General features: G+C 39.5%; 1 protein-coding gene and 2 long non-coding RNA genes across 3 annotated transcripts; 1 reads left to right on the top strand and 2 right to left on the bottom strand.

Moving 5' to 3' along the window:
* Positions 1–64,715: 64,715 nt before the first annotated feature.
* On the top strand, positions 64,716–126,505 carry LOC140520459 (uncharacterized). The gene is made up of 3 exons (XR_011972514.1): positions 64,716–64,919; positions 67,198–67,360; positions 124,843–126,505. It is a non-coding gene; the product is annotated as an uncharacterized lncRNA (long non-coding RNA).
* Positions 83,900–106,952, bottom strand: DEFB130B (defensin beta 130B). Its single transcript, XM_072634384.1, has 3 exons — positions 106,822–106,952; positions 91,690–91,839; positions 83,900–84,268 (listed from the first exon to the last, which is right to left on the bottom strand). The coding sequence occupies exons 1-3, from the start codon at positions 106,877–106,879 to the stop codon at positions 84,099–84,101; spliced, it is 378 nt and encodes a 125-aa protein (XP_072490485.1). The 5' UTR covers positions 106,880–106,952; the 3' UTR covers positions 83,900–84,098.
* LOC140520455 (uncharacterized) lies at positions 112,284–119,555 on the bottom strand. The gene is made up of 3 exons (XR_011972511.1): positions 119,541–119,555; positions 115,950–116,159; positions 112,284–112,615 (listed from the first exon to the last, which is right to left on the bottom strand). It is a non-coding gene; the product is annotated as an uncharacterized lncRNA (long non-coding RNA).
* Positions 126,506–144,179: the final 17,674 nt, after the last annotated feature.

The following is a 144,179-nucleotide window of genomic DNA, read 5'->3' as shown; positions in this document are numbered from 1 at the left end:
TGAATAAGAAGGAAGGGCATGGAATGAGGAAGATCTGAGTTTGAATGTTGTCTCAGGCACTAACTAGCTGTGTGAGTCTGAATAAGGGTTTTAGACTATTCAAACCTCAATTTTCTCACCAGTACAACTGAGATAATAATAGTAAGTACAATTGTCAGGGTTATTGTGAGGATCTCATGAGATAACGTCTGCAAGAGCTTTGAAAACCCTAATGCCACATAGGAATTTTCCTCCCCTCCTCAGCCTGATCCTGGTCCCATACCTGCCTCCCTCACAGCCCTTTCTTACCTAGAGGCTGTTTCAACACAATGGGGGCCAGATGCAGATGAGAGAGTCCTGATGTTATATGGGCAAGATATGGCCAGTGTTTTCTGTATTTCCTTCTTTGTTGTTGTTGTTGAGTTGTTTCTGTCATATGTGACTATATCTGATTCTTTGTAACCCTATTTGGAGTTTTCTTGGTAAAGATACTGGAGCGGTTTGCCATTTCCTTCTCCAACTCATTTTACAGATGAGGAAACTGAGGCAAACTGTTAAGTTTCTTGCCCAGAGTCACAGAACTGGTAAATGTCTGAGGCCAAAGTTGAACTCAGGAATTCCTGACTCCAGGTCTGGCACTCTATCCATGGCACCACCTAGCTGCCCAGACTTCCCTCTGCCTTTCTGTAGATTGAAGAGATTGAACTAGGTGATCTCCTAGGTAGCTTCCAGGGCTGAAATACTATGATCCTTTGAATCTCTGGGCTATAAGAGATCAGAGGTGAGACAGGTATAAAATAAAAAATCCTCAGAGCTGCCTCCAGGCTTTGTCTACTTTATATATCTTTCAGAAACTCAATGGGGTTGAGTGGGGTAGGAGATTAGAAAAGGGACATTCAATGGAAAACACAGTTGTAAAGATTGTGAACATTTTGATCTATTCCTTCTCAGAGCTGCAGGACCAGGAGGAGCAGTTTGGTGCATGGAATCAATCTCCTATGGGCATAAACTCTGGTCAAGAACCATGAAGCTTAAATAGGGAATATTAAGCAGGTATTGAGTCACTTTAGTTGAAGAGGGAAAGGCCTATTATATAACTTGAAAACAATTTTCCTACTGATTTCCATTTTAAATACTTTTTTAAAAAATTCAATTTTATTTCATCGTCAGTTCAGAATTCTCTCCCTTCCTTGTTTACTTCTCCATCTATTGAGAAGGCAAGAAAGATCAAATCCATTATGAATGTGTAAAGTCATGCAAAGCATATTCCTCCATTAGCCAAATTTAAAGACAGAAGCTAGTACTTGGGGTTGCTGCATCAGGGTTTGCTTCTCTGGTGTGGTGGGTAGAGCCAGTAGAGTGGGTCCTCTCTTTGGGCAACAGGGATCTCTTTTTATTGCTAAATCCAATGGCCTTTTCTCAGTCCTCGTCTTTCTTGACCTGTCTGCGCTCTGACAATTCATGATCCTCCTTCTTCTCTGTGTTTTAAAGGAACCATTGTTCTCTTTCTACCTTCCCCACTGTTATTTGTCTCTTATGTAGGTTTATCATTTATGTGCAACTCCCTGTGTTGTCAGTCTTGACCCTTCTCCTCTTCTCTGTACACTCTTTTGGTGCTCTCATCAGTTCCCATGGATTCAGGCAGATGACACCCAAATCTACATAGTCAGCCCTCATCAATCAGTCAGTCAATCAATCAGTCTACTCCTACATCATTCCCATCTATGCCAGTCCACTTTTTTCTACTCACATAGCCACAACCCTAGTTCATACCCTTTTTATTTCTGTTCCAATAGCCTTTTAACTGGTCTTGCCTTTGGTTCTTCCCCTTTCTAATCCATTCTCCATACAGTTATCAAAATGATATTCCTGAAGTGTAGATCTGCCCATGCCATTCTTCTGCTAGAGAAGCTTCAGTGGCTCACTATTGTGTGTTTGTCCTTTGTTGCTGAAGACCATGCCATCAGAGAAATAATGACATGACTTGTACTTGACTTTGTTTTGAGTGAGGGAGGGCTGTGCAGGTCACCAGCCTCACTTCTCCTCCAGAGCCATCTGAATCCAGTGACCAGATATTCATCAGGATGAGGCAATTGGGGTTAAGTGACTTGCCCAAGGTCACATAGCTAGTGAGTGTCAAGTGTCTGAGGTGAGATTTGAACTCTTTTCTGTTTGACCTTTAAAACCCTTTACAGTCTAGCTCTAGCCTATATTTCCAGGTTTATTATACCTTAGAGGCAACTAAATGATATAATGGATGGAATATTGGGTATAGAATCCAAGCAACCTGACTTTCAAATCCCATTTTTTTAGATGTTTACTAAAGGTGTGACCTTTAGGGAAGTTATTTAAACTTTCTCAGCCTTGGTGTCCTCATTTCTAAACTGAAAATAATAATAGTACTTACCTTCCCTATTAGACTGAACATGAGAGCAGGGACTGTCTTTTGTTTTTCCTAGCATCCCTAATGCTTAGCACAGTGCCTGACACACACAGTAGGCACTTAGTAAGTGTTCATTGATTGACTGACTGTTCAGGCCTGGCACATAGCATTCTCTAAATAAATGCTTTTGATTGCTCCTATAAACATCAAACTCCACCCAGGGCTATCCTGCTGTTCCAGGGAACTTTTGAGTTCAGCAATAACCTGGAATTGTTTGTTCTCTACCCCCTCCACCTCCCTCTCACCGTTATCCCTACCCCTGATTACAGACTACAGTAAGATTCCAATAGCAGTCTGGGACCAGAATCAGGTCCAGGGGCTGTGAAACTACCCAGCACCTCAGAGTGAGGGTCACCAGTCTGACATTTGAAGCAACTCTTTACTGAAGGCGGATCCATTTTCATTCAGGGACAGCTGGCTCTCTTAGCTAAAACTGAGGCAAAGGGAATGAATGAACTCTTGGGCCCATCCTTAACCTACTGGCCTGATGTTGAACAGCAGAACCTGGTTCACTTCTTATATGCATGCACAGAGAGCTCCATCTGGTGACCGACCTTGGCAGGACAGCATCTTCTCCAAGAGTCTGGCAAACAGATGGTTGTATTTCTTAGCCTATGGAGGGTAGGGAATGGAGGAGTGCTAGGCCCTGTGGTCTTGGGGAGGGGTCTGGGGAGCAGGGGAGAGGAATCCATGACCTGAATAACCCCTTGCCCTTGGCATCTTATGAACCCAATCCAGGATCACAGTGTCTCAGAGATTCAGATATGAAGTACTGTTCTGGGTAACATCAACATGCATTTAACATAGCCCTTTAAAAATCATTTCAAAATTAGAAAAAAAAAAGAAATAGAGTCAACTCCAGCTTGTAATATCTCCTCCTAACACAGTAGCCCCTGTGACAAAGAATTCATTTGGACCCCTCTCTATTTCAATCTGCCATAACTCTATAGAGGCAGTGGTTATAAATTCTGTATATTAGGCCCCAGGGCTGTGAACTGTAGATTGTAAGTTCATTTGCTTAATCACAGAAAGCTAACTAGAGGCCCACCACCCTTGTTTTGCCTTGTCATGGTGACCAAGACCAACATGGTAGAGGTGACTCAATTACATGGAAAGTCCCCCAACTAATTTTTGTACCCTGGGCCAGTATGAGCAGGTGACTATCATAAGACCACTTGGTCAGTGCCCAATTCTTCATCCAAGCCAAGAACCCCTTGCTGACATGCCACCTTTAGCTGATGCATCATTTTTTGGCCTTTGAAGAAAGGACTAGCAACCAATGGGACTCTGTATTTTGTGTTGCCCTTTAGTGTTCAGGTATCAGATCTGGCATCAAGCCTTATAAAAGCCTTATAAAGCCTTATAAAAATAAGGCCTTGGAAGAAGGGGGCATCCCAGATAATAAGGAAAATCTGGGGTTCATTTCATTAGAGGGGACCAGGGACCCTTTAGTAAAAAACCATTGGCTCAGTGATTGTTCTTATAGGCTGGCCAATTATAATCCCTACTGCTGCTGTTTCTGCTTTCCATTTTACTGATCAACGTTGCCCTTGATGGTTCTTTTCAGCAGATTTCAATTATTAAGATGTATAAGGAGGCAGGGAGAAAACCCTGAATTCCATGATTGGTTCTAGTCAAGAGATGGCTCTGTGATCTTCAGCCTCCTCTATTTAACAGAAGGCTTTAATGATCAGGTAGAGCTGGGTACTTTTAGCTGAACTGGGTCTCTCCTCTTCTCTCTCTACTCCCTCCTAGAGGTGCTTGGACAAGTTCTTTCCCTTTGATGGGTCCTAATTAACCCTATATAAAATTGAGCTAGATAATCTCCTAACATCCCTTCTAACTTTAAAATCTGTGATTTTATGGGAGTAGAATTTATATGGCTATATTTTTAAATCTTTTATCTGGGAACTTGTGTCTAGTGGGCAAATGATTTGGCTTTTTGGGCCTCAGTTTCCTCATCTGTTAAATGAAAGGGTTGTGCTCAATGCTCTTTCCGGCTGTATATTTATAACATTAGACAAAACGTTTCTTTGCTCTGGGACTCCCTATCTTCCTCTGTAAAACGGGCTGGTTCTCTATTCTCTCCATCAGAGGGTTGTTTTTTCTTCTTTGTGAGAAACGGTCTTTATGGAAATGGGATTCTCTATGAATAGTATTATTATCTGACTCAAGCTAGAGATGTCACAAGTCAAAAAATCACTCAGCCTCAAGTCTAAAAGCCTGGATACTGTGGTCAGATCAGGGGTTCCTGGGGGATGTTTTCACCAGAAGGTCAAAGGAAACAGCCCTTTTCCCCCAACTAAGACTCTGCTTTTCTATTTTCCTTCTTATCTCCTTTAATACCACTTGGCTAAGACACTGGGGCCCAACTCCCTGAACTTTTCTGTCTTTCCTTCCTGGGGCCTGAGGTAAGACTGCCGCTTAAACCCTGCCCCCTTAAGCCAAGGGTGGTCAGAATTGTCCCCCCAAAGCCACCCCTTTGCCCTGGCTCTGGCTCCGCGTCTGCACCAATATCCGGGAGAGTCCAGGGCTGGCCGCCATGGCGTCAGGAGAGGAAACAGTTAGCCTTAGCCTGGGCCAACCAGAGCAAAGTGCTCCAGGATGAGAAGAGCACTGGGGGCAGCTTGGGAGCAGAAAACAGGAAAATGGAAGCAGATAAGGGAGAGGGTCTGGAAAGGGAACTGGAAGCAAAAGCAATATAAATAAATAAATAAAAACAAAATGTCATTTGGAAATCCTGCCTTGACCAGCGTCCCCTAACCTCAGGAGGAAGTAGCCAAGTCAAAGCAGGCCCCCTAATGCTCTTAAGGCTCAGGCCAGAGGAAGAAAAGAAGTGGAGCCCTCAGGTTCCTTCCCACTCTAAAGCCAATAAGCCTAAGGCAGTTTCTGTTGTTCCTCTTTGGGTGAGGGTTAGGGAAGAGGGGGTGGCCAAGTGGCTGGAACAGCTGCTGAGATGCAAACTTCTCAGAAGCCTTTGTGCCGCAAGGAGGGAGGGGGTTCCTGAAATGTGAAGTAAGATTCCTGGGTTATATCCAGTATCTTCAGTGTATAGCACCTTGTTTGTGTGTGTCTGTGTGTGCGTATGTGTGTAAAATTAATTTACTCCTATCTTTTGGGGAGAAACAGCTGGATGGGGAAGCTAGGTGGGACAGTGGATAGAGTGCTGGATCTGGAGTCAGGAAGACTCATCTTTCTGAGTTCAAATCTGGCCTCAGACACTAGCCTAGGCAAGCCACTTAACACTACTGGCCTCAGTTTCCTCATCTGTAAAATGAGCTGGGGAAGGAAATGCCAAACCAGTCCAGTATCTCTGCCAAGAAAACCCTGAATGGGGTCAGAAAGGTTGGACTTGCCTGAAAAATGACTTAACAACAACAGTAACAAAAATGTATTGAGAAGGATTTACCAAGCACTTCCTAGGTCTGGGTGGGGCATCTTGAGATGAAAAGCTTTATTAAGAGGACACTTCTATTTGTTGAGGAAACAGAAGGTACAAAGGATAATAAAACTTTACTACAGCAAGGAGTGGTGATTTCTTGGTAAAGGTGCCCCCTCTACCAGTGCAGATTGAAAGCCCACCCCTCCATGCCTTTAAGAGATAATCCACATGAGTGATGGGCCTTCCTGAATTTAGTGGTCCTCAGATTTATTGGCCAGAATCTCAACTAGGGTGTGTATGGGGAAATGGAGGTGACTGGTTTGGCCAATGAGAGCCTAATCCTTATGAGCAGACACAGTGTACTCTGTCGGATATAATTCTCATGTGAACTTGAGCATACACAGGTATTATTTTTGGTTAGCTTACCTAAAGAAGAGGAGCCTTTTGATGAGTTGGAACCAGATATATATTCAGAAGGCACTAACTGATCAAGAAATATTCTCTTTTCTGCCTGAGTGAGAGGGAAAGAATTGCTTTAAGCTCTTGGTATAGAATGAGTCCTTGGGTCTCTATCATCCCACCAAGCTGCCTTCATGTGACCCTGGTCTGGCTGTTGCATCTGTTTCTGTTTTGTATTTTTAGGGGGAAAGAGCACTGAAGATGGCTATAGCTTAGTGAGCTTTGTAAAGTCAGAGTAGCAAAATACCACAAGTTTGGTGCTGGGAGTCCAGGCCAGAATTTGCTGCCATCTTAGTTGCCATTGCTGCCCTGAGAAGTGGGAGGCAAGCCCAGTGATATCTGAGACTTGTTCAGAGGTTGTGATAAATTTGGAAATCAACTTAACTGGGCAAATGCTTTGTAGCATTGTAAGTTTGAACTCATTCTTCCTGGGGACTGAGGTTGTACAGGGAGAGTGGGCCCTCAAGGTGTTAGAGGGAATACTCGGTGTTCTATTCTTGCTCTGTGTTCACATAAATGTTCTTTTGTAAAAATTAATTGATGATAATTAATTAAATGAATTGTTCAGTAGTTTCTGTCATGTCTGACTCTTGGTGACCCCATATGAGGTTTTCTTGGCAATGATACTGGAGTGGTTTGCTACTTCCTTCTCCAGCTCATTTTACAGATGATGAAGCTGAAGCAATTAGGGTTAAGTGACTTACCTGGAGTCACACAGTTAATAAGTGTCTGAGGCCAGATTCAAGGCCCTGACGCCCTTCCACTTTCTGGCTCCTCGGAGCTTTGGTGGTGGGAACCCCGTCCGCTGAGTGGAGCTAGGTAGTGGCATCCAACCGCCTTTTTTCTGGAGAGAGACTCAAGAGCGAGAAGAGAGGAAATCGCACCCCCCACCCCCTAGGGGGGTTTCCTTCTTCCTTTCCCAGTTTTGGGTCACTGGTTTCTTGCTTCTGGTCCTCTTTGAAGACGAAGTACAACAACCACTAGGCAAGATTAGAACTCAGGAAAATGAATCTTCCCAACTCGAGGTCTGGTGCTCTATCATCTGGACCATCTAGCTGCTTATTAAATGAGATTAGGCTGCTAATCATTAGTGATTGATATTGGAATGGATGCTTGAGCCAATAGCATTAGAAAAAGATGTTGTTTGTCCATTTTCAGAGGACCAATGACATTATGGGGTGATGCCTTGACTTGATGGTGAATTGGACTTAAGAGAGGCAGAATTACACAGACATTCTTCCTTCCAGAGTCATCGAAGTGCAATGACAAGACAAAATCAGGATGACTGGTGAGGCCCAAGGCTGCAGTGGATGACCTATGTGTCTTTGACTCCTGACCAAGCTGCTCCACAGCTCCTGTTTTGGCCACCTTCTGACCTTTGGAACACTTCATCTACCCATTCTGCAGGGAAGAAATCTTCACATTCTTGAGGTAGACATCCCCCTAACTCACCTCAGGGTTTGAGACCTTTTGGTTACCTATAACTTGATTTAACCTGCCAAGATGGTGTTTTTTTTTGTTTTTTGTTTTTAAATTAGGGTGTGGCTGCTATGTATGCTGCAGCTTATTGGAGCCACAGGTGACAGTTGGGTCACCAGTTGGACACCAAAGGTATGTCCCCATCCCTTATGGGTTCCCATTAGAATCCTGAGGGCAAGCTTTACCCAGGGACTCCTCCCACTTACTCTTCAGATGCTTTTTAGATAAGGATTACCAGAATTTATAAGGACCACAAAAGGAAAGGAGAAATAAAAGCAGGGGGCTGTGTGTGTGAGCATCCGTTTTACACCTTTTCCTCCCAGACAGATATTCACTGATTGTTGCTGGTATATAAAGGAATGATGATGATGATGCTGCTGCTGCTTCTGCTGCTGCTGCTGTCTGGTAAGAGTAACTTTTGCTGATATTTCATCAGTGATTACAAAGCCCTTTACTTGCATTTTCTCTTTTATCCTCACAACAATTCAATGAGGTAGTCAGGCTTGTGTTAATCTCCCTGTTTTACAGATGAGGAAACTGAATGAAGCTGAGGGATACTCAATGGCTTGGCCAACATCATGTGACTGCTAAGTGGCAGATCTGGGACTTTGACCCATGTCATGTGATATTGAAAAGAAGGTGTCTGAATCTAGATGTGTCAGATATTTTGAGCTTCCACAGAATGCCTTTGGTTGCAGCAAAACTGAGTGGTCTCTGAGAAAACTACTAGTACTTTTTTCTCTCTCTCCATTGGTTCCATTTCCCCCCCCCCCTTTCCCTTCCCCTTCTTCTCCATTATGCCTCTTTTCTTTCACCTTCCTATCCCTTTTCTCTTTTCACTGTCTGTGTCTAAGGCCTGTTGGCAGTACTTTTATGGCTGAAGGAGTCACTGTTGCTCACTCATTGTTCTTCTAATCCCTAGGTGAATCCTTCCAAGATCTTGGGTCAATTGATTAATCAATCAACAAGTATTTGTCAAGGGCCTATTAAGTCCTATCCTTTGACTAAAGTGTTTTTCTTTAGTCCTGTCCAACTCTTCATGATCCCATGGATATATCATGCCTATATTGTCCCTGGGGTTTTCTTGGCAAAGATTTTGGAGTAGTGACTTGCCAGGCTTACATAGCTAGTAAATATTTGAACTCAGGTCTTCCTAAATCTAGGCCTAGACCTCTATCCACTGAGCCACCTCATTGCTTCTTAGGTGGACTAAAATACAACAAACTTATCCATGGGCTAGGTTCTCTTGAACTTGAGGTCCCCAAGCAAGGAGGGGAAGGACAGGGCATCATACATCAGATCACACCCACATGACTGTCATACAGCTAGGTATGAGTAAAACATTATACATTTGGTTCTAATTATGAGGAGGTATAATTTGACTAGTTATGTGACCTGGGCCAAGGCAACCTCTATCAGACTCAGAGATAATCTAGTTTAACCTCATTTTATAAATGAGGAAGCTAAGGTTTTTTATCATGTGGTCTCTGTCTATAGAATGTATGCTTTTTGAGGGCAGGGACTTTCACTTTTGTCTTTGCATTCTCAGGATCTAATACAATGCCTGGCTTTTAGTAGGTATGCAGTAATTATAATAACTAACATTTACATAATGCTTACTATGAGCCAGGCATTGTGCTAAGTGCTTTGCAGTTATTATCTCATTTGATCCTCACAACACCCATGGGAGACAGGTGCTATTATTATCCCTATTTAACAGATGAAGAATCTGAGGCAAACAAAGGTTAAGTGACTTGTCCAGAGTTAAGTATCTAAGGTCAAATTTGAATTTAGGTCTCCTCACTCCAATCCCAATGTTGTATCCATTATTCCACCTAGCTATCCCTAATAAGTGTTTGTGAATTGATTTTTGTATTTATATCCATGGTGCCTGACATTTAATAAATTAATTTAATAAATGGTTAATTAATTTAATAATTAATACATTCTTTTAATTTAATTTAATAAATACCTATTGATTGAATAGCTATTATAATGATCTGAGCTAGACCCTTGCTGCCCTGACTCCTGGTCTGATATTCTTTGCACTCTGCCATGCAAGGGGTGATGGTTTTTAGCCCTTACTATCCTGGTAATTATCTCAGTTCTGCACTTCACTTGTCACCTCTTCTCATAACATTGACATGGGCATGACTCCTGCCCTTGTGTGTATTACTGTGTGTTGTCACCACAAATGCAGGACAACATGGGATTGGTGAGCTCATGAGTGATGGACTGTGAGAGAGACAGGATGGCACAGGGAAGAGGAGGGTGAGGATGGGAGGTGGCTGTTTTCAGAACTGCAATCTGTCTGTGTGTTTTTGTCTGCTCTAGTTATCAGGGTTGCTATTTCCATGAGTAATAGTGGAGCCTTCCCGGGGCCATGCCAGACGCTGAGGAGGGCTTTGGAGGGGGTGGTCAGATGGAGAGGGTAGGGGGTGGGGTGGAGAGGGTCCTCTCTGTCGTCAGAAAACTTGAGGTCCTGCCAAGGTTTTGGCCCGTCAGTGAGATAGCAGGGGTTTTTTGGAGACAGGCTTGACCTGGGGGTCAGCTTCTACTCATTGAGCTAAGTGGGCTCAGTGTCAGACTGTACATTAATGGTGATAAGAACAGGATAATGGCAGCCAAACTCCCACGGCCTCTTAAGGCCTCAACTGAGTGTGTTGGAGGCTGGAGAGAGGTCAGGTCAGGGAAGGGACAGAAGAAATACGGTCAGAGAACCTGAGCTGCTCTCAGTAGTGTGGGTTTTTTGTACTGCTGCATTTTCCTTTGCTGTAATCCAACAGCCTGGGCCTATATCATGGTACTTAGATCTGTAAAGGATCTTGAAATCATGCAGCCCTTCTTCATTTTGCTGAGGCCAGAGAGGGGAAGGGGTTTGTTTAAAGATCACGCAATCAGTCTGGCAGAATTGGGCTTTAAATTTTGAACTAGGAGGTCTTCAGACTCCCAGTTCGTGGTTCTTTCGGACCAAACTGACTCTTATAAACCAGAATCTTGAAGTCCACTGGCTTGGAGAAACTTTTTAAAGCTACTCTATTGCCCCTAATGCCTTTGGGACAAAATAGTAACTAGGACAGTGACATGTCTACCCTGTTGACTAGCACACAGTAGTTACCAGAAGAATATTGACCAATGTGACCATTTTTTTTTTCTAATCCTTCTTACTGTTTATCAAAGGTCAGAGCACTGATGCCTACACTGGTGAACTTTAGTGGGAAAACAAGGGTCCTTGCCAAGATCAAGGCCCTATTTCCTGTTTTTGATTTCTAAAGACACTTTCCCTTCCAGTCTTTGAGCCCAGTCTAATATACATTGCTGACTGGGTTGGTGTATGATGAGTTGATGACATGGAGATCTCTTCTCAAGCAATGTTCTGGAAGAGGTCCCAGTGACTTCTAACCTATTCTTGTTGTGATCTTAAGTTAGACACCAATAATAATATCCTATGACCTTAAGGACCCAAAGTAGTTCCTATTGTTTAAAATGGTGATATTCATGCATAACAGTGAATCCACAGAAGACCCAGGTCTTCATAAAAGGGACAATGGTAGATTCTCCAAATTATAGGATTGTGAACTTGATTTCAACTTCTGTTGAAATTCTAAAATAGATCATTAAAGGATTATTAAAGAGATTAAAGGGGCATCATGATAGCTCATTAGAGGGATGGTTTGTGAGCCAAATGTATGAAAGCAGTGATCAACAGGAATTAGCATCCTTTCATCAAGAATAGATCATGTCAGACTGATCTCATTTCTTTTTTGAGTAATAGATCAGGAGAATGCCTTAGACATAATATGTGTGGATTTCAGAAAGATATTTGATGCATTCTCTTGCTATGTTTGTGGACAAGATGGAGAGATAGATGTAGGCTGGATGATAGTACAATTAAGTGAACCTGGAATTGGCTAAATGACCGGACCCAAAGAATAAATATGAATGGGTTGATGGGAATAGAAAAGAATGCCCAAGTGATCTGTTCGTCACAATGAACTATTCAAAGTTTTTGTCAATGACTTGGTGCTTATTTAAAAGTATTTGGATAACATTTATTAGAAGACTCAATCAGGATTATTTAAGATCTCTACAAGCTTGGAGAATTTGCCAAGTCTAATAAAACATAGTTAATAATGGCAAATACTAATTCTTTCACTTGGATTTTGAAAAAAAAAGTGAACTGCACCAATACAGGATGAAGGAGGCTTGGCTAAATAATAGTTCAGGTGAAAAAGAATTTGGTGTTTCAGTGGTCTAAAATTTTAGTTATTAATCTGTAGTATCGCATGGCAGTCAAAAAGCCTGCTGGGTTCACAGTGGAGCTCAGCACCTAGAGTGAGGGAGGTGATATTCCCATTGCACAATTGCCTTGGTGAGTCCACATCTGTAGTATCAGATTCAGTTTTGGCAGCTACTTTTCATGAACTGCATTGACAAGCTAGTGATTGTGCAGAGGAAGGCCCTCAAAATGGTGAAGGGATGGGAGTCTGTGCTGTGTGAAGACTGCATGGAGGGCCTAAGGGTATTTAGCCTGGCAATGATCTCCGAACTACCTTCTGAATCTGAGTTCGTGAGGCTGTGACCTGGGTTTGAATCCTAGCTATGTGACCAACTACTTCTAAGACTTTGGACATATCATTTATAATTCCTGATTCTGATTCCTCAACTTTAAAATGAGAGAATTGGATTAGTCAGTAGAATCAAACAAGAGCCACTAAATCATACATAAATATCACCATATTGACTGCATATTGACTTAGAAAACCACATATTAACATTATTTATGTTCTATTGTATTTCTATTGATTTTGTTAAATATTTCGCAATTACAGTAATCTAAATCTGGTTGGGTCTTCACTTGGGCTATGTGTCTGAGACTTCTGGACCAGATGACCTCTCAATTTATTCTCAGATACAAATCACATGATTCTATAAAAAAAGAAGATTTCAGGGGGCATGGTTATCTCTAGAGTATCTGAAAGGCTGCGAAATAGAGAAGGAATTAGGCTTGTTCTCTTTGACTCCCAAATGACCAAACTAGCTGTAAGAGGTGAATTGTAGCAGAACTATAATTTACAATGCATTGGTATCCCTTCCTGGGGCCAATCATCTCTTCATTTTCCATTCAGTTGTATGCCTCTCGACTTCACTATGCTCACAGGAGCCTCATCAACCTGCAAGATCACATCAATCCTGGAACTCATGCCTTGTTAGTTTCTTCTCTCCCCTCCACTTGCCTTCCTTTTCAAAGTTTCTTTATCTTCCCTCTCCAGGACAGGGACTATCTTTTGCCTTTCTTTGTATCCTTATCCTCAACACAGTGCCTGGAACATAATAGGTGCTTAATAAATATTTATTGACTGACGGAGCTCTCCAAAAGTAGACTGGGTTGCTCTGTAGAGGTAGGATTTCTCTTGCTAGAGTCCCTCAAGCAAATCCTGGATGATCATTTGTTGGGTATTTTATAGAGGGACTTTCTTGTTCAGGTAACTTGGACTTGAGAACTTTTGAGGTTTCTTCCCACTCTGAGGTTCTATAATTGTTCATTTTTTATTCTGGAGACTTTTAGGGACATCAATCTTGTTCCTAAATAGTGTTTTGTATTCCATTAAATATTTGAAGAATGAGTTTTGATAAATGAGGCTTTTAAGTTGATTTTTCTGGGCCTCAGTTTCCTCCTCTGCAAAATGAGGGGGTTGGTCTTAAGTACCATGTTACACCTTAAAGATTAGCTGACATGACAGTACAGGAACGTTATAAATGCTGGAGAAGATGTGGGAAAATTGGAACAATAATGTGTTGTTGGTGGAGTTGTAAACTGATCTAACCATTTTGGAAAGCAATTTGGAACTATGCCCAAAGGGCTACAAAAATGTGCATATCCTTTGACCAAGCAATACCACTTCTAAGGTTGTATCCCAAAGAGATCATACAAGTGGGAAAAGGACCCACATGTACAAAAATATCTATAGCAGCTCTTTTTGTGGTGGCAAAGAATTGGGAATTGAGGGGATGCCTATCAATTGGGGAATGGCTGAACAAGTAGTGGCATATGAATGTAATGGAATAGTATTGTGCTATAAGAAATGATGAGCAGGCAGACTTCAGAAAAACCTAGAAAGACTTCTATGAACTGATGCTGAGTGAGGAGAGCAGAACTAGAACATTGCACACAGTTATAGTCACATTGGGCGATGACTAACTTTGATAGACTTGGCTCTTCTCAGCAGTGTAAGGGTCTAAGACAACTCCAAAATGCTCATGATGTTAAATCCTATCCACATCCAGAGAAAACATTATGGAATCTGAATAAAGATTGAAACATTCTATTTGCTCTCTCTCCTTTTTGTTTTGTTTTGTTTCTTCTTTCTCATGATTCATTCCATTGGTTATAATTCTTCTATACAATAAGGCTAATGTTATATTATGTTTAATATGAATGTATGTGTAGAGCCTATATTAGATTGCATTCTGTCTTGGGGAGGGGAGAGGGGAGGGAGGAGAAAATTTAAAACTCAAAAACTTGTGGAACTGAATGTTCTAAACTAAGAATAAATACATAAATAAATAAATGAACAAACGAATGAATGAATAAATGAATGAACAAACAAATAAATAATTTTTTTATAAATCAGTGTTGGATGAGATGATCTCTAATGTTGCTCCTAACTCTTGACATTCTATGAATCTATGAATTTCCACTATACATTATAAAATCAGAAGTATAAATGGGTATAAGAAGTCACTATTTCCCTTTCCCTGTTCTTCATCTTTCCTTTCTGCTCTCCATCACCCTTGCTTCTCCCCCCTGCCTAGGCAGAGTGTGTCTTTATTAACCTGACATCTATTTTTGTGGTTATTTCTGGCAGGAGGAGGTCTGTGCCGTGGGAGGGAACCCTTGCTGAAGGTCCTTTTGCAGTGGACAGAGTTCTGGATCTGGGATCAGTCGGCCTGGGGCTGTCTCAACTCTGCCATTTGGTAAATAAGTTCCCTTCTCTTTGCTTCAGTTTTCTTATCTAGAAAATGAATGGTTTGGATTAGATAATCTCTGAGGCCAACTAGTCCAATGCCTTGATTTTATTAACTTTTTCCCCTTTTTACTTCTTTTTCTTTAGAACTTAACAAACACCAAATAAATAATTCTGCATACAATGTAGATTATAAGATGATTACACGAAACTGCAAATCTCTCCTATGTACACCTTGCTTTTCTTTTTAAATATAATAAATTTTAAAGTATTAAGCATAATAATATTTTAAGTATAGTAAATTCATCATATAACTTTCAATCATATAACATATATATGTTTCTTTCTGTCCTTCCTTCTGATGTCTTCTCATTGGGGTGGGCATAGAGAGTGGAATCATATCCCAATGTAGGGCTGAGCTTTTCTGTCCCTGGGTTTTACTGGAAATTTGACCAATTGCTACTTGAGATAGCTGTGTGACCCTGGACAAGTCACTTAACTCTGTTTGCCTCAGTTTCCTCATCTGCAACATGAATTGGAGAAGGAAATGGCAAACCACTCCAGTATCTTTGTCAAGAAAACCCCAAATGAAACAACTGAAGAAGAACAATCATTGTGGCTGCTCTACTTTCTGCGGGCAGCTAGGTGGTGCAGTGTATAGAGGGGCCAGGCCTGGAGTCAGGAAGACTCATCTTTGTGAGTTGAAATCTGGCCTCAGACACTAGCTGTTTCTCAATACCTGTCAGCACTGAAAAGCAGAAAGGAAAACTGTCTTTCTTGAGTCAAAAGATTAACAAGCATCTAGACCCTTACTAGATGTGTGACCCTGGGCAAGTCACTGAACCCTGTTTGCCTCAGTTTCCTCATCTGTAAAATGAGCTGGAAAAGGAAATAGCAAACCACTCCAGGATCTTTGTCAAAAAAACCCCAGATGAGGTCATGAAGAGTTGGATACAAGACTCTGTAACAAATACATGCACTTATCTCCTTTGAGAGAATGCAAATTCCTCAAGAATAGGGATAATTTGATCCTTTATAATTGTGTTCCTAGCAGCCAGCACAGTGCTTACTGTGCTAAATGTTATTTGGTTGTTTTCAGTCATAGTCAACTTTTGGTGACCCCTTTTGGGAATTTCTTGGCAAAGATACTGGAGTGGTTTGCCGTTTCCTTCTTCAGCTCATTTTACAGATGAAAAACTGAGGCAAACAGGGTTCAGTGACTTGCCCAGGGTCACACAGCTAGAAAGTGTCTAGATGCTTGATAAATGCTTTGTTGGGTTTTTTTTTACTCAAAGTAGAGAGTTTTCCTTTCTATTTTTCAGTTCTGACAGGTATTGAGAAACCTATACAACCACTTTTGCACAGACTATCTCAAGTAGCAACTGGACAAATTTCCAGTCAAACCTAGGGACAGGAAAGCTCAGCCCCACATTGTGTTTACTATCTTTGTCTTGGGGAGTTGCCTGAGGGGCAGCCCCCAGAGCAGATCTAATCCTTCATATTGCAATGACACCAACTGGTCTAGGCTGAACATTGCACTGTTGATATCTTCCCCTTGTGTCCTCATAGCAGTGGCATTGATGCTAATAGGGTAATTTACAAGATCACTGTGTTTGAAATCCAGAGATGTGGGTGTGGATCCCAGCTCTGCTGCTTGCTGGTGACTTTGGGAGATTGTGAGCATGGGTGTTACTAGCTTTTTTCCCCCTATAATACAGGGTACATGAAATAGGGCAATACGGAGAAAGACTGGAAAGGTATGTGGGGCCCAACTTGTAGAGGAATTGAAGTATTAGGCTAAGGCTAAGGAGTTTACTTTTTATCCTAGCAGAAATAGGGAGCTATGAAAGGTTTTTGAACAGGGGAGTGACATGGTCAGACCTGCACTTTGGTATTTCAGTAGATCTTACCAATGTAGGTACCAGCATAAATCAAAACCCAACCATGCCTGCTTCCCACTCCTATCTGTCGTTCACAATTAATTGGTCTGCAATGCAAAGAACAAATTAGAAATGAGAAAGAATGGGAGGCAAGGAGATCAGACAGGAGACTTTGGTGACAGTCCAGGCAAGTGGGGATGAGGACTTGAGCTAGGGTCAGCTGCTCTGTGAGTGGAAAGAAGATAAACAGCGATTGAGTACCTACTGGGTACATAGCACCCAGGGGTGGATATATATATGACACACACACACATATACATATATAATCAGCACATAAGCCTTTTCATCTAATGGGGAGGGAGAAGAGGGAATAAGCATTTATTTAGCACCTACCTTTGTGCCAGGTAATGTGCTAAGTGCTTTACAAATATTCACAACAGTCCTGGGAGGCAAGTGCTGTTATCCACATTTTACAAATGAAGAAACTGAAGCAGACAGAGGTTAAGTCACAAAGGTAGTAAGTATCTGAGGCTGGATTTGAACTCTAGTCTTCCTGATTCACCTAGTACTCTATTCGCTCTGCCACCAGCTGCCTCATCAAGGGAAATTCTGTCCAAGGTTATAAAGCTGTTAAGAAACATTGATAGCAGTAGGACTTGAATTCGGGTCTTTAGACACTGAGTCCTGGCTCTTTTTGTTGTTTGACACTGGTAGATTCCCTTGTGAACAAAGATGTGCGTATGTAACAATTCAGAGTCCCCTTTGAAAGAGTGGATTTGTATGTAGACGGTTAGATGTTGTTTTTGTTTAGTTGTTTCAGCTGTGTCAGATTCTTTGTGACTCTATTTGGGGTTTTCTTGTCAGAGATACTGGAGAGATTTGCCATTTCCTTCTCCAGCAGATTTTCTTTTACAGATGAGGAAACTGAGGCAAACAGGACTTGTCCAAGGTCGCATAGCTAGTAAGTGGCTGAGTTCAGAGTTGAACTCATGAAAATGAGTCTTCCTGAGTCTAGGCTTGACTAACCGCTATGCAACTTAGCTACACTATCTAGCTGTCCCATCTAGACATTGTTATCCTTTCCCTATTCCTGAGCTCAGCTGTTGTCTTCAAAGGAGAGGCAGGTATCTTGGTAGTAAGCTTGCCTTTCCCTCCCCTGACTTCCTCGAGTATGCCTGGATCCTTTCTTTCAGGACACCAACCCTCCTCCAAACTTTCCCCCCCTCTTCACTTCTATGTTCTTTTCTCCAAACTTTCTTCCCAGGGAGCCAGTGGGAGAATCCTTGTAAAGTGCCTGGTTGACAATGGAAAAGTCTCAGCGTATACATGGTTGGATTTCTCAGCTGAGTGACTGAAGCAATCCAGTTAGACTTTGAAGAGAATCATAGAATGTTCCAGATGGAAAGCACTTTAGAAATTGTTCAGTCCTCCTTTTGACAGAGGAGGAAACTGAGGCTCAGAGAGGAAGAACTGGCTGAAGTTTATGTAGCTAGTTAGTGGCACAGGTGAAAAATCCAGAGTTCCTCATTTCAGATCCAAGTCTCTTTCCCCTGCCACACTACTAACTCTTCTTCCCTGGCTCTGTTTCCCCATCTGTAAGACCAGAGGTTGTACCAGATGATTTCCAAGTTTTCTTTCCAGATCTAATATTCTATGATTGGATGATTCACCTCTCCTTTCACCGCATGTCGAATAGGTCACTAGACTTGGAATTAGGAAAACCTAGGTTCAAATTTAGCTGTGTGGTTCGGAGCAAGTTATTTAACCTCCGCATGCCTCAGTTTTCTAATCTGTAAAATGGATAATTTGGACGTGGTGACCTCGGAGGGCTCTTCTAGATTGAAGTCCATGATCCTGTATGATATTGTTGTATGTTATAGGCAGTGGGAGCACTAGACTTGGAGTCTGAAATCTGACTTGGGTTTGAATCTAGACTGACTGTCATTTATTAGCTATGTGACCCTGGGAAAGTCATTTGATGTCTCTCAGACTCAGTTTCCTCATCTGTGAAATGGGGCTGATAATATGCACAATACTTGCTTCATAGGATTGTTATGAGGAAAGTGATTTGGAAACTTTATAGAAGTTATGGAAATGTGAGCTGTTACTACTGTACACACACATTATCTTCTTTCCTGTCAGGATAAGAAAATTAGTGGGGAAAGTGCTGCCTGCCTGTCTAGTTCCCATATGTGGGCGTCGTAGATAAGTGGCCACTCAGAGCTGGACAATAATAAAGTGGCCTGACAGCTGCTCCCCTGGTACCCTCCAGGATAGGGCAGGGTGAAGAGTTTGGATACAATAGCTCTGCTTGGGAATCTAAAGGCCCAGGCATTCTTGGGACCAGGGGAATTAACAACCATGACATGAATTTTTCAGAAGGAGATGGTGGATGAAGCTGGGTTGTATCCACTGCCGGGATGAAGCAAGCCCACGATGCAATTTGTGGAACCCTTGGTGTGACTCAGCGTAGAAAGAAATGGCAAAGCTAATGAAAGGGAATGTATTTTAGTGAGAAAAGCATTGTACTTGGAGACAGGAGACCTAGGTTTGAGCCCAGCCTTGGATTTTCTAACTTCCATGACCTAATTAGTCAGTCAGTCAGTCAGTCAATAAATGTTTATTAAGGGCTTACTATGTGCTGGGCACAGTGCCAAGATACAAAGAAAGGCAAAAATTTCTTTGATGAAGGAGATGTACATTTTCAGACATGGCCAATGGAAAGATTTGTTCTATTTGCCTCTACTTATTTATTACAAGAGAGGACTTCTCTTTTTTGGTGCAGGAAGACTTAAGGGGAGAATTATTATTATTGCCACAATTATTATAATCATTATTATATGTGGGGTGTGATAAAAAACACAAATGAAGCAGAGGAAATAAAGAACATCAATACATAATTTGAAAAGTACCCAGAAGTGAGCAGGGGGATGTTCAGAAGAGATATAGACAAGCAGAGCTGCTAGCACTAACTTATGTAACTTTGAAATATTTTCAAAATAAGCTATATGTAATTGGAATCCTTAGTCTCATATCATAGTCCTCTTTTTCTATTCTTTGTATGAAAAATGTTTATTTGTCAAAATCATAACAATCAAAGGAAATAAAAAAAGACAGGTAAAAACTGTCCCTACCTTCAAAGAGTTGACATGCTAATGGGGAAGATGGCCTAGTGTGAGACCTAGTGTGGGGGGGTACAGTAAATGGGAAGGGACAGATTTAAGACATGATTTGGAAGTAAGAGTCAAATAAGCCTCAGGGACTGATTGATTTCTCCCTCTAAGAGTGTTCCCCTGTCCAGATACATCCCACACTACAATGCTTTCTGCCTGTCCAATTGGGAGGATGACAGGGACATTAATATTTTTGAGGAATATGATGAGGGAGCTCAGGGCTAAAGATAATATTTTAAAGTCATGACAGGGGATAGAATATCTAAAGGACATATATATAGAGAGGACAGAGTCTTAGGACATGACAACATATATAGGAGGTCAGCGTGGTGGTATGGTTTGGTTAAAAATATAGAAGACCCAGTTTGTAGCCTATGTCGTTTACTAGCCCTGTGTGTCCTTGGACAGGTCATCTTAATTCTTAAATTCCTAGGTTCTTCATCGAAAAATGGACATAACACTTGCACTAGCCCCTTGTGAGATTTTTGTGAGGGAAGTGCTTCATAAATCTCAAAGCAATTTAAGAAAAACTTGTAAAGACTTGAACTGATACAGATTGAAGTGAGCGGAACCAGGAGAACATTGAACACAGTAAAAGCAATATTGTACAATGAATAGCTATGAATGACTTGGCTTTTCTCAGCAATACAATGGTCCAAGACAATCCCAAAGAACTCATGATGAGAAAGTGCTATTCACCTTAAGAGAAAGAACTGATGGCGTATGATTACGGATTGAAGAACACCATTTTTCTCTTTATTTCTAAATTTTTTTAGTTCAAATTTCTTTATATGAGATAATACATGTAAAGTGCTTTGCAAACTTTAGAGCACTGTAAAATGCTAGATATTATTGTGATTGTTATATGCTGAATGTATTACGCGTACTTGTTATTTCCGCATTAGATGGTGAGCTTCTTGAGGGCAGGAGTATCTTTTGCCTTTTTGTACCCTGAGCACTTAGCATAGTACTTGACATATAGTAGATACTCAATTAATATTTATTGACAGATTCATTAGAACAAAATAAACAGGAATTATTTTATTCTTTGTACTTGTTTCCCCAGGGCCTCATTTAATGCTTGACACATAGTAGATAATAGATGCTCACTGATCAATTACTGATAGATCACAACATTGGTCAATGTTTCCAGGGACCTTAGACAGCTGAATAAAAAAAAAGTAATTTGTAATGTAAAATTATAGAAAGGAATGCTTTATATTTCTGCATTATTCTGGAAATTCTTCCCTTATCCCTTCTATAGCAAATTAATTTGTTTTCATATTTTAGAGGGTTTTTTGTTTTTAAATCAATAAGTAATCTAGGAGAAGCTTTATGTTTATTAGACCAGGTATTTGCTCATGACATCAGGTTCAAAGTTTCCTTTTCTTTTAAGATTTGTCTTATATTTTATATTTTTTCTCATAGTACTCAGTAGTTTTATTTTTAATATTTAGATATTTAGATCATAGAATCTTAAGTTTGAAAGGGACCTCAGTGGCTATCTAGACTGTACATGATCAATAAATATTTCTATAACATACCTATTTCACATTTGGACAACTCCAATTTTAGGATGTTTGTCTTTACATTAAACCAAAATCTGCCTCACATAAAATTTCCTGACAAAATATTAGATAATTTACTCTAAGGTTAAGAGAAAAAAAATGTGGCTTTTTATGAGACACACATATATATATATATATATATATATATATATATATATATATAATAAGTATGATATATAAATGTATAATATATATAATATCCAATAAAGACATATCTAAGTGTGAAATATTAAGCATGGCATCACAAAACATTTCCAGTCCTTACAAACCTTTTTTTTTTCTAGGCTATGTCTTTCATTTGTGTCTTTCTTCCCATGCCATGCCATGCCATGCCGTTCCATGCCATCTCATCCAAATCACATTGATTATGCATTAGGAGGGTCAGGATAATTTAAATCTACTGACAGATAATTTTTGGAGAATCCAAACTATATATTATGTACTGAAAATTTGTACAAAAAATTACTATTAAGCAATTCTTAGATATTTTTCATTATACTACAGGGAATACTATATGTCAAGAATAAAGAAAAAACTCAGAACTCTGACCTTTTCCCCACCTCCCCCCAAACAGTATCCACATAGTTCACAGAATTTTAGAGCTGGAATGGAGCTTAGAGCATAGATCAAAGAATTCCAGAACGGAGAGCTATCTTGGGGATCTTTCTAGTCCAATCCTCTCATTTTATAGATGAGGAAACTGAGGCCTCAGAGAAAAGAATAAGGAATGGCTTGCCTAAAATCACATGATAAATTAATGAAAAGGTCAGAACTAGAAAATAAGTCTCCTGATCCCCTGTGCATATTATTTTCACATGTGTCTTACTTTAGTTTGAGGGAGAGTAGGTTATCTAGATGCTGCTTAGTTATTCTATTATTAGAATAAACAAACTGAAACCTAATGCTCTTTGATTCTTGGTCCCCAATGACCTTTCCAGGCTTATTTTATGTTACTTCCTGTCTGGCATTAGCCACACTGGACTTCTGGCTGTCCCTCATCTCAATGCACCATCTACTGGACAATCTCAAGATTGACATCTGCACTCTGCATCTGCACAGCTACCTTCTCTCTCCTTCCCCGGAATGGCCCAGATGTGGTGAGGAGACCAGAGATAATACAATGTCACTCAAGGATTGCTCAAAGAAATTGGAGTTGTTAAACCAGGAGAAGAAAAACTTGTGGTGGTAAGACGGTTGTTGTCAAGCATTTGAAAAGCTTGGAGTTAGAGAATAGGTGAAAGCTGAAGAGCAGTAGCTCTGGGCTCAATGTAAAGAAAACCTTCCTACCACTTATACCTGGAATGTTCTTCCTTATCTCTGCTTTTCAGAGTTCCTCTTTTCCTTCAAGGCTGAGCTCAGGTCTTAAGTTCTCCCTATACTTTTTCCCCAATGCTGAAACTGTTCTCTTTCCCCAGGTTTCCCACAGAGTAGGTGCTTAATTTCTAAAGTTTGTTGAATTGACTGTTGAGTTATAGTGAGTCTTATGAAGGTTAGGAGACTTTGGCTTCCCCACACTGGGGTGAGTCCCATACAGTTTGTCTTTCCCCTCTGTATCACAACCCTGATGGGTTTACACCAGCATGTATAAATAGTATTCCAGGCTCCAGAACAAAATTTCCCCCTCTGCACCATTCAGCCCACTACCTTCACACATATTCCTCTTTATAGTATCATCTTGAGCACTGCTGAAGTCTGGAATTATGCCCCTGGCTCCCATCTTAAGCTGGAATCAATGGGTTCTCAGGAGCTGGAAAGAAAGATGATATAAACCTTCCAGGTGCCTGATTGTATATATAGGGACACAGGGGTACAGTGGTCTCTTAAGGCATCATGATATAGTGGAATATGACTCGGAATAGGGGCAGCTAGTTGGTGCAGTGGATAGAGCACTGGCCCTAGAGTCAGGAGGACCTGAGTTTAAATCTAGCCTCAGACACTTGACACTAGCTGTGTGACCCTGAGTAAGTCACTTAATCCCGATTGCCTTCCTTGCCTTGCAGTAGCAACAACAGAAGAATATGATTCAGAATCATGAGATTTCAAGGTGGAAAAAATATTCTAACCCCTTGATTTTTACAAATAAGGAAGCTGAGGCTGAAAGAGACAAAATGTCTTGCCTAAGGTTACATAATTATATCAGACCTGCAGTCTAACCCTAAGCCCTCTGATTCGTAGTCCAGTACCAGTACATCATAGTATTAAAAAAAAGTTTTAAATTCATGGAACAAAATAAGCATTTCCATAGCACAGTATAAGAAAAAAAGATTGCACATGAAATTGCAAATCTACCATTTACAGTTTGCTATTCTCTCCAGATATACAAATGTACAGATATACAAAGTTATCATGTAAATTCCTTTGCTTTTACCCAAAATCATAGAGGTAGTACCCGAGTCAGAATTTGAACCCATATCTTTTGACTTCAAGTCTGGCACTGTATTGTACCATGATGAGCTAGAGATTTTCTTCCTACCTTGGGAAAGAAGTCTGGAAGGTTAGACGTGATATACATGCAAAGAATTATTGTTATTATTGAACTAGCTGAGGGGAAAGAAAGGGCGTTGAGGCCTGAGCAGACTATTCTGCTCTAGTCTGATGGGAAGGTGACTATCCCATCCCTGGAGCATGGACCTGGAGAATAGGAGTTTGCCTTTAAAAAAAGGGGCCTTAGACCTTTTACCTTTTGAAGTCTGGCAGTTGACACATTGCAGAGTACCCTGCTTGAGCCAAAGTAACCAAAACCTTCATGTCCCCCCCTTGGCTCCACTCCTTCCACCCTCTTCTAGGGCGTCCCCTCTGTGAGGGGCTGATATGAAGCTGGATCATGCAGATGAAGTCATTTGTTTTGGTGCCACTGAAGGGAAAGGGATGAGGGGGCCAGGCAGATGGGAGAGGGGTACCAGGGAGACACACAGGGGGACGGCTCTGGGTATAGACTGCCTTGTCTTGCCTGGCGCCTCAGTGTGGGGCAGGACTACTATGGTCCTTCCTTTCATAGCCAATGAGCCTTATCAGGGTGGTGACTGTCTCCAGAGAGGGAGGCAGGAGTCACAGAGGGGCAGGGGAAGTGCTAAGCTGCTAAGAATGAAGAAAGGGAGAGTGGTGCTTGGTGGGAATTAGAAGAATTGTTCAGATTATAGATAAGTAAGGTAGCTATTGAATGAAAATAATAATAGCTAACATTTGTATAGCCCCTACGATGTTCTAGGCACTGTGCTAAGTGCTTTACAAATGCTATCTCCTTCAATCCTCATAAGAACCCTAGGAGATAGATGCTGTCATTATCCCCGCTTTATAGATGAGCAACTGAGGTAAACAAAGTTTAAGTGAATTACCCAGGGTCACAAAGCTCGTGAGGCCAGGTTTTAACTCAGTCCTTCCTGACTCCAGACCCCACACTCTATTAGGTTATTGATATATTAAACCACTTTGCTGCCATTTTTCCCACTGCTCTTAGTACTTTTTGGTTAAGCAGGACAAGGCTAATCCTTTTCCTGCATCATAGCCCTTAAATGCTTGAAAGCATCAATCCTATGTATCCTCAGGGCTTTAGGTTAAATCTTTCCAGTTCCTTCATGGGATCTTTGTGGGACACATGATCTACTTGAGGCTTGGTGTCTGTATGGGACATCAGAGGCTAAGTGACGCTTTAGGGTCGTACACTTTGGTTGTCCTCTTCTAGACCCTTTTTAACTTGCCTTAAAGTGACCTTAAAGTGTGGTGGCAAGAACCAAGCACAGTATCCCAGACCAGCGCAGGCTGATTTCTGCCTTTGCTCCCACTAAGTCTCTCCGTGCATGGGATTAACTTTTTTGGCTCCCTGGAATGTTAAGAGCATCCTGACCTCAGGTGATCCATTCCAACACTGAATGTTTTTCACAGAAACTATTCTATAGCCATGTCTCTTCTGCTCTGTACTTGAGGAGTTGATAGAGCATTGAGAGGTAGTGTTACACTGTGGAGAGGCATCTGGCCTAAAGTTCTACCTCTGACATATGTGCTAGGTGCCCCTGGGCAACTCTCTTAACTTCTTGGTCCCCATACAACATTTTAAAATAAGTTGTGACACAGGTGCCGTTCTGCATTGGTCGAGGGGATTTCCTCACTTGAAGTTTCCCAAACCAATGACATTATGGGTCTGTTCTAGCCACCAGGTAAGTGCATTTGTCAGAAGGCATCTGGGGTATCTTCTTGGGCCTTCCCCAAAGTTGCAGTGTCCCCATTGCCAACCACAGAGGACTTATTTACAAACTCTTACCCACCTCACTTCTCCCACTGCACTGAACTTGCCTAACTCTTCCTGTCCAGATGGGAATGGGATCTGACTCAATATTTATTTGGGTTGGAAAAAGGAAATAGAATATGTTTTGAAATAATGAAGTTATAGAAACTTTTCTTAGCTTCCATCTCCATTCCATCCATATCTGGGAAATTTTCTTCTATCCAATGCATCCTTAGCTCCTTCTTCCTTGGCATGGAAATTCTATGTTGCCAAGTGCTTTATGGTCTCATTAGGTTTAGGTATGATTTTATCATTTAGGGCATTGTGGCAACAGTTATAAATGGTTAAATCCTGTTTGAAGTTTATTCTGGTCAATTTCGTGCTTATGAATGTCCTGGGTTTAGAATTTCTTTTGAGTATGAGAATAAACTGCTCAACTCAAACCTGATCCATATTGTACCAATGAACATCATTTAAAAATGCCCCTGCTTTGGGCATGACTTAGACATGTGAACTAAGGTAAAAGTAAAACCATCCCTAAAGTGCCAGTGCAGGGATTTTAATGAGTGGAAGAGAGCAAGGAACTTCTCAGCCCTGCCCATTCAGCTTGGTTCATCATTTTCTTGCTTTTCTTGGGTAGAGTGGGAGTGGGAAAATAAGCAGAGTGTGCCACCTAGTGGAAAGAGTGGGTTCTATCCCAATCAGGAACAAGAGAATAAGATTTATTTCCTTTCCTTTAGAGCTGAAGCCTGAGCATTCATTGTACCGAAGTGGGAAACTGAAGCAGAGGGAAGGGAAAGGACTTGCGCAAGGTCACACAATCAAGAACTATCCAGTACAAATCTTAGATTTAGAGCTGGAATGCACCTTAGAATCTTCCAGTCCAACCCCTTTGTTTTCTAAATGAAAAAAAAAACAAACAAACAAAAACCAAAGCAATCAACCAACCAAACAAAAAAAACCCAGAGACACTGAGGGGTTAATTAAATGGTTTTTCCAAGGACACTTAATTCTAAGTTTTAGGGTCAGAGGACCTTGGTTTCAATGTACCTGTGATGTGAGGGTCTTGTCCACTACCCCCCAATGAACTGTTTCTGATGAAGACTTTCGTGCCCCATTACAGGGCTTTTCACCATAGTTAGAGGTCATATGGTACACTGTGATTTGTATTGGTTTTAGAGTCAGAGGCCAAAGTTCAAATCCTGGTTCAGTCATTTACTAGCTATATGATCTTGCACAAATTACTTAAGTTCTCTGGGCCTCCATTTCCTCATCTGTTAAATGAGGGTATTAGACTAAATGACTTCTAAGGTCCTTTCTAGTTTTGGGGCTATTAATTTATGATGGTTGGTAATTTTTAAAGATTTAAGGGAAAGGATGTCGTGGTACTAAAACCAACGTTCTCCTGTCTCCTCGTCTCTGTGTCTCCGCCCTTCTGCATATCCCCTTTCCATTCCAGGTTATCTCCCTTGGTGCTCCATGACATATACTCTTCCCATATCTCCTCTCCCATGCTCTGCTACCACTTCTAGTTTAGCTGCTCCTCCTTATACTTCCATGAAAACTGTATTTCATTTTTGGAATTCGGAACTAGAAGGGACCTTAGAAGTCTAGTCCAAAGCCCTCATTTTTGTGATCAGGAAATCTGCATCCAGTATAACCTTTGACTCCAAATATGGAACTCTTGCCACTTCCCCTCCCACCCCCATACTAACTTTATTCAAGAAGGCCCTGGGCCAGTAGAAACTGTGGGCAGAGGGAGGTTTGTTCCACTAGGATCCCCTGAGGCTAGATCATCGGGAACATGATGCTAACCATCCTGCAAAAAAAGTACTGGAAGATGAAGTTAATGTTTCATTTGATGACAGTAACCAAACAGGATGCACACAGAAGAGCACTTCTGAATTTCCTGGCCAAAAAAAAAAGTATATAAAAAAGTATTTTTGATGAGAAATATCAAGAAACTAGAAAACATCTGAAAAACACTGGGACATTTCAATGGTATTGGGGTTACAAGGTTTTCTCAAGCCACCTTCGGTCCTCTAAGCTTCAGGAACTTTTAATGTAGGTTCTTGTTTTTGGTGGGGGCACCCTCATTCTTCCAGCCACTGATGTTCACAGCTTCAGTCATCTTTGACTCCTTACCCTCCCTCCCTGAAAATATTCGGTAAGCTTTGAAGTCTTGACCAGTTTACTTCTACAACATCTCTTGAAACTGTCATCGTCTCTCCTCTCACCTGGATATCATCTCAGGTTAGGTCTTCTGCCTGGATTATTGCATGAACCTCCTTATTGATTATTCTGCTTCCAACTTCTTGGCTTTCCAATCTCCTCTCTATGCAGCTGCCAGTAATATGACTAAAGCACAGTTTATTTATGATCAATACACTCTAGTGGCTCCCTCTGAATCTAGGATCAAACCCAAAGCTCTGCTTGACATTTAAACCCCTTTGCAGCATGACTACAACCTACCTTTCTGGTCTTAATTATTTGATCTTATTCTCCTTCACATACTTTTTGGTCCAACCAAACTCATCTTCATTCACAAATAATATTCCATCTTCCGTGTGTATGCTGTTCCTCCTGCCTGGGATGCAGTTCCTTTTCATCACCACCTCTTGGAATTCTTAGCCTCCTTCAAAGTTCAGGTCGAATTCTAGCACCAAGTGGAGCTTTTCCTCATACTCCCAGATACAGATACCTCTTTTCTTCAAATTACTTTGTATTTGTTTTGCATTGATTTTGTATATGTTATCTCCTCTTATGGAACATAAGCTCCTTGAGGGCAGGAACATTGTTTGCTGTTTCACTAACACCTAGCACAATGCTTAGACCATAGCATTTATAATAGCTAGCATTTATATAATGTTTTAAGGTTTGCAAAGGGTTGTACATATGTCCTCACTAGTAAAAGTAAATTCTTGTAGATTGGTGAATATCAGAAAAATATTTCTGAAGAAAAATTTCTCAGTGAACATCTTCCACTTTCTCTGCTTCCTCTGAAATTTTCTTCTCAGAGCTTTTGTATGTAGTATCTGAGTCCAGATCAGACTTGACCTCCTGAATTTAAATTTTACTATCTAGTCATCTAGATGTCAGCCAAAGGGCTGATATGCTATAGATAATGGCATAAGAAATATCTCCATTGGGACCTGATGCCTTCTGAGCTTCCAAAAAGGCTCTTAAAATAGATTCCAACATGTTTTCAGATTCAACATGTGTCCACAATGCTTTTCAGCTACCTTATCCTATAGCTCCCATTGGTAATTCAGAAATAAGTCACTTGAATCATAACATTTTCCCTTCTAGGAGGAGTTTTTAAAACCAAGATCAAATTCCCATTTAAATTTTTAAAAGTTCCCTCTAATTTACCACATCAATGAGAAAGCAGGTTATATCGACAATCCAAGGTGTGACAGTGAGTTCATACTAGTAAATGATGGTGCACTGAGAAGTGTTCGAGAAGTCATACAAGATAATGGCTGTTCACACTGGTCAGAGACAGGAAGATAGAATCACTCAGGGCAGAGACAGTCAAGAAACATGAGACAGTGAGAGTAAGATCATGTTTGGCAATGATTACAAGGTTACAAAGGCAGTGAATGTGAAGTCACAATGGAAACTAATTGAGGTTACATTAGGAGGTGACAGTGAGATCATGTTAGGCAGTAAAAGTGAGGTTGCACAGGGCAGTGAGAGTAAAGCCTTCTGAATCTTACAGTGAGTTGGCACTGAGTAGCAACAAGACCAAAGCAGGAAGTGATGAGGAAGAAAGTATAAAGACACATTGGACCAATAGCTAGAAGGGACATTAGAGACTGTCTAATCCAATGTCTTCAATTTACAGATGATATAATGAGGTCTAGAGAACTAAAGCAACTTATCTAAGGTGACACGGCTAGGAAGAAGTAGAACCGGGATTCCAGCCTAGGTTCTTTAACTCCAAATTCAGTGCTTTTCCTATTGTTCCATAGTGACTATGACAGATGGATTGGATTGTCTGATGGCTTCCAATTGCTTCTATGACCTCCAGGATACAGTTACTACTGACCCCAGGATCAGTGTTTTGGTAACTGATAGAGTCTGGAAAGTCTCATTCGGCAGCCTAACTCTTGCTGTTTGCCCAGTTGAATTAAATCTTAACCAATTCAGACCTTAATAATCAAGCTCAACTCTTGATCAGGTCCTAAACTTACAGATAAAATGCCTGAGAAGGGGAGGGATCATTAAGACTTTCAGTATAGAATCTCTAAGTTAGAAGAGACTTTAAGCAGTCATCAAATAAAACCACCCTTCTCTAGTGGATGGAATCTCTCAACATCTCCTCAAAGCAGATGGTAGTTTCTGCACAAGTTAAGCTAGTAGGGAAGATAGTAGGGAGGAGAAGGGAGGAAAGGCTAGAAAAATGTTGGGGCTGGGTGGAAAAGGAAGGAATAGAGTTTTTACTTTCTTGTTTGTTCTCCTTCTGGTTTTTAGAGCTTTCTGGGTCATTCTAGACCAATTCTTGATGTGATTGTTTCTCTCAGCCCCTCAGAGCTCACCCTTATATTGCTGTTGAGTCTTTTCAGTAGTGTCTCACTCTTTGTTACCCCATTTGGGGTTTTCTTGGCAGAGGTATTGCAGTGATTTGCTATTTCCTTCTCCAGATCATTTGACAGATGATGAAGCTGAGACAAATAGTGTTAAGTGATGTGCCCAGGGTCACACAGCTAGTAAGCTCCTGAGGTCAGAGTTGAACTTAGATTTTCCCAACTCCAGGCCCAGCCCTCTATCCATTGTACCACGATTAGGTATCATCCTTACTCATCTTATGGTTAGCACCACATATTTTCTTTTCAGCTTCCTGTGATGGGTTCAGAAAGGAGAACAATATGACCTTTCATGAAAAATTAACCACAGACACAATGCCAGTGTTATGGACTCTGCAAATGTCCGAAAATTGCCCAATTGTTCTGAATCCCAACAAGTCTGGCTTAGGTGGGATCTAAGTGAAATCTTTAGGCCATTCTCATCTCAAAATAGCAATAACATGTTAGAGGTGGAAGGGACCATTCAACTTTTTCATATAGTATAGATGAGGGTATTAGTCAGTGAGGGAGTGAAATGATTTGCCCAAGGTCACAAAGCAGCAAATAGAACTGGGAGTAAAATCCAGGTCCTTTCACTTCAGATCCACTGATCCTTTAATTATCTCTCAATTTTGTTGGATAATCTTCTGGATGGAGCACGTTTTTTTATAGTTATTTGTGTATGTGGCTTATCCTTTGATTAGGCTATAAGCTCCATGAGGCAGGGATTGAGTTAGAACTGCTTCCACCCCACTGCCCCTTCCCTACATCATAGTTAATTAATAGTTGTTCACTTGAATTGAATGATGGGTAGATTCTGAGGGACATTGAATCACAGTTCAGAAGTTGACAGGGGGAATACAGAACCAAAGGAAAGGGAGGTTTTTAAACAAATTATTGATACCTTTTGTCTTTTCATCAAACTCATTTCATATTCCTTTTCCACCTTCCAGATTGAACCTTACCTTGTGATCAAAAAAAAAAGTTAAGGGAAAACAATGAATACAGTGATATTAGCCATCATATATAATATTCTATCCTAGCAGACCCCCACCTCTTCACTGTTAGGGAGGAGGTCTTTTCCATTTCCTGGTCTTTGGGACCTTCATTGGATTTTTCAGTTACTTGGAGTTCTACTCTCTTCCATGATTGTTTCATTTATGTTCTTATGAAGTGTATATTGTTCTCTTGGTTCTGTTTATTTTGTTCTTGATCAGTCCATACTAATCTTCCTATGTTTCTCTGAATTATTTATATTTGTAATTTCTTACCACACAGTAATATTCCATTACATTTATATACCATAGTTGGTTTTTTTTGCCATCTCCCCTTAATAGGCACCCACTTGTTTCTATTTCTTTGCAGCCACAAATAGTGTTATTAGGAATACTTTGATACATAATGGATATACATTTGCTTCTTTCTAGACCTCCTTGGGGGTAAGATCCCAGTAGTGAAATTGCTGGGTTAAAGAGTATGAACAGTTTTAGTCATTTTTCTTGCAGTAATTCCAAATTGATATCTAGAATGGTTGGATTACTCCACAGTGTTAACAACAATGCCCAAAGCCCCTCTACCATTGGTTGTTTCCATTTTTTTGTCATTGTTGTCAATTTGCATATTATGAGGTAAGACTTCAGAGGTGTTCAAGGTCCATGTTTCACCATTAGTTTATATCCTCTGACTGCTAATCTATGGGGGAATGTTTCTTACTTTCATATTTCTGTATTTATGCCCTATGTACTTTAAATGTCAGACTTTTACTAATATTTGATGTAAGATTTCCTCCTCTATATAGTTTCTCTTTGAATTCTCTCTACATCGATTTACGAAAATCTTTAAAATCTTGTGTAATTGAAGTTGTTTATTTTGTATTCTCCTCTATCCTTTTTTAAGTTAGAGTTGGATTTTCTTAAGAAGTATTTCTTTTTTGTTTAAATTCTAATTAATTAATTAATTTTTAGTTTAGAACATTCAGTTCCACAAGTTTTTGAGTTTTAAATTTTCTCCCCCTCCCCAAGACGGCATGCAATCTTATATAGGCTCTACATATACATTCATATTAAACATATATCACATTAATCGTATTGTAAAGAAGAACTATAATCAATAGAATGAATCATGAGAAAGAAAAAATGAGACAAAACAAAACAAAAAGGAGAGAGCAAGTGGTATGCTTCCATCTGCATTCAGACTCCGTAATTCTTTCTCTGGATGTGCAGAGCATCTTCCATCATGAGCATTTTGGAGTTGTCTTTGAACCTCGCATTGCTAAGAAGAGCCAAGTCTATCAGTCAGTCATTGCAGAGTATGGCTGTTACTGTGTGCAATGTTCTCCTGGTTCTGCTCCCCTCACTCAACATCAGTTCATAAAAGTCTTTCCAGGTTTTTCTGAAGTCTGTGTGCTCATCATTTCTTATAGCACAATAATATTCCATTATATTCACATACCACTACTTGTTCAGTCATTCTCCAATTGATGGGCATCTCTTTAATTTCCAATCCTTTGCCACCACAAAAAGAGCTGCTATAAATATTTTTGTACATGTGAGTCCTTTTCCCATTTGTATGATCTCTTTGGGATACAGCCCTAGAGGTGGTATAGCCGAGTCAAAGGATATGCACATTTTTATAGCCTTTTGGGCAGAGTTCCAAATTGCTCTCCAAAATGGTTGGATCAATTCATAACTCCAACAGTGCATTAGTGTTCCAATTTTCCTACATATTTTCAAGTATTTGTGTTTCTGTTTTGTCATGTTAGCCAATCTGACAAGTGTGATATGGCACCTGAGAATTGTTTTGATTTTCATTTCTCTAATCAATAGTAATCTAGAGCATTTTATCACATGACTATAGATATCTTTAATTTCAAGAAGTATTTCTTTGAAGGAAATTTGGGACTAAAGAACCAGAGTTGGTTTCTGTGTTCAGAAGGCTCTCTGGCTCTGTCGGAGTGGGGTTACACTAACAAACCAACACTCTTTATTTTTCATTATTCTAGACTCCATGATGATCACCTGATCCCGCCCACCCCACCCCACCCTACGCCACTCACACATCTCCTTTTGGGTACACTTGTTAGTCCTCTCAGATCTCCTCTATGTGGTCTGAATCCATGGGGTTAACATGTGGATCTGGGTTAATTAAAAGAAAAGTCAATGCCAGAGGAGGCTAAGGATCAAATGCCTTCAGTCTATTTTCTGCTGGTCAACTATTTCTCTAGCCAGCTCACCTGAGCCATGGGGATTCTTCTAACTATCTAGTACCTTAACCTCTGGTGGGTGGTAGTCTTGATTTTGACTCGAAGGCCTGATTCTGTTCTTTTATGTCTGTTTTTTCTTTTCTAGTTTGCTTTCTCTCAAGTTGGCTTCAGAATCACAGAACCTCTGAGTTGGTTGGAGCCTCAGAGACCATGTAGTACAACCTCTACCTCAATAACACTTACCTTGACAGTGCCCCAATCCCCTTCAGTGAGGGAGAGCCCATTACTTCCTGTAGAAGCCCATTCCACCCCAATCTTTCTAGCCTCAGTTTCCTTTCCTTAATGAAACAGTCTGGAGTTCTTGACCTCAGATTGTGTTCCATCTCAGGGTATGTCCTTCACTGATGGAATTCTCTTTCCTTATCTCTGCCTCCTGACTTCTCTGGCTTCCTTCAAGAGATCTCTAATCCTACCTTCTGAAAGAGATGTGTCCTTGTCTCCTCTGCCTTCTCCCCCACATCCCAAAACAGTATCTTCTGCTTGAAATTACTTTTTATTTTGTTGTATATATCTTATGTGTACGTAGTTATTTTCTTGTTGACTTCACCATTAGAATGTGAATCTCCTGAGATCAGAGACCTGTTTCTGCCTTTCTTTATAATCCCCCAGTGCTTATTACTGTGCCTGGAAGTGCTTCAATGCTTGTTCATTGATTGACAGACTGAACAGGATGGGAAGTTGCCTTCCCCTGAATTTGATTCTGGTTTTTATTGTGTTTAGAAATTGTTTCAAACTAAAACTTTGTTACAAAACTCTCATTGGCCTTCCCTGCTCCAGTCTTCTTGGGGTCCTGCCCACTGTGCTCTCTTTGACCCTAAGAGTGACGACCGTCCCAAACTAAGGGCCAAGAGTGATTCACCTACAGTGGAGGTCTTGTAGCTTAATCAAGACATAAAATGAAACTCTTTTTCATCACCAAGGTCAGGTCACTTGTGGAACTTTCTAAGGGTTTCGTTCAGTTCTCTACAGGGGGTGAAAGAGATAGCGTCCTTGTTCTAGAAGGCTCATTGATCAAAACTACCTCCTGGCACAATGGGGAAGGTTCTGCTTAGCTAGGGAAGGAAGAGAAAGCAGAGCAAAACTTTATATTAGGGCCCTTCTTGTTTCTTTTTTTACCATTGGGAATAACTGACTTGGAGGTCATTTTAAGATCTGGGCCCCCACAATAAAAGATGAAGAGGCAATGATAATCCAACAGCTAACATCTATATATCATTAGAAATTTGCAAAACCTTTTACATATGTTATCTTAGTTAATCTTCACAATAACACTGTGAGCTAGGTGCCATTATTATCCTCATTTTATATAGGAGGAAATTGATGCAGATAGTAACTGAATGACTTGTCCAAGGTCACACAAGGTCTTAAACTTGATTTAAATTCAGGTCTTCCCCACTTTAAGTCTTCCACTCTATTCTCAATTTCATGTAGCAGGCAAGAGGTAAGAGAGTCAAAGAATAGTATCCAATGAGATTCTGAGGGCTGTTTTACTTTCCATTAACTGTTTCCAGTTAGCATACCTTTCTCCTTCCTCCTAGGCTGCTTGGCCCCTTTCTTTCTTCTCCTTCTCCCTCTGCCTTTTTCTTTCCTCCTTTCTTACTCCCACAGTGGGAGTGGCTAGGGCTTGAGACTTAGAATGGCTGTCCTACATCTAACTCTGATCAGTTCTCTTCTTTTACTGTGGGTATTAGGTGAGGAAGAGAGAGTGAAAACTGGAGAGAACTGTGTTGCTTCTCAGGGACCTGGACCTACCCAGAAAATGAAAGGCAGTGGTGGTGATAGTGGAGCTGGAAGCTTCCCACCTTTTCCCAACCCTCATCCTCCAATATGGTTGCAGCTACTTGCAGTAAGACTTCCTGCATCATCCATATAGCCATATAATTTCCATTCTCCTATGTGACTTTAGACTCAGAGATGAGAAGTAATTTTCCCAATGTTTCCTCATTGAAAAATGAATAAGTTGAACTTGAAGCTCTCTAAAACCCCCCTTTAACACTTAGCCTATTATCCAGCCCTTCCGTTTTCCCCCTCACAAGTCTTAGATTCTCAGCTCCTCCCTGATTTGATTGAACTCATTTGAGTACTTTAGGGATCCCTTTAATGAAACTCTGGGATGATGGCTATCTCTGTGAGGGAATCCAATGTGTTCATGCCATATGAGGATGACTTGAAGGAAGGGGGGTTGGTTAGCCTGGAGAAGAGAAGGCTGTGGGAGGCACATAAGAACCATCTTCAAGTATTTGAAAGGCTATCAGGTAGAAAAGGGATTCAATTTGTTCTTTTTGACTCCAGAGGGCGAATGTAGGAGCAATGAATAGAAGCAAAGTTTGAGATAGGAAAAAACAAAGAAACAGACAAACAAACAAATAGAGCCAAACTTTCCTAACAATTGGGGTTGTCTAAAAGTGAAATAGATTGCTTTAGGGAGTGCTGGGTATGTTTCAATGATGATTCTTTTTCAGGTATAGGTTGGACTAGATGGTCTCCTATTCCTTCCAACTCTAAAATTGTTTGATTACATGGTAGAGGTTCAGGGAACTTATGCTTCTCTATTCAATCAATCAACATGTATTTTTTAAATGCCTATTATGTATTAAGCACTGTGCTAGGCTCTAAGGACATAGGTACAAAGAGTTGCTCTCTTTTGGAAAGGAACTTTTAAGATCTATGGTATATTTCAAATGTGATGAGTATCCCTCTTAATTTCCAGTTCTTTAGCCCTGTTTAAAGAGAATTTTTTTACAAAAATATTTTTGTACATATGGGTCCTTTTCTTTATAAATTTTTTGGAGGGGATATTGTGAACTGATCCAGTCATTCTGGAAAGCAACTTGGAACTATGTCTCCAAACCTATTAAATTATGCAAATTTATTGACTCAGTGATACTACTCTTAGTTCTATGCCTTAAAGAGATCAAAGAAAGAAGAAAAGGACCCATATGAGAGCTATATTTTTTGTGGTATCAAAGAATTGAAAACTGGAGATTCCCTTTCAATTGGGGAATGGATGAACAAGAAATGGTATATGAAAGTGATAGAATACTCTTGTATTGATGAAATGATGAAGGGAATGGTCTCAGAGAAACTTGGTAAAACTTGTGTGAACTGATGCAAAGTGAAGTAAACAAAATGAGAACAAAGCCTGCCTTAAGCACCCCTGCTCCTCTCTTCTTCTGTCAGTGACTTTTTCAGAAATGTCTTAATACCAATCATTTCTAATGATAAAAATAATAATATCTAGCATTTAACAGCACTTTAGAGTTTGCACTGTGCTTTACATTTACTAATTCATGTGATCTTTACAACAACACTAGGAGATAGGTGCTATTTTTATCCCCATTTTACAGCTGGGGAAACTGAGGGAGACAGAAGTCAAATGACTTGCCCAGCTCTCAGTTTCTGAGCCTGGTGGATTATTCCAGTGCTGGAGCCTTGACCAATTTCCCTGAAACTACAGTCCCCAAACCAATGGCTGACCTCCCCATGTGTTGTCTGGTCCTCCTGTCTGAGATAGGAAAAGGCACAAGCTTCACTGAGCTTATGTTCCCTTTGGGAGACAAGATTCAGACATTGGACATGGTTGTATAAGATTATAAACATGTACATCACTGTGTTCAGAGATAGTAACAGGCAAGGATGAATGAGCCTTCACATGCTGGTCCTTTTTTGCTTCAAAATGCTTCAAGGCAAACTCTCAGGGGAGAACTTCCTGGGGGACTGTTTCAGCCATAGGAACTCCAGAGATAGCAAATTTCACCAGAATGAGTGTGGAATGAGGACAGTTAGTGGGCACTTCAGCTTCCAGGCACATGTCAGTAACTGCTTTATCTTAGCTAATGGTCTTTGAAGTCCTACAGAGTGTCCCTTGGGCAGGGTGGCCCTGGTATTATACAAGTGAGGTAACTTTGAATCTTTAGGAATCACTACAACCTTCCCTTTGTGGTTCTCATGTATGCTTAGAAGGTGAGGGCCACATGCCTCTGAAGGAAAAGCTTATTATCAAAAGACCACAGCTGTAGAGTTGGAAGGGACATTAGAAATCATGTAGTCCAACTCCTTCATTTTACAGATGAGGAAACTGAGACCCAAAGAGATGAAATGATTTACCCAAAGCCCCATGGGTGATGATGGAGGTGGGATTTGGATCCAGGTCCTTAGACTCCAAGTCCAGCAATGTTCTTGTTATCATACTACACTGAGCCATGATCTGGCTAGGTCATCTCAGGAGAAACTCTTGGCTCATTGGCCTATCTGTTCTTTGGTACTTTTCTGATAATGGCCTTGTGACCTCAAGTTATAGGTACAGGAACCATAGTTCAGTTCCATAGTTCCTAGCAAAGACTGCTTGACTGAATGGAAAGGTTCTTGAATTTCATGCTGTAAGACTTGGGTTCCAGACTAGGCTCTGCACTTTCTTCTCTGTGAGATCTTAGGCAAGTCCTTTAAACTGTATTTTGCTGGTCTGAAAAAATGTAGGATTTCATTTCTAAAATTCCTTTTGGATTGTATTCGTGATTTCCCTGCCATTATACAACTCCCAGGAAGCCAACTCCCTCTAACAATGCCAATTAACAACTGCTCTGTAATTTATCATCTTAGAGAATTACCTGGAAGTATTGAAAAGTTAAGTGATTTGCCAGGGTCACAGAGTTGTTACATGAAGCAGCTAGATGGGACGATGGATAAAATGCTAGACTTAGAATTAAAAAGTCCTGAGTTCAACTCCTGCCTTTGACACTAGCTATGTGATCCTGGGAAAGTTACTTTAATTTCTTTCAGCCTCAATTTCCTTATCTGTAAAATGAAGACAATAATAATATCTACTTTACAGGGCAAATTGTGGGGATCAAATGATATAATGTATGTAAAATGTTTTGCTAACCTAAAAGGACTAACTGTTAAAAGGTGATAGCTATTATATGTCAGAAGTGGTACTTGAACCCAGGCCTTCCTTGGGAGCAGCTCTCTATCCACTACTTTATGGATGCCTCTCAAGTTTTCTTATCCAGTACTCTAATAAATCTGTGATCTAATTGATTGAGGAGTCTCTTCATCAGTGCAAGTCCCAATCCATCCACATCTGGCCATCCTGTGTGACTCTTGTCCAAGTTCTCCCCAAACTTGCATATAGAGGGTTCACTCAACCAGCTGGAAGCCTTTCCTCCTTTCTCTTGACATCATAAGGGTACCAGTGGAACATTATGACTGTCCATCTTTCATCCCTTGCTCTTGTTATGTGACCAGCCCATATTACCTTCCTGTCATCCAATTCCTTGATCATATCCTTTACTGCTGTTCTTTGAAGTCTGTTCATGCCCATTCTTCTCCATTTCCCTCTATGTGATACTTATCTTCAGCAGTAATATTCTGTGACTTATAGTCATATAGCATCACCAAAAAAAAGTTAGTTTTGAAAAGATGGGTCTTTGCTTTCATGGGAAAACAAAAGAGCTTTGGAATTTTCCAAAAGCTATTCAGTCTTTTCTTGTTTTTTCTTTTTTTTTAAACTTTTGAGCCAGCTCATTGCCTCTCTGTATTGTCTGTTCCAGACAGTGTACACACGGTTAAGACAATGGAAAAGTTCTATAGGGTGAACATTGAAATGAATGTTGAAATAAAGACAATGGGCTTTCTTTATCCATATTGCCTTGCCTGCGTGGAAGGACAGGCCAAACTACTCTGAACTCTTCCAGGAGTCTATCCAATGTATTAGGGCTTGAGGAAATCAGCACAATGTCATTCTCAAGGAACATTTGGAGGACGTCACTACCCATAAGGAATTGCTTCTTGATCTTGACTCTGTGTTGAATCTCCTTCATCTGATAGTACGTATCTTGGATAAACACACATCTTTTTGTTTGATGTTTTGACTGATGATTATCAGAGGATCATTCAATAGGGTTATTCCTATTGTTATATTTTCCAGGGAATTCTGAATGATCTTGACATAGGGATGGGAGACACTTTGTGTGTAAAAGAGCCTGTAAGAGGCATTTTGTTCCACTGAATCAAAAAAAAAATTTTTTTCATAATTGACAAACAATAAACTCAGGGGGATCTTACATACTCCTCAGCATTCAATTAGTTGTGAGATGGTTAAGATGACAACCATTTTGGGATATAGCACTATCTATCTCAGAATACTATGATTATTAACTATGAGGTCATCCATAGGTAATGTGGCATTGAAATGCTAATCCTGAATTTTGAATACTTGCATTCAAATCTTGCCTTTTTTTTCTAGCTGTGTAAACTTGGGCAAGTCTTTCCAACATTCTAAGACCCCATTTCTTCTATAATAATATTTGAATTGCCTCTCATCACAGGATTGTTGTGTAACACTAATTGGTGTGATTTTTATGTCTTGTAAATCCTCAGCTAAGTTTAGATGGAAGTAGTTGAGGCAAGCTTTGAGTCTTTGCCTTGTTTAGTAGTTCAGTGATAATCCTTCCAATAGAATTTCTACTGATCAGCTAAGGGGGCCAGGATTAACTAATAGTATGTCCTGCTTCAGGTGTATGTAACTGCCAGCAGCCAACAGAGGGCAGCAATGTCATATGATTAATTACTATAGTGACCTGTGGGAAACAAGACTGCGGTGAAAACTCTCAGCTGGAAAGCAGAAGAGGCAAGAGCCAGAGGAACCTAATTCCAGGGGTAAGGCAGCAACATTATTCCAAGAGGAGTGGATAAGTAGCATCACCACCAGTGTGCTGAGGTAGGAAGAAGAGGGTGGAAATAAGTTAAGCAGAATGATTGGACTCTACATTCTGGAGGAAAAACCAGCATTGATTCTGAAAGCAAAATTGAGTCAGAGTTCAGTGGGTCAACATGAGCCATCTGCTCTCTGATCTGCCAGGGCATAGGGTTGCCCATTTCCTTTGGGTATTTTTGAAGGTTGGTGCATCAGAAACCTCCTTTGGAGAATATGTTCTGCTACGTTGAGCAATGAGAATTTGACAGATGCTTTTGGGCATTCTCCTCTAATAATGTGTTTGGGGGTTCCATCTGGTGCAGCAGATAGAGCATTGGGCTTGGAGTCAGGAAAACTTGAGTTCAAATCCAGCCTCAGATACTCCCTAGTTAGGTGACTCTGGCCAAGTCATTTAAACTCTTTTTTCCTTAATTTTCTCATCTGTAAAATGGGGATAATAATAGAACCTATTCCCCCAGGGTTGTTGTGAGGATCAAATGAGAAAAAAACTGTAAAACATAGCACAGTGCTTGGCACATAGTAAGCAGTAACTTATATACATGTTAGCTTTAATAATAATTATTTCAGACTGACCATTTGCTTAAAGATGATGAAGCTTTATGGAAACAGCTTTGATAAGGTTTCTGTCCATTAATTCCTTAAATTCCGCTCAAATAAATGCCTATCCAAAGGATATGAAATGAAATGAAAGTATTTGGTAATTACTGCCTTGCCACTAACTAGAAAGTTGTGAGGTGGGTAATTTTGATTTAATTGATGAGGGGACCTTTCAGTGTGGAAACTCCTTGAACTGATTCAGATCAACAACTTATCAGTTACTTTATAGTTCTAGAGAACTGTCCAGCAGCGCTGAGAAGTTAAGCAGCTTGCCCATAACTATGCAGCTAATGTGTATTAGAGGAAAGACTTGAATTCAAATGTTTCTGACCCCAAGGTCAGCTCTATATCTTTTATCCCATATGAATTATCATAAACAATAGTAAATAATTGTTATACCAATGAATGTTGATTACAATAAAAATAATAATTGTCCTACCAATGATTTAAGATAGTGCTGGGAGGACATTAGACCAACGTCAATTGCAATCAAGAACTTCTCTGGAATGCTTTGGCAAAGCCAAATTAGGTCCTTTGGAAGGCTGATGCTCAGTAGTCTGTTGTATTCCTTTTCAAACCTTTCAATATGAGAACCAATTCTAGATTACCAGCTGCAGCTTCTTTTCAATGCTTTCATGATTAACAAAGGGATTTCTTTCTAAAGGGAATTCTGTCTACATTGTCTACACTGGCATATGTACTGATGGCCCATGAATGTATTGAATTCCTCAGGCAGCATGTCTGCTAACCACTCCCAATACCCATGGACTATTGCTAGTCTCGGGGCAGATTTTGATAATAATAATAATAGCATTAAAAAGTTAATATATGTATAGAGCCTACTAGGTGCCAGGCACCCTGCCAAACACTTTATAAATATTATCTCATTTGATCCTCACAACAACCCTAGGAGATAGCTGCTATTATCACCCCCATTTTACAGATGAGGAAACTTAGGCAAACAGTTTGAGTGACTTGCCCAGAGTCACACAACTACTAAAGATCTGAGACCATATTTGAACTCAAATCTTCCTAACTCTGACACTTAATCACCCCCAATTCAAAATAGTAATAATAGTAGTTAACATTTTGCAACACTGGGAGGTAGGTGTTATTATTATCCCCATTTTACAGATGAGGAAATGGAGGTAATCAGAGGTTAAGTGACTTGCCCAAAAATCACACAACTGGTAAATGTCTAAGATCTCCTAGACTCTAGACCCAGTGCTCTATTCACTTTGCCACCTTGCTGCCTTGAGATCAGGAACTCAGCTGTTTTCCATCTTTGCATGCATGGAGCTTAGCACATGGTCTTTGTACGTAGTGGATGCTTAATAAATGCTTGCTTATTTGAATGGCATGGAGATCAATCGAAATTTTTAAGAGAATCAAACTATTTCTGATGCAGGCTTCTCAGTCAAGTGTCTTCCCCCAGAGGGAGAACTGGGGTACCATGTAGACAGAAATAACTAGAATGATTAACAAGTACCTAAGTGCTTCCTCATTTTTGCAAATTCTTCTATTGATCTATATTTATCTTACTCAATCAACAGCCAATCAACAAATAAGTCACTTCACTCTGTTTGTCTCAGTTTCCTCATCTGTAAAATGAGCTGGCGAAGGAAATGACAGATTACTCCATTATCTTTACCAAGAAAACCCTAGAAAGGGATGATGAAGAGTCAGACAGGACTGAAAGACAACTGAACTGAAAAGTGCCAGGCATTGTGCTAGGCTCTTGGGAAAAAAAGGCAAAAGCAAATTGGTTCCTGTCCTTGAGGTGCTTACATTCAATAGGGGACAGAGCTGGTTTCCCGAGATTATCATCAGTGCTGACTCATTGCTTGAAATGAGAAATGACAGTGAGACTCAGATGGTGACAAGGCTAACTGGGCACATGTATCCATCCTTATATCTTTGTGGGTATATACCACAGGCTGGGTTGTGTATCATCAACAAATCTAGCAGTTAAATCAACCAAATGTGTAGCTTGGTGTCTGGATCAGATGGATAGTTTTGGGGATCCTCAACCATTTCTGAATCACCTCATTCTCATAAAAATTCTTAGTATATTCATTACAGATCTCTCTTCTGTGTTCATTGTAGCATGTTCCCTGAAGGGCTTCTGCCACAGAACACTTAATAAGACTTCTGACTTTGATACTTGCAGGTAATTTCTCCACAAGTATTTGGTGACTTGTCCATTTCTGCTTGAACTTGACTGTCTTCCATGTAGGTAAAATTAGTGATGATGACCCATATACAGCCATTCAGAAGATTAAAAGGCTTTAAAGCCAGGACTCCAGATGATGTTAGTATTGTTGAATGAATTGAATTGGACGATTTCCCTTTGTATAAATTCTAGGTTCCTCAGACACTGGGTTGATTTGGCTCATAACAGATCTTAGACCATGTTTTCCCTTTGTCTTTTAAATCCTGATTCTCTTAACCTATCAACTTATGCTTCTCAGTCTCAAATATGCCTACTACTTCTAACCATTGGTTGTTTCTTATCTTGTAAATAAATACCTTGGGATCCCATTGCCTGAAAGGACCCACCATTTTTTCCTGACCCTTCAAACCCAAGCCATTACTGTTATCACTAATGGCTATGCCCTGAGTGGGTCATCCTGCTGGTTTCACTGTACATGCCATGGAATGCTATTGGCCATGGTCCCATCACGAAATGAATGGGAGGGGGAAGAATAATGTACAAATCATGTTGGCCATCCTCTCCACTTTGGCACAACTAGCGAGGCAAAAGCGTTGAACACAAAGTCTCTGTCATTGTTGAACCAGTTATGACAACATGGAAACTATTGTCACATGAAGCATAGCCTGGAGAAGAGAAGACAAGGGAGAAAAATCACTGCCTTTACATATTTAAAGAGTCGTAACATGGAAGAGAGGGTAGGCTTGTTTTGCATGTTCTGAAAGAACAGGATTAGAAACAGTAGGTGGAAGTTTTAGGAGGTCACATTTGAATTTAGCATAAGAAAAGACTGTCCTTCAATTATCAATCTCTCCAGCAATGGAAAGAAATGAGATAGTGAGCTCTTCACCTTTGGAGATATTCAAGCAAAGGCTAAATGATGGTTTGATAGGGAGTTACTTGAGGGAAATTTTTCATTGAATAGTTTGGGGTAGATGATTTTGTCCAATAAACTCCAAGAGACTTTTCAGTTCAACAGTTCTATGATCCAATGTATGAATTTCAAATATCCATGAGAAGGCTGAGAATTTTTTGGGGGTAGCAGAGTGCTTTCAAGGAAACACCTGAAATCACATAATGTACCAAATTAGGTACCAAATAAGAGTCTTATTAATTTGTGGTAAAATCTGTTTGATAGACCATAGAAGGAGTTGTGAGTTTCTGGTGTTTAAATGCTATCCATTACATTGTTTGATGGAGTACAGGGGCTTCACTCCATTGCCTATGGGGGCTCTAAGCACAAGAGCTCTCAACCTCACTGTCACAATATTTTCTGTTTTCTCCAGGGCCTGTTGCCTCTCTCTCTGCTGACACTCTTGGCCATGAAGATCATTTACTTTTTCTTTGCATTTTTTTTCTTTCTGGATCACGTGCTATTAGGTAATATGAAAAACTTTCATGGAAACCTTGTCCTACAGAAAGCTCATGAATATGAAAATGATGCATAGACGATGGCATGTTAAGCTAGGGGGTGGTAAAGTAGACCATAGCCTGACACTTATTCTCTTACTGACCTTGAATGTTTTCATTTTGGGCATTTCTCCCTTGTCCTAAGTGATTCTGCATACAACCATTGTTTGCTACCACAAAGCCTCACAGTTCCAAGACTGGCCAAGGGATTCCCAGGGTACTGATGTAGGGAAAAGCACATTGGACTCAGAAGACCTGGATTCAATTCCCAACTCTGCCACTTGTTAGCTATGACAATGCTAGGTTTGTGACACTGGGTTTGGATACAGTAGAAAGAGCATTGGTTTTGAAGTCAGAGGATCTGGATTCAAATCCTCTTTCTGATTCTTACTATTTCTGTGACCTTGAACAAATCACTTCAGTTTCTCTGGACTTCAGTTTCCTCAACTGTATAATAAGGAGGTTGGACTAGATGGTTTCTGAAGTCCTTTTCTTCTACTCTATCTATGATTCAGTTTTTCTCCATAAAACAAGGTCATTGGACTAGATGACCTTTAAGAGGCCTTCTAGCTCTAATAACTTGTAGTCCTATGGTTCTGTGGCCTTTGGTCTTCATTGGATAGTCTGCAGAAGCTGTGGGAGCTTGATCCACTAAGTGTTGGGAAGCATCAATCTTGCTTTTCCTATTGCTTCAACCATTGTACCCTTTGGTCTCTATTTATACTCAGGAAGGGACCCTTTAATCAAAGCCCAAATCCTAATATTTTCAGTATGTCCAGTATCATCCTCTTGATGAACGTAATCTTTGAAGATTGGTGCTTTGGTGTTATTTTGTGAATGCCCTCAGTCTGTTGTAATCCTTCTAGCAGCTGATGACCAGCCCAATACCACCCCACTTGTCCTGTGATCAGCTGAACAATCCTAGTCCCTTTAATTTTTCCCTTTAATAATGGTGCCTTTAATTAGTATCCTTGGAACATATATGCATAACATGGAAGTCTTGAGCTAGAAAGGCCTCTAGGGATCATTGAGTCAATGATAGTTTGGAGAATTGAGCCCCAGAAAGGTAAAGAGACTTGTTAAAGTCACTTGGATATTTTATTATGGGTCTGTCAATTGGATTCTAATATGAACTTACATGTATTAAATGCTTCTAGAAACTGGCCCAAATATATTAGATTGGAACCTCCTGGAAGGCAGAGACTGAGCACTTTTTAAATCAGACCAGAGAAGGCATCAGGTAGATAAGACACAGTAGCAATGTACAACATTACAATTATGAGGAAGGAATGAACTCAGAAGTTCATTCATTCAACAAGAATTTATTCAACATTTATTAAGCACCTACTATATTCAGGGCCATAGTCATCCCCTTAAGAACTCAAAAACTGTTTGAGGAATTATCTAATTTCCCTAGGTTTTACTCAGGATGGAAGTCCAGAGAGGAGGACCCCTTTCCCAATTAGGTCCAGAGGAGGTTCCAGAACAGTCTTACTTCCCCAGTGAGGAATGGATGTTATTCCACCTCCTTCATCTGGAGAGCCAATGGGATTCCCTAGCACACAGCTAAGAGGGCTCTGAGGGCATTCCAGGGCTAAGAACATTTTCAACAAGGCTTATTAAACATTTTAGGCCATAGCTTTCATCAGTGAAGCTCAGAGGACACCACCTTTTCAGTATTGGTCAGAATAGTTTCTAGGGTTGTAGATTGCCCCACTAAGGCTCATTCTTGTAGGGCCACCACTTTCCCGATTAAACACCAGAGACAGCTCTAGGACCAAAGTTTTCCCCAAACTTTCAGAGTTCAAAGGTTAAAAATCTTTTTCCATATAGGCTCAGAGACTGATCCAAGGCACCAGGATTTCTTTGGAAGAAATCACTACAGACAATTTGATTATATTTTTGGAGGAAGGAATGCTGGTCTACATGAAGTTATTCCACTAGCTATTTGAGCTAAGCCAACTGGCATAATTCCATCAAAACTCCAGCCATTTTTACCTGGGTTCTCAGTTGAGCTAATGACCAATTGATCATAGGTTCATAGAAGAGGATAATAGATTGATTGAGAGCTAGAAGGGACCTCACAGACCATCTAGTTTAATTCCCTTATTTGCACATGGAGGCTAAATGACTTGCTGAGGGTCATGTAGGTTTGAAAGTGGAACTTGAATCAATGTGTTCTGACTTGAGTCAGTGGTCTTTCCACTAGGTTTGGGAAACCATTTGCATGCCAGCCTTTATGAATTATCTTCCTGTCTCTTTACATTTTCCTCAGACATGAACTATATAATTTGGTCCAAATGTGGAAAAAATGGATTTTGCAGGCAAGAGTGTCGCACAAGTGAAATGCTGGTGGCTTACTGCAAGGATTCTCTGGAATGCTGTGTGCTGGGGCACCCTTGGCACTGAACTCAAGAACCTGGTGATTCAGTGTGTCTCCAAATGAAAACTTGACATCCTACAGACTCTGTCACTTCTCCCTTCCTAGGCCTTCCATAGCCATGTTATCATACTCCTGCATGGAGCTTTGAGGATACAAGAGTTTAGCAAATCTTTTCTCATGTGAGTCTCACTGAAATTTTGTGAGAATGGTAGGATGAGTTTTACAGAGGAGGAGGCCAAAAGAGAGAAAGTGATGACCAATGTATCTTTCCTAAGGCAATATAAATGGCTACTAAGTCAAGGGTCTGGAATACACTTTCCTCTGTTCCAGTTCTCTGATTCCAAAAGCTGGGAGAGGAATGGTAAATGGGAGATGGGAGCAGGTCATAAAATTTCAGAGTTGGAAAGGACCTCAGCAGTCATCTTAGTCAAACTCAGAGCTGAATCGGAATATTCTCTGCCAGATACCTGATAGTCTTTGCTTTGAATCCTTCAGGAAGCGCGAATTACCCTTCCACCATGTGAAGTGGCCCACGGCACTTTTGAATAGCTATTCAATTTTAGGAAGTTTTTTCTGACATCAAGCTTAAATTTTCCTCTTTATGAATTCTGTCCATTGCTTCTGGTTTTACCCTCTGGAATCAAATGAGACAAATTTTTTTTTTGCCTTTTTTTTTTTTAATGTATCAGTCATTCAACTGTATGAAGATGGCTCTCATGTTTTTCCTATTCTATGAAGTCTTCTCCAAGGCTAAAAATCCCCAGTTCCTTCACCTGATCTTTATATAAAATGGCAAAGGAGAAAGGACATTGGACTTAGCAGCAGGAAACTTGGGTTTGACTCTTAGCTCAGAAACCTGTTAGCTACATGTCCATGGACAAAATATTTAACCTTTGGGAACCTCAGTTTCCTCATCAGTAAAATGGTGATACTAATACTTACACTTCTTATTGCTCAAGGTTGTTATAAAGAGGTGCTTTGCAAGCCTTTAAACACTATGTAAATGAATTATTACTGTTTCCCTCCCCTGCCCCCAATTTCTTTGGATGATTCTTATATGTCATTATCTTCAGTTCCCGCACTGTTATGGTTGACTGCCTCTGGACATTCTCCAGTTTAGCAATGCTCTGGATGGGGTACCCAGAACTGAAAATCTTTCAGAGATGGGGTCTTCCCAGGGCAGATTGTCATGGACATACTGCCTCTCTCACTGATACTGAACATGATATCACTCTTCCTGCTTTCCACATCCCACAGTTGACTCCTATTGAGTTGGTAGTCCAACCATTTTCCAGTCATACCTAGCTTTGTAGCTTATATATGTGAAGCTTTTTTTTATTCCCTCCCCAAGTATAAGACTTTTTCCTCTTAAAATTTCCATTTACTAGATTCAGGCTAATTTTCTTACTTTCATTTTTATATAATCTACATATTTTTGATAAGCATTTGTCTTTATCAAAATCTTTGATTAAAAAAAATTTAAGTCTGGCCTAGAGTCAGAAAGACCTGAGTTCAAATCTATCCTCAGACAGTCCCTTATTGTGTGACCCTGGGGAAGTCACTTAACCCCAGTTTGCCTCAGTTTCCTCAACTATAAAAACTAGCATTTACTTCCCAGAGTTGCTGTGAGGGTCAAATAAGGTAATGATTGTAAAGTGCTTAGCAGAATGCATGGTTATATAGATGATTTTGTTATTTTTGTAATATTATTACCTTACAGCAGAAAGCCAAGTGCAGATTCCTGGGACACTCCACTGGAAACTTCCTTCCAAACTGTCATCCAATCATTGACGACTACCATTTGGGTCAGATCATTCAACCAGACTCATGAGACATTTCTTGGAGGGTTTAAAAGAGGATGGTAGAACTGTGCTTTTTCTCCCTGTTTATTTTTGGCTGTTGGAAATGGAGATTCATGCAAAGAAATACTCAAGGCTACTCTTTACAGATATTTACAAATCAATAGCTTATATAAGTCTTTGTATTGAAGAGCCAGACTGAAATCCTATAAAGAGGTTGTCAAGATTGTGATCCATGATTTTTCTTTCTTAAATAAAATTTCCCATTGCCTTCAAAGGGTCAGTCATAAAAAGTTAGGAAAAATGGGATAAAGGAATGAGTGAGCTTGATTTTTCCTAGTGCTTTAGACTATATTTAGTAATTAGATAGATCTCATAACTCTACCCTGCCTCCCCTCCTCTACTTTGACCTTGAAATCACCTCTCAATGCAGCTCCTCTCAGCCCCAGTCGTATCCTTATGGGGGGGGATTGAGAGTGACTGAAGGAGCATAATCTGTGCTACTTAGGAGTAGGGTGGGTTTGCAATTCTCTGTAGGCTCAGCACAAGGATTGGTTATGATTTGGTCTCTTTGGGTGGGAAGGGCTGGGCAGAGATGGGGAGCAGTCCCAGAGACTTAGGGCTATTCTGAGACAAAGATAAGAACAAACAAACTTGGGCTGTAGGCTGGGGGTGCAGGTAAAGGCAGAGGTGGTAGAAATGAGAAGGGAAAAAAGGTAGAGTGATAAAATTGGTGAGGTTCCTGGGGCCCTGAGGAGGAACATCATAGAAAGCAAGTAAGGAGGAGGAAGGAGTCAGGGGTAGAAGAGATAAGAAGAACTGGACTCTGTCAAAGTGCTGCAGGAGAGTCTGGGTAAGGGGAAGCTAAATGGAAGAGTAGAGGGGAGCTTTTCATTGAATCTCCCTCCCTCTTTAGATTTGATGGGTCACAGAGTAGCTCTTCTTCTACCATGGCACAGTGGCAGTCTCTGCAATCCAGAAAACTATTAAAAGCCTGTTTTACAGATAACACACAGGAGGCACTGGAGTTTTGGGACTCCATCCTCTAATAGGTTCGCTCTTGAGCTGGTCAGACAGGCAGACACCTTCAGAGGGGTTAATAATCTTACTTTATTCTAGTCTATTCTTCTCAAAGGGAGTTGCTGATAATAGGAGTACCAGTTCCTAAAGCATTTCCTAATCACTCTTCTTGCAGGAGCAGGCAAGAAGTGACTGCAACTACCCCTATATTTCCATGGGGTCAATCGTGACAGGCACAGCTTGTGTACTCTCCTAAATCCCCTCAAGCCTTGGTGGGGGCTGGTCAAGGCATACACAGATTCCCCTGTGGATTCCTCATGGTTTTCCTTATGAGTTCCCCTATAGATTCCTCACTCCCTGACCAATACCTACCTGCTTTATAGGGCAATAGACAAAGAAGGCATCTTGCCAACATTAAAGTCACAGGTTAACTTTAGCAATATTGTCATTCTGTGCAAGTGTAGTAAATATCAATTATGTCACCTGCATATCTTATGGCACAGTCTCAGTAGGACTGCTTATCACTATGATTCTAGGAATTACTATCTGGGATCCTTGGGGCTATTCTGGGAGTTATTATCTAATATATGGAAACTAGACATTTCCAGGACCATGGATCCTGAGAAACTATACTCTAAAAAGGATAACAAAATCCTCCTTAAGTAAAGAGGCCCAGAGAGTTCTAAAAGAAACATAGTAGGGATGGAAATCTCTAAACAGTGAAATCAGGCAGTTTGATATTCATAATTACCAGCAGCTATTTTCTTATATCTTGGGAATGATCATCTCCCAGGACATACCAGCTTCATGAGAGATGTCTTCCCCATGATGACAAGCCCTGACTCTGATAACATTCTGTCAGAATCAAACAACCAGTTAGAAAGTCCATGGTAAAATAAAGCTAGATACATAGATGAGCCAAAGATGGGAGAAATGTAGGACCTACCCTCAGGGAGCTCATATTTCAGAGTTAAGAAATACTACAAACAACTAGGATTCAAGTTGGTATCAAATACAGAATCCTCTGTTTGGTTTTTAAAGCCTTCCACAACCTTCCCAATCTTCATATACATCATTCCTTGTACTATACAATATACCTACACAGGTCTTGTTGATGTTCCTTAGAAAAAACTCTCCATCTTCTGACTCAGTGGTACATGAAGACTGACTTTTCCCTTACGCTTGGAATATTCTTTCTTGACTTTATCCATCTTCTGGCTTCCCTGGCCTCCTTCAATGCTGATGTTAAGTCTTGCCTTTTGCTGGAGGCCTTTTCCAACCCCCTTCCTGTGCTGCACCTCCCTCCCTGCTTCCCACTGCTACTGCCTTTCATCTGAGATCACCTGCCATTTTGTTGTTTTGTTCAGTCATGTCTAACTTTTTGTGACCCCATTTGGAGTTTTCTTCACAAAAATACTGGAGTGGTTTGCCATTTTCTTCTCCAGCTCATTTTACAGATGAGGAAACTGAGGCAAACAGGGTTAAGTGACTTGGCCAAGGTCACACAGCTAGTGTCTGAGGCCAGATTTGACCTCATTTCTTCTTGACCCTAGGCCCTGCCCCTAGGCCTGGCACTTTATCCACTGTGCCACCTAGCTTCCCTTATCCATCATTTATACTGTACATATCTTGTTTGTATAATTTTCTTGCTTCCCCTGTATGAGTTACTTGAGGGCAGGGAGAGTATTTTCACCTTTCTTTGTTTTTTGTTGCTTTTACATGGTCCTGAGTATAGCAAGTGCTTCATAAGTACTTGTTGATTGGCAAAAAATTCATAGGAAAGGTACGATGGAAGTGCCATGAGAGTTCAGAGAAGGCCAAGAAGGGATAGTTTCAGAGAGAAGAGCTGGAATCTGGGTGCACAGGATTTCAACAAATGGAAATTGAAAGTACTTCAGGCCTAGAGGACATCCTCAGCAAAGGCACAGATATAGTAGACACTAGAGATGGCTGAGGAAAACAAAAGACTTCAGTTTGACTGGAGCATGGAACACAAATAGGGAAGCAGTAGAAAATAGACTGTCAAGGTAGATTGGAATCAGAGGGCCTTGAGTGCCAGGCTAAAGAGTTTAGATATCACTCAATAGGCAAAGGGCAGTGATGAAAGTTTCTTGAACAAGGACAGAGCTGGAATTGTGGGCCTTTGAAGCTGTGTTCCCTTTGTTTACCTCTTTTGCTGTCATTGTCATTCATTTGTGCCTGAGTCTTGGTGACTGTGGTTTTCTTGGCAGAGTGGTTTGTCTGTCCTTACCTATCCTTACCACCGGAGTGGGTTGTCATTTTCTCCTGCAGCCCATTTTACAGATGAAGAAACTGAGGCAAACAGGATTAAGTGACTTGCCCAGGCTCATATAGTTAGTAAGTGTCTGAGGCCAGATTTAAACTCAGACCTTCCTAACTCCAGGCCTTCTGCTAATCCACTGTGCCACTTAGCTGCTTATTTGCTTCAGTTATTTCCTTTTAAGGATCAAAGTGTCAGGGGAATGAGATCAAGACTTTCAAAGATGTATCAAAGAATATATTAGCTTTATTGTCCCACATAACTCACCTTACTGACAGGGGAAGGCAGGACTTTATGTTCCTGTTGTGAATTCCACATCTCACAGTCTGTCTTGAATCTCTTAGCCCTTCTTTCTCTGTGATGTATGCAGTTGTCTTTTATCCAGTTCTTTATCATCTTTCCATCCTGCCTATCACATTCCTCCCTTCCCTCTACTAAATCTCTGCTTCAGACCTCTGCTGCTCAGGACACAATTACTCAACATGTATATCAATGAAATCTTGAGGTTACTAGAGTACATTTTGAAGTTAATCCTAAACTCCCTAGCTCCTAGTTTCCCTTTATCTCTTAGCAGCAACCTTATTTTGAGCATTCTCTTCCATGAACAGTGTCTCTGTTTCTGAATAAACATTTATCAGTCCTTAGCATAATGCTTGGAAATAAAAGGATTTAAGAAGGAATGGAAGATGGAAGTTTGTAGCTTCTCTGAAGTTACAAGGTCCTTGAACTGGAGTTGGTACTTTCTCAGGAAAACATCAACCATCAGGTTAACCCTTGGGCAATCACAACATTGACCTAGACCTGCACTTCTTAAAGTGTGGGTCTCAGCCCAACCTTGACCTAGATGACTGGAATTGTCTTTAATAAGGTTAATATGGAAGTGGTGTGTTGGACAGATCAAAGGGAGAGGAAGATAGATTTATGGCCAAGTGGAAGTATCAAAGCAAGGGTGTTTTATTAGAGGGTGTAAGGGAGATCTGAGCTAAGCATTTCTGTAGGTCAGAAAGTCTATAGGAGATGTGGGAATGTATATAAAGAAGGATTTACATTTTGAGAGGGGAGGATCAATGAAGTAGGTTTCAGTAAGAAGGGGTATAAGAAGAAGGGGTTAAGGATAGGGTTCCTCCACAAATGAGACTAGAACAGAAGGAAGGTCAAAAGGAATTAGAGGCAATAACTTTGAAACTCACATGTTGAATTTTTTATGCTTAATATGTAAAAAGAAAAGTAATTTCTTCTTGCTAGATATTTGCAGTTTTATGTGTAATCATTTTATGTTCTATAATGTAGATAGAAACATTCATTTTATTTGCAGTCTATTCAGTTCAGAATAAAAAAGATGAAATGCAAAAACCCAACAAGGCAACAAACTGTTGTGATAGAGTAGTGTGGCCCTGAAATGAAGGGTGGACTTTGAAGGAGCCATGGCCCTTCCCTCTTTGCTCTCCACCCTTGACCAGATTCTTTCCTAGGGGCTGGGAACTCATGTGGGGATGAAGTGTGTAAGAGGCAGAGATATGTAAGGATTGTGGACTCCTTTAAGTACAGATTGTAGCCAGCACTGTTAACAAATGCTTTTTCATTGAACTCCCATTTCCAGCCTCTCACCGGTTCACAAATACTCAAAAATACTGTCTAGAACTACTGAGACAGCTACTTCCCTCTTGTAAGGGCAACTGAGAAGAGTATCATTGGTAGTTGATAAGGTCTGTTTGGGTCCTCCAAATATACTGGGGTAGCAATGTCAGGGCAGGATTCCCTTCCCTACTTTGTATTAGAAGGTAGTGGCATCTATTAGAGAGGCTACCCCCTGGCAAGTTTCCAATTGTTTGCAGAAGGCTAAGTTTGGGACAAGGTGAGGGTTGGGTTTCTGGGGCATGTAGAAATGGGAAGGATTCTAATTCTAAGTGAGTATTCTTGCCCACAATGTCCACCACTGCCTTCAGCTCTTCTAGAAGGATGGTTTTATTAGAGCACTACAAGGTTTGCAAGGTGCATTATGTCCACAATCTTATTTTATCTTTACAACAATTCTGTGAAGCAAATGTGGTTATTAGGCCCATTTTACAAATGAGAAAACTGAGACTCAGACCTTGGCTATATAACTCTCCCTGAGCCTCCTTTTCCATGAAATAATAAGGATTAACTCAGAGTTGGAATAGCATGAAAGTCCAGATATCTGGCAAGTTGCTCTTTTCCACCCTAGCTTTAGTTTGCTTAGAATTCTTGTAGAGGTAGAAACAGTAACTTATTAACTTCTTTCCTTTCTATAATCTTGCTTCTAAGAGGGTTGGTTCTAGACTTGCTAGTCCCTGAGACACTATGACAGGTAAGCAAGAGGGGAATCATTGATGTAATCCAGATTTTACCCCTAGTTTGGAGAGATGATCGACTTTGCATTCACCCACATTGTTCCAATAAGACTGATAAGGACACCTGAGTATTCAAGATTAAACTCGGAAGTATGTTACCAAAGAAAGGATGGATGTGGGAAAGGATAGGAAGGGATAGGAGAGAAGTCTAAGGTCACAGTCTTTGAGGGAGGATTAGGCTTAAATTCTACCCCCAACAAGCTTCCAGCTCTGGCTTTATGGAAAGCAGTACCCTCTCCCTTTTCCCCCTAAATCTCTCCCTTTAAGACCTAGTTTAAGGCTCACCTCTCTATAAAGCCCTTTTCAGAATTCCTGCTGCACCCATTCAATGGAATCACTTAATGGACACTTAGACTGTGATCTGGCCAATTTATTCTTTATGTGTATATCCTTTATGTATCCATTCTCTCTCCCTAACTAGACTGTGAGTCCTGAAGACCAGAGACCAAATCTTCTGTCTCCCAGTGCCCCAATACCAAGTACCAAGGACAATGTCTCTTACGCAGCAGGGGCCTGTGAATGTTAGCTGGAGACAATGATGGCCAGAAAGTCCTGGTGACCTACCAGATTTAGCAGAAGGACCCACTGTTCCAGGAGGATGGTTTTACATCCTGAGTATCTCTGATTGAAAACCTTAGAGTTCTTCCTCCTTGCCTCTCCCACTTACCAAAACTCTCCCCTACTGAAAATACTTTGTATATATGTTACATTTTAGAGGCAGTGTAGTGAACTATAATGTAGTGGTTGATGAACTAGCCTCAAAACCAGGAAGACTTGGGTTCAGATTCTGGCTCTGACATATACTGGCTGTGTGACCTTAAGTAAGTCATTTGACACCTCAGTGTTCTAGGTAGTTCTGTAAGACTATAAATTGAAGAAAAGGCACCCACTTACTTTGGTGGAGGAAGATGGCCACAAGGAGCTAATGATGAAATCACAGGTGCAGTCCCCACCCCTATATTTTGTATATATTTACCTGAGTTTGTGTTTTTTTCTCCCTAATGGTAAATTCTCTGAGTATGAGGATTGTTTTACTATTGTCTTTGTATCCTCAGCATCCAGCCCAGTGTCCAGCACCTAGGAGATATTTAATGAATATTTGTTGAACCAATGCACCTGTCACATCCTTCAAAGTTGGCCAAAGATGGGTAGATAGGTGGGTCAGAGGTGTGAGAGGAGGGGTTAATGAAAGAATCATTTATTTCTTAGATATTCTTGATCAGATATCACTGATATAAGACATTTTCTAGGCAAATGTCATATAGGTGCAGATCCTTCCTCCTCTGGTTGTTTGGCAACTGTGATGAGAAGGTATATATCTATGTAAGCATGATGGAGATTTTGTGTACATGGTTTCCCATAAAGGCTTCCCAAGTTCCACTTACACTAGTTGATTTTGAATACACCAAATCCTAGGCTTCCTCTCTCCCACTTTCCCCTCCTCAATTTTTGATTATGGCAGGGCTTAGACCTGACTGTGGCTAAGTTGTTTTCTTTTGGCCTATATGGGATGAAGTAATACCCTTCTCTATATGAATTGGGAAGGTTAAGGACAGTATGCCTTCTACAAGCATATGATGATGACATCCATGATGGACACACAGATACACTGGGAGACAGGTAGAGACACTGTTTAATGTTTGGATGGGAAATGGAAAAGATCCTGGTACTGAGAGCATCGGCTTCAACAATAATATCATTCAGCGGGGAAACGGACAAGGCCCCTCTCTCATCCTGTTCTGGAACTGAGTGGGTAATGGGAGGTCCTCTGCTCATATTTCAATGGAAAGAACACTGTTTGGGGTCAGAAGGCCAGAGTTCTAATCCTGGCCTTGGTATTTACTACCCTAATGCCAAAGTCCTTTTGGCTCTTGCCTCCTCAGATTCTTAATCTATAGACAAAGTGATTGACATGATGGTTTCCAGTGCTCTTTTCAGTTTGAAATCTATGATTTTATGGTCTTATGAAGACAGGGTCAAGGGTTTGTGTGAGGTGCTCTATAGCTGCCAGCTTTTTATGGATACAGCACAACATCACTTCTCGGCAGAGTAGAAAGTGGACTTCTACGTTTTTGCAGGTTTTCCGGCATCTTCCAAGTCCAGCCCAGCAAGGAGCAACTTTGATATCAGCTGCACAAAGAAATAATCAATGGTCTGTGGTTAGTTTCCTGGGGTGCCATGAGGGATACACACTCTATATTCACCCTTAGGCCTTTTCCTTGCTAACTCTTTTACTGGGACAAGCAAGGAGTTAAAGGTAAAGCTCTCTGACATCTCATGGCTGAATGATGTGACTTGATACCAAGACATTGTAAGCCTGTAGTTATTCCTGATCAAAGCTCAAAATTGATGCAACTTTTAAATCTCTGAATCACTGTTATTCACTGAGAACCTACTATATGTCAGGCATGGTGACCAACAGATTTAGTTGGGGAGCTTGACATGATTGGAAAGTCTACAGCCTATAACTGTTTGTCAAATGAAACGAAGAAAAAAATGATGCTGTGTGGTATAGTGCAAAGGGCACTGTGCTGGGGGACATGAGTCTTGGGTTTAAATTCTAGCTCTGCCATTTATTCATTGTCTCATCTTCCTTTTGAACTTCATTTCCTCTAGATGCAAAATAAGAATATTGGACCCAAATGACTAAGGTCCCTTCAGCCCTGACATTCTGAAAAGTTGTTCTTGGAAATACATGCTGCAGTCCCAAAATATCCCAGGGGATACTCAGATTGACATATTAATAACTCACTTTAAGGTTGACAGTGATTCCCACAAAAAAAATTCTGCAAGAGAGGTAAGGCAAATATTTTAATGCCTGTTTTGAAGGTTAAGAAGCCAGGATTCAGAGAAGTGAAGTGACTTGCCCATGGATGGTAAACCCTGGAGTCCACTTTCAGCTTGGTTCCTCTGACTCTAAGGCCAATGTATTCTTTCCATTCTATGTTGTCTCTCTGATTCTCACCCTGGCTCTGTCATAACCTTGTCCTGTGACTTTGGGTCAAACCCTTCTTCTTTCTGAATCTCAGTTTTCTTATCTGTTATGTGAGGGTTATAGATGCCTCATTCAAATTGCAGGGTCATGATAAAGCTAAAATGAGAGGAGTGTGCAGTGCTTGGAAAAGTAATTATATAAATGTAAAGCATTGCTCAATTATTGTTGACCCCAGTCTGATCTGACCTGGACTCTGAGATGCCCCTTGGAGCCCTGGAGTTTCAGGCAGTCTGATGTGAAGATGGGGTGAGCAGCTCTATTTTAGAATTAACTTTTCATCCCAGATACTGAATGCTTTTTCCAGATCACTGTGCCTAGGGTCAGGTATAAGAGTATTCAAGGCAATCACAGGATGGAAGATTTTGAGAACCATCCTTTTGGCCCAAGAAACTTACTCTTACCTTTTGAGGTGCTAGTCTCTGTTCCTAAGGACCCACACATTACCCTATTTGGGAGCTTAAAGCTCTTTTTTCCCCAGAAGAAAAAGTCAGACAGTTCCTTCCATCACATGCTATTGAAGTTTGTGACACCTACTGTTGTATTCTGTGTTGGGTACCTTTTCAGGCCCTCAATGTTGAGCATCTCAGGGGACCCTCACATTTCTGAAAAGGATCATTCAGACCTTAAACTATTCCCAGCATTGCTATTCCGGCCATTTTCACCCCAGAGCAACTTCTAGGACCCTTTTCCTCTCTCTCCCTTCTTCAGATCATGTTTCAGTCTCTAAGGTGCATATGCTCTCCCCATTCCCAATATCTTTCTCATTTTTAAATGGTGCAGAAGACTCAGGATGGATCAGAGGATAGGGAGGATGACAGTGGAAGGGGAAGAGTAGCCCAGGAAGGAAACAGTACCTGGAAATTCAAACTTTCTATTCCCTCCCCTCCTACCTCCAGGCAGCCCTTACTCACTCTTTGAGTTACTGATCTTGCTCTACCCACCTTTGCCTTTATGCAGCTTCTTCAGGACTTTGTCTCCCTTTCCCAGAGAAAACAGTGCAGAGTAGTGGGAAGAAGCCTAGATTGGGATTTGGGAAATGGAAGCTGATCTTGACTCTGCCCCTTAATGGTTGTCCAACTCAGGGCAAGTGTTTGAATCTCACTTTCCTCCCCCTATTAAAGGAGAGCATTTGACTGGATGATCTAGCCTGGAAATTCTCAAGTTCTCTCCTTATAATTGTCTCAAATGATTTCCATTTTACCTGGAGGAATGTGGATGAGGATGAAGAAAGCCATGATGATGATCCAGAAAAAGATCCTCATGGCTGATGGGGTCAGTTAAAGAGAAGATTGATCCAGGTTGAGAGAATCAGCAATGTCCTGGGATTGGGCAGACAGTGGCAAGTATATCTAGGGGTGGGCAATATGTCTGAAGAATCTTTGTGACAACATTTCATGCTCTACTGAGCTGTCAAATGAGCAAGAAGATAGAATTGTTGCTGTCAGTTAGACATTCACTTAAGTAAACAAGAACTTACAGCGGGCACTGTGGTTAGAAGCCCATTGTTTTAGATTCATGTGCATACTCTAAACTTGCCTGCCTGAAATACTATGCAAGTCTTCTTTTATTCCTTCATTCCTGGTAATTCATACCAACATAATCTTCAGCTCATCTCAGAGGTCCCCCTCTAGGAGAGACCTTTCTAGATCTCTCAAGTCCACAGGAAGAGAGTAGATTTAGAGTTGGAAAGGAAAGTGGAAGTCATTTAATCCAATGAAGAAACATATCTAGAGAGGCTTAGCTACTTGCCCATTCAGTAGAATGCAAACTCCTTCAGGGACTATTTTTTTGTTTTGTCTTTGTATCCCTATCACCTAGCTTAGTACTTTGAACATAGTAGACACTGTGTAAATGCCTTTTGAAATGAGAATACAACAACAAAAATAATAGCAATCACTTACATAGTTCTTTAAAGGTGAGGAGCTCTTTACATGTATTACTTCATTTAAATTCTCACAACAATCCTGGGAAATCCTACTTCAAGACATGAGAAAATCGAATTTGAGAGAAATTGTTACTTGCCTAGGGTCATGAAGCTATTAGTTATCTGAGGCATGATTCAAACTTATGTTTTTCTGCCTTAAAACCTGCACTGTGCTACTTAGAATTCATTCAATCAACAAATATTTACTCCACTTCTGTTGTTCACATAGAGCTGTCAAGCTCCTAGAAAAGGGATGTAAATCCTTGAAGTCTTTTTAGTCTAATTAGGGAACAAGGATAAAAGTATATCTGAGCAAGTGCTCTAGAGTATGCTCACATCTGAGTCCTAAGGTATGGGACAAGTGGAACCAAGGGTAGGGGGCAGGATATCAGTCAGGGCAGGCTTCTTAGAAGATACAAAAGCCAGAGAAGATGGTGCTGTTGCCTTCCAGATGCTCATAGCTGAGGTGGGGAAACATAGACATGCATTAGGAAGAAACTGGCTCCAAGCTGAAGAAAGTCTAAGGACATATGTCAGAATTCATGCACATCCCTAGAGAATAGTTGGATGGGTTAGCTCCATCAGCCCACGAGGAGGTGTCCATCAGTCTAAGCTCTGTGAAGCTCTGTGAAGTTATGGAAGGAGAGAGCCTCTGGATGGCCTAGGCTGTGGGTGACAAGCTGACCTCACACAGAGAGATTAGTTGGGCCAGTGGTGGAGGGATAGGGACTGGGGATCAGAAAAGGAGGATGAAAAGAATCAAATTTGGGTTGAAGGTATTGACCTTTCTGCCATTGAACATCATACACAAACTGTTCTTAGTAGCTGCCAGTCAGAGGGTGCTGGTGCCTTTGGGTTGGGCTGTTCTGACCATTCCAGGCTTATTTCTTCCTATTCCCTACTAGAAACTTGCAGGATGGCTGTCTACTAGCTTTTATTCTGTTCTTTTCTGTCCTTTGGCCTTGACTTTAACTGTTTTCTTCTACTGCAAAGGACTCAAAGTGATGCCTGTCCACATCTTATTTTTTTTTTAATTTTTAATTAAATTTATTTATTTAACTTTTAACATTCATTTTCACAAAATTTTGGGTTACAAATTTTCTCCCCTCTTATCCCCTCCCCCCCCCAAACACCAAGCATTCTAATTGCCCCTATGACCAATCTGCTCTTTCTTCTATCATCCCTCTCTGCCCTTGTCTCCGTCTTCTCTTTTGTCCTGTAGGGCCAGATAGCTTTCTATACCCCTTTACCTGTATTTCTTATTTCCTAGTGGCAAGAACATTACTCGACAGTTGATCCTAACACTTTGAGTTCCAACTTCTTTACCTCCCTCCCCTCTCCACCCCTTCCCTTTGGAAGGCAAGCAATTCAATATAGGCCAAATCTGTGTAGTTTTGCAAATGACTTCCGTAATAGTTGTGTTCTATAGGACTAACTATATTTCCCTCCATCCTATCCTGTCCCCCATTACTTCTATTCTCTTTTGATCCTATCCCTCCCCATGAGTGTCAACCTCGAATTGCACTCCCTTCCCCATGCCCTCCCTTCTATCATCCCCCCCACCCTGCTTGTCCCCTTATCCCCCACTTTCCTGTATTGTGAGATAGGTTTTCCTACCAAAATGAGTGTGCATTTTATTCTTTCCTTTAGTGGAATGTGATGAGAGTAGACTTCATGTTTTTCTCTCACCTCCCCTCATTATCCCTCCACTAATGAGTCTTTTGCTTGCCTCTTTTATGAGAGATAATTTGCCCCATTCAACTTCTCCCTTTCTCCTCCCAATATATTTCTCTCTCACTGCTTGATTTCATTTTTTTATTTTAATATATGATCCCATCCTCTTCAATTCACTCTGTGCACTCTGTCTCTATGTATGTGTGCGTGTGTGCATGTATGTGTGTGTAATCCCACCCAGTACCCAGATACTGAAATGTTTCAAGAGTTACAAATATTGTCTTTCCATGTAGGAATGTAAACAGTTCAGCTTTAGTAAGTCCCTTATGACTTCTCTTTGCTGTTCACCTTTTCATGGTTCTCTTCATTCTTGTGTTTGAAAGTCAAATTTTCTTTTCAGCTCTGGTCTTTTCATCAAGAATACTTGATAATCCTCTATTTCATTGAAAGACCAATTTTTCCCCTGAAGTATTATCCTCAGTTTTGCTGGGTAGGTGATTCTTGGTTTTAGTCCTAGTTCCTTTGACTTCTGGAATATCCTATTCCATGCCCTTCGATCCCTTAATGTAGAGGCTGCTAGATCTTGTGTTATCCTGATTGTATTTCCACAATACTTGAATTGTTTCTTTCTAGCTGCTTGCAATATTTTCTCCTTGACCTGGGAACTCTGGAATTTGGCCACAATGTTCCTAGGAGTTTCTCTTTTTGGATCTCTTTCATGCGGTGTTCTGTGGATTCCTTGAATATTTATTTTGCCCTCTGGTTCTAGAATCTCAGGGCAGTTTTCCTTGATAATTTCATGAAAGATGATGTCTAGGCTCTTCTTTTGATCATGGCTTTCAGGTAGTCCCATAATTTTTAAATTGTCTCTCCTGGATCTATTTTCCAGGTCAGTTGTTTTTCCAATCAGATATTTCACATTATCTTCCATTTTTCCATTCTTCTGTCTTTGTTCTGTGATTTCTTGGTTTTGCATAAAGTCATTAGCCTCCATCTGTGCCATTCTAATTTTGAAAGAACTATTTTCTTCAGTGAGCTTTTGAATCTCCTTTTCCATTTGGCTAATTCTGCTTTTGAAAGCATTCTTCTCCTCATTGGCTTTTTGAACCTCTTTTGCCAATTGAGTTAGGCTAGTTTTCAAGGTGTTAATTTCTTCAACATTTTTTGGGGTCTCCTTTAGCAGGGAGCTGATCTGCTGTTCATGCTTTGACTTCATGTCTCTCATTTCTCTTCCCAGCTTTTCCTCTACCTCTCTAACTTGATTTTCAAAATTCTTTTTGAGCTCTTCCATGGCCTGAGCCCATTGGGTGGGCTGGGACACAGAAGCCTTGATTTCTGTGTCTTTGCCTGATGGTAAGCATTGTTCTTCCTCATCAGAAAGGAAGGGAGGAAATGCCTGTTCTCCAAGAAAGTAACCTTCTATAGTCTTATTTCTTTTCTCTTTTCTGGGCATTTTCCCAGCTAGTGACTTGACCTCTGAATATTCTCCTCACACCCACCTCACCTCCTGATCCTCTCAGCCAGCTTTTGGGGTCTGAGATTCAAATGCTGCTTCCAGCCTTAGGGCTTTTGGCGGGGGCAGGGCTGCTATTCAGTGTGAGATTAAGTTCAGGTGGTCAGGTGGGGGCAGGGCCGCCTCTCAGGCTCAGTTCCTTCAGGGGGTTTATTCGCAGACCTTCCACAATGGATCCAGGCTCCCGCCCGCTTGGGTAGCCCTGGTCTGCAGCCGCCTCTCAGCTTCTACCTCCCGGGGGGGCCTGAATTATGGGGGCACCCCACTCCCCTCTCAACTCGCCAAAGAGGCTCTCTCACTGACCCCCGTCACCTGTGGGTGGAAGGACTTGTGCGGCCGCTGGAGATCCCGTCCCTGAAACCTGCTCGGATCTGTATCTCTCGGTGCTGCAGCCGTGGCCGCAGCAGGTCTGCAGCACGACGGACCTTTTGTGAGAGGTTTGCAGGTCCCTCTGTGGGTGGAGGGACCCACGTGGCTGCTGGAGATCCCATCCCTGAAGCCCGCTCGGATCTTTTCCTCTTGGTGCTGCGGCCACGGCAGGGCTACACTCAGCTCCCAGTCCCGGTGCCCAGTCCGCAGCGTGAAGGACCCCCTGCGAGAGGTTTGCAGGTCTCTCCGGAACAGAAATCTCCCTCGTTCCAATATTCCGTGGCCTCTGGGTGCAGATTTCGCCGTGAGTTACTTCCCTGTAGCCATTCTATGGGTTGTGGGTTCGGAGCTATGTGTATGTGCATCTTTCTACTCTGCCATCTTGGCTCAGCCCCCCTGTCCACATCTTATTCCAGGAATAGCTAATTGGACACTGCCCCTCCCTCACCCTTCTGCTGGGGAGTGATTTCTTCCTCATCTTGCTCAGTCGATGAGACAAACATGTATTAAGTGCCCATTGTGTGCCAGGTCAAGATGCTGGTAATGTAAGAAGAAAAGGGAAAATAGTCCCTGTTCTCAAAGACCTTGGGTTGTCCTTTGTTGCTGAAGAAGACTATGCCATCAGAGAAATAATGACATGACTTGCACTTGACTTTGTTTTGAGTGAGGGAGGGCTGTGCAGGTTACCAGCCTCACTTCTCCTCCAGAGCCATCTGAATGCAGTGACCAGATATTCATTAGGATAACTGGAGATGATCCAGGATGAGGCAATTGGGGTTAAGTGACTTGCCCAGGGTCACACAGCTAGTGCGTATCAAGTGTCTGAGGTGAGATTTGAACTCAGTTCCTCTTGACTCCTGCACTATCCGCTGTACCACCTAGCTGCCCATTCTCCAAGACCTTACATTCTTTCCAGGAGACAACATGTGTCATATACAAGATACATACAATGCAATACAATGTAACCTTAGAGGACCAGACACTAGCAGAATGGGCAAGTTTAGATTTTACCTGGGAGACAGTGTGTGAAGACATAGACAAGACACATACAAAGCAGATACAAAGTAACCTTAGAGAAGACACTAACAGTGGAGTGGGGTTGGGGAACCAGAAAAAATCTCCTGAAGAAGATGGAATTTCAATGGAGTCTAGAAGGAAATCTGGATTCCAAGAGGCAGAAGTAAAGAGGGAGAACATTCAATGTATGGAAGTCAGTCAGTGCAAACACACAGAGAAGAGAGATGGAGCATCATGTGTGAGAAACAGTCCAGGATGCTGTGAATAAATTGAAAAAGTAGGAAGGAGCTAGGTTGTAAAGACCTTTAAATGCCAAGCAAAGGATTTTCTGTTTTAGGTGGCACAGAATCCTGACCTGATTCAATACACTTACAAGCTGTGTTATTTTGGGCAAGTCACTTAACCTATGTCTGCCTCAGTTTCCTTATTTGTAACAAAGAGATAATAATAGTATTTACTAATAGCATTTACTTTCCAGGGCATTTGTGAGGATCCAGCAAGATAATGTTTTAAATTGCTTTGGAAACTTTAAAGTATGATTATAGCTAGACAGTACAGTGGATAGAGTACTGAGCTTAGAATTTGTACTTTATCTTCATGAATTTAAATTTCTGACACTAGCTGTGTGACTGTAAAGTCAGTTAACCTCCTTTTTTGCCTCAGTTTCCTCATCTGTAAAAATGAGCTAGAGAAAGAAATGACAAACCATTTCAGTATCTTTGCCAAGAAAACTCCAAATGGGGTCATAAAGAGTTGGACATGACTTGAAACTACTAAACAAAAACAAAAACAAATTATTTTTGTGCTTGACCCTGGAGGTAAGAGGGAGCCACTAGAGTTTAGTGAGCAGAGAGGGTGGCGGTGAAATGGTGAGACCTAACTTTAATATTTTCTTATCATATTTCATTTTGTATTTTTCTGTGCTTTGTCCATCTCATTTGCAGTAGTAGATTATAAGATATATTGAAGTCAAAGCCTAGAGTCTTATCTTTGCATCATTATCAGTGCCCTGCTTACAGTTTCATTTAAAAAAAATGTGTTGGATGTTTTGTTGATTTACTCAGTGTAACCGGAACCTGTGATTCTAGGAGTATTAGCAGAGAGGGGTCTGGGCAGTCAGGAAGAGATCCTAGAGAAGGAATGCTGTGAGTCAGGCTTGCAAAAGCTGTGGGCAGTAGGAGTTGACCAAGAGAAGGAAGGAAAGCTCTTCTCAGGAGAGTGCAGAAGTATGGGTAAAGGCATGACGTTTCAATGAGTAAGTCACATGTGGATTTGAACAACCATCTAAGCTTCTTTGGAGGGCCATTATCTAAGCTTCCTTGGAGAGCCATGGTTATGTGTGGGAGAGACCAGTGAGAAGGCTGGGAAGTGAGGGAGAATCAGTGAGGGCCTGAAAGTTTCTGCTGAGAAGGCTCTTTATTATTGGACAGGTGACTATCAGCCTCTGTAGATTTTGGAGCATGGAATATTCTGTTTGAAGAAGAGGATTGTAATAGCTATGTGGGGATATGACAGAGAAGGAAACCAGTCAGAAAGTGGTAAAAACAGCTTCAGGGGCTGGGTTAGAGCAGAGTTTTGGGAATAATTTTGGGGCTTGAAGTGGAATGGGACAAAGTTGATGGTCATCTGACTTCCAAGTACCTCAAATGATTCCTCTTTTAAAGTCGAGTACTAGCTAATTTTTACTCATATAACTGAAATAATATGAAGACCAGAGAATGTAACAAATGGAAGGGTTCCATTGAAAGAGGAAAGTAGAATCCCATGTCTTTGGAAGATAAGGAAATTGAGGCTCAGAGCAGTTAGATGGCTTTCCCAAAGTCATATAATTAACCAGTGTTAATAGAATCCAAGGGGCATAGAATCCAAGTTTCCTGGCTCCCTGTCTCATAGACATCTCATTGTTTTCCCCTTTTCAGAGTCTTTCAAAGCTTTATGAATGTGAATTATCATTGATAACTTTTCTTTATGATTTCTCTGCTTTGAGAGGCCCATTTTCAGTGGCCTTTAATATTATTCTTGAAGCATTAGGCCATTGAAAATGGATCTCTCAAGATGGAGCCATCATAAAGAAATGGTATCAATGATAATTCACATTCATATAGGTTCAGTTTTTAAAAGGTTTCCCACACAGTCATCTTGTGAGGGAGGCAGTATAAGCATTATCCTCATTTTACAGATGAGGAAAGTTAGTCTGAGAAGTTACATACAGGGACAAGATGTGTGATTTCATTGGCTGAAGGAACTCTTAGTTAAGGAAACTTCCTCTATCAATGTGAATTATTGCAATGCAACTTATTGTCTTAGAGAGTTTCTTAGAGTTGACTGGGTGGTACAGTGGCTAGAGTACTGGCCCTAGAGTCAGAAGACCTGAATTCAAATCTGACCCCAGACACTTACTAACTTGTGTAATCCTGGTCAAGTCACTCAGCTTTTGTCTTCCTCAGTTTCCTCAACTGTGAAATGGGGATAATCACAGCACCTACCTTGTAGGATTGTTGTGAGAATCAAATGAAATCATAATTGTAAAGTGCTTAGCACAGTACTTAGTACAAAATAGGAGCTATATAAATGCTTATTCTCTTTGTCTCTGCTAGAGCCCTGAGAAATTGTGGCTTGTCCAGTTACATAGCCAGTATGTCTCAGAAGTCAGGAAAAGAAATGAGACCAAGATGAAAGAGCTATTGGTGAAATAGATTTTTATTTAAATCTGCCTTTCCTCTAATAGAGTCTCTGCATTATATCTAAGGCTTCATGTATTGGTCTTTTCCTAACTGACTAATAATGAACCTGAGAAAAACTCCAACTAAGGGGAAGGAAACAAACATTAATTAATTATTTACTGTGTGTCAGGCACAGTGCCAAAGTACTTTACAAATATAATCTCATTTGATACTCACAACCTTGAGAGATAGGTGCCATTTTGTACCCATTACTTCTACTTCTCCATTTCATAGATGAGGAAACTGAAGAGATTAAGTGACTTACCCAAGGTTATGAAACTTCTCCTCCTCCTCCTCCTCCTCCTCCTCCTCCTCCTCCTTCTTCCCCGAGTTAGTTATGTCTGACTATGACCCCATTTGGGGTTTTCTTGGCAGAGGTGCTAGAGTAGTTAGCCATTTCCTTCTCCAGCTCATTTTACAAGTGATGAATTGAGGCAAACAAGGCTAAGTGACTTGTCCAGTGTCACATAGCTAGTAAGTGTCTGAGGCCATATTGGAATTCAGTTTCTCCTGACCCCAGGGCCGGCTGCCTATCCATTGTAAAACCTAGGGTCACAAAATTAATAAGTATCTGAACCTGGATTTGAACTCAGATGTTGCTGACTTCAGACCCAACGCTATCTACTACATTACCTAGCTGCCTCTGTTTTAGATAAACTCATCTCTACTCATGATTTCTTTTTATTTATTCAATTAAAATTTTTATCAAAATCTTAACTTTGAATATCAGTTTAGTCAATTAAACTGTTTAATAACTATTTACACTGAAATCAATGTGAACACATAAGAGTATCATAATTTCTCATTTAGTCCCTCTAAGTTCACATTAGGATTGATCAGAGACATAAGAGCAGAGCCAGAAGATTCATGGTGGTAACACAAAAGCCGAAAGGATGTCAGATCTCATAGAGAGGTCCAAGAGGATGAGAAGTGGAGTTGTCTCCTCTCCTTCTGTACCCAGAGGTCAGACTTGGTGAGTGCTGAGCCTTAATTCTTTTCTTCAAGTTGGCAAACATGGTTACCTCCATTTAGCCCTATTTGTACTATTTCTCGATGATTTTCTTTCTTTTTTTCCAGTTGCTTTCCTTCTTTCTTTCTTGTTTTCACTTATGGTATTTTGCTCAAACTAAATCCCTTCAGGTCTTAGGTCATGGCAGAGTAGAACAGTTGATCCTTCTGGACCTCTGCTCTCCTTTTGATGTTTGTTTCCCCCATAATGCCATGCACAGTCAGTCACCCAGCTCCTGCCTTGACCCAATCAAAGTGTTCAGAAGACTGACTTGAAGAAATGAGGCAGTGCCAGTTGTTTTCTTATCAGCCCAGAGAATAATTCAAATGGTGAAAAATCCACGCAGTCCCCTCACCTGGCACCACCACTAACCACTGAGCTGTTGGTTTGTAGTGGCTGCTGACTGATTCATTCTTCTCCAAACTGGCCAACATTTTCCTCTGTACCTGGATATTTGTTGACTATAATGTCAGCCCAACAAGATGAGTCGGGAAAGTTGATGCATTTCTTTTCTCACAGAGGCAGGAGGCCTGAGCCAAGCTGTCATGAAGCTTCACCAATGTCAAATGTAGAATTTAGAACAATTTTTTTTTTCTGTTTAATTTTCCTAGCTTGCTTCTGGTTTACAACCTGACCCTTAGCTACCTTTCTGGTCTTCTTACACTTCTCCTCTTCATTTACTCTGTGACACAGCAACATTTTCCTTCTTGTTCTTAATTCCATGCTATACTCCATCTCCTGACTCCCTGTGTTTTCATTGGTGGTCCCCCATGCCCGGAATGCTCTTCCTGCTTACTTAGGAGTTCCTGCTTTTTAGGCTTCCTTTCCTGATACTATCCCCACAGGTATTGACTTCCCTCTGTGATTACTATATGTATCTTGTTTGTGCTCTAACTATTTACATGTTGACTTCTCCATTAGATTGTAAACTCTTCGAAGGCAGAGATTGTATTTTTACTTTTTTTTTTTTGCATTCCCAGCATCTGACACAGTGCTTTACACACAGTGAGTACTTAATACATATTTATTGACTGTTGGAAATGAGGAATGTGGAATATTTTTCTGTGGGCTGTCCCAGAACAGTTCTAGATCACAGCTACAGGGGACACTTTCCATAGAATGATAAAAGAGCCTTGAAATATGAGGAATGGGTAAAGGATATTGATCCTTGAAAAGAAAAGCTAAAACTAAAGCTTTTCATGTAGGGAACATGATAGTTGCTTCAGATATGTGAAGGGCTATCCCATTAAAGAGGGATTTAGACTTGGCCTGTTTCCCCTCAGAGGGTAGAACTTGGAGTAACAGACAGAAGATGTTAAGAGGCAGATTTAAGCTTCATGTCAGGAAAAACTTTAACAATTAGAGATATTTAACAATTTAACAAATTTGACAATTAGGGCTATCCCAGAATGTAATGGGATGCCTTGGGATGGTGTGTGGCCTCTTTCTTAGAATCTTCAGTCAAAGGTTGGATGCCCACTTGCTCTAAAGGGCAGCTGCTTCAGGCAGGGATTGGATTAGATGGTTTCTCTTATAGCTTTGGGAGTCTATAAAATGTGCTATGGAGCTTTGGTGAAAGGACAGGGCACTAATTTCCTAGCTATTCTTTGGGATTTTTCCTCCTCTGGAATGCCTGTGCTTATACTAGACAGTGAGTTTTTGGCTGGATATTTGACTTTGATGTCTTGCAATAATCATAGACTTTCATATTCACTCTTTCGTGCTCCTGATTCTAGACACAGTGATATATGCACTTATACTTTTATCTGGGTCCCCTGTCCATCTTTGGGAGAAAGTATAAATTCTAGGTTTACTCTCTCTCTCTCACACACACACACATGTGTTCATAGATAGAGGAAATTGCTTAGGATGGTATTTTCTTCCTTTAAAAAATTAATATTTCCTCCCAATTACATGCAAAAACAATTTTTACATCTACCTCCCTTGCTCCTTCCCTGAGATAGTAAGCAATCTGATATAGGTTATACATGTGCAATCATGTAAAACATTTCCATATTGGTCATTTTATGGAAGACTACTCAAATTAAAAAAAAAGAAAGTAAAAATAGTATGTTTCAGTCTGTATTCAGATGCCATCAGTACTTTCTCTGGAAGTGGAGAGCATTTTTCATCATAAATCTTTTAGAACTGTCTCAGATCATTGCATTATTGAGAATACCTAAGTCATTCACAGTTGTTCATTGTACAGTATTGTTGTTATTGTGTACTTCTAGTTCAGCTCACTTCATCCTGTATTAGTTTATGTAAGTCTTTCCAGGTTTTTCTGAAACTATCTCCCTTATCATTTCCTATAGCACAATACTCCACCACAATTATATACCATAGCTTGCTCAGTCATTCCTCAATTGGTGGGTATCCCCTCAATTTCCAATTCTTAGCCACCAGAGAAAGAGTTGTTATAAATATTTTTGTACAAATAGGTTCTTTTTTCTTTTCTTTTCTTTTTTTTTTTGGGGGGGGGGGGGGGGGTTGTATCTCTTTGGTATCCAGACCTAGTAGTGGTATTGCTGGATCAAAAGTATGCAAGTAGTTCCAAACTGTTCTCCAGAATGACTGGATCAGCTCAAAACTTCACCAGAAGTGCATCGGTGTCCCAGTTTTCCAACATCCCCTCCGACATTTATCATTTTAGGATGGTATATTCAAAGACATAAGGGAAGACCCTATTCTTGAACCACACCTCACCCTCAAACCACTCTGATGTTGGAATTCCTTTCTCAAGGAAAGTGTTTGATCACCTAAAGAAAGAAAAAGTTTGAAATTTGACCCTTATACTTCATCCTAAATTTCCAAAGATTTTTACACTAAAGTTTCAATGACTAGTATCATAACCTTTCCTGAGAACAGACATGGATGGAGGTGGGGGAAGTGGAGGAAGAATGTTAGAAAGAACAGGGGGAAATTAGTTACAGAAGTTAAGACCACAGAGAAGACTTGAGGTATTCAAGGGAATAGTGGTCGGGGTAGGGACAAAGAAGGAAGTCTTAGGTTATGAGACAAGCTTGGATAACATCAGTTTCAGATCTTAGATCTCCATAGATCCAAGATCAGTGAACTGGAATGAAATGCCAAAGGCAGGAACATTTAGCCTCAAGAGAAGAACATGCCTTCTGAAGGTGTATTCAGTGGTTAGGCAAGAACATATGTGGGTGAATTCTGGATGATCTGTCCTGTTCTGGCTACACACTGATTTCTTGCTTCACTGAGGAGGCCAGCTAGGCATGGCCAACAAATTTTGTGAATTCTTTCCCAATGATTACTTCCTAACCTTCAAACTAGGGGCTTCTAGGAAAGGACTTTTCCACTGTGACTCCTTTTGTGCTGTATGTATTTACTCTTAGTCCCCTATTTGCAAATTGTGATTTTTATAGATAGTCTTCCCAGAAAGGTGCAGGATTTTCCAAATAGAATCTGTGACCAGAACCTAGAGTCATTCATTCCTATAAGGTCTTTTCCACCTTCTCTCTGCTTACCCTGGGCCAGAGCAAGTTCTTTTTCCTCACTGGTTACCCTACCTTCTGATGCCCAACATCCTCTCGGGTGACATAAAATTCAGTTCAATTAAACAAACATTTAATCTGTCCCATACAGTGCAGTGTGCTAGGTATTAGGGGATAGAACAGGTATGATTCTTGCAATTGTAGAGATTGCTCTCTGAGGATGTCATAGATATATATAATATCAGCAATGTCAATAATAATAGTACTCATAATAATAGCTGACGCTTATATGGCACTTGAAAGTATGCAAAAATTTTTAGACTTTATTTCATTATATATGTGCATACATATATATATGTATATATATATATACACACAAATATATGTTACATGATATAAAACAGCATGTTGGTAAGTCTTAAGAGAGGTAGTGGATCCTAAGAGAAATGCAAAGAGGGAGAAATCACTTCTAGCTGGGAGAGTCTATGGAAAATTTCATGGAAAAAGGAAGATTTGAACTAGGCATCAAAGGATGTATAAAGTTTCAACAGGAAGAGAGACAGGAATGAGAGCATTCCAGGTTTTTTTTCTTTTATGGACTTTATCATTGATTCTCCAGTGAGGGAACTTCTCTTACCAATTCACATGAGAACCTTCTCTGAAACTTATAATCTTAGGAATTTGCCTGGGGGCACTAATAGGATAAATGAATTGCTGGGGAATCACATATTCAGTATGTTTCAGAGAAGGAGGATTTGAATTTAGGTTTCTTCGATTCGGAGGCCAGATCTCTATCTACTTTGTCGTGCTATTTCATTCCAGGTATAGGAAAAGGGAATCAGGAAAGGGTAAGATTCATTTAGGGAACAGTAAACAGTCCACTTAGGGCAGTTAGGTGGTGCAGTGGATAGAGGAAAGGACCTGGAGTCAGGAAGACTCATCTTTCTGAGTTCAAACCTGACCTCAGACACTGCATGAACGTGGGCAAGTCAGTTAACTGTCTTTGTCTCAGTTTCCTTATCTGTAAAATGAGTTGAAGAAGGAAATAGCAAGCCATTCAAGTACCTTTGATCAAAAACCTTTCAATGGGGTCATGAAGAGTTGCACATTACTGAAATAACTCAACAACAAAATCCAGTGTGGTCGTGAGAGTAGGGTAACTAAAGGGAATATTCAGACCTAAGGCAGGAAAGGTAGGCAAGAGCTGGATTGTAGATGTGCATAAAAATGGGACTAAAAAGCTTGAATATTATTCAGGATGCAAAGAAGAACTACTGAAGTTAATTGAGCAAGGGAAAGATGTGCTTGAAACATTTACAGAATGGGTTTCTGGGAGAGAGGCTGTTCACAGTGATACTCTTTGAGGCTATGACAATACTCTAGGTCAGGAGTAATTAGGGACAGAACTAGGATGTTGGCTATGGGGATGGAAAGGAAAGGATGGATCTTATAAAGATTGTTGAGGTAAGACAGTAACCGATGGTAGATGGGAGGTGGTAAGAAGGACCTAAATAGGAGACTATGGGTTTCTAAACATAACCATTTTTATACCTTTCCTGAAAAACTGACTTCAGTTCATTATAAAGAAAGACTTCCCATTAATTAATTGGTTTCCTCATAAGGTAGTGATTTCCTCATTACAGGAGATATTCAAGGGGAGTATGAAAGATCGATTTTTTGGAGATGCTTAAGAGGGCATTTGAACTTCAGTCAGGGGTTAGATTGAATAACTTGCAAACTCCTTTCCAGGGAGATGATATATCAAATGAGAAAACAGTACTGCAAACTTTATAGTGCTGTATAAATGTTAGTTGTTGTTTTTATTACTATTTTAGTACTAACACTCTCTGAGGTTTTGGGTCTGAATGGTTTGAGAGAATTGTGGGGACATAAACAGAAATAAGTTAGAAGGTGGGGCAGATTTGGAGCAAACATGATATGGATATGTAAAGTCTGAACTGCTGATGGAACATTCACTCAATTATGTTGCAATTAGAAATCATTTTCTGGGGCTCAAGAAAAATTGGAAAAAGAGGTATAGGATGAGAAATCCTCTCCATAGAATTGCTAGTTGAAGTCTTGGAATTTAATGAGATTACTAAGGGAGAGAGTGAGGGAAAAGAATATCAAGGAAAGAGCCTTGAGGATGTCTTTTCAGGAGGATGGAAGAAAAACCATTGGGGAAGAGAGATGGAGGAGCTACTGAGGAGAGGACAGAGAGTATGAAGTATCACAGAAACCAAAAGAGTGGAATGGGTCCAGGAGGAAGGGGAGTGGTGGTGGTGGCCAACAATATCAAAGCTCCAGCAAGATCAAGGAGAATGAGGACCCAAGAAAGGCCTCGGGGTTTATTACTAGGGAGTTTTTGTACCTGGAAAAAGCACCTCAAGCCATACTTAAGATAAGGGATGTAAAAGGCACCTTGGTCTGAGGGAGGAAACAGTAGGACTACTCTGCGAGAGGAGACTACTTGTGGGGAGGTTGCCCATCTACTCGTCCCCAAAGAAAGGAAGAAGGTCTATTTAAACTGGCTTTTCATATGTAATCAGGGTTAATTTGTTCTTTCACACTTGTTACCTGAATACTGAGGGGAGAGGCAGTGGTATGTTGATAAATATTTTTAGGGAGGCTAAAGAAGGGCTTGAAAGCATCTCTCCCTTCCCCAATTCCAACCTTCACAGTATCATGATGAAACCAGAAGTGATCTAAATGTAGATCATAGTTTTGGAGCTAGAAGGAATCTTACAAGCAAACTACTTTCATTTTAAAGATAAAGAAACTGAGGTCCAGAGTGTTGAAAGGATTTCCTCAAAGTCGTACAGGTAGTAAGTGGCAAAGCCAGGATCTGAACTAAAGTCCTCTGCCTCCAAGCACACTATTCTTTCTGTGATACCATTCTGACTTACGTTTATGCTGAGGAAACTCAGGTTCAAAGAGCTAACTTGCCCAAGGTCATTTAGAGACAGCTAGTTGGTGCCTAGCACACAGAACACTGAGCTTGGAGTCAGAAAGACCTGCATTCCAATGTGACCTCAGATTCTAACTGTGTGACTCTGGGCAAGTCACAACCTCTCTTTGTCTCAGTTTTTTCAGCTGTAAAATGAGGATAATACCTCATAGGGCTGTTGTGAAGATCAAATAAGATAATATTGTGAAGTGTGTAACATAGTGCCTGGCACATAGTAGGTGTTGTATAAATGCTTATTTCCTTCCCTTCCCATTTAACTTTCATTGAAATTGAGACTGAACTGGAGCCAAATGGAAATTATACCTCATAGACTCACAGATACGGAAAGGGGCCATAGAGACCAATTCATCTACTTGTTGAATGTTGCAGAAGAGGAAACAGAGGCTGACATTAATGTCAGAGTAAGGTTTAGAACCTAATCTGAGGCAAAGTTTCTTCAGCCAGGTTGCTGAAATCTGGCCTCCCTTCAGGGAAGAAGGATGGGTTGGCCACTGACCCTTTCAGAGCAGTCTTATGGCTCAGGATAAGCACCTGGGTAGGGAGAACACTGTACTCCTCCCAGGCACCCAGTGGTCTAAAGTTATTCCTTCTATCTCCTGGTAAATTTAATTATTTTGAGATTAGGACTGCAAAGATTCAAGAGGAAAAACATGCTTGGGATGGGGGAGGCAGATGCATTCTCAGGAAGCCATGACTATATTCTCTGCTAGGTCCAACAGAAGCAATATGAACTTGTCCAAATTAACACAGGCATAAGCCGTAAAGCCATGATTTAAACCTGGATCCTCTAAATCCAAGTCCAACACTGATGCCATGATGTCCTGCTGTCTCCCCCATTTGCCATTTGATTAAGAATAAACTTTAAAAGTAAGGTATGAAATGATGTGCCTGAAAGTTTGTATTTCTTGCATCTGAATTCAACAAGCATTTATAGAACACCTACGATGTGCCAGGCACAATGCTAGATACTTTGAATACAGTTATCTTGGGATGGTTGTCCTTTCTTCTATTGGGATATGTCTGCTCCTTTCCTGATTTTCATGTTTTCTTTCTAAACTAGTTTCAGTTTTTGTCCAAACCACAGGCTCTGAAAATTGGAGAAGGTGAGAAGGGCAAAGGAATTTCAGGGAAAAAAACCATCTCTAGGATTAGGCAGGTAGAACTATTTCCAGGAAGTCACAGACCCCAGTTCTGTATTCCTTTTAGTACCTTACCCCATGCATGGATCTCCCTCTTCCGTTAAAGATGGTGAAGGGAAAGGGAAGAATACATTGTCTCCTTTTGGTCTCTAGGCTGATTTTTTCCCTTTAGGCAATGAGATATGCTTTAAGGCAACCACTGGACTGGGCCAGAGCTCTGTCTGTCTAGTTTTTGACCAAGGAATCCAGGACACAATCAAGCTACTCTTCAGGTGAGAGTCTGTTCTTGCCCTTTCCCTCTTGCCATCCTATCTGGCTCTGGATGCTCATGATTTCACCAACATCCTCTGACTGCAAATCCACTGTTCTTTGCTCGGTGGTCCTCAAACTTTCACTGTGGCCCTAGGCAAATAACTTAATCTCTTTGTTTTAGTTTCCTCAAATACAAAATAAGGACAATAATAGCGCTTGCCTTCCAGGGTTGTCACAAGGATCGAATGATATAGTATTTGCAAAAGTGCTTAACATAGTGCCTGGCACATAGTAAGTGCTATGTAAACGCTTATTCCCTTCCCCCTACAGATTGGAAGAAATCAAAGAGATGGACTTAGATTGACTAGTGCCTTTTGAATGCTTCTCTTAAAGACTTTGGAAAGAGTTCTTATTATACACTTCTCCACTCCAACCAGAAGGGCAGATGGCACTGAGTGTACTGAGCTATGGATACCAAAGCTGACATTCTTTGTATTCATATTATCTTGATCCATATCTAACTCCATCTCTTCTTATACCTAGCTATATAATCTCTATCTCTACACATCTATGTGTAATACATAATAGATAGAGGTGTGTATGTCTGTGTATGTATGTATATACATATATATAATACAAAACCTGTATATCCTGTATTACGTGTCACCCATAGCATTTGTTGTTATTTACATAGCATGTGTAAAATGTGCTCACTACATATACAACACATATATCACACCTGTCATAACTAATGCAAGCATAGCCAATGACACATTGCCTGTGTGTAATAAGTGACATCACATATGTGTAACATGTGATGGATACTATGCTATATGCAGTGCACAGTTCAAGGATGAAAGTAATGTATATGAAGAAATGGCTGTCCTGGGAGCCCTCTTATAATGAAACTTTTAGAAGGAGTTCTTTTCTATATACTCTAACATTCCAATCAAAGGGGTAGACAGGGACAGTACTGAGGGTACCAGGGATGACCTATCTCGATCTCTGTCTCTGTCTCTTTATATATATATACACATATATATATATTTATCAACTGCTTGTGACTCTTCTGAAAAATTGTACTGTACTTATTTTATATATTAAATGTATATTTAATATTAATACTTGTATTAAATAAACACACGAAATATATATTTATATTATTTTTATATGAGGGCAGCTAGGTGGCACGGTGGATAGAATGCCATCCTTGGAGTCAGGAAGCAAATCCAGTCTTAGATACTTACTACCTGTGTGACCCTGAGCAAGTCACTTAATTTTGTCTCAATTTTGTCATCTGTAAAATGAGCTGGAGAAGGAAATGGCAAACCACTTCAGTATCTTTGCCAAGAAAACTCCAAATGGGATCACAGAGTCAGACATGATCCCCAAACGACAATACAACAATACTTATTTTATGTACATTTTTTAAAAATGGAAAACACTGTTCTTCCATGGTACCTCCCTTTCAGGTGGAGCAGACATGATCCAAAAATGACAATACAACAATACTTATTTTATATACGATTTTTTAATGGAAAACACTGTTCTTCCATGGTACCTCCCTTTCAAGTGGAGCAGTTCAATGCTAAAAGATGGCTTTCCTTTTGCGTGAAGGTTAAAAAAAATGTTAACTCATCTGGTAAAGGATGTAAAGTATTGTTTCTGCCACAGGTGAATATTTCGAGTCTGAAAGAATTAGAAAATATATTTAGTTAAAAAAACCCTGTTAAAATAGTATGTAAAAATTATAGTTGTCAGATAGCATTTAAACATTTCAGGAGAGAAAATGGTTGTGGCATAAATATAGAGACTCAAATCACCTTGTAAAGGTTGTACTGTGAATCCTTATTTGTGCATGAATAGTTTGTGGTTTAAAGGTTTAAAAGTTAGATGGTTTGAAGAACTTTTATTCATTAAAAAATGGGAAAATGTGAGTATAAGGAAACATAGTTCTAGGTACACATAATGTGATATTGGTACTGAATGATGCAAGGCATAATTGCCCCATAGATAATTTGTATTTAGCTGTTTTAAAACAAGAGGGTAAAACTAAACAAAATGAAAAATCATGTTACTGCTTGGAGACTGAAGGATTATTAAATAAGGACTGTTGATTTCATAGGAGGCATTTGGTGAGTTGTTATCTTGTAAGTGCAGGGTGAATCACTAGGCACCAGGAGGCTGAAATTTAAGCCATTGAGAGTACAGGATGCTGAGGCTAAGAAACCATTATGGTGAAGAAATTGAAGGCAGGAAAGAGAAGTCTCATTAGGGTGTTAAAAAAAAAAAAACAGCTTTGTGGAAGCTATTAGAAAAAAAACCCCAGCAGGAAGAGCTGCTAGCTGACAAGGGGGCTTCAGCAGCTAGTTCATAATCGGCTGAAACATGACTGGAGTTCTAATGATTGTCCTTCAACACCCCCAAGAACTTAAGAGAGTGAAACCTCTCCCAAGTGCCTCTTCTTTATTCTCCCCTTTTAGTTTGAGGAGGCAAAGCAGAAAGGAGGAAAGATAAGTTTTGTTCTTTTTCTATCTCCAGCAGTTAGTAAGCTCCTGGAACGTCGGCACTTGATAATTGGTTTTTGATTGACTGAGATCTAATTAGAGGAAATAGAATCCTGGTGAGTAAAGAGCTAGTCAGGCTAGTTTGCCTTGGCACTAGAGTCAATAGAAGTTTTATTGTGAGCTCTATTCCGATTAAATGACAGCGTTTTGTGAGTTAATAGCTGGTTGATCTGGTCTACATGGCCTAGAGATATTCAGTCTAATGAGCTTTACTATTCTCTGACTCAAGAGAAAATATATTAAAAGGTAAGACTTTTATATACCCTTGTAAGGATTATAGTGAGCAACAAACACTTGTAAATGCTTTGTTGTTTCTAGAAAAGAGGATTAACCCAGTTGGGGAGTGGTAAAGATCAGCATACAAGTAGTTAGTAGAGATGGAGCTTTGTGTAAATGTTCCTGAACAGGGCAAGGACACCAAAAGCTGCAGGACAGAGCTATGAGTTGCCCCTAAGCACATAAGTTTTTTCAGTGTTTTCATGCTAGATTTCTGTTGTGATTCCATTCTCCCTCACAGTTATTGATTGTATTAGTGGGAAAGTGAGACCCAGGTTTTTAGGTCAGTTTTAATGTATTTATTATTGTGATGACTATATTTGCTTCAAAATATGATTACTTATGATTTTATTTCGTTTATCTTATTGCTAAGTAAATGGTTATATTTTAGATCTAAAAGTTGGTTGTTGTGTGTTCGTCCTTTGTTGCTGAAGAAGACCATGCCATCAGACAAATGCTGACATGACTTGCACTTGACTTTGTTTTGAGTGAGGGAGGGCTGTGCAGGTCACTAGCTTCATTTCTCCTCTAGGGCCATCTGAATCCAGTGACCAGATATTCATCAGGATGACTGGAGATGACCCAGGATGCACTGGGAGACCTTGGGCCCTTTAGGTCAAGGTCTTTGCAGGTACTCACTTAGGGGGAGTCAGTGTGCATTCATTGAATAGGCCTGTTTAAGAAATAGCCAGGGCAGGGCCCCTTTAATGGGGCCAAGAAAAAGAAAGACATCAATCTGGGATGGAAACAACAACAGTCACTATTGGTAATCACTCTAAAGCTAGGAGGGTCCAGAGGAGCCTTTAGACAGGGGCCCGTTGGTGGTCTAGGTTCAGAGTGCAATAGATTTAAGGTTTCAGGACAGGACAGGAGAGGGGAAGGGAAGAGGCCAGTAACACCCAAGTCAACTGGGCATCTACTGATAAAAGGAATAGAAGGTAAAAAATCAAAGGGAATCTAACAACTTTATAATACCCACCTTGGACTAATTATAAAACCTGAATTTCTTAAGCCAAATTTAGGGATCTTTGTTCCAGTATTTAAGGGAAAAATATCTATCAAAACCACTAGTGATTTTTATGTATAGTGCTCTATAGCTGGGAAAAATTTTACTTCTCTTTTATGTTTCTTTCTATAACTTAAGATAGTTGCATAAACTGAAAAAAACAATACTTACATGAAGCAACTAGTTTAATGTTATGAATGACTAGTTTGTGTAAATACTGGTAGGGCTTTAGGAGCTAAAGGGTTATGTAGAGTCAGCAAATTCTCCATAGTTATCCCTAGCACCTTGAGAAAGCTTGGGTATAAATATATGGTGGTGATGGTCTTTCCAGTGTGAGAAAAGGTTAGAGAGAATGAACCAGTTCAGAGATTGAGTATGTCTCTACATACCCACGTGAAAGATGTGAGGCACTACAGAAAGTTAAGATACTCCACACAAATGTTACACTTGTGTAAATATACATGATATCACTCCTGACAGAATGTAATATTCTCTTTGAGAACAAGGATTTTTTCGTTTTTGCATTTGATTCCTTAGCAGTTAATAGGGTTTCAGGCACAGAGTAGATGTCTAATAAATATTTTTTGATTGGTTTCTTGATTTGACTTCTGGAGGTCTCCTTATACCTGATATTCAGTCTTAATTGTGGAAGATACAAGGTTGATAGGATGTAGAACTGAAAGGGACTTCAGAGAGCACATAGTTATTCTGTTATCTGATTGTCACTTCCTATCATTAAGTCCCTCCCAATGCCTTACTCTTCCTAAACCTATTATTTGGCTTAACTATGTCTTCCAATCCCTCACCCCTCAGTAATATTTCAGGTCATCACTTATCTCTAGTTTATATTTTCCCTCCCTTTGTAATCTGACCCCTTGTTGAACCAGTTTAACTCTCAAATTCTTCGACCCCTTGTCCTGTCCTCTCAAGAATTTGAAGACATGTCCTTTATTTCAATAGTAATGATTTTTAATAGCTAGCATTTATATAGTGCTTATTATATGCCAGAGACTGTGATAAGTGCCTTATAAATAGTATGTCATTTGAAACTCACAACAGCTCTGTGAGGTAGATGCTTTTATTATCCCTATTTTACAGTTGAGGAAACTGAGGCAAACAGAGATTAAGTGACTTACCCAAGGTCACACACAGCTAGCAATTGTCTGAGGTTGTTTCAAATCTGTACTAGCCTCAATTCCCGAATTCCTTGCTCTTATGTTTTATCAATGTTAAAAGCTATGCCCCAATCCTAGATGACTCCTACCTTCTCTACTCCTACTTACCTCTTATTGAGTGGAGTTAGAGGAAATCACAAATATTAACTAGGCCTTCACTGCGGCATGGCAATCCTTTTGTTCCTCCCTAAATAATTCTCTTTCTCATTTGCCATAGCAACTGTTGCACATCTCTTCTGTCCTCTTGCCTTCCACAGTTTCCCCTTCTTTTCTCTCTCAGCTGAGGACCTTGACACTGAAAAAAATCAAGACCATTTGCCACAGGTTCCTTCCTCTCCCTCTCTTCATCTCATGGCCCCTTGAAATTATATGGCCTTTCTCATTGCCAAGGTCAAGTTTTATGAATATACTTTTAATCCTTCTATCCATTTTTAGCCCAACACATTGCCTCTGCTATCTTTCTGTCTGTCTGTCTAGTTTTTTTTTTAGTCTTTTCCTATTACTGGATTCTTCTATTATGTCCATCCTTAAAACAAAACAAAAAACTCTTGCTGATATAGTTTACAGAGCCCATTTTCCATATTCATTTTTTAGATCTTATCATTCCTACTATTCTAAATTTCTCGTCTCTTCAGCTAAATCCCTTGAAAAAACATTTTAACTTAGATGTCTACATTTTTTCTTCTCTCACACTTTTCTAAAATCTCTCCAATTGACTTTAAAACTCATTCAAAAATTGTTTCCTCCACAGTTACTGACATTGTAATTGCCAAATCAAATTGCTGGGTTTTTTCCCCCAGTTCTCATGCTCTGCTATCTTTCTACAATATTTGATACTTTTAAACACCTTTTCTTTCTGGATAGTCTCTCATTCAGAGACTTTTATGACCCTGCTCTTTGGGTTCTCCTATTTACCTGACTCTTCGTTCCCATCTCAATTTTCATGCATATCACATCCACAGGAGATGTTTCCCAAGCCTCTGTCCTAGGTTGTCTTCTCTTTATACTTATCTAATTTGATGAAATATCACCAAATGTATCAAATTATTATCTTTATGCAGATAACTTCTAAATCTATATATTTAGCCCTAGTCCCATCAACTGACTATTGGATATTTTGGCATCTTAAACTTAACATGTCTCAAATAGAATTTGTTATCTTTTTCCCCAAACCAGTCCCCTGAGGAAAATCATTATTTTGTTATATTATTTGATAACCAATATTACCTGTGATCCATCTTTTCCCTCTTCTTTGTCAGGCTCCACTTCTGAAGCACAGGCAGTTTCTAAAGGGCAGAATGGAGCAATGTGACCACTCCTAGCCTCCAAGGCATTGGCTCATTAGCCAGCTGAGCCAGGCCCCTCCAAAATTCGACCCTCACTTCTATTTACCTGTAAATAGAAACCCCTCCCCAGGGGACATGTCCCTTTTTCTTGCTTTTCCTGTGTCAAAGTTGGGTCTACAAGAGGGAGACTTAGTGGGTGGCTTGGATGTGCAAGAATATCCTCACTCTGATTGAAGTCCCGAAGTCCCTAAGGACTCCAAGTTATGTAACTATTTAGACAGGTAACTAACATGGCACTAACAGGAGAATGGTCCATCATCCATGGGGAAAGGCAACCTGGACCACTGAAATGAGGTTATTTCTGAATTGCCTAATGAAGAATTAATAGTGAGTGGTATGGACCCAGGAAAATTAACTCTAGCTGGGGCATGCAAGCAAGCAGATGGTAATATCCAGCCTCTGGGTTCATTAAATTTTAACATATGTACATCTTGGGGGCATGGGGCTAGGACCCATATCAGTCAGATCAGAACTGGCATTAATGCACAGCCTGACACGCAGTCTGAAATATAGTCAACTTGCTGATTGGTTGATATTAAAGATGAGAAAACTGAGTCCCTAAGGAGGCAGTGACTTCCCTAGTTTCATAGACTTTGTCAGTAACTGAATCAGGATTTGAATCTGTCTCATGGCTCCAAATTCAGTATGTTTCCCACTTTTTCTTTCCCTTTTTCCTTTGTGCTCATACATTTGTAGTACTCAAGGCTACATTTCAAGGTCAGTTCTGTGAAAACAGGACAATTTCCTGTCATTTTCATTGCCATTTTGAATCTGGCCCTGTGTCTGGGAACAGTTCGAGTGGTGGGATAGGGTGGGGCCAGGCAGTTAGATGGCTCAGTGGATAGAGTGCTGGAATCAGGAAGACCTGAGTTCAAATCCTGCCTTAGATATTCACTAGCTGTGTGATCCTGAACCTGTTATTTAAACTCTCTCTTAATCCACTGGAGTAGGAAATGGCAAACCACTCCAGTATCTTTGCTAAGAAAACCCTATGGACAGTATAGTTCCCAGGGTCATCAGGAGTCAGGCACACTGAAGCACTAAACAGGGTGAGGTAGGATCAATATATTCTGAGAATTGAGATTGGCTCTGGGGTTTGGCTAATCCCTTTAGGACAAAGGACAGGATGAGAGGGTACTGACAGTGTATTTTGTAGTCTCCCTTCCTCTCTTTGAGACTGCTGAGATGAAAAGTCAAGGAACAATGATCTGAAGCAGCCTGATGAGAGTAGGTGGTTAAAGCTGGGGAGATGTCTTATTCAGACTGCAGGGAAGATCCCAGAACAGCCAATAACAATTAGCATTTATATAGCACTTTAAGGTTTTCAGAGGGCCTAAAAATAGTATCTCATTTTATCCTCATAACAACCCTGAAGAGTTAGGTGCTATAATTATTCCTATTTTACAAATAAAGAAACTGAGATAGGCAGAGGTTAAGTAATTGGTTCAGGATTACAGATTCTGTTGGATTTGGACTCAGGTCTTCCTGATCACAGGTTCCTGGTGTCACTAAGCTGCCACTTCACAATCATCAGCAATACAAGGTCCTCATTGACCATGGACTTCTATTTCTGAGCAGGAAAGCTGGGAAGAACCTTAGCTCTCACTCTGCTTTTCATTATTGCTGAGAGAGGGAGCAAGAGCCCTTCTGCTCCCTACCTCCCAATTCCTTTTGATGTTCAGGTGCACTTGTTTATATCCTGAATATCAGGAATGGAAGGAGGGAAAAGATCATGAGAAAAAAGGAGTAGTGGAGAAGAATCTGCCTATTTTCCTTCCAATTTAATGTAGATTAAAGCTGCAGTGACTCATATGTTGTAAGTCTGAATCAAAGTGAGTACAGCTAGAAGAGAACTGAGATAGTTAATCACATTAAGGTAAGAGCTGGGTCCAGATACTTATAACACATCACTTTTTAATATTATATTTTAACTCTAGACTAGGACTAGATGGAGAATCCACTTTCCTGCCAAGTATTTTGCTAAAAGGGAAATGGCAAAGGAAGGAGACATTTCAGCTAACAGGAGAAACATCTTGACTGCTTTTCTCAAGTTTTGAGTGCCCTCTAGAGTGAATACTGAACTCTGTGGAGAAGCTTACAACCCTTGCCTCACTCAACCCTCTTCCAGTATGGTTCAGATTTGAAAAGAATAGGTCAGCATAGACTACCTCTGAGCAAGACCCTTTGCCTGAATTTTTAGTGTATGTGACATGAAAAATGGATTCAAACCAAACATACCTTCATGCCATATGATGTTACAATAATTACATTCTTTTGTTTGATGATTTAAAACTTCTTATAGTTAGAACTCAGAAAAATCTTTATTGGGCTTTTAAATGAACCCAAGTTGCACAGCTCCAGAGAAAAAAACATAGGTGGAATTTAAATCAACAATTATTTCTGCCCAAAGAGGGACCGGAAGTTGGATTTTTAAGATGGGTTGTTAGTTTCTATCTGGATACTGTGAGACTTGCAGTACTCTTTTTGCATGTGTCCAGACCTACACAGTTTTTCACTTGGGTTCCGGTGTTGGTATAAATGGAGATAACCACCACTTTCGACAACATACTTCACGTGCTGTGCAGCGACCAAACTTCTCTTCTATTGTATCACAACTGTCTTTTCTGCAGACACCTTGCAGCTGAACACAGAGTCTTGAACCATGTTGCATACCACCCATGGCTGCATAAAACACAAGGAGCAAGGTCATTAGCTCATTCCTAAATGTCTTGGGACTCCTAGGAAGAAGAAACCAATGGTAAAATGTGTCTTTATTGCTTTGAGGTTTTGTTTATGGGGACACAAGATAGTGGAGGGTTCACTAAATTTGGTGACTGAGGGTCATCTTCACACTTGACTTTTCTATTCCTTGACCCCTGTAAGTTCCCACCTCCCTTTGCCTCCCTCCCTTATCTTTTTGAGATAATTTTTTGGGGAAGGCATTAAGAGAAATTATTAGAAGGATGCAATAAGGTAATGCTTGAACTAAGTTTTGGAAGAAATTAGGGGTTCTAGTGGAGGATGGATGGTAGTGAAGATAAGCTGGAGAAGATGGGAGCAGATGGGATCAAGGGCACATATGGAGAGGCTGACATTGGAAGAAGAGTCACCACTTTGTAAGAGACTATAGTAATGAAAGAGAGAATTGGGGATAAAGTCAGGGGATTTTGAGTTTTTGAGAAGGAGAGAAGAGAGAGTTTATCTTTATTTTCTCAAAGAGGCAAGAGCCCCAGTCATGAGAGTGAGTGCATGGAGTGGTATGGAAGGCTTGAGAAGAAAAGAGAAGATTTGAAATGCCAGCTATAGAGTGTAGAATAGAGTATGAATTTTGGAGAAGTTGTTGAGATTGTATAACATACATTTTGAAGTCAATCCAGTCAACATGGCTGTGTGACATCAGTCAGCTCCTTTTAGCGTCATGTGAATAAGTGTAGAGGAGGCAGATAATGGGAATGGGTGGAAGTCATACAAGGTTAGGGCTTGGAAAGGTTTGGGCACTGAAAAAAGAGGGGAGCAGAAACTCAAGAACTGCTGCTAATGCTGTAGATTTGCACTGAAGTACTGCCTCCTACACGTGAAAGGATGAATTGGCTTATTGGGATTAGCTGTTTGGAATTATTCATTTTGATACTCTAGGTTGTCCAGCCAAGACAGTTATTGTAGTTGGACCTAATTCTCTGTCAATCGCTGACTTTGAGACCCAGGACAAACTATTTCATTTCTTGAAGCCTTAGTTTCCCTATCAGTGAAATGCAGTATTCTTTTCTGGGTTTCAGAGTTTACAAAGGATGTTAGTAGGCTGGAAAAATACATAGGAAAATTATCAGGATGAAAGATCATCAGTGCACATTGTACAAGAATCATGTGAAGGAACTGGGGATGTTTAATTTGGAGGAGAAAAGACTTATAAGGTATGTGACAGTAGTGTTCAAGCATCTGAAGGGCTGCTGTATGGAAGAAAAATTAGATTTGTTCTGTTGGATCCCAGAGGGCAGAGCCAGGGATCATGAATAGAAACTACAGAGAGGAAAACTGAGTATTGACATCAGGGAGGCAAAAACTAGCTAACAAACTTGCTAACAATTAGAGTTGCCTCTGGGTGGAATGGGTTGATTGGAGTTAGGGAGGAGGATTAGAAGGGTAGATTCTTCATCACTGAAGAGCTTCAAACAGGGCCTGGATGACCCTTTCCTGTATATGTTGGAGCAGGGATTACTTCTACGTGTGTGTTGAACTGGTTGTTTCCTGAGGTACTTTTTAATGCTTAAAAATCTGTGATTCTGAAATGAGATGGGAAAGCACTTAGCCAACCCTAAAACTACATACATATCAACTGTTACTCAGAGAGTGACCGCTGGCAAATCAACTAAAGCTTTCTGAGTGTCAGTTTTCTTCTCTGTGAAATGGGAATTAGGATACTTGTACTATGATCTACACAGGGTTGTTGTGACAAAAGTGCTCAGTAAAGATTTTATAGAAAGGGCAATGATAATGATAATTATAATATGGGTCCAAAAATGTCAGACTTCACTTTCGAGTTCACTTAGAGACTATGCTGTCCTAACAGGCAGGGCTGCTTGTTTTCCATTTGTCTATAGTAGGCAGTCATGTACCCCATTTGCCTGATGGCCATTCTAACTGGCTTAGATTCCTGCCTCTCAGAAATGGTATCTTTACATAAACACAGAACTCAGGCAACTCCTCCAGTGGGGACTTGTCAGAGACCTACCTTGGTATCAGGGCTTTCTGGCTCTTGACTTTGTTTTGCATTGCTTTTTATATTCTTTGTATTTGCTTATCTGTGTACCTATTTTGTTGAATTAATCAGCCAATGAATGAGCATTTTAAGGCACCTATCATGTGCTAGTCCCTTTGCTAGGTGCTGCAGATTTAAAGGCAGACCTGTAATAGTCATGGAGCTTATATTCTATTGGGGGAGAGAACATGTGTCCATGTAAGCATATATAAGAATTTTTAACAAATCAGACCTATGATTTATTTATGTAGGATCTCCTAGTAGTGAAGAGAGAATTTTGATACCCTTTCTTCAAGTGCTAGTTTTAATCACTCTCCTGGGGACAGTGTCCAGGGTTATATTTGTAAGAGGTGGGACTTGAAACCATGTTTTGCAGACTCCAAGGCCACTGCTCCCTCTTTCTTGATATAAACATTTTCTTACTCCAAAACTTAAAAAAATCCACAATAAATAGGTTCTTTTTTTTTAAATGGTGGAGGGAGGCATTAGCAGCTAGGAGGTAGATCAGAAAAAAGGCCCATGTGACTTTTGAGGTAGAGTTTGAGGGGAATTAGATGTTCTAAGAGGTGGAGTTGAGAAAAGAATGCATTCTAAGCTTAGGGAGAGGCCTGTGCAAAGGAACAGAGATGGGAAATATAATGGTTCTTGAGAGCAGGGACTCTTTTCCATATTATCTTTGTTTCTACAATACCTATTGTAGAACCTGTTATTAACAAACACTTAATGAATGTTTGCTGAATTGAAGTGAATAAAAAGAAAAAAGGGGAGTCTGGGACAGAGGCTTATTTGGTACAGCATAAGAGTGGAATCGAATGGCCATGAGGCCATCCTGATGACTGGTTTTAGTTGTAGTGTTTGAATATGGATCCAGAAAAACCTAACTTGGCTGAAATTTCTGTTGAGATGCCAAAAGGATTCTGTAGTCATTTAATTATATATTATGTACAGTTTCTTAACCTGAACTTTTAAAAGTATATTTCGATAACTGTATTTCAACATAATTGGTTTCTTTTGTTATCCTATGAACTTTATTTTGCTTAAAGACATTTGTCTCTGAAGGGGTTCCTATGTTTCACCAGTCCACCAAAGGAGTCTATGACATAAAAGAGGTTAAGAACTCCTGGTTCTTAGTAGATAGAGAATCTGTCTGGGAGTCAAGAAGACCTGGATTCAGATCCTGCATACATATTGGCTCAATGAACCCCAGCCAGTCATTTCTCATTGCCACAGGCAGCTCTCTGAGATTCAGATGTAGAACTTCATGTGGAGGGGGAGTTTTCTCCTGGGATCTCCCTATACCATGATGGCTCTGGATGGAAAAACAAAACAAAATGCTTTGGTGCTGAGCCAAAGCCTGCCATTAGACTCTTTTGGATGTAGCATTATTGGTTTTTAAAAATTTTATAAAGGTTGTTTTTGGATCTGTCTTTGGGTGGTATCTGCTGATTTCTATTATTGATGATGTTTTATGACTCTGACAAAGTGGCTTTGACTTTCTTCACTCCCCATTAGACCCAGTGCTAAAACAGTCCCTTCTTATTTTTTTTTCCTAGAGAAGGACACCCAAGTCAAGTTTCCTTTTTCCTTTCCTGTTTTGGCACATTAAAGGCACTGATTTTCTCATAAGGCATTAGGGGATAAAAGCACCAGGAAATAGAGGAATTGGAGAAATCCTCATTCAGCTTAGTTATCTCTATAATTTTACTGTTCACATTTTATATGTGATGATACTGTAACAATGTGTGTGATAGGCAGCTAGCTGGCATAGTGGGTAGAGCTCTGGACTTGGAGTCAGGAAGGCCTGAGTTTAAATTGCTCCTCCAACATTTACTTTTGGGCAATCTTTATCAGCCTCAGTTTCGTTGTCTATAAAATGAGCACATTTAGGGTTAGGGATAAAATAAGGATATTTTGAGGATAAATTGAGGATAATTATAGCACTTACTTGACAAGGTTGTTATGAGGAGCAAATGAGAACATATGGAAAGTGCTTGGCATCCCTTAAAGGTCTATATGTTGTTGTTCAGTTGTGTCTGACTCTTTGTGACCCTTCTGGGGTTTTCTTGGCAAAGATACTGGAGTGGCTTGCCCTTTCCTTCTCTAGCTCATTTTACAGATGAGGAAGCTGAGGCAAATAGGGTTAAGTGACTTGTTCAGGGTCACACAGCTTGTAGTTGTCTGAGGCTGGGTTTGAATTCAGGTCTTCCTGACTCCAGGCCTGGTGCTCTATCTGCTGCATCACCTAGGAGTATATGGAGGATGAATGGAATTAGATAGTGACTTGAAGTAAGGAGACACATTAAGAGACTATTTCAATAGTGTAGGAGGAAGATGATAAGAGTCTGATCCAAAGTGGTAACTGTATGAGAGGAGAGGAGACATATTTGAGAGATGTAGAAGTAAAGTCAACAAAACTAATTAGATGTTGATGGGAGAAGGAAAAGGAAAAAGGGGCCATGACTCTAAGATTGCAAGCTGGATGTTTGGAAGAAAGATATTGCCCTCCAAAAACAGAGAAGTTAGGAAGATGGCTCTATTAAAGAGAAAAGGCAGTAAATTTTATGGTGAGAGCTTGAGATGCTTAGCTAATCAGGGACTAGAGCTCAGGAGATGAATAGATATGTAGACCTGGGAGTCATGTGTATAAATAATATAAGATCATGTATTTAGAGCAAGAAGGGAAGTCAGAGGTGATCAGTCCAGCTCTCTTATTCTATATATGGAGAAACTGTGGATCAGAGAGGTGGGATGACTTGTCCATGGTCATATAGGTAGTTAGTGTCACAGGTAGGATTTAAATTCTTATCTTCCTGCTTTAACCACTAAATTGTGCTTTCCTTTAATGATCATTGAGTCTATGAGAACTGATATGATTACTAATAACCATAACTGGCATTTATATGAAGTTTAAAGGCTTGCAAAGTCGTTACACACATTATTTCATCTAAGCCTCAGAATATCCCTGTGAGAAAGATACTATGGGCATTATCATTATCATTTTACAGATGAAGAAACTGAATCTTAGAGATATTAAATGACTTGTTCAAGGTTGCACAAATGAGATGAGATTCAATGCCATGTTGTCCTGACTCCAAGTCTACCATGCTATTGGCTATTTCACACTTGTTTTTATGGAAAGAGAGTAGAGATAAAGGAGAGAAGAGGGACCATGTAGAGCCCTGAGGGATGCTCATGACAAAAGGATGGGGAATGGATAATGATCTACCAAAGGAGACTGAGAAGGAAGCGTTAGACAGGAGAAGAATCAGGAGAAATAATTATCATGAAAATCTAGGAAGGAGAGATTATTCAGAAAGAGAGGATGGTTAACAGAAACAATACCACAGACTAGTCAGAAATGATGAGGACTGACAAAAGGCCATTGGAATTAGCAGTTGAGATAGTGGTGTCAAATTGAAATATAGAATGAGATCTCTGTGGGTAACATATTGACTTGGAAAATGGGAAACTAACATTATTCATGTTCTATTGTACAAGTTTGATACCCCTGAGTTAAGGGATCATTGATAACTTTGGAGAGAACCATTCAGTGGGTTCATAAACTAGATTGTAAAGAATAGAAATGGGCATAATTTAGGGTATGTTTTGCTGGATTCTCTTTCTCCATTACAGTATTGTTCATTTCTTGGACTGGGCTGGATTTAGCTTGGTGCAAATGGTTTCTCCCTCTGGTATGCTTAGAGGACTTTCCATCCTCCATTTTTTGCAAGGTCAAGTACCCAAATGTAATAGCACATGTGTCTTATATATTACAAAGTACTTTCTTTATGAAAATCCTATGAGATATTGTTATTCCTACTTGATGTAAGAGGAACTTGAGATCTAGACATCTAAAATATGTTGCCTAGATTCTCATTGCTAGCAAATATAAGATCTGGTCAAATTCTGGTCTTCTGATGTAGATTTAGACTTTTTCCCACTAAACCATGTCATATGACTTAGGTCAGGGGTAGGGAACCTGTGGCCTAGAGGCCATATGTGTCCTTTGGGTGTAGCCTTTTGACTGAGTCCAAGTTTTACAGAACAAATCCTTTTATTAAGAGGATTTGTTCTGCCAAGTTTAGATTCAACAAAAGGGCTACGCTTGAGGATATAAAGGGCCACATGTGGCCTTGAGGCCACAGGTTCCCCACTACTGACTTAGGCTGTACACAATGATTGTACAGTTTGCTTTTCCACACACTTTTCTGGTGTTGGAAGCTCAGAATTGAGACCAATCTCAGTACAGTCATCATAGGGATCAGAATGTTTCTGGTAGAAGAGACCTTGGAGAATCTTAAGTAGTCTTCGTCTATATAAGCATAACCTTTACTCCATTTTCACTGAGTGATCATTTACCAATTGATTGAAGATCTCCAAGTGATGGTAAAACTACTACTCCTGAGGCAGTCCATTCTACTCTTACATAATTGTTAAGAATGTTTTCTTTTTTTTGAACTTAAATTAGCTTCCCCTTCTAGCAACTGCCTCTAGTTTGTCTTTTGGACTCAAGGAGAACAAGTTCAATCTCTCTTCTAAGTGAAGGTCTTTCTAATACTTGAAGAAAACTATTCTGTCTTTCCTAAGATTTGTCTTGTCCTGCCCAAGCAGCACGATTTCCATCAACTAATTTTCATATATCTTTCATATGGCATGATCCATGGTACATCACCAAGTCTTTCAGTATCCTTGTTGACTTCCTTTGGATCTTCTCCAATTTGGCAAACTTCCACCTAAAATGTGATACCCAGGAATGAATACTATGTCCCAGACCTGGTTTGACCCAGGAAGAACACAATCACAGGATAACTATCACCCTTCTTGTTCTGGGTACTATACTTCTCTAAATGCAATATACAATTGCATTAGCTTTTTTGTTGTCATATCACACAGTGGACACATATTGTTCTAACAGTAAGCTAAAAGTTTTAAATTTTTTTAAATAGAAACTCTTTTCTAGTTCTGTCTCCCCTGTCTTGACTTTGTGAAGCTGATTTTTTTGAATGTGAGTATAAAATTTTACATTTATCTCTGTTAAATATCATCATTTCATTTGGCCCATTGCTCTAGCTTGTGGAGGTCTTTTTGGATCCTAAGTCCATCACCTGCTAGCAATCTTGACATCATCTGCAATTCTAGACTTCTGCTTCTAAGTTGAAGTTAACCCCTTAATGTCTACTCTTTGGGTCTGGTCATTCAAACAGTCTTTAATCCACCCAACTATTGTTATCTAGTCCATACTTCTATATCTTATCGATCCAGTTAGGATTCTAAAATCTGATTAAACAATGTTTAGAGTATTCACTGACCAGTGGGCTTGATATGGCATGATGTCAGCCAGAATTACCTCCCTGGAGAGCTGATGAATCTTCAGGGTGGTAGGAGAACCTGTGGCATGCAAATTGACTATTGAGACTGGGGCTGGGATTGGGCTGAGCAAGAACCTCCACTGACTTCTCATTCACAAACTTCCAGAGTTTCACCCCACACTTTTTTCCTTGATTAAAAGGAATGTTAAGAAGAGAGAGAGAAGGAAATAAAAATTTATTAAGAGCTTAGTACATATTACAATGCTGAGCACTTTAGAAATATTATCTCATTTTATCCTCATAACAAACCTGCGAGGTAGGGGCTATTAGTATCACTCTTTATATTTAAAGGGAGCTGAGTCAGACCAAAATTTAAGTGACATGTTTGGAGTCACATGGTTTGTATGTATCTGAGGCTGGATTTGGACTCAGGTCTCCCTGATTCCAGGCCTAGTATCTGTTATGCCAACATTTACCTTGTCATTTTCAGATCTTTCTCCACTCTTCTGTAGAACTCTTTTTTTAATTTTAATTTTAAGTCACTGAGAACCAAGGGAGAGAATGAAAAAAGGGACAGGTTGTTCTAGGGAGTAAATACTTTCACCCACTAGCTCAGTATATACCTCTAGGTAAGGCACTTTAGTTCCATAGGTTAGTCTCCTCATCTGAAAAATGAGGGGCTTGTTGGAGAGACAAGTCCCCTGATGTACTGTTGGTGGGAGGGTAGGGTAGTCCAACTACTCTGGAAAGCAATTAGAAATTATGTTGTGAATATGATTAAAATATTCACACACTTTGACCAAGATATCCCATTGTTAATTATATACACTAAGAAGGTCAGAGATAGAAAGAAAGGCCCAGTAGATGGTAAGATACTTATAGAAGCATTTTCTATAGTGGCAAAGAACTGGAAACGAAGTAGATACTTGTAAATTGGAGAAAGGCTAAAGAAATTAGGGTACATGAATGCAGTGAAATTTTACTATGGAGGAAGTACAATACAAGAAACATAGAAAGACTTATCTGAATTGAGGCAAAGTAGATTAAGCATGAAAAAAAGAGAATATAAAGGGTGTAATGACCAAAATAATGTAAACATGGAAAGACCAACCGATGAACCAAAAAGTGAGAAGCTGTATAATTTTAGACTGACCTTGGTTATGAGGAAGAGATGAGAAAATACATCTACCTCCCATATTCATAGAAGTGAGGGACTGTAGGTGTTGAATAGTGAATATACTTTCAGTCTCAGTGGATACTTTGGTCATTCATTGGTTGGTTTTATTGAATTTCTTTTTTCCCTCTCTTTCCTTTTTATTCTTTGTTACCAATTAATTTTCTCTGGATTTCAAAGGCAAGAGAAAAATATATGAAAATAAAGGTGGTGTAAAAGCAGAAGATTTTAAAAATGAAAAAAAAATGAGAAGAAAGAGTATGACTCTTTGGGTAGTTAAAGGGAGGTAGGGGGAGTTGCTAAATGGTGATAGGAAGAAGGAGGAAACAGAAAATTGGATGCTGAAAGTATCCAAACCAGTTATGAACTTTACAATTTGTAAAAGGCCAGGACCTGGACAAACTGATAAAATAGAACTTTTGGATGCTCAAGTCTCAGAAATGGTCCCTGGGGCTGAGGTGACCAAAGTTCTCTAGAAAGTTTCCCCAAGCAGCATCATCCCCTACCATCACTTCAATCCCACTTTACCTGGTGATATCAGGGCCACAAAGAGGAGAACAGAGAAAAGGAATATGATTCTCATGGTAGAAGGAGTCAGTTCAGAGGATGAGCAGCTGGGCTGAGAGAGGCTTCAGGTCTCTGCCAGGAAGGCAGTCTGGCCACTTTTTATCTGGGGGCTCCTAATTTCCTGGGAGAATGATGTTCTTCTTGATTGGTCATGCTTAAAGAGCTGGAAGACACCTCCAGCTTCTCCGGAAACCTCCTGCTTCCAAATTAGGTAAGTGATCAAACCATTATCTGAGAAAGCAGATATAGAATCCTTTCCTCTGAATTTTTCTAGACTAGAGTGTCCTCATCCAGAGTCCTATAATCAGGAATTTTGCATCTGGGTTTAGTACCACAAACTGTACCCAGGAAGAGCAGTCTGAAGGATGCCCTTTATTGGGGAAAGATGAGGAAGAGGAGATTCTAGAAACCCAGAGTGAGGCCTTTGCTAGGTAGCTTGGTATAGGGGGATGGAGAGTGAGGAGGAAGAAGGAGGTAGAAGAACTTGCTCTAGTTTGCTATCTAGTGGAGGGTGATAGACAGTGTTGCGCCTAGTGCCAGGAAAGACTTGAGCTGAAATCTGACCTCAGACATTTACTACTTATGTGAGTCTGTGGCAAATCATTTCACCTCTATCTGCTTCAGTTTCTTCAACTGTAAAATGAGTATAATGGTAGCATCTACTTCTGAGGATTGTTGTATGGATAAAATGAGATAACATTTGTAAAATAATTCTCAAGCCTTAATGCAGTACACAGATTCTCTCATTGTCATCATCACTATTACTTTTCTATTTTAACCAATAATTCTTGTTAACTAGGTGCTAAGTTTTGCTGTTTTTATACTGCAAGTGTTGACGGTGTTCTCTAAATTTGGTACCTTGGGATAGTGGCCAGATTACCTTTCCATAGTTATGACTCTACCCTCATCCTAAAGCTTTCTGGTGGATGTTTTGAGTCTAGGTCATGCAGCTGCCTGAGGTAATTAATATTATACTATTACGTTAATAACTAATTATTAATCTGTGATCCATCCTTTCCCTCTTACTTCTTTTAAGACCCCACTGATGAAAAGGTCAGTTAATCTCTGAATGTCATGACTGAGTAACAAGTTTACTCCTCACACCCAAGGCAGAGGCTCCTTATTTAGTTTGCGTGGAACCCCACCTAACTGGGAAAACTGATTCCTATTTAGAGTATAAACAGAATCCACTCTGGATGAGTCCTTTGCTGGGGGATCATAATCGTGTACCCAGAGAGGTCTAAGTCAAAATGACTTCTCCTGGCCAGATTGCTGGAGGCTAGTGGGTCTCATGATCAAGTCATGTTCTCCACAGGAGGAATGGAAGACTTTTAGCCCACCTCCCAATTAAATGTCCACAACTCAAGGTTGAGTTCACTTAAGCATTTCTTCCTAAAAATATTTCTCTTTCTTAAACATAGCTTAGAATGTATCCTGATGTTAAAAAAATAATCACCAAACTTTTATAAATTAAATTAGCTGGAAACATCTAAAGTGACAGATATCTATTATTCAATATTAAAGCAAAAATGCATGTTTAAAATTGGAATTTATCAAGACTAAGTTGGTTTAAAATGTCTTTAAGTAGCATAAATAAATCCTCAAAATATCATAAATAAAATCAATTCTTAATCATTACATCTCCCTCTAGTCAAAAGATGTTTGCAATGGGTAGGAGACTCAGTTTTTCTAGGTAAAGCAATGGCAAAAAAGTGTGTGTGCGTGCGTGCGTGTGTGTGTGTGTGCGTGTGTGTGCGCGCACTTGCATATACACACATGTATATGCACATAGACATACATTTCTGTATATATATGTATGTGTGTATATATTTATCTATATAGCCAATTAAATTAACCTTACCACAAAAACAAAGTTTACTAGGCCTTTAAAAATTTACTCAATATCTTTTCCTGGTATAAAATATATCACTAGAAATTAATAATTACATTCTGAAATCCCACCTAGTAAATTTTTTAAATTAATTAATTAATTTAACTTTTAACATTCATTTTCACAGAATTTTGGGTTCTAATTTTCTCCCCCCTTGTCCCCTCCTCCCACCCCAAAACACCGAGCATTCCAATTGCCCCCATCACCAATCTGCTCTCTCCTCTTATCATCCCTCTCTGCCCTTGTCTCCATCCTCTCCTCTGTCCTGTAGGGCCAAATAACTTTCTATACCCCTTTACCTGTATTTCTTATTTCCTAGCGGCAGGAACAGTACTCGACAGTTGTTCCTAAAACTTTGAGTTTCAACTTCTCCTCCTCCCTCCCTCCCTACCCATCCCCATTGGGAAGGCAAGCAATTCAATATAGGCCAAATCTGTGTAGTTTTGCAAATGACTTCCATAATAGTCATGTTGTATAAGACTAACTATATTTCCCTCCATCCTATCCTGCCCCCAATTACTTCTATTCTCTCTTTTGATCCTGTCCCTCCCCATGAGTGTCGACCTCAAATTGCTCCCTCCTCCCCATGCCCTCCCTTCCATCGTCCCCCCCACCCTGTTTATCCCCTTATCCCCAACTTTCCTGTATTGTAAGATAGGTTGTCATACCAAAATGAGTGTGCATTTTATTCCTTCCTTTAGTGGAATGTGATGAGAGTAAACTTCATGTTTTTCTTTCACCTCCCCTCTTTTTCCCTAAACTAAAAAAGTCTTTTGCTTGCCTCTTTTATGGGAGATAATTTGCTTCATTCCATTTCTCCCTTTCTCCTCCCATTTATTTCTCTTTCACTGCTTGATTTCATTTTTTTTAAAGATATGATCCCATCCTCTTCAATTCACTCTGCGCACTCTGTCTCTATGTGTGTGTATGTGTGCATGTGTGTGTGTGTAATCCCACCCAGTACCCAGATAGTGAATAGTTTCAAGAGTTACAAACATTGTCTTTCCATGTAGGAATGTAAACAGTTCAACTTTTGTAAGTCCCTTATGACTTCTCTTTGCTGTTTACCTTTTCATGCTTTTCTTCATTCTTGTGTTTGAAAGTCAAATTTTCTTTTCAGCTCTGGTCTTTTCATCAAGAATGCTTGAAAGTCCTCAATTTCATTGAAAGACCAGTTTTTCCCCTGCAGTATTATACTCAGTTTTGCTGGGTAGGTGATTCTTGGTTTTAGTCCTAGTTCCTTTGACTTCTGGAATATCCTATTCCACTCCCTTCGATCCCTTAATATAGAAGCTGCTAGATCTTGTGTTATCCTGATTGTATTTCCACAATACTTGAATTGTTTCTTTCTAGCTGCTTGCAATATTTTCTCCTTGACCTGGGAACTCTGGAATTTGGCCACAATGTTCCTAGGAGTTTCTCTTTTTGGATCTTTTTTCAGGTGGTGATCAGTGAATTCTTTCAATATTTATTTTGCCCTCTGGTTCTAGACTATTAGGGCAGTTTTCCTTGATAATTTCATGAAAGATGATGTCTAGGCTCTTTTTTTGATCAAGGCTTTCAGGTAGTCCCATAATTTTTAAATTGTCTCTCCTGGATCTATTTTCCAGGTCAGTTGTTTTTCCAATGAGATATTTCACATTATCTTCCATTTTTTCATTCTTTTGGTTTTGTTTTGTGATTTCTTGGTTTCTCATAAAGTCATTAGCCTCCATCTGTTCCATTCTAATTTTGAAAGAACTATTTTCTTCAGTGAGCTTTTGAATCTCCTTTTCCATTTGGCTAATTCTGCTTTTGAAAGCATTCTTCTCCTCATTGGCTTTTTGAACCTCTTTTACCAATTGAGTTAGCCTATTTTTCAGGGTGTTATTTTCTTCAGCATTTTTTTTGGGTCTCCTTTAGCAGGGTGCTGACCTGCTGTTCATGCTTTGCTTGCATGTCTCTCATTGCTCTTCCCAGTTTTTCCTCCACCTCTCTAACTTGATTTTCAAAATTTTTTGAGCTCTTTTTGAGCTCTTCCATGGTCTGAGCCCATTGAGTGGGCTGGGATACAGAAGCCTTGTGTCTTTCCCTGTGTCTTTCCCTGATGATGAGCATTGTTCTTCCTCATCAAAAAGGAAGGGAGGAAGTGCCTGTTCACCAAGAAAGTAACCTTCTATAGTCTTGGTTTTTTTCCCTTTTCTGGGCATTTTCCCAGCCAGTGACTTGACTTCTGAATATCCTCTTCACCCCCACTTCGCCTCCAGATCTGCCCAGCCAGCACTTGGGGTCTGAGAATCAAATGCTGCTCCCCAGCCTCAGGGCTTCCGTGGGGGTGGGGCTGCTATTCAGTGTGAGATCAAGTTCAGGTGCTCAGGTGGGGGCAGGGCCGCCTCTCGGGCTCAGTTCCTTCAGGGGGTTTATGCAGAGACCTTCAACAATGGATCCAGGCTCCTGCCTGCTTGGGGAACCCTGGTCTGCTCCCGAGTCTGCTGCTGCCTCCTGAGGGGGCCTGAGTTACGGGGGCACCCCACTCCCCTCTTTGCCAAGCCTAGAGGCCTGTATTGGGCTACCCAAGTCTTTCCTACCTCACCTCCGAGGTCTTCGGCTGGCCACGCCGGATGCACGTATGAGAGAAAGGACGTTCCAGAGTCGAACAGGGGTTGAGCTTTATTTCAGGGTCTGGGTTACAAATGCAGGGAAATTCTTCCTTAGGAGGAAGAGGGGGAGATTTCCTAAGGAGGCTAAGCTTAAGGGATTGGAAGTAGAAGTACAAGCGGGGAGAGAGGGGGAGGGGAGAGAGGAAAGAAAAGAAGCGGAGCCTACTGTCCTCTTGGCTCCTCACGTCCTAAGAGAGAGCTTTCAGGCTTCCTGAATCCTACTTAATCTTCAGCCACACAGTTTGCATCTCAATACCGTGCTGTTAGGTAACTAGGTGTGCTCCAATCCGGGACGACCTCGAGGGCAGGGAGACTCCACCCATCCCGTATCTCCAGGGGAGAGGCGGAAATACCCGAGCTAGCCGAGCTAGCTCAGTCTGACCTTCTCGAACCCCCACTGTTCATGGAGGGCCTCGTAAGACTCTAAGATTTAGAAGTCCCACTTTTACCCGCCCGAGACCGTCCACACGGAATTGAGCTTCCAATCCCAACACCTCTTGACCCACCAAAGAGACCCTCTCACTGACCCCTTGTCACCTGTGGGTGGAGGGACCCACGCGGCCACTGGAGATTCTGTCCCTGAAGCCTGCTCGGATCTGCTCCTCTCGGCGCCTGGCGGCCAACACAGGGCTGGGCTCTGCTCCAAGTCTGCAGTGCAAAGAACCTTTTGCGAGAGGTTTTCAGGCTCTCTGGAACAGAAATCTCCTCCGCTCTGCTGTTCCGTGGCTTCTGCTGCTCCAGAATTTATTGGTAGTCCTTTTTTTACAGATATTTTATGGGCTGTGGGTTTGGAGCTAGCGTATGTGTGTGTTTCTACTCTGCCATCTTGGCTCCGCCCCACCTAGTAAATATTTGATAATTTGCTTAAACTTCTAGAAAAACAGCGTTGGTTACTTGCTGCAAACCTCAAAATTAACACATACACACACATATACATGCATATATCTGTTGTCTATATCTTAGATAAAACTCACTCTACATCATAAGCATGCTTAAAAATTGCACCCTCATTTTTTGCAAGGAATATTTGCCTCTCATTTAATCAGTAGGAATTCCCCAACAAAGCAAGGTCTTGCATAAGAACAAACTGTTCTTATTTCCATCAGGACAGATATTGGCTTAAATTAAATCAAATCCAGATATATAATTATTAATGGTAATATATATGTATATGTATGTATACACATATACATACACACAACATATACATACATATATGTCTGTGTATACAGACATACACACATAAAACGTGGTGACAATTCCTAGCTCTGTATCCTTAAAGAGCTGGATCAATTTTTAATCTCCTGCCTCCTTTACTTGTCTTTGAGATTTAGCAGATAAGGAACAATTCCCACCCCCCTTGGAATTTCAAGCTGCAAATACTAGGAAATATATGTAAAGTTTTACAGTTTAAATTCACAACTGTTATCATTCAGCTATCTGAAAGTGTGCTGGGTTAAAATATTAGAAGTTATTGCTTTTAGAATTTCTTACCCTTAGATTTTAAATGACTGATTTCTTTTCTCAAAGGGTTTTTACTTATTAGCTATGGTCAGTTCTCCCAAACAGAGAAGCCTTTGAGAGTTTTCACAGAGAGAGTTAAATAATTCTCAGCTTGAACAGTACAAAGAGACATTTAAGGTTTTATATAATAATTGCAGATCACAATAACCAATATGTATACAAATATATGCATATATATATATATATATGTATATTTAATCCAAACCAATATTTATATAAGCGGTTCCCAAACTTATTTGGCCTACTGTCCCCTTTTCATAAAAAAAAAATAGTGCCCTCCTGGTACTTTCCTTGATCCTTAACAGGTTTTTTGAAATTTGTGTCATTTAAAAAAATATAAAATATATTTTATATTTTTTTAAAAAGATGCATGTTAAATTTAATATATTATTGTAAATTCGTGCATTTTTTTTCCTGAATTGAAATTTTGATGGCACAATGTTGTGTTATGTAACCTTATATATTGTAAACAAGTAATTATATACACTTATTCCTGCCAACACATTCTGGACTCTTCTACAATGAGGAACATGCTCACTTGCCAATACTTTCTTGTTAAGACCTGTTGGTGGACTTGACCACTGACAGGTTATAACTTGTATTTTGTGTGTTTATTTGGAAAATAATGTAATCATTCTAACTTTATTTCTGTTATAATGCAGATGAAACATGTACTAATGATTTTTCAAAATTCTCTTCTCTTCTTTCCTTATGCTTCCACTACCCCCTTATTTTTATTCAATGCCCCCTAATTGCACCCAAGGCTACTACCACCCCCCCTGGATCATTTCATCACTCCTCAGGTGGGACTATCACCCACTTTGGGAACCTATGATTTATATAGTGTTAGAACAATATTTCTAATACTGTAAATTCTCAAATTAAAGTTAGGTACTTTATGTTTAAACTTATCTACTTTTCCAATTTTTTAAACATTTTTATTTGAAGTTTTGAGTTCCAAATTAAATCCCTTCTTCCCTCCTTCCCCTCCCCCTCCCCAAGATGGTAAGAAATCAGATATAGGATATACATGTGTAAAATATTTCCATATTAGTCATTTTGTATAAGAAGATGAATAAAAAATGAAAAAAAGTGAAAAATAGTGTGCTTCAGTCTGTATTCAATCAGTTCTTTCTGTGGAGGCAGATAGTGTGCTTCATCAGTCTTTTGGGATTGTCTTAGATCTTTGTGTTGCTAAGAATAGCTAAGTCATTCAGAGTTCTTCATTGAACAATATTGCTGTTACTATGTACAATGTTCTCTTGGTTCTGTTCCCTTCACTATGCATCCATTCATATAAGTCTTTCCGGGTTTTTCTGAAATCACCTAATTGCCATTTCTAATAGCATGGTAAGATTCCATTACAATCACATACCACAGTTTGTTTAACCACTCCCTCATTGATGAGCATTCCCTTAATTTCCAATTTGTAGCCATCACAAAAAGAGTTGCTATAAATATTTTTGTATAAATCAGTCCTTTTCCCTTTCTTTTTGGATATCTTTGGGATATAGACCTAGCAGAGGTATTGTTAGATCAAAGAGTATGCATAGTTTGATTGCTGTTAGGGCGTAATTCAAAATTATTCTCCAGAATGATTGAGTCAGTTCACAACTCCACCAACAGAGCATTAGTGCCCCACTTTTCCCATATTTCCTCCAACATCCAACATTTTTCTTTTTTGTCATATTAGTACTCTGATAGGTGTGAAGTGGTACCTCAGAGTGGTTTTAATTTACATTTCTCTGATCAATAGTGATTTAGAGCATTTTTTCACATGATTATAAATAGCTTTGATTTTATTGTCTGAAAACTGCCTATTTACATCCTTTGACCATTTATCAATTGGAGAGTGACTTGTATTTTTTTATATATTTGACTCAGTTCTCTATATTTGAGAAATGAGGCTATTGTCGGATATACTTATTGCACCCTCCCCCACCTAGTTTTCTGCTTTACTTGAATTTTGGTTGCATTGGTATTATTTGTGCAAAGACTTTTTAATTTTATATAATCAAAATTATTTATTTTATATTTTGTAATGCTGTATTTTCTTTGATCTTAAATTATTTCCTTATCCAGAGATCTGACTGATAAACTATTCCATGATTTCCTAATGTGTTTATGATAACACCCTTTATGTGTAAATCATGTGGCCATTTTGACCTGACTTTGATATATGATGTGAGATATTTGTCTAAACCTAGTTTCTGCCATACTTGTTTTTCTTCTTCCAGTTTTCCTATTAATTTTTTTGTCAAATAATCAGTTTTTGTTCCAAAAGCTTGGATCTTTGGGTTTATCATATACCAGATTACCAGTTTACTATGTCATTTACTATAATGCAATGTGTACCTAATCTGTTCCACTGATCCACCATTCTATTTCTTGGTCAGTACCAAATTGTTTTGATAATTAACACTTTATAATACAGTTTGAGATCTGATACAATCAGACCATCTTCCTTTACTTTTTTGGTCATTGATTCCTTTGATATCCTTGATCTTTTGTTCTTCCAGATGAATTTTATTATTTTTTTCTAGCTCTTTAAATTTTTTAAAAAATAGTTTGAGTGGTATGGCATTGAATAAATGGATTAATTTAGGTAGAGTTGTCATTTTTATTATATTTTCTCAGCCTACCCATGAACAGTAAATATTTTTTCAGTTGTTTAGATCTGACTTTATTTGTGTGAAAAATGTTTTGTAGTTGACATGCCAGAAAGAGTTAGGATTACAATCAAGAATCACCTACCCAGCAAACCTGAATATAATCCATTGGGGGAAAAATAGACGTTTAATGAAATAGAGGACTTTCAAACATTACTAATTAAAAGAACAGAGTTGAATAAAAAATTTGACCTCCAAATGCAAGACTCAGGGGAAACCTAAAAAGATAAAAATAAGCAAGAAAGAGAAAACATAAGATTAAATTGTTAGTATCTATATATGGCAAAATAATATTTGTAAGTCTTAAGAATTTTATTAGAATAAGGAGTATGCAGAGAGTGTATATACAAGGTGATTTTGATGGGATAACATCCCCCCAAACAAAATACAGAGGTGAGAAAGAAGACTGAACCAGAAAAAAGAGGGGGGAGATAGAATGGGGTATATTATCTCACATAAAAGAGGCATGAAAGGGTTATTATAATGGAGGAGAAAATGGGTTGGGGATGTTAGGCAAAGCTTAGACCTTACTCTGATTAAAATTAGTTCAAAGAGGGAGTAACATATATACTCATTTGGATACAGAACTCTATCTTACCCTGCAAGGAAGTAAAAAAGGAATGGGGAAAATAGAAGGGGTGGTACTGATAAAAGGGAGGGCAGATTGGGGGAGGTGGTAATCAGAAGTAAAACACTTGTGAGGAGGGACAGAGCAGGAGTAAGAGAAAGAAGGATAAACTAGAGAAAAATAGCATGGAGGGAAATACAGTTAGTTATATCTAAATATGTGAATGGGATGAACTCACCCATATAATAGAATTAGATAGCATAATGGATTAATAACCAGAATCCTACTATATGTTGTTTACAAGAAACACATTTGAAGCACAGAGACACACACAGAATAAAGGTAAGGGTTATAACAAAATCTATTATACTTCAGCTGAAACAAAGAAAGCAGGGATAGCACTCATGATCTCAGACATAGCAAAAGTAGAAAAGCAGACCTAATTAAAAGAGGTAAGGAAGGAAATTATATCTTGCTGAAATGTATCATAGAAATGAAGTCATATCATTAATAAGCTTACATATACCAAAGGGTATAACATCTAAATTTTTGAAGGCAGTTGAATGAGTCACAGGAGAAAATAGACAATAAAACTATGCTATTGGGGAACCTCAACTTTCTCTTCCAAGAACTAGATTAATCTAAATAATAAACACGAATAAACAAAGAATAAACAAGAATGAAGTTAAGGAGAGGAATAACATTTTGGAAAAATTAGTCATGATAGCTCTCTGGAGAAAATTGAATTGGAATAGAAAGGAATATACCTTTTTCTCTGCAGCACATGGCAGTACAAAAATTCACTATGTATTAGGACATAAAAACCTCACAACCAAATGCAGAAAAACAGAAATAGTAAATATATCATCTGCAGATCATAATGCAATTAAATTACATTCCATAATGAGCAATGAAAAGATAGATTAAAAATTAATGGGAAGCTAAGTAATTTAATCCTAAAAAATAAGTGGATTAAAGAACAAATCATAGGAACAATTGATAATTCATTAAATAAAATCACAAGAATGAGACAACATACCAAAATTTATGGGATGCAGCCAAAGTTCTACTTAGGGTAAAATTTATATCTCTAATTGCTACATCAATAAAACAGGGAAAGAGGAGATCATTGAATTGGGCATGTAACTAAAATAAAAAAAAACTTGAAAAAAGAACAAATTAAAAATTTCTAATTAAACACCAAATAAGAAATCCTGAAAATCAAAGGAGAGATTAAAAAATTGAAAGTGAAAAAAACCATTGAAACAATATATACAATTAGGATTGGTTTTATGAAAAGCCAGTAAAGGAGATAAACCATTGATTATTTGATTAAAAAAGGGAAAAAATTACTAGTATCAAATACAAAAGAGGTGAATTCACCACCAAATGAAGAAGATATTAAGACAATTATAGGAACTATTTTGCCCAATTACATGCTGATAAATTTGCCAATCTAAATGAAATGGATATCTAAAAAAATATAAATTACCTAGATTAACAGAAGAAATAAAATACTTAATCCAATCTTAGAAAAAGAAGTTGAACAAGCCATCTATGAACTTCTAAGAAAAAATCCCCGGGACAAAATAGATTCATAAGTAAATTCTGTCAAACATTTAAAGAACAATTAATCTCAATGATATATAAGCTATTGGGAAAAAATAAGCAAAGAAGGAATCCTACCAAATTCCTTCTATGACTCAAATATGGTGTTGATACATAAACCAGGAAAAGTGAAAATAGAGAAAGAAAATTTCCCTAATAAATATTGATGCAATAATGTTAAATAAAATACTAGCAAAGAGATTACAGCATTATATCACAAGAATTATATCCTATGACCAGGTGGGATTTATATTAGGAGTACAGGGCTGATTCAATATTAGGAAAACTATTAAAATAATTGATCATCTCAACAAAATGAATAGAAATCCTATGATTAACTCAATAGATGCAGAAAAAGCCTTTGACAAAATACAGCCCTCATTGATACTAAAAATACTAAAGTGCATAGGAATAAATGGAGCTTACCTTAAAATGATAAGTAATGTTTATCTAAAACCAACAGTAAGCATTATCTGTAATGGAAATAAGCTAGAAGCTTTCCCAGTACAATCAAGGATGAAGCAAAGATGCTTAATATTGTATTAGAAATGTTAGCTATAGCACTAAGAGAAGAAAACAACGAAAGGAATTAGAATAGGCAGTGGGGAAACAAAACTATCACTCTTTGTAGATGATATGTTATGCTTAGAAAATACTAGAGAATAAACTAAAACACTGCTTGAAATAATTAACATCTTTAATAAAGTCGCAGGATACAAAATAAACCCACGCAAATCATCAGCATTTTTATATGTTACCAACAAAGTCCAGCAGCAAGAGAGAGAGAGAAATTCCATTTAAAATAACTATCAACACTATAAAACGCTTGGAAGCCTACCTGTCAAGACAAGCCTAGGAACTATATGGACACAACTACAAAATGCTTTTCACACAATAAAGTCAGTTCTAATTGTTAAGAAGTGAATCTGCCTCTCTGTAAATTCCTGTTATTACTTTATTGGCCCCTTTATTGCCCCTGGGGCCAATCAGCACAAATGTGCTCCCTCTTCCATAGAACAACCTTCAAAAACTGGAATTAATCAAATAATCAATAAGCACCTTTTGTATGCTAGGCATTGACCATACAAAGATAAGGAGGAAATAGTTTCTGCTCTTGAGAAGTTTATGTTGTATCATTTGTTAAAAGCTTTAATAGATTAAAACTGCACTGAGTTTGGGAATACCTTGTATGTAAATGCCATCTTCTCTGATAGACTGATTCCAGAGGGAAATTTCCTAGCAGACCTTCTTTCTACTTCCTCCCCTGGTGACTGCCATTTTCTTCTGTGTCCTGCTTCAGGATCCTCTAGAAGCCCATGCACAGTGTGGTAGCCTTCAAAGGACTCTCTAGGGGATGTGTTGGCCTCATTATGGGTCTGTCCTTTGCACTTCTGCAATTGCCTCCTCTTCTTGCCCACTTTTGGACTACTTTTTGGGACAGTCTCCCCTATCCAATTCAAGCACAACATCTGGCACATAGTAAGTGCTTAATAAATGTTTGTTGACTTGACTTTTCTCAGGCACATGTGTTCCAGGCAGACAAGAAGTGTTGGAGGATGTACCCATAACAGATGTAGACCTAGAAGGGAACTTACAGGCCATTTGGTCCAAATTCTTCATTTCACTGAGGAGGAAACCAAGCTTCAGAGAAGTGAAATGATTTGCTAAAGGTCACATGTTGAAAGTGTGTGGAGCTAGAGTTCCAACCCTGTTTCAGTGAATTCCGTTCCATAAGCTTTCACAGGCCATAAAAATACAGAAATATCATAATATGGCCTGAAGTGCTAGCATAACTTATTGTAATGGAATTTAACTCTCAAATACTTCATTAAGGTAAGCTCAGACTCACAGGACAAAGAAAGCCAGTCAGGACCCCTTCTTCTTCCTTAGAGATCAGAACATTCCAGTTCTAATCTAAAATCAACATGGAGAGAGATGTTGACGTAGAAAACCTTGTTGGTATAAACCACACTTTCCACTTCTGGAGGACCTAGCTACCACCAGGTTCAGTGTGTGTGTGTGTGTGTGTGTGTGTGTGTGTGTGTGTGTGTGTGTGTGTGTGTATGTGTGTAGGAGGGACTAAGGTAATTGATTATGCAAATGTTCAACCTTTGGTAATTCCAGCCTGGATTCTAATTTGTCCAATCCAGACCCTGGAAAGAGATACTGACTATCAGACCTTTGGAGAAAGCTTAAGAGAAAAATTCTTCTTTCGGAAAAAAAAAAAAGGGTATAAAAGCCACAATTATTATAGGGTGTATGGTGAACGATAACCTGCTCTGGGTTTTTTTTAATATACTAATGGTTATTTTAAAAGGAAGAGAAAGGAGAGTAAAGGATTGAGTCAAGACAACTAATTCTCTTCAGTTTTCTGCCTGTAATCCCAGACAGTGTCCCAGAGAGTCTCATGTTCGTCCAGGGCCAACCAAGAGCTGATTATTTTACCTCTGCTAAGTCCTGTGCTTCTCCCCCTAGGATGAGATAACATGGAGTACTGGCCCCCTTCTACCTCTGTTGACTCTCCTCTTACCTGGAAAAACCTGAGCCAGACATATGAGAACCAAAAACATGAAGTACAAGATCTTCATGACTGGGGTGTCAGTTGAAAGGAAGTCTGGGAAACACAGGGATGGACCCAAGCTCTTTAGCTGAGGCAGGCAGACAGAGCCTGACTGTTTTTTTCTTTTATATTTCTGGCAGGGTCCTGAGTCATTTTGGAGCGGGTAAGCTTATGGAGAGGAGGCAATTTTCCATGCTTCAGTGAATAGTGTGTGGGCTGTTGGCTCAGAGGGGACTTGAAAAAGCCCGAGTGAACAGGAAGGCAGAGAGAGTACCTGATCATTCCGATCCCTTATGTGGAATATCCTCCTCCTCCTATCTCCCCATCTGATGCCCATTTTTCAAAGCCTCTCTTGAGTTCTTCCACGTTGGTGAGAAAACATTTCTGATGAGATCACCTGTCAGTCATCTCCCCCTCCTCTGTAATCCCATAGTCCTTTTGGCCCCTGAGAGACATAGAATCATGGATTGAGATGTGGAAGGGACCTCAAAGACTGTCTAGTAAAATTTCCTCATTGAAAGATGAGGGAACTGAGAGCTGGAAATTTACTTAGGTAATTTTCCCAAGGTCAAACAGGTAATGAGTAGCAGAGGTACTTTTAGAACCCAGGTTTAAACCTCTGACTTCAAATCCATTGTTTTCTCCACTGGGCAACACTGCCTTTCCAATCAGTCCCTCAATAAGTGAGTTATCTTTCAATGAACGTGTAATATTTTTGAGGGCAAGGGCTGTATCATTATTTTACCCTTGAATTCCAAGCAAATTACTCTGGGCCCTGCTCAACATCTTTTAGGGAAAGAAGGGACCAGATCTGTGATTTTATTGGTATAGGGAACATGCAGTGTGGAAACTCTCTTTATCAATGCATATCTGGACCTGTTTTGCAAATAACAGTTTTAGAGAGTTAGCAAGAACACTGAGACATTAAGTGACTTGTCCAGGGTCACATAGTATGTGTGACAAGAGACTTGAATCTAGGTCTTCTTAATTCTTAGACTTAGCCCTCTCTCTGCTTTGCGGTATTACCTCTTCTATGCAGAGCAAGTCCTTAATGAATGTTTTTCAAAGGGAGTTGAATTCTCAGCCTTGGCCTAAACTAGATGGAAAAACAACCTGAGAAGGAGCAATGATTCTGGTGTATTCTGTTGTTTCTTTCCATTGCCAAAGTGAGATAGAATGTATAGAATTCACTAAGCTGTTTGAGTCTGCAGTGACAGAGGGTGGAAGGCTTTCTTGAAGATAGATGAAGAGTTAGTGGAATTTTCTCTGGCCTTCCACCTCAGTGGACTTCTGGAGGAGATGCTGAATGGGAACAGGATGGCCTGTGAGTCGGGAGAGAAGAGGATGAGGGAGTAAAAGTAGGGGTAAGGGAAAGAATGGGCAGAAGCAGTCATTAACAATGATTAGGGTATACAAATCACTTTCTTGGATCCCATAGTGGTCAATATGACCTCTATTTTGTGTTATATCAGTTGGTGGAAGTGATGCAAGATGGTATCAAGGACTTGTTAGCTAAGTGTGTTTACGTGGGTGAGTGGGGGGGTAGTTTTTCTCTGATAAATACATATGGAGCAAAGGCAGAGATAGGACAATGTCCTTGTGGGGTTCTTAGCTTTAATTTGTTTTTGTAACATCACTGCTCTCTGGAGAGAAAATGTCTTTAGTTCTGCTTCTCATTTCTTTCCATTCTTTAAACCCTAGTTATGTGGACACATTATATGCAAAACTTAAAGGGATCCCAGAGATCTTTTCAATCCCACTGAGAACCAGAGCAGATAGCTTACTTGGTTACAGTCGCATATTGTGATCAATAGAGCTGTGGGTTTGAACTCGGGTGTCTTTTATACATGGCCATTGTTCTTTACTCTGAGACACAGGGCATTATCTCTCGGTGCCATTGTCCTTTGCAGACATCCCAATTGCACATTCCACAGTGTGTATTTTCCCCCATGAGGACCTCACTGAATATCTGGCCCTGTGTCTTAGTAGCCTCTATGAATAAGGTAATCATGTTGTGATATAACCAGAAAGATACAGAAATGCACTGACTTCAACTAAACAGAAATTGTACCCATTTATTTTTATATGTATCCATAATTTGTTCTTCTCACTGCCCCAATTGAAAAAAATAACAACAAAAAAGAAAAGTAAAAGCCTCTTCAAAAATATTCATCTGGGAAAACAAATTCCCACATTTTGCATCCTGAAAAAATGTAAGTGTCTTTCTGAATTTTAAATTCATCATTTCTCTGGTAAGAGATGGATAGCATGGCTCATCATCAGTCTTCTGGACTGGTGGTTTATTGATCTGGGGTCTAAAGTGTTTTAAAGTTGTGTTTCTCTGTTGCTACTGCATGAATTGTTACCTCAGTTTGGCTCACTTTGCTATGAATCAGTTCATAGAAGTCTTCCCAATTTCTTCTGAAATTGTTCCTTTCTTATGGCACATAATATTCCATCATATTCATGAATCATTATTTAGCCATTCTCCAGTAGGACAGTCCCTTCGTTTTCACTTTGAGGTTGCTACATATTCTAAATATTTCTTATACTTTTAGATCTTATAGACCTAGTTGTGCTATCACTGGGTCAAAGAGTGTTCATAGTTTAGTAGCTTTTAGAGCATAATTCCAAATTACCTTCCAGAATGGTTGGATCAATTTCCAACTCTACCAGAAGTTCATTAATGTCTTTATTTTCCCACAGCCACTCTAACACTCATCATTCACCATTTTTTTTGGGAGTCAACTTTATCAATCAGAAGGTTTTGAGGTGGAACTTCTGAGTTGCTTTCATATTTTTTTATTTATTAGTGCTTTGCCACATTAAAAAAATGTTGCTTTTGATAGCTTATCTTTTTTCTTTTGTAACTTCCTGTGAAATCCTTTGACTATCAATTAGGGAGTTGGTTTTATTCTTATACATTTGAATCAGCATCCTACATATATTGGAAATGAGACCTTTATCAAAGATTCATTGCAAAGATTTTCCGCAGTCAATTATTTATCTTCTAATCTTAGCTGTACTGGATTTATTTGTGCAATATTTTAAGAATATTTGTATTGGAATAGTTTGTTTATCTTCTATGATCCTCTCTATTGCTTATTTAATCATGAATTCTTCCCTTATTCACAAATCCAGAAAATAATTTCTTCCTTACTTCTCAAATTTGTTTATTATGTGACCTTTTACATCTAGGTCACATTTCCATATGGAGCTGACCTTAGTATATGGTTGTGAGGTGTTGACCTAAGTCTAATTTCTGCTAGATAATTTTCCCAGTATTTTCTGTGAAATGGTGAGTTCTCATACAAATAATTGGGGTCTTTAGATTTATCAAATACTAAATTTCTGTTTGCTTCTGCGTGTTATATACCTAATCTGTTCCTCTGATTGACTGCCATAATCTTTAACCAGTACGACATTATTTTGAATGATTACTGCTTTGTAGATCAGTTTGAGACCTGGACTACTAGGCCTTCTTCCTTTTCGCTTTTAAAAAACCTTCTTACCCTGGAGATTCTTTACCTTTTGATCCTCCATATGAATTTTGTCATTATTTTTTCTAGCATAGTAATGTATTCTTTGACAGTTTGGTATAGCACTGACTTAGTAAATTAATATAAAGTAGCATTAGTATTCTTATCATATTGTCTCAATGTAAGCATTAGCAATTTGAATATTTTTCCATATATTGGAATATACACATATACTATATATATATGTATGTATATATATTTGTGTACTTATATACATATTTATATACATGTATATATATGTGTATAATATGTATTCAGATTCACAGAATGTTACAATGGGAAGGGCTCATAGAAAACCTCTAACACTAGAGTTTTTAATATGGAGTTTATGAATTTGTTTTGTTAAGCATTTTGATAGTGGTATTTCAATATAGTTGATTTCCTTTTAATCTTATGTATTTTATTTTACTCAAGGATCTATAGGCTTCCCCAGACAGCCAGAGGGTTTCACAAAAGAAAAAATAGTGTTTAAGAAACAAGTCCTACTCCAAAACTTCACATTCTTAGATGAGGGATCTGAATCTCAAATCTGGGAATTGCCTTGTTCTGGGGAACACAGATAGAGAGGGGAAAGAATTGACAACAGGACCAGTGTGATCCAAATCTCCACTCCATCATGTGTGTGCTTTCTGAAGGTTTCCCTCACAACTTCAGGGCATGGTACTAACAGGGCATTAGGGATCTTGTTGCTTCAGGTCAATGAAAGAAGAAGCCAACACATTTTCCCTGATGAGTTTAGTGATAGCTCATTAACTTCCCCAATTTTCCAAGGTCCTCCTTTGCCTTCAATCCAACTTCTTGTCTTGGAAACAAAAGAAATTTAAACCAGATCTTCAGGAACCAATCTCCTCTTTATCCAGGAGGCTGACCACTAGGGAGCAGCCTTTTTATCATCACCGTTGGCTGCACAAAGAATCTATTTATCAAGATCAGATAAGCTGCATCAAGGCAGAGTGTTTGAGTAAAGCATCATGGGATTATGACAGGCTAGAACCAGAAGGGACCTCTGTTAGAATGAAAACTCCTTCAGGGCAGAGACTTTTTACTTTGCTATTTGTATTCCTAGTGCTTAAGATAGGGTCTGTGCACAGCAAGAGGGGAGAGACTTTTTCTGACAAGAGTGATGCAGGGCATTGCAGTTAATATTATTTTATTCTGTTCACAAGGGGAAACAGTTGCAAATGGAGAACAGTATCAGAGTGTGACTTCATAGTTCTTTGTCTGGGTGCACCCAGAAAACTGGGTGCAACAGTTTTCTCACTCTGTCTCAAATCCCAAAGCCCCTAAGGGCTCCACGTTGTGTAGAGATTTAGAAAGGTGACTGACAAGGCACTAATAGGAGACTGGCCCATTATTCGTGGGGCAAGGCAATCTGGACCACTGAAATGAGGCTCTATTCAGCCTATAATTAGGCTGAATTGCCTAATAAAGAATAAAGAATGAGGGGTGGGGATCCAGGAAACTTAGTTCTAACTGTGCCATGCAGTGTTTTGTCCAAAGGAAAATTACAGAGCATGGAGATATTGTAGATAACAGGAAAAAGCATCTTGATGGCTTTTCTCGTTTTGAGTTACCTTTGGTAGCTAGAGTGGGTACTGAACCCCACTGAGAAGCTTGCAGCCCTCATCTTTTCCAAACCACTCCCTGTATGATCCAGATTAAATAGGAATAGCTCAGGATAGACCACCTCTAAGCAAGACCTTTGGACTGAATCTTTAATATACGGGACAAGAAAAAATGGGCCCAAACCAGGCACCTACATGCCCTGTGATGTTACAATAATACATTCTTTTCTTTGATGGCTTAAAGCCTCTTATGCTTGGGACCCAGGAAAACCTTCATTGGGCCTTTAAATGAACCAAAGTTGGATAGCTCCAGGGAAGAAAACACAAGTGGAATTTAAATTAATATTTATTTTTAACCAAACAGGCATCTGAAGTTGGATTTTTAGGAAGGTGGAGTTGTCAGTTTCTCTCTAAGTAATCTGAGAATGCTGGGGTATGTGTGTGTGTGTGTGTGTGTGTGTGTGTGTGCATGCGCCCAGATCTATATTGATTTTGTCTCATCTTCTGGTGTCAGCAATGATAACCGTTCTTTCAAAAACCGGCAACATTGTAGCTGTTTCGTGCATGGGCCAAGATTCTCTTCTGTTGGATTGCAAAATTTTCTACAGGTACCTTGCAGTTGAACACACTTTGTTGAATCCCAGCATCTACCACTTCTGGCTGCAAAAAAACACACACACAGCAATGTTACTGACTCATTCCTGAATCTCTTGGGACATGTACGAAAAAGAAACCAATGGTAACAATTGTCTTTATTCTTTGAGGTTGTGTTTACAGGGACACAGGATAGTGGAGGGTTGACTATTTGCTGATTGAGGGTTATCTTCATAACTGACAGTTTTATTCATCTTCTCCCTGTAAGCTCCCCCCTCCATTTACCATTTTATCTTTGTGAGATAGAAGGCATTTAGACAGATTGTGAAAGGATGCAGTCAGTAGCTAATGCTCCAACTAAGCTTTGGAAAAAAACAAGGGTTCTGGTGGAGAGTGGAGGGTAGTGAAGATGATGTACTAGAGAAGATGGGAACAATTAAGATCCAGGGTACACATGAAGAGGCTGACATTGGAAGAAGGGCCATCTCTTTGCAAGAGACTATAGTAAAGAAGGAGAGAATTGAGGATGAAGCCAGGGGATTTGAGTTTTTGAGAAGGGGAGAAGAGAGATTTTAATCATTATTTTCTCAAATAAGTTTGAGGTGAGATCCTCAGTTGAGAGAGTGAGTGCATGGAGTGGTGTGGAAGGCTTGAGGAGAGAAGAAAAGGTTTGAAATACCAGCTGTGGAGAGCAAAATAGATTATGAATTTTGGCGAATTTGTTGCTGTAGGATAACATAAATTTTGATGTCAATCCAGTCGGCATGATTATGTGACCTCATCTAGCTCCGTTCAGTGCCATGTAGATAGGTGCAGAGGAGGCAGATGTCGGTGAGGGTGGGGAGTCATATAAGATTAGAGCTTGGCAAGGCTTGGGCACTGATAAAACAAGGGAACAGAAATTCTAGAACTGAGGATAGTGTAGATTTGAACTAAAGGGTCCACCTTCAAGTTCTTAAGTTCTTCCCAGACACAGTTCAAGTTCTGCCTCCTACATAAAGCATTTCCTTACTCCTCCACAATTGTTTTTTTAAAATATATTTTTTAAATGTTAAACTCAAATAAGAAATGAGAAAAGAAAAAAATATTGCCATGTACACAACATACTATAAGAGAGGAGTAATAAATTTCCATTTCAAGGAAACCTATATAATAAATTCTACATGTTTTTAAACCTGCCCAGCTTTTCTTTGCTTCCTTATTAGTTTTCTTTTGTTTTCTGTTGTGCACTTTTTACTTTATTTTTCTCCTCCCATCCTCTCCCTTAAAGAAGGCCACAGTTAAGCATTTACATATATGTAGATATGTATAAGCATACACAAATATACTCATACACATATATGCAAGACTATGATATGCTTATTCCCACTTGTCATCTGTTTCTCTGAAGGTGGATAGTATCTTCCTTAATAGGTCCAAGCCTTTCCATATTTTTCTAAATCAACCAGCTCATCATTTCCGATAGACAGCAGTATTCCAATCCAATCACATCCTATCTGAGAGATTGTCTATGAAAGTTTACCACCAATTTTTTGCATTTCTTTAGTTCTTGGCTACATAGGCTTTATTTAAAAAGTAAAAATTTAATTTAAAATAATTGAAATTATCCTTTTATACTTCAACAATGCTCTCCCTTATATTATAGTTTAAGGTGTGATACTTTTGAATCTACTTCCTTTACTTCTTTATTTCCTGGTTTCTTTGAAGTTCCTGACCTTTTGTTCTTCCAAATGAACTTTGTTATTATTTTTTCTAATTGAGTAAAATAGTTTTTTAGTAATTTAATTGGGATGACATTGAGGTTAGTCAAGTAAAATTGTCATTTTAAAAATTATATTGATTTTACTTACCCATGAATAGTAAGTATTAGTTCAATTATTTGGATCTGAGTTTATTTATATAAAAAGCGTTTTATGTTTATATTCTTATAGTTCCTGTGTCTGTTCTGGCAGGTAATGTAAAGGAAGAATATCAAAGGGACTAATGAAAAAAATGTAAAGAAATGAGGATTAGTAGTATCAGATCTTAAAGTATATTATAAGGCAGTAATTATCAAAACTATCTGGTACTGGTTAAGAAATCTAATGGTTGATCAATGGAAAAGAGTAGACATACAATTTACTGCAGCAAATAAATATAATATTCTTATATTTGACAAGGGCAAAGACTTGAGATTTTTGGATAAGAATTCAATATTTGGTAAAAGTTTTTGGGAAAACTAGAAAACAGTATGGCAGAAACTAGGTATAGGCCAATATATTACACCATTTACCAAGATAAGTTAAAAACCGATACATAACATAGACAAAAAGAATGATATAAGAAAATCAGAAGAACATGGGATATATTATTTATCAAACTTCAGAACAGGCAAATAAATTATGAATAAATAAGAGATAGAGAGCAAAGCTAGGTGTAAACAGAATAATTTTGATTACATGAAATTAAAAATTTGTACAAATGGAACAAATGTAATCAAGATCAGAAAGAAAGCAGAAAATTGGGAAAAAATTATAGACAGTTTCTCAAAAAAGATCTCTCATCTCAAATATATAAGGAACTTTGTTAAATCTATAAGAGCAAGTATTATTCCCCAATTGATAATTGGTCAAAGGATATGAACAGGTAGTTTTCCAATGAAGAAATTAAAATTATAGTCATATGAAAAAATCCTCAGCTTAAAGTACTGGAAGACACCTCCTGCTTTGAAATTAGGTAAGTGATCAAATCATTGGTTAGAGAAATACAAATTTCAATAACCATGAGATATTTTATACTGACCAGATTTGCTAAAATGATTGAAGGGGAAAGTGACAAATATTGGAGGGGATATGGAAAAATTGTGATACTAACTCATTGTTGGTCGAATTGTGAACTGATGCAACCATTTTGGAGAGCAATTTGGAACTATGCTCAGAGAGTTATTAAACTGCCTGTACCCTTTGACCCAGCAATGCTACTAGTAGGTCTATTTCCAAAAATGATTAGAGAAGAAGGACAAGAATCTTTATGTTCTAAAATGTTTATAGCAACTCTCTTTGTGGTGATAGACACTTCCTTTTAGGTTACAGAGGACCTTTCTTTGGGTTTGGAAGACAGGGAAGATAAATTTGAAAGTGAAGGTGATGTAAAAAAGAGAAGATTTTAGAAATTAAAATAAAATGAGAGAAGAATGTCTGAAGTTATGGACAGCTAAATGGTGATGAAATAAAGATAACAGAAAGTGAAGTATCCTAAACAATCATGAACTTTCCAATTTGGAAAAGACCTGGAGAAACTGATAAACTGATTTCTGGATGCTGAAGGCTCAGAATTCAACCCTGGGGCTAAGGTGACCCAAGTACTCTAGAAAGCTGCCCCAAGCAGTGTAGCCCCTACCATCATTTTAATCCTACCTTACCTGGTGGTATGAGGACCACACAGAGGAAGAGAATGGAGAAAAGGAATATGATTCTCATGATGGAAGGAGTCAGTTGAGCAGCTGGGCTGATAGAGGTTTCAGATCTCTCTGCCAGGAAGGCAGTCTGTCCACTTTTTATCTGGGGGCTCCTAATTCTCTGGGAGAATGATGTTCTTGACTGGCCATGCTTCAAGAGCTGGAAGCCACCTCCTGCTTTGAAATTAGGTAAGTGATCAAAGCATTATATGAGAAAGCAAGTATAGAATCCTTTCCTCAGCTTTTTCTTATAGAGTGTCCTCATCCAGAGCCCTATAACCAGGAATTTTTGGGTTTAGTACCTCAAACTTTGCCCAGGACAAATAACCTGAAGGGTGCCCTGTATTGGGGAATAAAGGAGGAGGAGATGGAGATTCTAGAAACCCAGAGTGGGGCCTTTGCTAGGAAGCTTGGCATATGAGGATAGGGGTTGAGGGGAAGAAAGGTGGGTATGGTAGAAGAACTCACCCTAGCTTGCTATCTAATGCAGTGAGGTAGATAACACTGAACCTGGTGCGAGGAAGATCTAATCTGACCTCAGATATTTACTAGCTATGTGAGTCTGTAGCAAATCATTTCACCTCTATCTGCCTCAGTGTCTTCAGCTGTAAAATGGGTATAATAGTAGCATCTACTTCTGAAGATTGTTGTGTGGATAAAATGAGATAATTTTTACAAAACAATTCTCCAGCCTTAATGCAGTGCACAGATTCATTGTTATCATTGCTATTATTTTCCTATTTTTAACTAATAATTCTTGTTAACTAGGTGCTAAGTTTTGCTGTTTTTACACTGCAATTGTTGACAATGTCCTCTAAATTTGCTACCTTGGGAGAGAGGCCAGATCACCTTTCCATAGTTATGTCTCTGCCTTCATCCTAAAGCTCTCTGGTGGGTGGTTTGAGTGCAGGTCATGTATCACTGAGATTTCCAATAAATCTTTGCCCACTGAAAGAAATGAATATTGTACTATTGTTTTTAATACTAATTATTTATTTGTGATCCATCTTTTCCTCTTACTTCTTTTAAGACCCCACTCCTGAAACAGTCAGTTAGTCTCTGAATAGGGCATGATTGAGCCATCAATTTACTCCTACCAGGGAAGGTACATGCTCCTGAACTATTTTGGGTGGAACCTCACCCAACTGGGAAAACTGATTCCTATTTTGAGTATAAACAGAATCCCTTCCAGATGAGTCCTTTGCCTGGGGGAAGGAACTACTGTCCTGGATCCCCTCCATTAGAGTTTAGAGCAAAGGAAATCATTTAGGAGAAATCTTACCCGTGAGGTCTGAGTCAAAATGGCTTCCCCAGTCCAGATTACTGGAGGCTACAGGGTCTCATGATCAAACCATGTTCTCTTCAGGATGAACTGAAGACTTTTAGCCCACCTCCTCATTAAACATTCACCATTCAGGGTTGAGTTTCACTTGTCAGGGAAATTCGTGATTTAAGGTGTTTCAGAGTCTCCCTTGGCTTCTTTGGTTACTAAGAGAAAATGCTGATCATCAATTTATTGAGTATGAGCTAATCAAATAAATTGATTCTTAGTTACTTGGATGCTGTCTCTCTAGGGTTTTATTCTTGACATTATTTTATTCCTGACAAATAATTCTATTTATTGTACAACCTAGCTGTCACTCTCTGCAAATTTCAAACTCTTTGGTTACTTAAATTTGACAGTTTTCCTAAGATTGGAATCACTGATTTTGGTATTCAGTGGATTTTTGCCTTTTTTTTTGTGGGATGTTTGAAAGAATTCTAAATTCAGAGTCAGAACAATAGGTTCACATCCAGCCTCTAAAACTTATTGACCTTTGACAAACCACTTCTTCACTGACCTGTTTCCTGTAAAACAGAATTGAGAATTCTTCCCCTGTGACCTCAATGAGGTCAATTTTAGGAAAAACCGTTCTTTATAAACCTTAAATATCTGTTGATAAGTGAGAGGTGTTTGTTATTATGATGTATTCAGTTATGAAAATAGGAATTTATCCCCCATAATAATGCATTTAAATACCAGTTTGGAAAGATATGAAGAAAAGTCACCCTAAGAGCATTTAAGGACAAAAGTGGGAAGACAACCAAGAGAAAAAAAGTTGAAAAAATTTAGAAAAATTATTATTTTTTCTTAACAAACTCCTTTCTCCATCAAGGATAGTGAAGCTACCACAACTAGATCCAAACATCACAGAAATAATAGTATAGGAAGACTGTGGATTGGATCTTGTGCACATACACACACACACACACACAGACACACACATAGGTAGAGGATATCTGTACTAGTGTTGGCACAATTAACAGAGCAGTTAGTGAAGGATAGATACCAAAAGGCTGAAATAAAAATCTCAGACCTTTACTAAGCAAGCAAGGGAACCAAAGGAATGTGGATAACTATCAACTTATATACCTCCTATCCCACTGATATAAAGTCAAAATCACTAGTTTAAATTTTTTTTTTCTAACAAAGTCAATAGTGGCTGAGAGTGATTAGGAAAAGTCCCATGTAGTAGGTAATATTTGAGTTGAGCCTTGAAAGAGCATGGAGATTTTAAAAGTTAGAGGTGGGGAGGAAGGGCTCTCTATGTATGGAGGATAGCTACTGCAAACTTATGAAGATGGGAGTTATAATGTTTGTGAAGAACAGCAAAAAATGAAAAAGGCAGTTTGAACTATAGAGTATATGAAGGGAAATAATGTATGATAGTCCTGGAAAGATGGGTTCCTAGATGTGACACCGCCTAACTTCTCACACAGTACACCGTCCAGTAGAAAGTAAGAGATAAACACAGGTGACTGTGATACTCAATATTGTGTTAGAAGTGCATTGAGGAATTATAAAAGAGAGTGTTATGTGAGGAAAGGCTATCACTAATTAGGATAAGGGTGGGGTAGGATCAAGGAAGATTTCTTGGAGAAGGTAGCATTCTCATTATATTTTAAGAATGGTTAGGGAATAAACAAATTGGGAGGAGGAGGGAATTTCAGACTTAGGGAATAGTGTTGGCAAAGAACAAGATGGTCAGGTTTATTTTGAAGTCCGGCAATAGGAAGTGAAACAATGAAGTCTGAAGCAGTACCTGGGGAATACAAAGAGCAAAGTTGGAAACTGAGGCAGAAATGAGGGCTGACCCATAGAGTCCAGAGGCAGGGCAACCAGCAGAGGGGCTTGTTAGTATTTGCTCTTATAACTGCTTGAGAACTTTTATTTTATTTTATATTTTTTAATGCTAAGGCAACTCATGCCTTCCTGCCTGTCCAGTTCCTCTAGCTATATCTAAAGGGCCCTTTTGGAGGGTGTTTGACCATTCAGTCTTATTTTCTGTGTTAATGGAGGGACTAGTAAGGATGCCAGTAGGAACCAAACTGCCCAGGTGTGTGGATTCTAGACTCTAGTCTTCTTTCTTATTAGTAATGTCATTGGTACTTTCTTACTGATAATATGTACATTACATAGATTAATAGTTTCCCCTCAGCTATTATGATGCTCCCTTGATAGACGTGAGAAGTTTCAGAGGGGTAAAAATGAAAGGAGAGGTAAAACAGACTGACCTCCTGCTCCTGTTCCATATTCCACATACACCTGCAAGTTAAAGACAAAGAAGCAAACAAATCAGTCCTTTGTGTTGTGCTCTGTTCAGCTTCCTTCGCCCTCTAAGGGAAGCCTTTCCTAAACCTTCTTAATTCTAGTGCCTTTCTTCTATTGACCATTTCCTGTTTAAACTGTATATATCTTGTTTGAACACATTTCATTGTGTCTTATCTTCCCTATTACACTGTGAGCTCCTCAAAGGCAAGGATTGTATTTTGCCTTTCTTTGTATCCCCAGTAATTTGCACAATGCCTTACACACAAAAGGTGCTTAACAAATGCTTATTGACTGATGACATAGCACAAATCTCCCTGCTAGGTCAGGCCTCATGTTCCTCAAATTTCAGGAGCATGTGGTCTACAGAGAGGCATTCCAACAAAGAGAGAAGTGTAGTGCATATGAGGGGAGCAGATGTACCACAATTACTTTTATCTTTCTATGTATCTTTGTGCCGCCAATAAATGAAATTCTCTTTTCTGCCCTAGACAGAATCCCATCCAAAACTGCATATTCAAAAGAATATCTGACATATCTGATAGGGATATACAAAAGGAAGTTTGCCTTACTGTACCAAACTTTTTCCTCGTTCTATCCAATGCTTGCTACCGTCAAGGAATTGACTTTTAAGGAGCTGACTTTCTATTGAATGAGAGAAGGAATACCCAATATTCATTGGATTTCATATATTGCTTCAACCTTGTATTTGATGTGCTTTGACCTTAATTGCTAGACAACTGAACAATGCACCTTCCATCTAGCCCTCCTCCCACCAAAGATATCTAACTTAAAACATAGGGAGGTAGATAATTTTAGGTTGTTAGGAGATATTTACTTGTTTCAAAGTGGGTCAGCACCATCATTCACTTGAAACCTGTGAAATGTGGTTCCTTCACTATCAGCAAAACTAGTATGTTTTATTCCCCCTGGAACCCACTGACCAACTAGGAAAGTCACTATTTCAGAGCAAAACAGCTCCTCATTCTATACCATGACTGATGGGTTAGGATTGGTTTGGCAAATAATGTTCCTCCTTGTATATAGGAAATTGAATTCCTATACAGACCTGCATAACATCAATAAATCTATTTCATGGTCCCCAGGATATCATTCTACATAGGGGTCTATATTTATAGTCTACTTGACAAAAAATCCATTGACATCAAAATATCTCCCTTTTGGGTTCTCTCTAGAAGGACTGGCAGTCTCTTCTTTACAAGGGGTAAAGTGCGTATGGTGAGTAGATAATCCTTAATTTATTCCCTCTGGATCTATTCAAAAGGTTTATTTTTAAGGCAAGCATGAACTAAGAAACCTAGAGAACTTGTTGAGTTGGTTGATTTCATGGCTGAATACCAACGCACCCCACAGAGATTGAAGAAAGTGTGTGTGGGGCCATCTCCAGTCCAGGGGGGATGATCTTTCTATCAGTCCCAGGAATGCCATTTCTGAGAAATGTGACCAGGTTTAGACCCATTTGAGTCTTATCTCTGTTAACCTTTGATCCTACACCTCTCTAAGTCTCCAGGAGCCCAGTGGGTATGTGCCTCCTTACCTGTCCCTGTGGCATCTTAAGTTAATAACCCATCAAGGCACTGCACATTTAGTATTGATGTCATTTTAGAGCAGCTTTACAGGATTACATGAAAAATGGAGATTTTTAAAACCTCTGTACTAGGTATGAGGAGGCTAACAAATAACTTTTCAAGTGAATTTAGTTTTTCCCACAGGACTGAGTGAGGTGGGTGCTTCAAATACTATTAGTGAGATTTCAGACCTAAGTATAAATGTTGAATAAACATTATGGGTTCAAAGAGGTCTGCATGGTTTGTCAGTCTAGGGGCAAGAACAGGAGTAACCTCATTCAGGGTTCAGAAGTTGATGGTGAGTCATCATACCAGTCACAAGAGCCAACAGTCCTAGAAGAAGGCTGTGAAGAAACAATACCATCAATAAATACTTATGTAGTACTTCAAAGTTTAAAGTCATCTTATTTGAGTGTCTTTCACTATTATCCAGATGTTACATATGAAGAAACTCCTGGTCATAAAAGTTAGATTGCTCAAGATTACAACCGGTACATGTCAGAAATGGGATTTAAACCCAGGTCTTGAACCCAAGTAGGTGGCACAATGGATAGAGTGTGAAGCCTGGAGTTAGGAAGACATCTTTCTTACTTCAAATCTGGCCTCAGACACTAGATGAGTGACTCTGAGCAAGCCACTTAACCCTCTTTGCTTCAGTTTTTTCAGCTGTAAAATGAGCTGGAGAAAAAAATAGCAAATCACTCCAGTGTCTTGGCCAAGAAAAATCTAAATGAGTTCACAAAGAATTAGACATGACTGAAAAATGACTGAATCACAACCGCAATTTCCTTACTCCATGGACAGCAGTCTATCCACTTTGTTGTTTCAAAGGAAGGAAAGGCATTACTGATTTCTTGTGAGTTGGCTCTGGTCTTTGCCAAGACAGGATGTTATTGTTTAAGGGTGGTCCTCCTAGTTTAACCTTCCCTTACTAATCTCTTCTTCCACCTATGTCCCACCTTGCTCATTTGATTCATTCTGTTAAGGACTTATTAAATATCTACAATTTGCAAGTCACTGCGCTAGGTATTGGAGTTGGAGACAGGTATTAACAGTCTCTGCCCCCAAGGAGCTGACATTTTATGGGAGGAAGAGAGGACAGACAACACATACTTTATCTACCTACCTATCTATCTATCTACCTATCTATCCATATATTTATATACACAAGCATATATATATATATATATATATATATATATATATATATATACTTAAACACATATTTTATATATATATATATATATATATAAACAAAATACACACAAAATAATTTCTTTGGGGCAGGGAGAGAGAATGACATAGGTCTAATATAAAAGACTATTTGTTAACAAGAGAATAGGGGTTACAGTGAGTACAAGGAAGGGTAAGATATAGTGGGATAAGGAGGATTCGGTCTGATAAGGATGATAAGAAGGAGCAATTAGTGTGGTCAGGAAATAGAGCTTTGATCTAGCCAATCTAAGGTCAAACACAGGGATTCTGATTGGGGCCAAGAAGAAGTAGATGTATATGTCCTTTACAGTAATAAATTTAATGTTGATCTGATTACCAATCCTTGAAAAAGAAGTGGAAATGATGAGTTGGGGCAGGGGGACCATACTTATCCTCAGCAGCAGAGCACATATCCAGTCCCTGGTATTGCTCTACAATACGGCAAAGATTTATGTGATCCTTGGGTCAGCTTAGTTAGAGAGGGATGAGGCATGTTTGAGGCTCTCACCTTGAGTTAGGTTAGTCTTGCATTAGGACTTATTCTGATATTGAGTATGTTATCTCGTCCACGCTAGGAGTCAAGAGGAGAGAATTTCTTCTTGGACTGGTAGAACGTAAAGAATGAGGACTGGCAGAGCAAATGTTCAGTTCCTGGTACTGTCAAGATAAGGGAGTGTGAAGTCCTGGGTCCAGGACTAATCCAGAGCTAGGTTATTTCTGTTAACCAGAAAGTTGGACAGAGGGGAAACACTGCAGTTCCTACCAACTGTTTTGTTTGATGTCCCCACAAATGTATTGGGGTGCAGGATTTCAGAGGATTTTTGGTCTTGGTATTATGAGCATTACCCACTACTCCCATTACCCTGCTAAATATTGCTGTAGACCAGGGGTTCTTAAAGTTTATAATGTCATCGATAGCTGTGTCCTTGACCATACCATGTTGGTATGAGATGGTAGTTCTATTATCTTCTTGCTTTTAAGGTCCTTTTCATATGCCAAGCTCATTCTTACCGCTGTGTCCTTTTTGATGCTGTTTCCCTCACTTGGAATGATTTCTTCCATTCTCTCTACATCTCAAAATTCTTTTCCTTCTTCAAGGATCAGCTCCAATTTTACATCGCCCACACAATCTAATTTTTTTTCAATTCACCTTTCTCTGAATTCATATAATATTTTGTGATAAAATTATCTAAGAATACCTCCTTGAAAAAAGATGATTTTCATATAACACTCTAACAGTCTGGATGCCACTCAGAAATATAACTAAATTCTGTCAAAGTCTGGTTGAGTTATGCTTGTTGGAACTAAGGGTCTGGCATATTAGCTACATATTAGTACAGCAAGGAAGTCAAGACAACTTTACCATGAGAGTAGAAATCCAATAGTTCTAGGTTATGGCTCTGAACAAATATGCCATGCTGATTCCTACATGAAAACTGCTGATAGCCAGCAGCTAAAAGCATGGAGGATCAATGCCAGGCTAAATCCCTTTATTGTGGTGTCAGGAGTGGTTTTTCTTGAAGAAAGGAGAGGCAACTGGGTAAGAACTATTCAAGCTGAGAAGCATGACTCTGGGGGCCAATTGTTCCCTGGTGGCTTTCTTAGCATATTTGTATCTATGTGCCTTTAGATTTTATTCTCTGGGGAAGCCTTGTGTGCTAGGCTAGGCTGTGAGATGCCTTATGTCTTAGGAACAGAGTATAACAAAGGCTTGAATGTCAATGAGCCTATATCATAAGGAGATGACAACTGATATGTCTTGCCCTTTTTCTTCTCTATTAGAAGAAATCTGGGTAAGACTGCATTACCAGTGATGGAATCCACATCATGAGGACTACTTCCAAAATAATTTGTCTAGTTACAATGGTCCCATATACTCAGAGAGTAGTGGCTGGCATGGAGGAGATATGTAAGATACTCTGCTGGTACTCAGGGCTCAGTGGCTGAACCTTGTGATAGCATCAGACAGCTAGATAGAGCGTGGGAAACTGGGAAACCTTGGGAAGGATAGCAATATAGTGGAGGCACTGGTGGTGGAAGGAGGGCCTCAGGAAGCTGGGGGTTGAGCTGAAAGCAATCATGGAGGCTTATGAGGAGCTTTAAGGGATGGGCCAGTATGGCTGAGGCAGGTGCTGCTGCAGGGAAAAGTCTCTTGAAATCTTTCCTCCTACCACTTCCCCATCCACCCTGGTTTATTCTCTACTGAAGTCCATCTCTGCCTTTTGATGGCTGTTCCTTGTCAGAAGACTGCTTCTACTCATTTGTTGAAGAAGAGGAAGTTCCAAGGGTTAAGGTCCTCCCTGATGAATGCTCCATTTCTGGTTACCCAGACCAAGAGAGTGTCAGGGACTTGTACTAGCTACCTCCTTACACAAAGAAGAATAGGAAGGGATTTCCAGAGGGCCTATTAAATCAGTCCGTTCTCTGACTGCCTTGTTCTCCTCCAATCTCTGTTTTCTTTCAGATTCTACTTTACTTCTTGAGAGCCAGTATGGCTTCAGAAAGGGCCAAGAAACAGTTGATATGGTGTTTACTGCCTGACATCTCCAGAAGAAATGCCAGGAGCAGAACAGAAATCTGCATACAACATTTGTAGATCTGACCAAGGCCTCTGACACTGTTAGTCATGAGGGTTTATGGAAAATTATGTCAAAATTTCATTGCCCAGAGAAGTTCATCAGTGTTGTACATCAATTTCATGATGGCATGTTTTCCTGGGTTCTGGGTAGTGGACAATGCTCTTGTGCCTTCCCAGACAACAATGGAGTGAAACAAGACTGTGTGCTTGCTCCCATGCTGTCAAGTGCTTTCAGTAAGGATGAACGTGGCATCAAGGTGAACTACCATACTGAGGGTCATTTCTTCAATTTGAAAAAGTTATAAGCCAAGACCAAAGTGGAGGGAGTGTTGGTGCATGATTTTCTGTTTGCAGATGACTGGGCACTCAATGCAGCCTCTGAAGCTGAGATGCAACAAAGTATGGATCAATTCTCTGCTGCCTGTGCTAATTTTGGCCTAATAATTAACACCAAAAAAACACAGGTGCTCCATCAGCCACCACAACACCATCCATATGTGGAACCATTGGTTATAACAAATGGAGAAGTTTTGAATGCTGTCTACATTGTTTGAATGCAAAATGTACACTTGCCAAAAAGACTATTTTATGGAGTACTCACATGGGGCAGGTGATCACATGGTGGTCAGAAGAAACGATACAAGGACACTCTCAAGATCTCTCAAGAACTTTGGATTTGACTGTGTGACATGGGAGACACAAGCACAGGACCCTCAGCATAGCACGCCCACATCAGAAAGAGTGCTGTGCTTTATGAGCAAAGTAGAATTGAGACAACACAAAGTAAACATAGGATGCACAAATCTGTAGTATCCACCCCAAATATTCACTTGGACTATTTGTGCCCAACCTGCGGTAGAGCATTCTGAGCTAGTACTGGTCTGATCAGCCACAGTCAGACACACTCAAACTTCACTTTATCATGGTGATGTCATTTTGGTCCTCTTCAAAAATGAAGGACAACAACCAAGCAACCAACTTTATTTCTTATAGACATGGTTGTCTTGGTTGTCTCATTCAGTAAAAAATTCCTGACCTTTCCCCCAAAATAGACCATACCTAAACTGTCTTATCTAGGTGGAGTTGTTGCCTCACCCAACTAGAAAACCTTATAAAGAATTTAATCTAAGGTGAATTCCAGCCCCTGTCTTCTACTCGGGCAGGTTTAGGCAGGAGGGTACATCTTTTGTCTAGATTACCCAAGACTGGGGGTGATTTGGAAATAAATGACATGATCAAAGTCATATCCTCCCAGCCCCTCATTAGAATAGGTTCATTTCTCATTATAATATTCATTCTTTCTCATTACTTATTAGCCAGTCAAAATTGATTGCCATCCTCAGGAATACCTACTCTTCCAAGGGCATGTAAGCACTGAGTGGGCTTTGTGAGAGGTATTTGGCATTCAAGAATGTCAATAACCCCTTTTATTAATTAAATAATTATGATCATTTATTATACATATTATATATTGTGTTATATATTACATTATATCTTAATATGTAATTATATATGATATATTAATTACATAATTATAATAGATGAATAATTACCCAGAAACTGTCTCTTGAACTTTTTGTATGTCATACTACTGAGGTTTTTCTTTTGCACAGATCCTTTATTGTTTTGTAGCTAAATAGTGTCTGTTCAAATTAGATACCAAGTAAGAGACTGATTCATTGGAATCAATTTATCAATAGAACAGTGGGATGAAGAAATAAATTGTAGAATCTCAAATTTGGAAGGGACATCAGAAATCATCTAGCCAATCTTTATCTGAATAGGAATAACTTTGACAATGTCTCCCACACAACTTATCTAACCTACAACTGAAGATCTCTAATGAGAGGGGGTGGAAGATGCACTACCTTCTGAGGCAAACCAATACACCTTTGGACAGCTATAATTGTTAGGAACTTTTTTCTTTTACCAGGATGAAATCCACCTTTCCACAATTTCCACCTATTGTTCCCACTTCTACTCATTGGAATCTGTTGGAGCAAATTTAATTCTTCTTACACATGATAAGCCTTTAAATACTTGAAGATGGCTTTCTCTTTTCTAGTTTAAATTTCCTAGTTCTTTCAGCTCATCTTTTTATGTCATGACTATCAGATCCCTTTACTACAGTGAGGAGTGTTCTTCCTAAAACGTGCAATTCAAAGTGAACACAATATTCTAGATGGAATTTGACCAAAGGAGAGTACAGAAGGATTATCGGCTTCCTTGTTTTGGTAATCATCCCTTTATAAATACAATCTAATATATCTTTTGCTTTTTTTGGCTTCGACTTTTGGCTTGAATTGAACTTCTAGTCCTCTAAAGCTCCCACATCTTTTGCACATGAACTGTCTCCCACACTGTATATTCTATAGTGGATTTTTTTTTGCATGTCTCCCCATACTGTATTCTTTTGGTGTTCATTAAAAAAAAACACCCTGGTTTAGTACCTCATCTTTATCCCTCATTTTCTTTATTTATCTAGTGAGGGTTTTAATCTCCAAAGTCTCAACAAACTCTAAATGCTATCCCAAATTCTATGTTGTTTATTTTACTTGGTCACTCTAGCCTATGAAGATCCTTTTGGATCATGATTCTGCCAATCAACATGTTAGCTATTCTTCTTTTTATGCCATATACACATTTTCGAAGCATCTTGTCTATGCATTAATTCACTGATAAAAATGTCACACATGATCTTCCTTACTTTTTGGTATACTACATTTCCATTTCTTCTTTCATTTATTGTCCTTATTGAGTAATTTTGGTCCATTTAAATTTGTGTTTGTACTTTCAAGATTCTCTCTTTAGAATCAAAGTTTTGAAATTTGATGTTTATTCTTTTGGATGAGGTAAATTTGAGGTTTCACTATATGAGCATCCCATGAGTTCTATCAATTTTCATGCTGCTTTCTATTCCTAATACTTCCAGGTATTTTTCTTGATGATTCCCTGGAATATGGAATTTAGACTCTTTATTTCATCATATTTTTCTGGGATATGAATAATTCTCAGATTATCTACTGAGCTCTGTTGCTTTAGTTTGTAGAGATATGAGATCTTCTAATTGACAGGCTTTAGATCATTAATAAAAATATCAAGTAGTATAAGGCCAATAACAGATGTTTGGGGATTTTTTCTTCTCCTTCATGTTGATATTGACCCATTAATGAACACTGTTTGGATCTGAACAATTAATCAGTTATAATTTTGCCTCAGTCTGTTATCATCTCATTTGAGCATTTCAATTATGTCCACTTTGTCAAATGCTTTGTTGAAACTCCAGAAATATCATTGATAGTGATAATTTTATCTGCCAGTGTAGCAACCCTGTTTGGAAAAGAATGACATGATTTATTCTTTATGAATCTATGTGATCATCATATCCCCTTCTAAATTTCAATATAATGTTTAGAATTTTTCTAGGAATGGAACTCAAAATCATTGACATTTAGGTTAAGGAATCTAATTTTTTTCCTTTTCTTTGGAAAATCATGACATTATCCATTTCTAGTGTTGCTGTAACTCTCCTATTCTCTCTGATTTGTCAGAGTTCCCTGGTAGTGACTTGAAAATCACATTTCATTAGTTTTTTCAGAACCCTAGAAGAGAGTTTATGTGCAACCTTAATCAATGATTTCTTAATTTATCATTCTATTCTTTCTGGTTTAAAGATTGGTGTCTTTGGTGTAAACCAATACGAATTCTAGTATTCTGTGTAAAGTCATATCAGTTACTGAAGCTGCAGTTTCTTCATCTGTGAAGTGAAAGGAATAAAATAGATAATACCAAAATGATTTACTCTATGATTAAAAAACAATTTTTGAGATACATCATGATGTATTGAAAAAAGCACTGGATTTGCCTTTAAGAGGAATGAGTTGAAATTCTGGTTCTTCCACAAACTTTACTTTGAGGCATACCATTTCCCTTCTTTGACAACTACTTAGCATTGTTGGAGAGAAGACTTTGGCCACTGTCACTTACTTTACTTGGTTGTGGAATTCAGGAAAAGCTACTCTTTTTCTTCAGTAGAGAAAATGAGCTGCAGATAGGGAAGAATAGAATTAAGGAGGTTAATTTGAAACTCAAATAGAAGTAAGGAGGTTAACTGAAACTTAAAATAAATGTGGAGATCACAGGAGAACTCTAGCTATTCTAATGAGTACAAGTAATCAGGCTCAGAATAATTCCATTCCAGGGTACTGAAGGAAAGATCTTTGAAAAGGGTTACTGAACTCCTCCAAAGGCTCTTTGAGAAATCATGGAGAACAGGAGTGATGTCAATGTCTGAAGATGGGTAGAACATTTATTTTCAAAAAGAGGAAGAGAATGCAGTGCATGGGGAAATGAGGCTAATTTTGATTCTTTTTTTATTTATTTTTCTTTTTTTTAAAATTAATTTATTTAAGTTTTCAACATTCATTTCCACAAAATTTTAAGTTTCAAATTTTCTCCCCTTTTCTCCCCTCCTCCCACCCGAAAATGCCAAGCATTCTAATTACCCCTATCACCAATCTGCCCTTCCTTCTAACATCCCTCCCTTCCCTTATCCCCATCTTCTCTTTTGTCCTGTAGGGCAAGATAAATTTCTATACCTTATTACCTGTATTTCTTATTTCCTAGTTGTATGAAAGAACAATGCTCAATAGTTGTTCCTAAAACTTTGAGTTCCAACTTCTCTTCCTCCCTCCCTCCCCACCCATCCCCATTGGGAAGGCAAGCAATTCAATATAGGCCATATTTGTGTAGTTTTGCAAATGAATTCCATAATAGTCATGTTGTGTAAGACTAACTATATTTCCTTCCATCCTATCCTGCCCCCTATTTTTTCTATTCTCTCTTTTGACCTTGTCCCTCTCCAAGAGTGTTGACTTCTAATTGCTCCCTCCTCTCATTGCCCTCCCTTCCATCATCCCCCCCACCCTGTTTATCCCCTTCTCCCCCACTTTCCTGTATTGTAAGATAAGTTTTCATACCAAAATGAGCGTGCATTTTATTCCTTACTTAAGTCAAATGTGATGAGAGTAAGCTTAATGTTTTTTCTCTCACCTCCCCCCTTTTTCCCTCCACTGAAAAGTCTTTTACTTGCCTCTTTTATGAGATAATTTGCCGCATTCCATTTCTCTCTTTCTCCTCCCAATATATTCCTCTATCACCCCTTAATTTCATTTTTTAAGATATGTTTCCATCCTATTCAACTCACCCTGTGCTCTGTGTGTGTGTGTGTGTGTGTGTGTGTGTGTGTGTGTGTGTGTGTGTGTGTGTGTAATCTCACCAAGTACCCAGATACTGAAAAAAGTTTCAAGAGTTACAAATATTGTCTTTCCATGTAGGAATGTAAACAGTTCAACTTTAGTAAGTCCCTTATGAATTCTCTTTCCTATTTACCTTTTCATGCTTCTCTTGATTCTTGTGTTTGAAAATAAAATTTTCTTTTCAGCTCTGGTCTTTTCATCAAGAATGCTTGAAAGTCCTCAATTTCATTGAAAGACCATTTTCTCCCCTGAAGTATTATACTCAGTTTTGCTGGGTAGGTGATTCTTGGTTTCAGTCCTAGTTCCTTTGACTTCTAGAATATCATATTCCATGCCCTTTGATCCCTTAATGTAGAAGCTGCTAGATCTTGTATTATCCTGATTGTATTTACATAATACTCAAATTGTTTCTTTCTATCTGCTTGCAATATTTTCTCCTTGATCTGGGAACTCTGGAATTTGGCCACAATGTTCCTAGGAGTTTCTTTCTTTGGGTCTCTTTCAGGAGGTGATCTGTGGATTCTTTCAATATTTCTTTTGCCCCCTGGTTCTAGAATATCAGGGCAGTTTTCCTTGATAATTTCATGAAAGATGATGTTTAGGCTCTTTTTTTTGATCATGGCTTTCAAGTAGTCCCATAATTTTTAAATTGTCTCTCCTGGTGAGTTGTTTTTCCAATGAGATATTTCACATTGTCTTCCATTTTTTCATTCTTTTGGTTTTGTTTTGTGATTTCTTGGTTTCTCCTAAAGTCATTAGCCTCCATCTGTTCCATTCTAATTTTGAAAGAACTATTTTCTTCAATGAGCTTTTGAACCTCTTTTTCCATTTGGGTAATTCTGCTTTTTAAAGCATTGTTCTCCTCATTGGCTTTCTGAACCTCTTTTGCCTGTTGAGTTAGTCTGTTTTTAATGGTGTTATTTTGTTCAGCATTTTTTTGGGTCTCCTTTAGCAAGCTGTTGACTTGCTTTTCATGATTTTCTTGCATCTCTCTCATTTCTTTTCCCAATTTTTCTTCCACCTCTCTTACTTGATTTTCAAAATCCTTTTTGAGCTCTTCCATGGCCTGAGCCCATTGAATATTTATTTTGGATATTTGGGATACAGAAGCCTTGACTTTTATGTCTTTCCCTGATGGTAAGCATTGTTCTTCCTCATGTGAAAGGATGGGAGAAGATATCTGTTCCCCAAGAAAGTAACTTTCTATAGTCTTATGTTTTTTCCCCCTTTTTTGGGCATTTTCCCAACCAGTTACTTGACTTTTGGGTCCTTTGTCAAGAGTAGTGTATACTCTGAGGGTCTGTAAGATCTCAGTTCCTCCAAGGTGGTATAATCAAGTGTGTACACTGTTCTGGGAGCAAGCAAAAATTTTTATGCCCAGAATCTGAGTAATAGAGTTTCATCTTCACAACCACCTCACCTCCAGTTCTGCCAAGCCAGCACTAGGGGCTGAGATTCAGAAAAACTGTGGGGGCAGGGCCTCCATTCAGTGTGAGATAAAGATCAGCTGCTCAAATCCCTCAGGAGTATCAGGTTGGGGCAGGACCTCTACACAGGGCTGAGGTAAGAATTAGCTGCTCAGTGCTCCCAGGGGTTTTATGATCCAACAGTGGATGCAGGCTGCTACAGGCACTGCTGTAGAAGCTGCTCACACCTGCCTGATGTGGCCTCTGGCCAGAGCTGTGGGAAAGCCCTTCTCTCTTCTCGGCCAGTAGTATTCCATCACAACCATACACCACAACTTGTTCAGCCATTTCCCAATTGATGGGTATCCCTATAATTTCCAGTTCTTTGCCACCACAAAGAAAGCTGCTATAAATATCCCATTCACATTCAAAGTTATAATGATCATTTTTGAATTTCCTTCCATATTATTTTTACTCACTATTTTCTTTCTAAGCCTCTCTTTTTACTCCATCCCTGTTAATTTATCTTCTTCTCCACCTTCCCACATCCATTTCACTCACCCCCTCCAAGAGTACCCCTCTATTCCCTCACAGCCCCCAATATCAAACTACACACCCCTCTAAAACTCCCCCAGGCTATCCCTCCACCCTCTCAAATCCCAATCCACATTCCCCTCTAAAAGTCCCTTCTCCACTTTGTTCCACAGTTTTCTCATCTCTACATTTTCAAAAGACTTCACTCTTCCAGATGTTTATATTGTTTCCTCTTTAACTCAGATAGGAATAAGTTTCCAACATAACCAGCCCTCTGTAATGATATTCACAGCATCTATGGCAGCCATGAATATGCTGGCACAATTCTGAATCGTGAAATACAATAGACTCTCCATATGGAAGACAGAATCAAAACATTTATTCAAAAACCAGAATGGTGAATCCCAATACACAAAGCCAAATCCATCACAGTAACAAAGAAATCCATACCCAACAACAATGTTGTGACCAATTTCCTCTCAGCTCTCCTCCATCCTTCCTGCTCTACCCATTCAGTAAACTCCTCCTATAACAGGCTCCATGTAACTCAGACTTCCATGTGACCCAGAGAGGTCACATGGGCCTGTTAATGAATGGGAAAGATCTTCCCATTTACATTGCCATTAAATTGTTTAAATTACCATTGCATCCTGTACCCCTACCTGCTTCCTCTGTATTAGTTCTTCCTTTCATGTCCCATTTTTATAACATATTTGCTTCCTTTAATCTTTTCCTACCCAATTTTGTTTTTTAGAACCACCCCATCATTCAAAACTCAGCCCTGACCTTTTATTCAGACTACCTTAATAATGATGACAGTTTTAAGAATATTGATAACATTTTAATATATATAGTAAAATAAACACTTTGACCTTAATGAGCACCTTATAACTAGTCTTTAATGTCTTCCTTATATTTCTTCTGGATCTTTAAAATAAAATTTTCTATTTAGTTCTCGACCTTTTGCTACAAATATCTGAGCCTTTTAGCTTGTCAAATATCCATTTTTTCCCCATTCAGAATTATATTCAACTTTGCTGAATAAGTTATACTTGGACTAAATAATGCTCCAAGACTTTAGCAGCAATGCGAAATTCACAACACCTACCACAACTATGACCATGCTGGCATAATTAAAATATAACAGGATCTCCACATGAAAGGCAGAACCAAAACATTTATTTAAATACTACAAAGGTGAATTGCAACACCAGAAAGTCAAATCCATCATAGCAACAAAGAAATCTATACACATTAACAATGTAGGAAGCAACACTGTTCCCAAGTCTTCCCCCTGCTAGGTCCTTCCCACAAACACTTACAGCTCACTGGCTGGCTTCCCCTTTCTCCCTCAACTCTAACTGCTGTGTCCAACTTCCTCTCAGTTCTGCTCTACCCTTCCTGCTCCACTTGAGCTCCTCTTACCACATGTGATTTAGGCTTCCATGTCATTTAAGCAGGTCACATGGACCTATTAATGTATGGGAAAGACCTTCTCATTATGCAAAAATACATTAACAATACAAAGACCTTTTAGAATAGAAATCGCTGGGTCTTGTAAAATCCTGACTGTATTTCCACAGTATTTAAATTGTTTTTGCCCTTTTTCTTCCAATATTTTTTCCTTTTTGAAACTTGGCTATGACACCCCTTTAAGTTTTCCTCCTGCAATCGCTTTCAAGTAGTAAATGGTAGATTTTTTCTATTTCCACTTTATTCTCTTGTTTTAGAACTCCCAGGCAATTTTCCTTAATCTCTTTTAATATTGTATCCAGCTTGGGTTTTTTGTTCATAACTTTCAGGTAGTCTGAAAATTCTTATATTATCACTTCTGAATCTGTTCTTCAGATCAGTTGTTTTTTTAATGAGATGATTCAGATTCTCTTCTTTTTTCTAGTTTTATTATTTTTTGTTGACTTATAATATCATTTGATTCCTCAGTTAATGCCCAGTTCTATTTTCAAGGAGTTATCTTCTTCATTAATATCTTCTATCTCCTTTTCCAAGTGGTTAAATTTCTTTTTCATAATTTTCTTGGATTGCCTTGATTTTTTCCCTAATTTTTCCTCTCTTTGTTATTTGATTTTTGAATTCCTTTATAAGTTCTTCCAAGAACTCCTTTGGGGCTTGTGACCATGTAATGTTACTTTTTGGGGTGGGAGTGCTTTTTTTTTTTACCTCCTCATCTTCCTTTGAAGGTGAACACAGATCTTCTTTTATACCAAAGTGGCTATCTATGGTTGGGTTCTTTTTCCTTTATTTGCTTATTTTTATTTTATTTTATTTTATTTTTACAGCTTATTATAATTAGGTTTTAATCTCCAGTTGTGAATAATGCTGCCCTAGGCCTCAGGTCCTCCTTACTATTATTTTCTGAATTCTGTCCAGAGGCTCAACATCAGGGACTCCTCTCCTCCCCGAAATCACAACTGGGGCCCCCATCAATGCATTGCTAAAAATGTTCTTGCTCCTTGTGTTACCACACTCACTGTTTTAAAAGTATGATTTAGGGGAAGCTGTGATCATGAAGAATTAGCATGGTTTCGTAAAAACCAGCTCCTGCTATATTAATCTTACTTCCTTTTAAATAGGTTACTAGATCCATAATTTTGAGGAATGTATATGGAATATATTCTCTCTCTCATATGTGTGCAATGCACTTGCTCAAAAGGGAAGAAAAAAGGACATTTTTGTAAGAAGAAACAATAAAATCAATTTGGGAAGAAATACAAACTCTCAGGTAAAATCTTGAGGAGAGACACAGACTGTTCAGAGCACTAGGTAGGGGACTTTCTGTCAGATGATTGTATTAAGAGGACTTGTTGGAAGACAGAGCAATATTTGAGATAATGATGGCCATAAGGCATTGTGGTTTATCAGGCCATATGCAAGTGAGCTATTTAGAATTTTCTTGACAAAACTGTAAACTAAATAACTGTATGGAATATGGAACATTATATAAGTATTATTGTGTTCACATATAACAGAAAGATGAATTTTACCTCATGAGATAAAAATGAGTAATGGACTGCCACGAGGCTCTTGAGGTATTAGAAACTGAAGAAGCAGGAAACTAAGCTAAAGGTATGACAAGAAGCCAGAGATACAAGCCATAGAATGATTCTTGTTGAGATCTATAATACTAAAGCTTCTTTTCTGGCAATTGGCTGTTTAGGAGAGAGGCATTGCTTTGCTGTCTCAGTGGAGAAAGGCAAGAACAGCTCCTGGAAGGTGTTGTGTCAAGAGCTGTTTGGCTTACTGCTCTCTAGCATCACATATAGGATAAGAAAGGGGAAACCTTTCAGGAGTGCCTGTGTTGTCCTATCCTACTCTGTCTGGTTTGAGAGGGGTAAACCAAGGGAGAAAAACAAGCTTTTAGTCTACAAGACTGTTAATTGTACTTTAATGTGAGAGGAAATTTCAAGCTTATTGGCTAAGAGGAATCAATCAGTTACTACCCTCTGAGGGACTGGAAATTTTCTGACTTAAAGGAGCTTCTTGTCATGTCATAGTGTAACATTTTCTCAGCACCTTGTTAAGAGTGTTGGCGAGCCAAAAGAGCTTGTTTTTCTTTCATTGGCTGAAGATCAAAAGAACAGCTTTACACAATCAGAAAATGTTGAAGATCAGAATAGGAGTGATTAGCAGCCAAGTTACTTCATGTCCAGTGTTGTGTTTTGTTCTAGGCACATGGATTTACCTACCCAAAGGCCTCCTAGCTGTGTCTCTATAGGTGTATGCCCATTTTCCCTCATGGATGTTATGAATTGTTGGTAGAGTGTGACCTAGGTTTATGGGTGGACTGTGATATTTTTGATTATTCCTTGTTTTACCTTCCATTGAGTAACTGGAGGAGAGAGTGAGGCTGACGACTTTGTACAACTCTGCCTCACTTAAACCCAATTTACACACTAATCAAAAGACATTAGCCATACCATTTCACTATTATGCCTCAAAGTCCTGTGGTGATAGGCAAGTCATGAAGCAGCAGGTGTGGATACATTGGGAGCTGTAGTCACAACCCTGCACATAGGCAGCACAGGCCATAGGGTTGTTTCTCCCTGGAAGCAGCAGTGGGACTCAGCAGCCCTCTGGGTGTCTGAGCAACCTTTTAAGGATTGCACTGCTCACCTCCTGGTGTGAGAAAGGGGGCTAGAAAACGTGCCCTAAACATTTTGCCTGCTTACCCCACCCTGGTCTGATTACTGCGGTGGGGAATCCCACCATGCAGTCGAAACACAAAAGAACGTATGAAAACATCTGCAAAGATGATTCCACTCACCGTCTTCACATGGAACATGCACACACTAATAGACAACAGAAAATTCAGTAGACCTGAAAGAAGAACTGCTCTTGTTGCAAGAGAACTCAACAGGTATCACATCCAAATAACAGCCCTGAGTGAAACAGGTTTGGCAAATGAAGACCAGCTCACTGAAGTTGGAGCTGGATATGCCTTTTTCTGAAGTGGGTGCAGTGAAGGGGAGCTCCGTGAAGCTGGTGTGAGTTTTGTAATCAAAATTAATCTAATCAGCAAGCTGGTATACCTGCCAAAAGGAATGAATGACAGGCTCATAACAATTGCATTGTCACGCTCAGAAAAACGCCATGCCACCATCATCAGTGCCTATGCTCCCACCATGAGAAACCCTGATGAAGTCAAAGACAAATTTTATGAAGGCCTAGAGATTCTTATCGTCCATGTGCCAAAAGAGGACAAGCTTATAAATCTGTATGACTTTAATGCTATAGTAGGCTCAGACTAACAGACTTGGCAAGGAGTCCTAGGGAGGAATGGAGTTGGTCATTTACTGCTGAAGACTTGTGCATCACTTGACCTTCTCATCACCAACACGGTCTTCTGTTTACCTAAACGCAATAAAACTTCATGGATGCACCCTTGCAGCAAACACTGGCATCTAATAGATTATGTGATCATAAGGAGAAGAGACAGACAAGATGTGAGAGAGACAAAGGCAATGTGTGGTGCAGAGTGCTGGACTGATCATAGACTTATCCTTTCCAAGCTAAATGTTTGCATTCATCAAAAACGCCAACCCCAAGGCAAAATGACTACCAGAAGAATTAATGTCAACAAATTAGAGATCTTCTCTGAGCATGAACAGCTTGCTGCTGACTTGGAGGGAAAGTTGAGCCAACACACAGTTGGCAACAGTGGATCAGAAAAGGAGTGGGCAGCTTTCAGAGATCTGGTGTACAACACTGCATTTGTTCATCTGGGTCAGAACGCTGGCCAACACCAAGTCTGGTTTGAAGAAAATGATGGGGAAATTCAGAAGCTGCTAAAGGAAAAATGAGAACTCCACAGGATTTACCAGCAGGATAGTTCATCCATGTCTAAGAGGGCAGAATTTAATTCCATCAAAAGCAAAGTACAAGCAAAGCTTAGAGAGATGCAGGATTCCTGGCTCAGTAAGAAGGCAAATGAAATTCAATTTTATGCTGATAGTAACAATCCAAAGCACTTTTATGATTCCCTGAAAGCTATTTATGGACTAAAATCCTACAGTACATCACAACTACTCTGTGCTGGTGGAGCCACATTGATTAGTGACAAGGACACCGTCTTAGAGAGATGGCTGATCACTTTCATAGTGTTCTCAACAGACCATCATCAATCAATGCTGAGACCATTGACCATTTGCCTCAGGTTGAAGTCAATCCCTCCTTAGCTGAACTTACTACTAAGAAGAGGTTTTGAGGTCTATTAGGGTCCTTTCATGTGGCATAGCACCTGGTGTTGATTCTATTCCAGCTGAAATTTACAAGGCAGGAGTACCATTGCTCATACAAAAACTGACTGAAATTTTCCAGGTTATATGGCAAGAGGAGTTATCCTCCAGGAGTTCAAGGATGCCTCCATTGTCCATCTCTATAAGGGTAAAGCAAAGAGATTGTCCTGAGATAATCACAGGGGGTTCTCCCTCTTAGACATTGCTGGCAAAATTCTTTCTAGAGTCTTTCTTAATAGGTTGATTCTTCATCTGGAAGATGGTCATATACCTGAGAGCCAGCGTGGCTTCAGAAAGGGTCAAAGAACAGTTGATATGGTGTTTGCTGCCTGACAACTCCAGGAGAAATGCCAGGAACGGAACAGAGGTTGGTACACTACTTTTGTAGATCTGACCAAGCCCTTTGACACTGTTAATTATGAGGACCTATGGAAAATTATGTCAAAATTTGGCTGTCTGGAGAAGTTCATGAATATTGTACATCAATTTCATGATGGCATGTTTGCCTAGGTTCTGAATAATGGACAAAGCTCTTGTGCCTTCCTAGTCACCAATGGAGTGAAACAGGTCTGTGTGCTTGCTCCCATGCTTTTTAGTGTGATGTTTGCAGCCATGTTGACAAATGTTTTCAATGAGGATGAACATGGCATCAAGGTCAACTACTGTACTGATGGTAAGTTCTTCAATTTGAAAAAGCTAGCCAAGACCAAAGTGGAGGGAGTGTTGGTGCATGATTTTCTGTTTGCAGATGATTGTGTACTCAATGCAGCCTCTGAAGCTGAGATGCAGCAAAGTATGGATCAATTCTCTGCTGCCTGTGTTAATTTTGGCCCAATAATTAACACTAAGAAACACAGGTGCTCCATCAGTCACTACCACACCATCCATATGTGGAACCATTGGTTACAACAAATGGAGAAGTTTTGAATGCTGTGGATAAGTTCACTTACCTTGGTAGTGTACTTTCCAGGGATGTACACATTGAGAATGAGGTTGATACATGCATTGCCAGAGCTAGCTCAGTGTTTGGGAGGCTCTGAAGAAAAGTTTGAGAAAGAAGAGAGACTGACTACCAAATTGAAGGTTTACAGAGCTGTTGTGCTGACCTCATTGTTGTATGCCTGTGAAATGTGGACAGTCTACCAGCGCCATGTGAGGAAATGGAATCATTCCCATTTGATCTGTCTTAGGAAGTTTCTGAGGATCAGCTGGTAGGATAAGGTATCAGACACTGAAGTCCTTGCTCAAGCTGAACTGCCAAATATTCAAACTATGCTTCAGAGAGCACAACTCCAATGGGCTGTCCACATTGTTTGAATGTAAGCTTGCCAAAAAGACCATTTTATGGAGAACTTGCTTGGGGCAGCTGATCACATGGTGTCCAGAAGAAATGATACAAGGACACTCTCAAGGTCTCTCTGAAGAACTTTGGATTTGACTGTGCAACATGGGAGACACTGGCACAGGACTGCTCAGCATGATGTCCCCACAAAAGAAAAGGTGATGTACTCTTTGAGGAAAGCAGAATTGAGACAGCAGAAAGTAAACACAGGATGCCAAATTTGGGTTATTCACCCAAATATTCACATGGACTATCTGCGCCCAACCTGTGGTAGAGCATTCCGAGCTCATATTGGTCTGATCTGCCATAGTTGGACACACTGAAATTTCACTTTACAATGGTGATTTCATTTTGGTCCTCTTTGAAGACAAAGGACAACAACCACCATACTGAGTAACTGTCTTGATCGATTATTCTTGATTTTGCCTTCTATTCAATAAAATCTATGATTATTTCTACTTTTGCCTTCAGATGATTAAATCTTTTGATTATCTCTACTCCTGCCTTCTTGTTAAGTAACTTTTGTTTTTAAGAGTTAATGGTGCTAGGCATTGTGATACATACCTGTAATCCTACCTACTGGGAAAATTGAGACTGGTAGATCTCTTGAGTTTGAAAGGTCTGAGCTGCAGAATTATTGAGTATATATACTTACTTCATCAATATGGTGGGTCCCTCCTCCTATCAGGAGGAAGGCAAGGCAATATTCAAAGCACTGAGGGCAACTATGAATATTCTGGTATAGTTCTGAATTGCAAAGTATTACACCCTCTCCATACAGAAGACAGAAGAAAAAAATTTACTAAGATACCAGAAAGCCAAATTTTTTATAGTAACCAAGAAGTCAATACAAATTATCACTTCAGAGGACAAAGCCATTCCCAAGTCTTTCCCCTTCCCACCCTGCAATCAATGTCAACCCCCTGCCCCCCACTGGGATCTCCCACAAACACACACTCACAGCCTACCTGTGCCTGCCTGTGTCCTCTTCTCTACCCTAACTGTTCTCATCAACTTCCTCCTGGTTCTGCTCCACCCTTCCTGTTCCACCCATTCAGCAAGCTCCTCCCACCATATGTCACTTGGGCTTCCACGTGATTTAAGTAAGTCACGCACGAGCCTATTAATGGGTGGGAAAGATCTCCCCCTTAAATTACCATTACTGGGGACCATCAGGTAACCTAAGGAGTGATGAACTGGCTCAAGTAAGGAGCAGAACTTGTGGATGGGCTTGCCAAAGATGATATAGATAGTAGGTAGAGAATACAGTATTCAGATTTTGGTTCTTTTTTTAAAACTCTAAATCCCATGTTCTTTCTTTTGTACCATATTACCTTGTAGTGGTTGCTACTTCTGACCCAGCATCCTTCCTCTCCCATCCTCATCTCACTGAAACATACAAGGGTTTTTTTGAGAACTGGAACTAGACAAACTGCTTAGAAATATCAACATTATACTATATTGGATCAATGGGATAATAGAGCAGCAGGTTTATGAATACTTACAATGAGGCTCATTTAACATTTCTTCTTAGTGAACACATGATGGTTCCTACTGATTAATGCTTCCTTTTCTCTTTTAGTCCAAATCCTTGAAGTGATATTGCACTTCATACTTAGAAGGAGAATTTCTTCATCACAATCTCACATTAAAGAATCTCCTGGACAGGTAAATCGTAGAGATGAGAAAACCTTAAATTTATTGTGAGGGTTGGGAAGGCATCAATGGTCACACTGCACACAAAGGATGATACCTATAAACTTTTTAAACTATTTGACTATCTTGGTTTCTGGTTCCAGTGGTATAATCCCCTCCTATATTAGAAACTAATATAACAAGCAAATTGCAGCCCGTTATATAGACTGAAGAAAAAATAGATGCGTAATTTTTTTTTATTTTACAATTAGTTTTATGGATCAATATGAAGTTTAACTGTAGATGATTATTCTGTGCCAGGCATAGTAAAATCCCTCCATGTCATCTATACAAGCTGGTTTCACACAATATTTTGATTAATCTTCCATTCAGGCAAGCAGCAATCATAGCCTGGTGGGCAATTAGTGAAGCTAATGGAAGAAACTTCATTTGTGTAGCATTTCTCCCTGCAGGTGCCAGATATGTTCCAGCAGATCCTCCGAATTCTGCTCCTGACTGGACAAAGAAATGTACTGAGGTCATTGAGCTTGTATGAGAGTTTCAGGGTATCAGACTTCAAACTTAGTAGACACATGTTTGTGATCCCCCTCAAATACACGGAAGCTAATTCTTCTGACTTGGGAGATAACATGACTAGAACTGTGAGAGATTCTGCTTTTCATCTCATCTGCCACTACCCTATGCTGCCCACAGAAGGCTTAGGGCTTTTACTTCTGTGGTAGTAAAAGACAGAAAAAGCAGAATCTAAGATTGAGGGCACCTGTCAGTCTTGCTAAAACTGATTTACATTAGAGATCTAGCGTTTGATTAATGATCCGACCAGCCAGAACTGGTTTTACTAATTACAAGGATGAAGGGCACCTGCCAGTTGCCCAAAAGAAGAGGTTCCTAAGAAAGTCTGGTGTCTCATACTTTTTGCTAACTCCAGGATTAACTGTCAATTTGTACATCCTGTGTCTCTTCTCTTAACCCCCTGTCCTTTTTCCATCAGATTTTCTGGGAAAATTCCTAAAAACAAGTCCAAGGAAGAATGTTCTTTGTTTTCAGGGTACAAAGATATTTAGAAGGAAGAAAACCCACAACCTCACTCACAGGCTAAGCTCAAATAAGAACTGGGCACCCTGATTTAGAGAGAAGTGGTGACAGGAAAACCAGGAGATGGCAGCAGTGAGCCAGATCCTGGAACATAATAATGGAAAGAAAAGGATTAGAAGATTTTGAGCTAGAAAGGGACTTGAAAAGATCATCTGGTCCAGCACCTTCACTTTATAATAGCAGAGCTGAGATCCAGGGAGAGAAAGTGATTTACCGAAGGTCACATGTACTAAAGAGAGCATATGAACCCAGGGCCCCTGGCTTCCTGTGTAGTACTCTTTCTAATAAACATGAATTTTGGAACATACCCTATCCTGTGTCTGTGACATCTAGTCCTTTACCCATGTGTGAGCTAGGAGTGTCCTTGGGGACTTCTGAAAACTCTTTCTGGAGAAGAAGGTCAAGTCAGGAGGTGTGGTCTGTACTTTTAATGCTTTCTGCCCCTCAGGGGGAGACCAGAAGCAGCTACTGGAACCTTAGGTTCAGGCTCAGCTGTATGAAAGAACTGGGGGCAAGAAAGAACATCTGAACAATTGGATCTGTCCAGCAGTAGAATGAGATGCCTCAAGAAAATGAAGATTCTCCATTACTGGAGGTCTTAAAGTGCAGTCTGATTATTTCTCAGGAATTTGTAGAGGAGATTTTACACAGGTATAGTTAGACCACATAACAGCAATAACACATGAACAACAGTAATAAAAACTAACATTCATATAGTTCTTTGAGGATTGCAAAGTTTTTCGCACGTATTATCTCCTTTTATCCTCATGACAACCTTTGGAGGTACACACTATTATTATCCCCATTTTATGGGAAAGGAAAATGAGGTAGAGTGTATGGTACAGTGAATAGAGTGCTGGACCTGGTGTCAGGTATATCAGAGTTCATATTTGGTCTTTAACATTTACTAGATGTGGGATCCTTGAGAAGTTACTTAACTTCTTTTAGACTTAGTTTTCTCATTTGTAAAATGAGGATGATTTTACACCTACCTCCTAGGGTTGTTGCCTCTCTTCTTACTTCAGCCTCATGCAAAACTTTCTATTCTTTAAGACTGTGATCAAGCATCATCTTTTACATAAAGTCTTTCCAGATCCTCTAAGTGGCAGTATCCTACCCGTCTAAAGTACCTTCTGTCTATTTTATGTTTATTCACATAAAATGGGTTCTCAAAGTCCTAGTCTAGTTTTAAACTACCAAATCTTAAGTTTGAGACTGTCTGGGCATACCTTGTTATTTCCCCTCTGAGAACTGCCTTCAGGGGCAGAGGGTGTGCACAGAATATCTGAGGTCTAATTGTTAAGAAGTGTTGTCTGATATCCAACCTGAACCTGCCTCTCAGTAAATTTCCCTTATTACTTTCTTGGCCCCTTTATTGCCCCTGGGGCCAATCAGCACAAATGTGCTCCCTTTTCCATAGAACAATCTTCAAAAACTGGAATTAGTCAAATACTCAATAAGCACCTTCTGTATGCCAGGCATTGACCATACAAAGATAAGGAGGAAATAGTTTCTGCTCTTGTATCATTTCCTTAAAAGCTTTAATAGAGTAAAACTGCACTAACAGTTTGGGAATATCTTGTATGTAAATGCCATCTTCTCTGATAGACTGATTCCAGAGGGAAATTTCCTAGCAGACCTTCTTTCTACTTCCTCCTCTGGTGACTGCCATTCTCATCTATGTTCTGCTTCAGGGTCCTCTAGAAGTCCATGCATAGTTTGGTAACTTCAAAGGATTCTCTAGAGGATATGTTGGTCTCATTGTGGGTCTGTCCTTCGCATGTTTGCGATTGCTTTCTCTTCCTGCACACTTTTGGTCTGCTTTTTGGGACAGTCTCCCCTATCCAATTCAAGCATAACATCTGGCACATAGTAAGTGCTTAATAAATGTTTGTTGACTTGACTTTTCTCAGGCACATGTGTTCCAGGCAGACAAGAAGTGTTGGAGGATGTACCCACAACAGATGGAGGCCTAGAAAGGAACTTACAATCCAAATCCTTCTCACTGAGGAGGAAATCAACCTCCAGAGAAGTGAAATGATTTGCTGAAGGTTACACATTGGTTGTGAGTGGAGCCAGGGTTCCAACCCAGCTTCAGTGAATTCCATTCCATAAGCTTTCACAAGCCATAAACACACAGAAATATCATCATATGGCCTGAAGTGCTAGCCCAGCTTAT

The sequence above is a fragment of the Notamacropus eugenii genome, chromosome 1, assembly GCF_028372415.1.
Source record: "Notamacropus eugenii isolate mMacEug1 chromosome 1, mMacEug1.pri_v2, whole genome shotgun sequence".
NCBI classification, from domain to species: domain Eukaryota; kingdom Metazoa; phylum Chordata; class Mammalia; order Diprotodontia; family Macropodidae; genus Notamacropus; species Notamacropus eugenii.
This window is presented reverse-complemented; position numbering and strand designations above follow the sequence as displayed.

Coding starts and splice junctions, on each gene's coding strand:
- DEFB130B (XM_072634384.1), bottom strand. CDS start 106,879: ATGAAGATCTTGTACTTCATGTTTTTGGTTCTCATATGTCTGGCTCAG. Junction 91,840..106,821: donor TCTGGCTCAGGTTTTTCCAG/GTAAGAGGAGAG, acceptor CTTTTAATCAAG/GAAAAAAGTGTGGGGTGAAA. Junction 84,269..91,689: donor TTCATCAGCTCTCCAGGGAG/GTAATTCTGGCT, acceptor TGTTTTATGCAG/CCATGGGTGGTATGCAACAT.